The sequence below is a fragment of the Euphorbia lathyris genome, chromosome 5, assembly GCF_963576675.1.
Source record: "Euphorbia lathyris chromosome 5, ddEupLath1.1, whole genome shotgun sequence".
In the NCBI taxonomy this organism is placed as follows: domain Eukaryota; kingdom Viridiplantae; phylum Streptophyta; class Magnoliopsida; order Malpighiales; family Euphorbiaceae; genus Euphorbia; species Euphorbia lathyris.
Genome location: NC_088914.1, coordinates 3,334,400 through 3,460,420, shown reverse-complemented (window position 1 = coordinate 3,460,420; position 126,021 = coordinate 3,334,400). Strand labels below are relative to the sequence as shown.

The window sequence follows — 126,021 nt, the reverse complement described above, 5'->3', positions numbered from 1 at the left end:
AAGTTATTTTATCAAATGTGCAGTTTGGAGACGTTTTGCTGGTAGTGATATATTTTTTATCTCTAATTTGCTTTTATGATGTTTCTGTTTGGATGTGTGGTCATACGAGAAAGGATCGGGTGAGTAATGAAATAATTAGGACAAAAGTAGGGGTCACATCTATTGAGAATAAAATGAGAGAAAACCGACTAAGGTGGTTTGGTCATGTGAGACGTAAAGCGCTTGATGCGCCGGTTAGGAGAACCGAAGAGTGGCAAAGGGATGTAGTGGTGATGGGTAGGGGAAGACCTAAGCAAATTTGGAGGAGGGTGATCGAGCGTGATATGAGTTTACTGAGAATTGAGGAAAATATGGTAGAGGATAGGACGGAGTGGAGGGAGTGAATTTGTGTCGCTGACACGACTTGATTTCACGGTTTTATATGATTGTTCATGTTAGCCGACCCCCAATCATTTCGGGACTAAGGCTTTGTTGTTGTTGTTTCTGTTTATAGATTTTCTTTGGATTTATTCTTCATGATTCTTCTTATATTTTAAAATTGAAAAGGTGGATTTTGGAGAAGATGACCTTTAACATATCTTCTACACCATCTTTTAGCTGCAAACTCATTTTCTTATATCTATGGGGTTTTCTCAATTGTTGGATTTTAATTTCTTCATTTTTTTCTATTCCAGATTGCAGGAGTTGTTTCTCTTAGTTGTATATGTGTTTTTTTCTTGCTATCTCTTTTTTATTCTAACGACTTGGATTCTCTCTTTTTTTTTCTTTTGAAGAGGGATAAATACATGAGCAATGTGTTTAATCCTTATTTTTGTAATTTATTCGAGAGGTTGTTCACTTCCAGATCCAGATAGTCGGCCTCTTTGTCTATTAGTTCAAGCGGAATCCAATACTGTTCTATGGTTTAGCCATTAGCTGGAATAAGTGTACTCAACCTTCGCCCTTTGATGAATAGCAGCACACCATCCAACGAATCAACGATGGGAGAATCCGAAAAAAAGCACCGAGCTTTCCACCGAACGAACTAATAGAAAGGCAAAAAAGCGAACAAATACCCTTTTCAAGATGATGGGATACCGGGGAATGCCTTCCTCTCCTAAACTGGATGATGGAATAAGAAATCTATCCATGCAGGGGCATAATAGCTCGACTGCCAGCGATTGGAATAGGCCCCTGCCTTAGCCACACGCCGCGCACCAGTGAAATGTTATGTCCTAAAAGCGGTTGAAACTGCGGTGCGGGAATCCATAAGAGACGGGCAAATTCGGATATAGAATAGAAACTTCAACATTCTCTCATCCAATATTATCTGAGGATACGAAACAAAGTGGAAGGCCTCCAAACTTAGACTCCAACGAGAACGAGGAATGCGAATGCTCCCAAGACTGGCTAGAGGGCATTGGGGTAAGAGAATAAATATAAAATGCATAATGGCATGAAAGTAAACTTTTAAGTCTTGATTTACTATAGGCAAAAAGCATATTTAAGCTCCTGAACTTTATCTGTTTTAAGGATCAAGCTTCTGATCAATTATTTTTACACATTGAGCCTCTGAACATTGATTTTGTTATGATTTAGGCCCTTATTTAACTTTTTTGTCGAGTTTAGGAGATGAGAAGATCGATTTGGCAATTCTAATATTGAAAATCACAAAATGGGAGAGAAGAAAATCGAGTTTGGAAGAATATACTGAAAATTAATTTCTATAATTTCGTTTTAATTTTTAATTTTTATCTCTCCTGGTCAAAGAAATCTTTTTTTTATTTGTCCATGTCAACAAGCCGAATCGCCCTAACGATGTATGCAGTCCAAACTCGACAGAAAAGTTAAATAAGGGCCAAATCCATAACAAAATCAATGATCAGGGGTTCAATGTGGAAAAATAATTAATCAGGGGATTGATCCTTAAAACAGATAAAGTTCAGGGGCTTAAATATGCTTTTTGCCTTTACTAGGTGTGCTTGGCTTTCTTTACTACCATGTATAATGGTCATAAAATTATTTCTCCCAGAGTTTCTGCACTTTGCTGGTATATTTGGTACCATAGAAACTTGCAGGTCCATGGGCAAACGCCAAAGTTAATTATCATTCATCTAAGGCTATTGTAGATTTATATTAAGTGAATTGAAATTTTTTTTTATTAATTCTTAAAGTGGTTAATTATCCTTCATCCAAAAATGAAAAAAAAAAACTATATAATGTAATATTGCACAAAAATTTTAATTTTTCTGGATTTGATTTGACCAGACTATCGTTTAAATTTCAATGAAGTCTTAAACTATTTTTTTGGGGTTAAGGTGCAAAAATACCCCTAACGTTTTGGGTTAGGAGCAATTTTACTCTTAACGTCTAAAATGGTGCAATTTTACCCCTAATGTTGGAAGCCATGAGCAATTTTACTCCTAACGTTGATAAATTGGGCCAATTTCAGACACTATTATAAAACACATATATTTTTGTTTCTTATTTTGCACCAATTATATAACAATTCGTTTATAAAAAAAAGATTTCATATTTTTTTTATAATCTAATAATAGGATTGGAGATTAATATTTATAAATTCAGTGAATTTTTTGAATTTTTTTTTTGTCTAATTCGTACAAAAAGATAGTATATTTTTTTTATTTTTTCACATCCCAATATATGTTTGTGATTTGTTACTGATAAAATGACGCAAATGTGAAGTGTAAATGACAAAATTCATGACCGAGAAGACAGTTTGATGAATTATTTCTCCAATTGAACCAATTTATCAACATTAGGGGTATTTTTGCACCTTAACCCATTTTTTTTTTTATTGTTTGGTTTTATATCACAATCAATAAATCAAATGCGATTGCCTTCACATGTTAGGATATATTTTCCTTGCTCAAATTTTGCCATGATGAAATATATACAAGACCGTTATAGAGTGAAAAGCAAAAAAGAGATTAAAATTTTTCATTTGGACAGAGAAGACAATACATATAATTGTACTTAAACTATAATATTTAAAAACAGTTTTTAATAAAATATACTCCATTCGTTTCATATTACATGTCTTTCTAGAGGGTTTTTTGTTTCATAACGTGAGTTTATGGAGATTAAATAAAATAATGGACTTATTATAAATAGTGGAATCAATAAATAAGGGATAATAAAGTCTTTTTTCCTAATATTCTGAATTTCTATGCAACTCTCTAAAAAGACGTATAATATGAAATAGAGGGATTAATAATTATTTATTAATTTGGAATAATACAAAATTGACTATACTGAAATTGACATGGTAATTTCTTTATTTTCACCAAAATATTTGCAAAAAAATATTGTATATTCCGTGCATTGCACGGGTTTAAAGCTAGTAGAATATGAATTCGATAGTTTTTTTAAAAAAATCAATTTTTTTTTACAAGTATAAATATATGATTTGTTACTGAATAATAACAAAATGACATGTTTCTAGCAGAGATAATAAGATTGTCAAACATTAAGGTTAATAATGTATAATTACATTGTTTTATATGTTAAAGTAAAATTGTCTATCCTCAATGGGGTAAATTACACCCATGGCCACTGAGCTTTACCCATTTTCACATTATGGCCACTGAACTTTATTTCTTCCCAGTATGGTCATTGAACTTTACACTTTTTAACATCGGTGGCCACTCAATTTTCACTAACTTCTCAAAATGACCGTTAACGATCGTTAACGGTCTCAAAATGAAAATATTCAAGAATTAAAGTTGTTCAGAACAACATTTACCATGAACCAACATTTTTTATTTTCGAAAATCACATTTTTTTGGAGCTTTCTCTCTCTAAAAAAATCATTTTCTCTCTTCTAACCAAACAACACCTAAATGGCCTCAAAACAAAAAAATTCAAGAATTAAAGTTCCTTAGAATATTATTAACGCTTTGGATTTTTTATTTTTAACCGTCAACGGTCGTTTTGAGGCGTTGAGTGGCCATCGGTGTTAAAAAGTGTAAAGTTCAGTGGCCATACCGGGAAGACATGACGTTCAATGGCCATAATGTGAAAATGGGTAAAGTTCAGTGGCCATGGGTGTAATTTACCCATACTTAATGCTATGAGTGTTTTTATACTTTACCTTTTTTTTCCGCTTCGTTTTATACTTAAAAAAATAAGTACCAATTTATGTTATAAAAATAATTGAATATTATTATTTTTAGGGATAAGTTAAACATGAAGAATTTCAAAGGGAAATCTAAAAAGAACCTTCATGGTTTGAATTCTTTAGATAAAAGGGGTCCTTCTGGGACCGCCTCTAGGCTCTCCGGAGCCCCGAACAAATACCTGATCTAGGGTTTGGGCATGCGTTTGTAGTCTCCCCCTCTGATGGACTTCTTCGTTTGGAATGTTAGAGGTGCGGCGAGCAAGGCTACCCGCATTCATGTCAATGATCTCATTAAACAGTTTAACCCTTCCTGCTTTGTCCTTCTTGAGACCAAGGTTAGTGGAGCCAAAGCAGATGAGGTGGTTAGAAAGTTTAAGAATTGGAATTGCGTCAGGTCGGAGGCTACTGGCCGGGCAGGGGGGATTTGGCTCTTTTGGAAGCCAGGTCAAGTCAATATTGATATTGTTACTATGGACAGTCAATTCATCCATAGTAAGGTGTGTTACCCGGGTAATAAACCCTTCTTTATTACCTTCGTCTATGCTGATCCTGTTTCGACTAACCGAAGAAGGCTGTGGGAGATCCTTCATTCTTTTAGCTCTAACATGGTGGAGGCGTGGTTGGTTGCCGGGGATTTTAATGACATTGCCCTCTTGAGTGATCAGAGAGGAGGAGGTAATCATTATGTGAACCGGTGTCTTAATCATAACAAAGTATGGATATGTGCGGGCTTTCGGACCTGGGTGCTGCTGGCCACAAATTTACCTGGAAAAGGAATAGTGTGTTTGTTAGGTTGGATAAGGTGTACGCTAATGTTGCAGCGATTTATAGGTTTCCTGAGGTCAAGGTACTTAATCTCCCTTTCCGTCACTCAGACCATTGCCCTATCCTCATTAATTTGGTCAAAGGAAATCGACTGAAAGGTAATAGACCTTTTAGGTATCTGGTGGATTGGGAGTCTCACCCCGAGTTTAAGGATTTCGTTAAAAGCAATTGGCATCCCCACTCTGATGTTCTCCTCGCTACTGAGGAATTCAGGAGGAATGTGGCTGTTTGGAATAAAAATACTTTTGGTCATATTATCAGGAGGAAGAACAAACTCTTGAGGAGAATGGAAGGTGTTCAGCGTTGCTTGGAGGTTCGTTTTGATCATAGCCTGAATGGTCAACTAAGAGCTCTTCAGAACGAGTTGGAAGCTGTGCTTAGACAGGAAGAGCTTCTGTGGTTCCAGAAATCTAGGAAGGCTTGGATTCAAGACGGGGACCGGAATACCAGGTTTTTCCACCTCTCAACGATCATTAGGAGACAGCGAAATAGGATCGAGGCTATTAAAGACGCCAGTGGTGAGTGGATTTTTTAGGAGGAGGACATTCGGCGCCTTGCCCTTGATTTCTACAAGGACCTGTTCAGAGAGGAAGCTGTGGACTTAGAGAGTGCCCACTCTGGCATTTCCTTTCCTCATTTGGGGGAGGATGCTATTAATAATGCTTTCCATCCCATTGAGCTTAAAGAGATTGATCTGGCCTTCTCCAGCATCGGTTCCACTAAGGCTCCTGGTATTGATGGTATCCCCGCTAGTTTCTATCATAAACACTGGGACACTATTAAAGAGGGTATATACAGCTTTGTGTTAGGTGTCTTTGGTGTTTCGAACGATATCAGTTTGGTTAATAAAACCCTCATTGTCTTGATTCCTAAGGTTGCCAAGCCTTCTTCCTTTCTCCAGATGAGACCCATCGGTCTTTGTAATGTCTTGTATAAAGTTATTACTAAGATTGTGGCTAATAGAATCCGGAAGATCCTTCCGGATATTATCAGCCAAAATCAAGGGAGCTTTGTTCCTGGAAGACAATTGATGGATAACGTTGTTATTGCCCAAGAGGTTGTCCATTCTATGAAGATTAAGAAAGGCAAGAAAGGGATCGTGGCTCTCAAGCTGGATCTGGAGGAAGCCTATGATAGGTTGAACTGGAGCTTTCTTCTGGATAGTTTAGCCAAAGCTGGTATCCCGGAGAACTGGAGGAATTTGATTGGAAAGTGTATCTCCTCTCTTGTTTTCCAGGTTATGATCAATGGGGATATGTCGGATGAGTTCTCTCCTTCCAGGGGTATTCGTCAAGGGGATCCTATGAGCCCCTTCCTTTTTGTTATTGCCATGGAAAGATTGTCTCACCAGAGGCGGTGAGCAAAGGGACTCTCCACCCTGTTTCCATCAACAGACATTGCCCCCCTGTTACCCATTTACTCTTTGCTGATGATGTCATGCTTTTTGTGGAGGGTAATGAGGAACAAATTAAGGCTGTGATGGATATCCTCGACTGCTTTTGTGAGGCTTCTGGCCAGAAGATTAACATCCATAAATCTCGTATGCTTTGTTCCAAGAATATGGATAATAGCTTGTGTAGAAGACTGAGTGAGATGTCTGACATTCCCCTGACTCAATCGTTTGGGAAATACCTTGGGGTCCCTCTTCATAGTGACAGGGTGTCCAAAGCCTCTTTTAAAGACATTTTGGACAAATCTAACGGTTTGTGTGCTAGCTGGAAAGCTAATTCTCTTTCCCTTGCAGGTCGCCTTACTTTAATCCAGTCTATCAACTGCGCTGCTCCAAATCACATCATGCAAGCCTGTAAGCTCCCTGAGCCGGTCCTCAACGACCTTGATAAAATTAATCGGCGTTTTCTGTGGGGAGAGTCTGGGGATGGGAGGAAGATTCACCTGGTCCCTTGGAAGGAAGCCTGCCAGCCTAAGAGCAGGGGGGTCTTGGTATAAGGCAAGCTAAGGACAATAATAAAGTCCTGTTAATGAAGCTTCTTTGGAGAATGTGGCAATCCCCCTCCTCCCTTTGGGTTCGTCTTCTGTGCGGCAAGTATAGGAAAGATAGAATCTTTGGTGGCCCGAAGGAGAGGGTTGTCAGCTGTTCCTTCCTCTGGAAAGGGCTTAATGCTGTTTTTGCTGAGTTCTGTACGGGGATTGGCTTGGAGGTGGGTAATGGGAGATCCATTAGTTTCTGGTATGACACCTGGATTGGTGACAAACCGTTGATTGAGGTGTGCATCGCCCCTCCGCCGAATGATCTCCTCTCCTGGAGAATTGCTGATGTGGTGGACTCGGAGGGAGACTGGATCTGGTCTAAGTTCGACTCCTTTCTTAGCCTGGAGACCCTCCTTAATATTAGAAGTGTGAAGATTAGTAATTAGGAGGAGGATAAGGACAGACACTGCTGGGCCTTGACTAATAATGGTTCTTATTCTTGCAAATCGGCCTATGAAGCTTTTACCCCTAATAGGGCTGATCCTCCCTTGGAAATTTGGAAGTCCATTTGGGCCCTCAAAGTCCCCTACCGCATTAGGAGTTTCCTATGGCTGGGAGTCAAAGACAGGCTCCTCACGAATGCAGATAGACACAGAAGGCACTTGGCTGTATCTGGTGCCTGTAGCAAATGCAGCGGCCATGTGGAAACCTTGTGCCATGCTTTGAGGGATTGCCCGAATAGTAGAAAGGTTTGGGAAGGGGTCCTTCCTCACCACATCCTTCCTTCCTTTATGGGGTTCTCTGATATTGACTGGTTCTCTGAAGGCGTTAATGGGAATTTGTTGGCCAGTATGGAGCACGGGGCTATTCTCTTCGCTATTATTTGTCACCAAATGTGGAAATGGAGGAATGAAGAGTTATTTGCTGAGAAGACTGTCTTTATTCCTGACCTCCGATTTTACTTCTCGAAAAAACTCTCTGTTATTACAAAGAGTTTTGAAGGAGAGCCCCTGGTTCACCCCTCCCCGGTTAAAGAGGTCCAGTTAGTTGGTTGGAGGAAGCCCAGGGAAGGGGTTGTCAAGTTGAATACGGATGGCTCCTGCCTTAGTAATGGCAGAATTGCTGCTGGTGGAGTTCTTCGGGATGCTGGTGGCGCCTGGCTGGCTGGGTTTACCCATAACTTAGGTACGAGCTCCTCCTTTACTGCGGAGCTCTGGGGGATCTTGTCTGGCATTAAACTCGCCATTCGCATGGGTGTTAAAAGACTTTCGGTGGAGTCTGACAATTTGGAGGCTATCAACAGGATTTCGGATAGACAGGCTGTTTGTCTTAAGAGTCAGAATCTCATTAAAGCCATCTTGAGGCTTCGTCCTGCCTTCGATTCTCTTACCTTCTCCCATATTTATAGGGAGCAAAACCGCGTGGCGGATCGCTTGGCAGCTGCTGGGCATGGGGGGATGTTAGGTGTTTCTACCCTTTCCGTTCCTCCTTCTTTTCTGTTACCTTCTCTTCTTGAGGATAGGATTGGGGTCAGTCTTCCTAGACTGATCCCGGGTTAGGTTTTTGTTTGTTTGTTTTTTTCTTCCCTTCTTACGAAAAAAAAAATTTATTTTTAGGGATAAGGTACCAAAATAGGTCTAAGGTTTTTAGGAAAATACTAATTTAGGCTCCACATTCAAAATAGCACCAATATAGGCTTAACGTTTACAACATAATATTAATTTAGGCTTAACGTTTACAATATAGCATCAATTTAGGCCTCACGTACAAAATAGCACCAATCTAGGCTTAACGTTTACAAAATAATATGAATTTAAGCTTAACGTTTACAAAATATATACAATTTAAGCTAAACGTCATAATTAAATTAATCATATTATATTCTTTCCCTATTAACTTTATATGTTATCTTTTTATTTAGTTCTATTTTCTTATTTATTATAATACAATTAATTACTAGTATTTTTGCCCATTAAAATCTTATATTTATTTTTAATCAACGTTTCCATGACTACTAAATTTCATTGCTCACATAATATATGCAAACTAAAAGTAATTGAATACCCACAATATTCCATGGAATTTAGGAGTCATGGAATGGTTGATGAAAAACAAATATAAGGTTTTAATGGGCAAAAATACTAATTAACTGTATTATAATAAATAAGAAAATAGAACTAAATAAAAAGATAACATATAAAGTTAATAGGAAAACAATATAATATGGATAATTTAATTATGACGTTTAGCTTAAATTGTATATATTTTGTAAACGTTAAGCTTAAATTCATATTATTTTGTAAACATTAAGCCTATATTGGTGCTATTTTGAACGTTGAACCTAAATTGGTACTTCCCTAAAAACCTTAGGCCTATTTTGATACCTTATCCCTTATTACGTAATACAAGTAAGGTGATCTTCATTATAGATTTCCAAATTTGAAGTGAAACACATGTGGCACCAAGATTATGCGTAGTTGAATTCACCCGAGGTTGTTCTTGGACAAACTCTAAACGAACAAAAGTCTTAGCCTCTTTCAAAATGTCCTCCACTAGAACTCCAAGCTAGTTTGAAAGATCTTTACCTTTCTTGAGCACATTAATTGCAGATAGAGAATCCGTAGCAAACATCGTAGCAAAAAGCTAGTCTCCTTCGGAAAGCGAAAACCAAACAAGAATTCCTTGAAGTTCAGCATGTAAGACACACAGTGGAGAATCTAATGGTCCTCCATCAGACATCATCACTTGATCATTACTATCCCTGACTAGAAATCTGAATGCATACTGATTACTCCTAAGTGGAATGTCGCGTCACAATTAATTTTGAATAAAGACTCCGACAGAGGAGATCAATGCACAATTGATTCTCGATAAGAATAAGTAGACATCAACGTCTCAGAGATCTGAAAACCTGCAACAAATACATTAAGAACTTCTTCCAAAAAATTCAGGATCATTTGAACTCAAATCAAATGTTGATTGTGCGCCACTCTGTTTCTTTCAGACCACAAATACCAAATTAATCCGCAAAACACAACAAGTTCGCATTTAGGCAGTGTCTGAAAAACACTATCAAACCATTCTGCATTAGAGCAACCCACATATTTATTCACTTTAAAAGACAGATTCGCTTGCTTCCAATAAACTCGTGAGATCGAACAATTTTTCAAAATATGGAGCAACGTCTCAATCTCTTTACCATAAAGCTAACCTCGATCAATTAAATCCAATCATCTTTTAGCAAGATTTTCATTACAAGGCAGATAATTTTTAGCAGCATTCCAGGCAATGTGAAGAAACTTAACTGGTGCATTAATAGACCATAGACTCTTCCACAAAGTAGACCCATAGGATGAAGATGTTGCCAAATTAAGATTCAACTTCATAAAATCAAAAGCAACCTTATAACCCGACTTAACCAAATAATCATCAGTAACTCATTTCTAACAAAAATTATCAAAGTCGATTAAATACGAAACTCATTAGGTAGGAGTACCATTCAATAAAACAACGACCTATTACATGGAACATAAGGGATCCACCTTGATTGTAGTAAATTTATCGACCTTCCATCTCCTACTCGCCAACATGATCCATTAGCAATTACCTTCCTTGTCCGAAGCAAGCTACGACACATAAAACTTGCACATAAACCACTCTTAGCTTGCATGAGGTTCAATCGCGGAAAATATTTATGTTAAATATCATAGAATACAATGAATCAGGATTACCAACATCTTCCATATATGTTTCGCAAGTAAAACAAGATTGAAAGTATAAATATTACGAAACCCCAACCTTAAGGGCGGTAATAGGGCTGGGCTGGGTGGGAATGCATTTTCCATTCTGCCCCAATACTTTCAGAAAATCCCTAAAAAAGGATTGATTTTTTTTACACCTACACCCGCACCTAATGTGCCCTCACGAGTGATTGGGAATCTGCATCACCCAAAAAAATTCATTAATCCATTATGTATGCTCGCTGATTGTTAGAAATGCAAAACAGATAAAACCAAAGATTTTTCCAATCATTCACTAAATTCCTAATTATATCCTTAACTGATCAAAATATGCATTAATTACGTATATTCAAATAAACCATATGCATAATAAATACAATTTACCTTATGTTTGTTGTTACAATTTGTTGTTGGAAAATGCTGCTTTTCCAGAAAGTAGATATTTCATGCTTTTGTAAAAAGCTATTTTTTCAGTTATCAAAGACAAACAGAAGAAAGTGTCTAATGAAACACCTAAAACCCTTTCTTATGGAGTGAAAAGGTAAATAAGAAGAGAAAAATGAGCAACCAAACACTCCATAATTATACTTAGATTTTTATTTCTAATATTTGAGGCGAGATTTTAGTTGCGCTTTTTTATAAATATTGTTGAGATTGAAATTTTATTGTTTTTATAAAGGGTTAAGGTGTAAAAATACCCCTAACGTTTTGGGTCAGGAGCAATTTTATCCCTAACGTCTAAAATGATGCAATTTTACCCCTAATGTTGGAAGCCAAGAGCAATTTTACCCCTAACGTTGATAAATTGGGTCAATTTGAGAAATAATTCATCAAACTGTCTTCTCGGTCATGAATCTTATCATCTACACTTCACACATGCGTTATTTTATCAGTAACAAATCACAAACATATGTTGGGATGTGAAAAAAATAAGGAAAAAATATTAAAAATATAATGTCTTTTGTATGAATTAGATAAAAAAAAATCAAAAAATCCACCGAATTTATAAATATTAATCTCCAATTTTATTATTAAATTACAAAAAATATTATATTACAAATTGATATGCAATTGGTGCAAAATAAAGAAAAAAAATGATTGTATTTTATAATAGTGTCTGAAATTGATCCAATTTATCAACGTTAGGGGTAAAATTGCTCTTGGCTACAAACATTAGGGATAAAATTGCACCATTTTAGACGTTAGGGGTAAAATTGCTCCTGATGCAAAATGTTAGGGGTATTTTTGCACATTAACCCTTTTATAAATGAAGGGCTAAAGTAGTCCTCTCAAAATTTGAGACTATTTTAATATTTTATCGATTTACTGAAATTAATTTACAGTTGCTTTTACTATACAAATTAAACAGGTAAATTACATCCATGGTCAGTGAACTTTGCCTATTTTTATGGTATGATCATTGGATTTTTTTTTTTTTTTTTTTTTTGAGAAAAATGCTTGTAATTTCATTAGATAAAAAATGAAGGAGTACAACAAGCAAAATGTAAGGAATAAAACCTCACATGATTACAGACTAAAGCAAATACAACATCCACAAAGGGATGAAAATGACTACAAAGAGCAAAAAGAGCCCATAAAAGGCATAAAAAACACAAAACAACAATATATTCTTCGTTAATCCAAATCTGTAGAAAGACATCTGCAATCCAAACTCCATCTTTTAGACCATTCCGAATATTCGGATCTGAGTCCTTTTTTTGTTGCAACCACGTAGATTTATTGATCTACGGATAAGATAAACCATTTCCGCTCTTGCTAAATCCGAAAAAAGTATAAACGACGAAATAATAGAGTGCAGATACAATCAGACGGATAAAAAGTTTTGAAGAAATATATGAATATAGACTAAAAAAGCAATAAAAAATTACAGAAATCTAACCCGGTGTGAGAAGGAAGAAGGAAGATCTTTCGTCCTCCTCGAAGTAGATCAACAAAATAGGAAGATTGATAGAAAAAAAGGCAATGAGAAAGGAAGAAGAAAGAAATTTTTTTTCAGTTTCTGGAGAGGATTTGAGCAGTTGACTACTCATGGTATGATCATTGGACCTAAAAGGTAATATAAAAGGTATTAAATTTTACATTAAATTACATCAATAGCGACTAATATCATGTACTCACTTTTTTTTTTACTTTTGATTCCCTTTTCAACAGACTAACTTCTCACTCTCTCCATTTTATTCCTCCATTCCATCATCTTTCATGACTTTATTTCTTTCTAAGAAATGAAGGTGTGAAATAAGATGGAACGGACGGGTAAAATAGGGAGAGAAAAAGAAGTTAATCAGTTGAAAAGAGTCTAAATTAAAAAAAAATGGATCAACGGCAATAATAGTCATGAATATAATTTAATATAAAATTCGTTTATATTCTGTTTTGAAATTCAATAGTCATATAATAAAAATGAGCAAAGTTGAGTAGCCATGGGTAATTTATCCCAAATTAAATATTGAGACAATAGTTAAAGTAGATATGATTTTTTTACTGTAAACAGTTTTCACCGACTTAAACCTAAAAGCACTTCATTTTGGACTCAGATCTAGTCATGTTTAGACTTAAAAATGAAATTTCAAACAATCTAAACAGATTTTAAAAATTGGGCTAGGTTTGGATTAGCTCGTTAAATTTTTATAAATTTCAAACTCTAGTTTCATACTAGCTCATTCTATTTTTATAAATCTCAAGCTTATAAGAAAAAACGGATTTAGATAAAGACCATGTTTGGTAAAGAGCGTTTTGGGATAAAAAGAACGGTTTTGACCAACTTTAGAGGTTTGACCACTGAAACCGCTAATTGGAGTGTTTGGTGGAGAGAGATTTGGGAGAGAGTTTTGGGATGAAAACGCTAATTTAGAAAAAGCTCTTGAAATGAGCTTTTTCAATTAGCATTTTGCAATATTAAAATTAATGGACTTCTTTAACCCTAATAGATAGACTCCCTCTTCTCCTGCGCCAAAATTAATGCCCTTATTCGTCTTTTTGCACAAACCGCTATTATCAATCAGCTAATTTTTACCAAACAGGTCTAAACAAACAGCTAATCAAATCAGCTAGTCAAATCAGCTAATGTAATCAGCTAACAGCTAACAGCTAATTTCCAAACAGGGCCAAACTTGAATCAAATCGAATTTAATATCATTTTTCTCTATCTAAAATTGATCTATTTCAAATGCAGGTCTGAATGGACGGAGTTGATACCCAAATTGGTGGATTATAAATTAATGGATAAGGTATAAATTTAGCCAGATTTCGCCTCCAAATCTAAAACGGTACAATATTAAGTTTCGCGTTTATAAGAGTACAATTTCAAGACTTTTTTTTTTGGTAGGAACAAGAAAAGAAAAAAAAAAAGAAAAAACAAAAACCAAAAACCTAGCCTGTGATTAGCCTAGGGAAGCTAACCCCCACCACATCTTCAAAAAGAAGAGAAGAAAGATAATCAGGAGGATAAGAAAAGGTCGTGACGCCCAACATCCCCTCATGACCAGCAGCCGCCAAACGATCCGCTACCCGGTTCTGTTCTCTGAAGATATGGCTGAAATTTATGAAATCAAAGGAAGAGCAAAACCTTCTAATACATTTGATTAGATTTTGGCTATTTAAACAAATAACATTATTATCAGAAATCATTTTGATAGCCTTAAGGTTGTCAGATTCTACAATCAACTTCTTCAAACCCAGACTCTTGGCAAGTTTAAGGCTAGAAAAAAATCCCCCAAAGCTCAGCCGAGAAGGACGAACCCAAATCCAGATTCTGAGCAAACCCAGACAACCATGCACCCCCATCATCTCTCAGAACACCTCCTGCAACAATCTTACCGTCCTTAAGGCAAGAACCATCTGTGTTTAATTTCACCACCCATTCCCTAGGTTTGCACCAACCAAGGAGGTGAACAGTCTTCTTGTGGGTCGACCTAGCAAGAGAATCTCCTTTGAAGCTATCAATAATATTGAATAATTTTTTCGAGAAGAACTCAACTAAATTAGGAATAGAAACAGTTTTCCCTCCAAAGATCTCCTCATTCCTCCACTTCCAAATCCGGTGACAGACAATAGCAAAGAAAATATCACCATGCTCAAGGTTAGCCAATAACTTTCCACTAACTCCATCAATAAACCAGTCATGATCAGAGTGAGCCAAGAAAGTGGAAAACATGTGGTGAGGGAGAACTTTTCTCCACACCTCTTTACTTCTAGTACAGTCCCTAAGAGCATGGCAGTACAATTTCAAGACTAATTAGTGGAATATATATCTTTTTTTTTTATTAATAGAAGATTGTACCTTATTCATAAGTTAATGGGATAAGGGCCAAATTTGATCCTTGCGTTTCTAGTGAAGTGTAGATTTAGCGTAATATATGAAATTGTAAAAATTTAACCTTAACGTTTCAACGCAAAATCAATTTTTGCCATACATTATTGAAAATTTGAAAAAACTGGTTTGACTATTTTTTTTAATGTGTCTGAATCTTTTACTGTTCATTAATAATAGTTACAAATAACCAACAAAAATATATAAAACGGTTTCACTTTATCAACAAATTTATTTAAAATGTCAGATATAACACTAAAATAACAGTCAAACCGTTATTTTCGAATTTTCAATAATGTAAGACTATAATTAATATGGTTTAAATTTACATCTTTTCATAAATTTTAATCAAATATGCACTCGGTAAAAAACACTACGGTAAAATTTGATCCTTACCTGTAACTTAATTATTACAAACGAGCTCAAAGATGCCAAGCGAGCAAAACTTGAAATAGACAGATGTTAGTCAAAGAGAGCGAGTACATACATTTTCATAATCTCCGCTCTCATTGATTTCATCGCTTCTTAGACCCTCAAAGCTCTCTGCTCTCTCATACTTTCTTTCTCTCTTCTAAGTTCTTCTATCTTGATTCATCAGCCGGAATTTTTCAACACTCTCTTCTTTCCAAACACTAGAAAATTCCATCACTTCACCGGAGCTAAACCGCTGAATCCAATGGCTTCTTCGCTGTCGACGACTTCACCTTCAATTTCCGCTTCTGCTTCTGCTTCAGCCTCCGCTGTGGTGAAAATCGCCGCCAATTTGCCTCATTACAGGAATTCTACTCTCTCGGGCTTCTCCTTTCGCCTCTCTCCTAATCCCAAGCTCCGATTTTCTACAAAGGTTACTTTCTTGGTTCTTTCTCAAGGAAATTTTAGATTCTTTGTCTGTTTGTGATTATTCTTCCTGTGGAAATGGTGATGGGCATTTAGGAATTTCTGAAGTAGTTCTTTCTTTGAAAGCTTTATTGATTCTTTGGATTTCGTAAATTCGAAATTAGTTGCAGATTTTTGAATTTGGGGGAATTTTATTGTGATTCTCTGGTTTACTTTACAGATTTTTGAATTTGGGGGAATTTTATTGTAATTCTCTGGTTTAATTTACTTCATTTATCTGTTTAGTTAGTTTTCTTGGAAGATGATAAGGAAATTACTAGTGTTTTTCATATCTATCCTTATCAATTAACTTAAGAAAGCAGAAATGAAAGTTCACATATATATAAGTAAATGGAATTAAATTAGTACCCACTTTTGGGTTGATTATCTTTTCCTTCTTGAAAATGTTGGTTTTATGTGTCTGTTTGTGATTATTGTTCCTGTGGAAATGGTGATGGGCATTTAGGAATTTCTGAAGTAATTCTTTCTTTGAAAGCTTTATTGATTCTTTGGACTTCCCAAATTCGAAATTGGTTGCTAATTTTTGAATTTGGGGGAATTTTATTGTGATTCTCTGGTTTACTTTACAAATTTTTGAATTTGGGGGAATTTTATTGTAATTCTATGGTTTAATTTACTTCATTTATCTGTTTAGTTAGGTTTCTTGGAAACTGATAAGGAAATTACTAGTGTTTTTCATCTCTATCTTTATCAATTAACTTAAGAAAGCAGAGATGAAAGTTCATATACATAAGTAATTAAATGGGATTAAATTAGTACTCACTTTTGGATTGATTATCTTTTCCTTCTTGAAAATGTATGGTTTACTCTGTAAGATTTGAAACAATTAGGGGAAAGAAAGTAAGGACTGATAGAAATAGCTAACAAGAAACTAGGTGTATCAAAATGAATTATCATGTCATAATAGTGTTATGGGATACTATGTTGCACGGAAACGCAAACAGAAACGGATACCGGAAAACGTTATTTTTAAGAAAATTTAGCTAGGAAATGGTAATGGAAATGGAAAAGAAACAGAGAAACTGACACGAAACACGGAAACGCTAATGAAGAAGAGTTTCCGTGCAACATAGATGGGATATATATGCACCACATGATTATATATGATATCAATACAACAAAAATATAATTGTGTCAAACAGGTCGTGTTAGCCTGATTGTCACTATAAATGTGTTGTCGAATAAAAAATTGACAGCCCTACAAGAAACCACTGCATAGCGTGACATTGTTTTGTTGTCATCTTAATGTGGAATAGTGAGGGGTGCTTACCGTGATTTATGGGTGTTAAATTGATATTTTTTTTAGTGTTTTTACATAAAAAAAATTAAAGCCTCATTCATAGTTTCCATAGGATTTTCGCTGTTTTCCGGCGACTAGTGGGTGCTCAAAACCCCCCTGGATCCATCCCTGCTGTGGAAAGGTGACACCTTTGAATTATTGTGACACGTTTGCCCTTTTTGGATGATACACATTTCTGGCTATATTGTGACCTGGCTTAGAGTTAGCCATGGTTTGATGAGAATGGGAATCTTTAATCAAGAGTGTATTTACACGAAACAGTTTTGCAATTTGGTTCTGGCCTATGATGCACGGAAACTTTGATTTTAAAAATCTGATACATTTCACAAACCGAAGTTCTCTGAAACTGATATGAAACATTTCATGTCATTTTCCATCATTTAAAAAAAAAAATTGGAAACTCGTTTCTTAGATTCCTCGGTTATGAAACATTTCGTGTCACTTTCCACAAACCGAAGTTCCCCCATGTTTCCAGTTCTTATATTTTTTATAAATATATTTCCTCGGTTTCCGTTTCAGTTTTTGTATCCTTTTACATTCCCATGTAACATAGGTTCCAGCTTGATTGATTTTGAATTTGCCTGTCATAATTCTCTTGGAGTTGCATTTTTTTAGCTTTGAAGGGTTTTTCTTCTTATCGGTCTCTTTTTTCAGCTTCCAAAGTCTGCCAACTTGTTCATTAGTTTGTCACTACTTGTTGTCTGTGAATTGTTAATTCACCAAATGCTACTTAACTTTTGTAGTCTTGTGCCCTCTTGGTTCCAACAAATTAATTTTAGCATCAGTTTTCGCTCGGGTTTATTAATCTTACACATCTGACATGTCCTCTATGGATCATTATTCAGATCCCATCTTTTATTTGTCAAAGTATAATTTCCATATCCCATATCCCTTTAATTTTTGAAGTACAATTTTAGCATCGTAATGGACACAACATATCCCTTGTTGAAAAATCAACAGGTCTAGCTCTAGCTAACAAATGAGCAGCTTGCACAGACCGACAACCAAAAAAAAAAAACTGAATAGAATCCAATTCCCTGTCTAATCTACGATAATCAATAACGACTGTATTAATAGGAGAACAAATATCACTCTGAGGAATTGAGAATATGCAACCAAAAGCCTCTAATTCAATGATAACATGATGTAAGTTTAGCTGTTTTAACCAACTCAAAGCTTCTTGATAACTTAGCATCTCTCTTAAAACCGGATTACCTCCTCCATACAATAAAAGACTTCAGGCAACCGCTACATTCTCAAACTCATCCCGAATATTACAACCATGAACTAAACAATCACCTCCATCAGATACACTAGCATCAATACACTTGATGATCCAACCTGAGCTCGGTTTTCTCCATTTTTGGTGTGATGGTTCGGATGAAACAGCCCTGGGATCAATTCGCCTCGTATTGGAAAATCAAAGCTAAGTGACATCAAATACTAAGTAATTTATCTGCAAATCAGTTAAGACCTTTTCATGCCGATGTTTCAATTGTTGGTTCAGCCTTACAAGAGTTACAATCTGTAATTGTTTGATTGCTAATTTGCTGATGAATTTGGTTTGTCACATTTATTGGTAAACATTCGGTTATTCTAAGTATTTGTCAAATTAAGGTTACAATCTGTAACTTACCGCACATGATTGAGAGATTAGATGTACCTTTTCTGCCACTTTTTTCAAATATGTAATTTCAGGTTCCGCCATTTTTTTCATCAGCATCTCATATGATTGGAATGGAAATTTGCTTGTTAGAATTGTGTATATCTTGTTTAAGATCACATTTTGGTTTGAAAGTTTACATATATTTTGTCTCCCGAGCTCATGTCCCATTTACATTGTTTTTTATATATTCCTTTCATTTATAAATAGAAGATGTATCAATGCTAATTAAGGTTTAGACAGTTCTAAGCTTTCAAAAATTGCTGCAGCAACAACAACAACAAAGCCTTACTCCCGAAATGATTTTTTTTTTATTTATAGTATGGTTCATGTCATAAGATGTGGCTAAGTTTTTCGCTGGCCGCCACAAACCTACCGCAACCCTCCTCCTTTGTCCGGGCTTGGGACCGGCTGTAAAGGCCACCAAGTGACCCTCACAGGCGGAGTTTCAAAAATTGCTGCAGCATGCACACAAAATTTTATTATTCTGATAATGCTGATTGTTGTCGTTCAACTTATCACCAGGTGATAATTATCAGGCAACAAATGGATTTCATATTGTTTTTGCTCAATTTGTCCTCATAGATGATTTATGCGCGATAATACAACATTGGTGGAATATTGACAATCTTGGAAATGATCATGCTTTTCCCTGTATTATGCATGAGAAATTTCCGCTTTTACTCTACTTTATATTGAGCACAAAAAAAACTGAAAAATTATCGGTATCTGTAGGTTCTACAGCCTGTTCGTAACAGTTCCTCTTTGGTGAGAGCTCAATTGAACGAGGTAAGGTTCTTTCAATGGTTTTCAATAGAGGATCTGTTTTCGAATTTTCAATCCTTCGTGGAATCGATTTTGGGGTCATCTGTTGCCTTCAAGGTTGCTGTAGATGGATCTTCAAATGCTTCTGCTTCACCTCCAATCAAATCAGAAATATCATCAAAGGACGCCAAGCTATCCGATAAGCCTTCAGCTCCAGTTTTGGCCACAGAGGAGTCGATATCTCAGTTTATTACGCAAGTTTCAAGCCTTGTGAAGTAAGTGATCTGTAGTTGTTCCTTTTCGATCCCACATTCGTTCATAGCATGCTAGAGTTACGGTATTTTATTGCAGGCTGGTTGATTCAAGAGATATTGTGGAGTTGCAGCTGAAACAGAATGATTGCGAACTGGTAATCCGCAAGAAGGAGGCCTTGCCTCAGCCGCCATCTCCTGCTCCTGTTGTAATGATGCATCCGCCTTCACCCTCACCGCAACCACTAATGGCACCTGCTCCGCCTGCAGGTTCCCCGACAGCCTCTAGTTCAGCTTCGTCTACTCCATCCCAATCATCTTCACCTCCTGCTGCTAAATCACAGAAATCATCACTTCCACCACTTAAGTGTCCTATGGCAGGTACTTTCTACAGAAGCCCAGCACCAGGTGAACCAGTTTTTGTGAAGGTAATAATCTCTATTTATTGCGTTTTCTGCTGAACGTTTAACTTTATGGTAACAAGGCATATTTATTGTCGTATCTCTTTTCGTTTCACCACTTTAGGTTGGAGACAAAGTACAGAAGGGACAGGTCTTATGCATCATTGAAGCCATGAAATTGATGAATGAAATAGAAGTAAGTTACTTCTTGTTTGCATTTTAATGTTATCTGGGTTTAAGATTTATGACATTCTTATATCGTTTCTGATAGTTGGAGGACCATGGAGGTAATTAACTCCATGATCTTGTTAATATAAAATCTAAATACAAAAATGGTTGCAGATAATCTCTTTTTGTGTTTACAGATACTGAACTTGACCATTAGTTAAATTTTTGTATTTCATTGCATTTGGTTTTACCTTCTCCTGCGTTATGGGAATATGTGGGGAAGATCTAGGATGATATACTGCAGGAGAAAGAGTTTCGTTATAGCCTATATATCGGATTGGGAACATAGGTGAACGATGCATTCTTGGTAAATAGCTTGATGAAAGGAAAGAATCGGGATATCAAATTGGGTTTTTGTGTCATAATCATGTTATATATAATCCACATAGTTGTTAAAGGCGCGCCTCAGGCGAGGCTCAAGGTCCTTGCCTCAGCCACCATCTCCTGCTCTTTTTTCCCCAGGTGCACGCTTGCTCCTAGGCTCCAGGACCTCCTAGCGCCTTAGTGTGCCTTTAACAACTATGGTCTTGTCTTTATAAAACGTGTTGTCGTGTCAGAAATTGATAGCCTTAGGAAAGATGAAACTCTTGAAGAGCAAGATAGTAGAAAGATGGTTGACAGATGAAAATTTAGTAAAGAGAAAGGGAGACAGTGAGGATAGGATAGCTGATTAGCCGACAATTCGCGTATTCATTTTGTTCAATAAAGGTTATCATTTAGTCCTGTGGCTAGTTTACTTATAGACTGTCGGAAGGAGGGGGTGGGTGCACGGTACATTGCACCCCTGGCTGCCGGAGTCCACTCTGGGAGGGGTGGTTCGAGGCGACCCTCTTCCGGAAGAGGGTCTAAGAGTGCTGCAATTGCGCCCTCAGATTTGAAATCCTAGCTCTGCCACTAACTCGCTAACTCGGGTATTACTTCTACATGACTGTCAATTTGAAAGCTGAAATGCACTTAGTATCTCAACTTTTATCTGTTCGTGATGTGTTCATGAAGTCGTTTTCTGATTCCACCCGAAATGTTAATGTTTTCATTAGGCTGATCAGTCGGGAACCATAGTCGAAATTATTGCTGAAGATGGAAAGCCAGTGAGCGTCGACCAAGTAAGTACCATTATCGAAACCTGATCAAACCAAATTTTATATTCTACTGTATCTTCTTTGATGTTGTTTTAACTACTTATCATTGATCTCTTTACAGCCTCTGTTTGTGATCGAACCGTAAAAGTCCGATGGATGACCGAGCAGACAAGTAAAATGTACCGAGTTAAGATTTAGAAGAAGGCGAGCGCAGTAATAGTGTGCGATGCGGCATTGTTATTTTGTTGTTGAGAGTGTTTGGTTTGGAATGAGTTGTTAGGGTTACACAAAATTAAAAAATGTGAAAAAATAGAAAAAAAAAACAAAAAAAAAAAACTAATTCTAATATGAACTAAAAACAACTTATTTTCCATGTAGTAATCAGTTTGTAGTTTGTTATTAAAAAGTTTCATTTATAGTGTTGGTTTGAATGCAGAAATACAACTTCCAATCATGTTTAGAGCAATTAAATTGTAACAAAATTGCTTGCTATTATTAGTCTCGACATTTTTGACACGCTAATATGATTTATAGTTATAGAGATAATTCGTTTGATACGATTAATTTGACATGATTATTAGGTAAAAAGCATCTTTAGATCATGACCTTTCATTTTTTTTTCTTCATTCTCCGAAGAGTTGTTTTCGTTGTGAACGAATGTGCTTCTAGTCTTTTAGCCACAAATGCGGTTACTTTTTCAACGAAAAATCCCGATAAGTGAAAAATTAGGCATTGTTCGCCACCATCCGAGAAGCAAAAGATTCGGATAAAAATACATGCATAGATAGTGGTCTAATGACATAGGCTGACTTCGGAAGCTTGGGACGGAGCTGTATGAGACGGAAATTTCACATATGGTTCCCTGGGAAGGGAGTAGCTACTTACTAGAGCTTCGACTAACTACCGATGGTCAATTCTGCTTTGGGGATACCCCTTACTCTACCATTGGTCTGCTATCCCGATCATGATTTTCTTACCTCAAGAAGGAAAGGTTCTTCCTTTTTGGTCGGTTGTTGGTGTTTTAATATTTTGTTTGGATGCATAGATAGTGGTCTAATGACAAGGCCCGACGATGAAAGCTTAGAGCGGAATCGTATGAGACGAAAGTTTCACGTACGGTTCCCTGTGAAGGGAGTGGCTACCTACTAGAGTTTTGACTAACCACCATCAGTCTGCCATTATTATAGAGGTATTTTAATCTAGTGGTCTAATGATACGGGCCGACGATGAAAGCTCGAGACGAAGCCGTATGAGGCAGAAGTTTCACGTTTTCGGTTCCCTGAGAAAGGAGTGGCTACCTACTAAAACTTCGATTAACCACAACCAGTTAATTTTGCTTTGGGAGCACCCCTTACTCTACCATTATTATAAGGGTATTTTAATCTTTTATTTGGATGCATAGACAGTGGTATAATGACAAGGGCCGACGACGAAAGCTCGGGAAGGAGCTGTATGAGGCGGAAGTTTCACGTACGGTTCCATGAGAAGGGAGTGGTTACCTACTAGAGTTTCGACTAACCACCATCGGTCAATTCTGATTTAGGGGCACCCTTTACTCTACCATTATTACAGGGGTATTTTAATATTTTATTTGGATAAATTAAGTCTTTGATTATTTATATTTGGTCTCATTGAGCCTTTATTTGCCAAATTAGTTAGTTATGAATATCTAATTCAATTAAAAAAAAACGTTATCCTTTCCACATGTGTTTGAAATTATATATTTTTTTAGTTTGAATTAAAAAAAAAATTATATTTTTCTTATAGTCATATTACATACAAATAATATTTTCAAATAGTGAAAAATATAAATTTTGAACATATGTGAAAAAAATAATACTCTATTATTTGAGTTTTATGTTCAAAATTGAGTTTTTTTTTTTTTGTTATAAGAGGCTTAATATAATTAAAAAAAAAAACAAAAGTTTAATGTATCTAAATAAAAAATTAAAGATTTAATGAACTAAAAAACGAAAGTTGAAGAACCTCATAATGCTTAAATTATCATCGCCCAACCTTCCACGACACCGTTTTGAGCTCGGTATGGGTTATAAAAAAACTAACACAACCCATCCGGGCCATCCTTATTTTTTGTACTCTAAACCATCAAAGACCGACTCCAACATTGTCTTAACACAAATTTACTCCACGTTTAAAATATTGAGAAAAAAAGAATTTGTTGATATATCTACTTCTCCAAATACAAACTAGGACACAATCCAAAAATATTCGCATGAGAATAGGCTTTCTAAATTAAGATGTAACTAGGGGCGTTTGTTTTACCTACTGTTTGTTGTTGCTGTTTGCTGTTACGGTTTGTTGTTGCTGTTACGGTTTGCTGTTTGCTGTTACGGTTTGTTGTTGTTGTTACGGTTTGCTGTTTGCTGTTGGAAAAAACTGTTTTTCCAAAAAGCAGAGATTATCTGCTTTTGTAAAAGACTGCTTTTCGGGTGTAAAAGGCAAACAGAAGATCACTAACCAAACACCCAATGATGCTTTTCAATTGTAAAAGGCAAACAGGAGGTCACTAACCAAACACCTAAAACTCTCCCTTTTGAAGTGAAAAGACAAAAAGGAGCAACCAAACACCCCCCTAGGTTACGGGTTCAGGTACCCATACAACTCTACATCCAATGGACGGGGCTTGGATAAGGAACAATGATCGTGGTTAGAGCTGGTCCAGACTTTCTAAAACTCGCATATATCTAAGACAAACTTGAGATCTATAAAAATGGCATGAACTGATCCAATCCAAATCATCCTATTAATATTAATTATTAAAATTATATAGTTATATATTAAATATTTATTTTAAGATATAATTTTAATTTTTTATTATGGAATATCTATATATATATATATATTTGTGTAATCCAGATTTAGGCTTAGCTGTTGAACGATAACCAGTACCGGTCAAATAGAGACTCTCCTCCCCTCGTTCGGTTAAGCTGCTCTTCTCTCTGCCCTTAAAGCGTAGCAAGAATTAGCTGCAAAGAGCCTTTGTCACTTATTTATTTTATGGTGATTATAAGTTGGCTTAGCGAGAATCCTTATGTTCGAGGTAACCTAATTTGGTACCTCGGAGTTGAGATGAAGCTCAAATAAATTTGTATTGTATTAAATTTTAAATTTTAATTCTTCTCTATATAATATTAGCTTACAGTGTTTTTTCAAGGGCTTTTCAGGGATCCTTACGGACGGTTTTTCGGAGCGGGATAGGGATCCTCACGGTTCGGGATAGTAACATCTCATCCCTGCCCAAATTTAGTCTTCAAAGGTAAAACACCCCTACCCGCGCCCAAAAATTTCAATTTTTTCAGGAAATCCCTACATTGTTATCATCCCTAATTTTAGATCATTTTTAAAAATTGGATTTCAGTGTAAATTTACCGAATAACAATGGGATAGAGTGGGACTTTACTAAATTAGGTAAGTAAGTCTGAGCCCGTCCTAACCCGACCTATGAACAGCTCTATACATAATTAGACATGTCCATGGACACGGGTACCCACCCGGCCTCCGTCCCTTGGGCCAAATTTGGACAATGAAAATTAATCATAGGCCCAGTCTGGCCCTAAAGCTCACCTATTTTTTGGACGGGTTTGGGATTGATAAAAATAGCACGGACCGGACTGGTCCATCCCAGTCCGTCTATTAATATTAATTATTTATTTATATAGTTATATATTAAATATTTAATTTTAAGTTTAAATTTTATTTTTTATAATTAAAAACTATACATGAATATCATAGTTAAGCACAAAATTACAACTAAGTCATATCATCAAATTTAATTCTTAATATGTCATTATTTTCTATATATTATGATTTTAAAAATTCTAGACCTCAATTCATAAATCATAAACCGTAGAAAATATATTCTAGACTTTTAATTTATAAATTATAATCCTTAAAATATATTAAAAGTACTGATTTTATTAGTTTGACATAATTCAAAATCATGACTTGACATAGTTGTAAATAGTTTTTAAAAGATGAAATTCTGTGTAATTTTCCCATATAGTGGGACTAATCTAAATATTTTTAGGTAAGTCTGAGCCCGTCCTAACCCGGCCATGAATAGCTCTATACATAACTAGATTTGTCTATGGATCGGGTTGGGTCGGATTCGAACCAAGCCTAACAAATTTTTATGTAAAAATACCCATCTTAAGCCCAGACCAGCTCACTATTAATTTAGATGGGTTCGGTCTGGACTAGGCTCGGGCTTAATAATCAAATTCCAAATCCAGACCATATAAGTTCACCTACAAAAATATACATAATTTTTAATTATAAAAAATAAAATTTTTACTTAAAAAAATATTTAATTATAAATATATAATTTTTTTAATTAATATTAATAAGGCGGACCGGACTGGACCGGTCCGTTCTATTTTCATAAATCCCAAACCTATCCAAAAAATACAGTTTTAGCGGACCTAGACCTAAGAAATATTTTCATTGTTCAAGCCCGCCCCAAAGGAAATGGGGCTGGACGGGCCGGGGGTACCCGGACCCGTGAACGTATTTATACATAACTAATAATTTTCTATTTTCTTGAAAATGAAAAAGTTAGTCAAATGATGGGCCTGATCCTGGCCCTAGGCCTCATAATAATTAACAATAATATTCCTTATTTTTTTTTTTATTTTTTTTTATAGTAATATTCCTTAATATTAGTATTAATAATTAAAATATCTTCGTCCTGCCTTCGATTCTCTTACCTTCTCCTATATTTATAGGGAGCAAAACCGCGTGGCGGATCGCTTGGCAGCTGCTGGGCATGGAGGATGTTAGGTGTTTCTACCCTTTCCGTTCCTCCTTCTTTTCTGTTACCTTCTCTTCTTGAGGATAGGATTGGGGTCAGTCTTCCTAGACTGATCCCGGGTTAGGTTTTTATTTGTTTGTTTTTTTTCTTCCCTTCTTACCAAAAAAAAAATAATTAAAATATCTGATTTTGTTTTTTTCTTTTTGTTTTTAACCTTAAAATAATCGAAGCCAAAGAGATCCCAAAAACACTCTCCCTCTCCCCCTCTCTCTCTCTTCTTCTCCCTGTGCTTTTTCCCCAAAGGAAAACCTCAAAATCCCTTATCAATGGGTCCAAAATTCTCCTCTTCCCATCACTTTCCCGCACTTTTCATCGCTTTCCTCGTTCTACTCCCATTTTCTGCCCCCTCGCAATCTTCAATTTACGATCATCTCCGCGTTAATGGCCTCCCCGTTGGCCTTCTCCCGGAGGGGATTACTGATTTTTCATTCGAACCTAATTCTGGTCACTTTCAGATTAACCTAACCCAACCTTGCAATGCCAAATTCGAGAACCAGATGCACTACGATTTCAACATTTCTGGTGTTCTTTCCTTTGGAAGGATCGGGGGGTTATCTGGTATGTCTCAGCAGGAGCTCTTCCTTTGGTTCCCTGTTAAAGGTATACGCGTCGATGTACCTAGCTCTGGTTTGATTTATTTCGATGTTGGGGTTGTGGATAAGCAATTCTCTTTGTCTTTGTTTGAGAATCCTATTGAATGTACCGCTGCCGATGGAGCTGTTGATTCTCGTGGATCGGATTACTTTGAGGTTTGTCTTTATCTTCTTTGATTCTGATTTTGCTTTAATTAGGGTTTCGGTATTGTGATTTCTGCCCTATACGAGATGTTGAATTTCTGTTTAGGGGTTAAACATGGATGAAATAAAATACATTTGGTTTTAGTTGATTTATTGTGTGTGTCTATGTTTGATATTATGCCTTTCACCTGTTTGACATTTGAACTTCTGCATAGAAACCGAGTAAAAAGGTTACCTTTTTGCATTGGAAGTGAATTATTATATCAATATAAAGCTTCTGAATGCTTATAACCTTTATGGTCATTGCCAGCTTTCTTAGTTGATTTATGGCCTAATACATGTGTTCCGGTACTTGGCCTACCCAAAATTCCAATTGCATTCGATAACCCTCTATTTCTCAATAGAAATTGGGAGTCAAGCTCCGTCTCGTGTCAAAGTGTTCGTCACGTGTCAAAAAGAAAATGCTAAATGGACAAAATATTAGGAAACTTTGAAAGTTCACTGGACAGTTGAAGTTTTGTGGTTATTGAATGCAATTGGATAAGAATAGGGAGTTAATTGAATGCAATTGGACAAAAATGGGCGATCATTTGAAACTTTTGAAAGTTCAAGGGGGCAATTGAAATATTGGGCCAAGTACAGGGGCAACCAAAGTATTAAGCCTTTATTTATGGAGTTTGTATATTGAATTCTTATGTTGATTTTTGGCCTTTTGGGGCAAAATTGAACCAACAGCCACTCAAATTTAGGGTCTGCAAATCAATGAACTGCACATTTGATATAAATGAAGTTATTTCAGCCAATTTGTGTATAGAAACTCATCTGGAATGTTGATGTGGCCAATTTGTGTATAGAAACTCATCAGAATCTTGTCATGACCAATTTGTATGTAGAAACTATCGGAATGTTGACGTGGCACATAGTTGACTATATGTCAACTAAGCGCCAATGTCAGATAAGGATGCAATTTTTTTTTTTTTAAATTGTGGCTTAAGATCTTCCATGTGACACGTTCTTGCAAATCAATGAACTACTCATTTGATATCAATAAAGTTATTCTGGCCAATTTGTGAATAGGAACTCATCGGAATGTTGACATGGTCAATATGTGTATAGAAACTCATTGGAATGTTGACATGACCAATTTGTATATAGAAATATGTCAACTAAGCGCCATGTCAGGTTAGGATGCGACTTTTTTTTTTTTTTTTTAAATTGTGGCTTAAGATCTGCCATGTGGCGCACACACGACTGCATGTTTTTGCAAATCAATGAACTACACATTTGATATCAATAAAGTTATTCCAGCCAATTTGTGTATAGAAACTCATCAGAATGTTGATGTGGCTAATATGTGTATAGAAACTCATCCGTTGACATGACCAATTTGTATATAGAAACTATCAGAATGTTGACGTGGCACATAGCTGACTATATGTCAACTAAGCGCCATGTCGGGTAGGGGTGCAGTTTTTTTCTTTTAATTGTGGCTTAAGATCTGTCATGTGGCACACACGAGACTGCACGTTTTTGCAAATCAATGAATTACGCATTTGATATCAATAAAGTTATTCCGGCCAATTTGTGTATAGAAACTCATCGGAATCTTGACCTGGCCAATATGTGTATGGAAACTCATTGGAATATTGACACGACCAATTTCTAGATAGAAACTATTAGAATTTTGACGTGGCACATAGTTGACTATATGTTAACTACGCGCCACATCGGGTAAGGATGCAATTTTATCAATTTGAAACTTCTGAATGCATACAACCTTTATGGTCATTCTCAGCTTTCTTAGTTAATTTATGGAGTTTGTATATTCAATTTTTGTGCTGAGTTTTGGCCTTTTGGGGCTAAATAGAACCAACAGTCACTTAAATTTAGGGTCTGCAAATCAATGAACTAGACATTTGATATAAATAAAGTTATTCCGGCCAATTTGTGTATGGAAACTCATCAGAATGTTGACATGACCAATTTCTATATAGAAACTATCGGAATTTTGAAATGGCACATAGTTGACTATATGTCAACTAAGCGCCACATCGGGTAAGGATGCAATTTTATCAATTTGAAGCTTCTGAATACATATAACCTTTATTTTCATTCTCAGCTTTCTTAGTTAACTTATGGAGTTTGTATATTCAATTCTTATGCTGAGTTTTGGCCTTTTTGGGCTAAATTGAACCAACAGTCACTTAAATTTAGGGTCTGCAAATCAATGAACTACATATTTGATATCAATAAAGTTATTCCGGCCAATTTGTTTATAGAAACCCATCGGAATGTGGACATGACCAATTTGTATATAGAAACTATCGGAATGTTGACGTGGCACATAGTCGGGGAGGATACATGACTTATATATATAAAAACTAAATTCATGCTATCTTGACACCCCCAACCCCAATCTTTTGGAGACAGGGGACCAGAATCATCTCTATTAGGGGTGATTCCAGGCCCCCAAGGACCCCCTGTCAGCCCCTGCACATAGCTGACTACATATCAACTAAGTGCCATGTCGGGTAATGATGCGATTTTTTTTCAATTGTGGCTTATGAAAGTCATACCTGCCGGCACAATGCTTAGTTGACATATAATAACTGTGCGATGTCAATATTCTAGTGAGTTTTTATACATAAATTGATCGGAATGACTTTATTGAAATTAAATACGAAGTTCAATATCTTTGTGAAAATGACCCTAAACTTCAATTGCTGTTTGTGCATTTTGCCTCGAGTTTTGGATATTAGTTTCACTTAACATTGTCCTTTTTTCAACCATTTTATGTTATAATCGCTACCCAATTCTTTTCATTATCTTAGATTGAAAGGTTACTTATTTTTGCTCTTATTTGATTTCAGAATTTACCAGGAATGCTTGAATTTAAACCTGCGCATGAAGACCTGAGGTCCGCTTCATAGATTCTGGGAAGTTTTAAATATTCGGTTTTGGGTTTTCTTTTTCGCCAAATTAGACAAGGATAGTTCGGTTTGGCAGATCATATATTTCGTGTATGTGTGCTTGTTGTGCTGTACAGAGTTACGGCCTGGTACTTCTATCTGTACGTTAAGAAGTATAGCAGTTTTGGCCAACAGAGAAGAAAGAAGAAACAGATAATAAGCAATGGATCTTATTTTTCGTTGAAATGACACGAGAGGAGTGCGAGTTTCGGCTGGTGAGTTTATTTAAGAGTTGTATTATCTGTTTTTTCATACTACTATACGTTTAGAAGATATATGAATATGAATGTTGCATTGTGTTCCTGTAAATTAAAAGAATCTTCTTTGTTTGTATATTATTATTGTCTCACTGCTTTTATCATATAAATGATTATGTTAAATTGATCTACCAGTCAATATATCCTTGTTTGTTGGTAATGTTTGTGGCTACTGAATGCGTGGTCAACGGTCGTTTAGGTTATAATGCTAGTCGTTCTCGAAGTTCAATGATTTTTATGTCATGATTTGAAGTTCAGGGGCTATAATGTTAATAATCCGTAAGTCTAGGGGCTATGAGTGTATTTTCCTCCCTTGTTTGTTGGTCATTTTTGTGCCTTCAACTCTTTCTTTGCTTACTGGCTGGCCGAGCAGTTCGGTGTTCAGCTCGATTTATAAGTTCATGAACAAGCTTGATTATAATGTTCATGAATAGGTTTGGTTCGATTATTTTTTTAATAATAGTATTTCTATAAAGAGGGAAAGGTAAAACAACGTAATTTCGTGTAAACTTTAGTTTTGCAAGTTTCAAAACTATGTAGTTTTGTGTTAGAGAAATTTCAAATGTATATAATTAATTAGATGTCGCGAATGAATTTCATGAACAGAATTAACGAATTGTTCACGAATGGATCTCATGCCGAATATAAACAAAGTTCTTTCTTTGAGTCTTTAGTATGAAAGACAACATTTTATTTGAAATCCCATCTAATTCACAAGAAGTGGTGGCTTTTGCACAAAATGTTAATCATATGAAGAAGTTTGGTTAGAAGTGAGAACTTTGTACTTCTTGTGATTTTGTGATTTCAAGAATCATATCGTGGATATGTAAGGATGCAACTGATACTGTATCTGTGGGTATGTTACGTACCATGTATAAAAGGGTATGAGATCAAAACCTAACAGTAATGGATTGGGTATGAGAATACTTTCAAAATATCTGGTACTCGTTATAACCTCATCTATCCTCATCTATCGCCATACACGTTAGAGTAATTCGTCCGATCAACGATGATGGTCGGTAGCTCCTCATAAGAGTTCGAACGAGACACTGTAGGGTAGAGAGATTTTTTTTTTCTCAAAACCAGTCTATGATATTAATTTTTTACACTTGCATTAAATGACTAATGTATATATAATCTCTTCGTTAGAAGAGAGTTTTAATCTAATTAAAACATTCCTAATTGGTTAAAATTAAAATAGGAAGAGTTCATAGCTAGTTATAAAAATTACAATTACATCATATTGCAAAACTTAATTTTAAATATGTCATTTTTTTTATATATATCACAAAATAAGTATATCATTTTTTTATACCTAATTTATAAATTTTAGACTTCAATTCATAAATTCTAACGCTAAAAAATATATCTTAAATTACTAATTTATGAATCTTAATTCTTAAAATATATTAAAAATGATGATTTTCTTAGTTTGATATAATTCAAATAATAATTTGATATAGTTGTAAATAATTTTTAAAAACTGCATTTCTAGATAATTATTCCTTAATTTTAATTGACAAAATAAAATCTTATATTTTTCAATATAAATGAAGGAGGCACATGAATATAATGAAAAGGGGGGAAATTTACTTTTTTTTTTTATGTAACATAAATATTATGTGATTAATTTTAACTAAAAAAATTTGTTATTTTTGTATTTAATTGCATCAATTAAATTTTTTTCTATTCCTAAAACAAAAAGATAATTTAAATAGAAGTATATTTAGTAAAAATCAATTAATGTATATGGATTGAATAAAAGCGTCATGTATGATAGAACAAAAAATTCTCTAAAAAACAAAAATTGTGAAACGAAATATAAATAATTTTCTTCCTTATTAAAATCAAAAGGTCACGGGTTCGAGTCTTAGGAGCGGCCTCTTGCCAAAAAAATTGGCAAGGGAAGGCTTGCTCCCAGTACACCCTTGTAGTGGGACCCCTCCCTTGACCCTCGCTTAGCGGGGACACGTAATGCACCGAGCCGCCTTTTTTTTATTAAAATCAAAATTTAATTTTTCAATAAAGTTAATATTCTCACTTCTTAATTTGATTTTTTAATATCCAAATAACATCTAATAAACATGTTTATATTATATATTTATCTTTTATAGATATTTAATTTATTTAAATTTAATTTACATTTAAATTATTAAATGTAGTTCACACCTTTCCGATAAAATGTCTCAAATATTTGTCAATCGGGTTTGGGCCAAAATCAATATTACATCAAATTCATATATATAATAATATTTATTGTTTAACCAATATTGTTAATTTAATTAATATAATATTAAAAGTATAAGTTTTTATTTGATAAATTTTGTAAGTGGTTTATTCGATGAAGTTATAGTGGAAACTAGCAGTATACCCGTGCTTTGCACGGAAGGTTTTTTTTACAATTTATTATTATTATTAATTTCTTTTGGGACGGGAATTATAATTTTTTACCAATTCAAGAGAAATCAAGGAGAATACTTGTCAGATCGACACATGGAAAATTGAGAGAGAGCAAAATAAATGAATTACATAGTTCTCATTTTTTATATTTCATTTAACTTAACCAAATGAAGACACGTGATAGTATTTTGAGTTGAAAACTAAAACTTAATTATAAAAAAGCAAATATTTGAGAACAAATGTTGTAATACACGTTGATGAGTATGCTAATTGTTTAGGCTCTTTACGTACTCCTACAAATCAATAATTACAAAAACTAAGCAACATTCATTGGGGAAAAATGATTTTATATGATCTTATAAAAAAATATTGATTCAAGATGCATACAGTTCATTAAGTACAAAAACTAAGCAACATTCATCTAACATTCATTGGAAAAGAAGGATTTCATATGATCCATGGATGCGGGCAAGTTGGAAAATCAGTTGCACCTTCTCTACCCACATAGTGTTAGGTTAACATAAAGTTCAAACAATTGTTTAAATGTGAACGGTAGCAATATCTGCACAACTACAACAACAAAGCCTTAGCTCCCAAATAATTCTTGGTCGGCTAACATGAACCATTATATAAAACCGTGAAATCAAGTCGTGTTAGTGACACAAATATCTGCACAACTATATTATAAAAAAATTATTAGCATAGGGAGAATGAAATCCATAAGATTATGAAAAATTAAAAAGTTATATAATAGCAGAAGAGCTTTCATTCACCTAGCAATTCACATCACCCTCAATTTGTACCATATGTCACTAATCTGTAGCAAGAAACAAAACAATAAGATTGCGTCTCAGAGAAAAATTGTGTCATTTATAAGATAGAGGATTGGAGGTCAGAAGTAATCTCATACATTCTATTGAATATTTATTGTTCATCAGCATGTCAGCAGTCCACATAATACATTTTTCTCATGAACACACCAATAAAAAAATGTACATTGAATGGATTATAACATGCAAAATTTTACCCAGAACATTCTGAAAGTGAAAATGTTTTAAGTGAAAATGTTTTAAGGATGCGCTAAGAAAAATTAAATTAAGTAAACTCAAATGGCAAAAAAAATATACCTGTAGAATCAGCTATTCTTAATTTTAGAAATGTTGTATTAGCTCCACGGAAGAGTCACTTGTATCAGCATTGGCCTGATCAAAACTACTAACCGCAATTCTCATGTAAAAAAAAGGCAAGATGTGAGAAATATACTCCCTGAATTTGTAACGAATGTAGAGAATCAGGACTTTGTATTGGTTGGAACCTCCATGTTGTTGAGGAATTTCAGAGGAATGCAGAGTCACTTAACATAGATTAAAAATTATTCTTTTTGAGATATAAAGTTATTATTTAAGTAGCTGTTTAAACTAAATAACTCTATAAGCTTTGAGTTATTTTACATAGATTACTTCCTGATATTTATCAAAGCTAGATATTATATAGGATATGTTGATATAAGCTACCTAATACTATTTCCTCACATTCCTAAATATTGATATAACCTGTTAAACATATATCATTTAATTACAAACACCCAGTGCAATGATATATTAAAACTTACCATGTATAATACAATGCACAAGATATATTAAAACTTTTTAGTGTTACAAACAAAAGTTAACACTAAAAAGTTTTACAAACATGTACCTGTCTATAATGCCTAGAAATCCAATGTAAATAGTGTCTTGCATAATGAATTTTACCTTGGTTCCACTGAGAATAGATGGATCATAATTCACGTCATCAATAGCTGCTTGAAGAGCAATTCTTGCTACTTTCTCAATAGTTAAATTGAAAGCTAAAGTAGCTCCATTGTTGACGAATTCGGGTCTTGCTGTGATGTTTGTAGCACAAACTCCATTACAAACTCCATCAAAACAACTAGAACCTAAAATCCTTTCATCTTAATTCCTAATTAATCAATTCTACCTTCATAAGCAGCTTGCTAATTCGGCTAAAAACACAAAAACACAACCATCAAGGGAGTGTCCAACATAGCTGGTAACCATCAAGGACATCAAGTGAATGGCATTAAATCAAAGAGTATTTACAAATTTTCAACTTGGAAAATGCTGTAGTCTCAAAATGAATTTAAATAGAAACCTATAGAATAAATGGACAAATTATCCAAATAATAAATAAACTTCTCAATTCTAACTCACCCATAAGGAGAATAGAAGAAGCAAGGTTGATAACTGTAGGGATTGTTGCTGAAAGCCGGAACTTCTGTTAAAAGGAATTCTAGATGAGTTCAGGCTTCCAAAAGGAGAAATCAGGGATCTATGAGGACATGTGAAATGAAAATCAGAGTTCAGAGAAAATTGAAGACATTAAACTACTGAGAAGTCCATTTAAACTCAAAGATAGAAAAATTAACTAACTATAAAATAAAGATATCAGATTTTGCAATTTGGAATTTTCTAAGACAACAATGAAAAAGGCAGTCAGAATCCTAACTAAACAAAATCAGAATCTGACTGCTGAAAATGAGAATTCATACCATTATTGAGTAATACACAGGAGAGATGCATCAGTAAACACTTTTGTTCATACTACGTGTATAACATCTTAAATTCGCAACGTATCCTTCCTGTAAGAGAAATTGATCAAATGTTGAGAAATAAAAACGGAGGAAGATAAAAAAAAAAATAGCAAATAAAGGTCAGATGAAAATTAAAAGAGAAAGTAAACCTTACATACATTTATGAATTCGGGCATGAGAGGCACTTTCAAACAACTGTAACATCGAAAAGTGAAAGAAGTACCGCTAGATTGAGAACGTGGGATTTTTTTTTTTTTTTTTGAAACAGTTATCCTGTAACACCCTGTTTCAATACCATGTAGATATTGTCCACTCTGGCCCAATTCCAACACATTGGGCCTCACGGCTTTAAAACGCGTCTGCATGTATTGGATTCACATCTTACTAATAAGCCCCAATCACCCCCTCTCCATTTTCGATGTGGGATTCAGTTCATTCCTGCCCCCATCGCCATCCCTTAGGGCCGCTCCTTGCTCAGGCCTTCTACCCCGGCGCCACCCTCTCCGGACCAGGTCGTTACAGGCCCACCAGCTTCCGTCTGGTTCGTCCCCGAACCACACATCGTACGTGGAAAGTCGGTTTGATACCAATTGTAACACCCTGGTCCAATACCATGTAGATATTGTCCGCTCTGGCCCAAATCCAACTCATTGGGCCTCACGACTTTAAAACGCGTCTGCATGTATTGGATTCACATCTTACTAATATAGTAATAGATTCGTCAACTGCCAACTTCACTTAATTCATAATTTTTATTGATAAAGTTGTAAATAAATTTTAAAATTTGAATTTCCATATAAATTTTCCTACAAATGAATTAGTTTGCTCGAATTCATTTTATTGATTTATGAATAGCTTAAATGTTTATAACTATAATAAATATTTTACGCAACCCTAGCGTCTTATTCCAACTAGACTCTCTTTGCGTGCGATCCGCTATATCTAAGCGTTAGTAGTTTGACTCAAACCTAGTTTCATCTCATAAGTCATGAATGAACTATAACAAGCCATTATGACAATCCAATTAAGATAGTTATTGTATATATCTTAAATAGAGAACATAACGGTAATCCCATATGAGCATTTGCTATGTGATATCATGTCCATCACGAAATACAGTAACGTCACCTTCGTCTATTGTTAGGACATTCTTTGATCTCTTGGTGTACTGATATATTCGAATAAGCAATATCATATTGCTTCATTCGGGTGTGGCTGCACGCTTCTCAAGTCCACTAATCAAGTGGCTAGTGATGTTTGATCTCGATATAAGATTCAACAATCCCTTGCTTCACCCGTGGCTTCTAAGCATGACACACGACACATACCCTGTTTTTTATTACTTTATTTCAGTAACAATCAGTTCAGTTCAGTTTAGTAGCAATCAGTTTAGTTCAGCATTGAGTAATTTATCATTAGTTATTATAATTATAATTATTTATACATAATTTTATTATTATTTATCTATAATTTATCGTTATTTATTATTATTCTTATTTATCTATAAATTAGAAAAAAGTCAAGAAATGGTAGTTTATTAAAGTATACATTGTTTAATAAAAAAATAATAATAATTAAAGTATGCATCCATATTTGAAAATTAAGAATTGCATCTTTTTTTCCCCTTCAAACTAGACTTATAAGATAGACTTTACAATTAATTGTAGAGTTAAGGTGTAAAAATACCCATAACGTTTTGGATCATTGGTAATTTTACTCCTAATGTCTAAAATAGTGCAATTTTACTCCTAATGTTGGTAGCCAAGAGCAATTTTACCCCTAATGTTGATAATTCGGGTCAATTTCATATATCAATTCGTTCTAAAAAAGGATTTAATGTTTTTATAATTTAATAATAGAATTGAAGATTAATATTTATAAATTTGGTGAATTTTTTGTCTAATTCGTAGAAAATACAATATATTTTTTTTTGTTTTTGATAAAATGATGCACGTGTGAAGTGTATATTACAAGATTCATGACCGAAAAGACAGTTTGATGAATTATTTCTCAAATTTATCCAATTTATTAACGTTAGGGGTAAAATTACTCTTGGCTTCATATGAAAATTTGTATTTAATTTTATAGGCTATAAATTGTATGTAAATTTGTGTTTGTATGTAATTTGTATTTTTAATTTAAATTAGACTCATTTTTATTTAATTTCATAGGCTTTTATCGAGTCGAGCTTTTATTTGATATTCAATATAGTTTTATCTTTAATAATATATTTATTTATTATTGATATTATTATTAGAACCATTATTATTATTATAAGCTTATTAATGTCTAATATTATCATTAAAATTATTTTAAAGTCTAATATCATCATTATTGTTAAGTTCGGTTAAGTTCGGTAGCATTCAGTTAAATTCAGTAGCATTCAATTAAATTCAGTTCAGCTTTTTTCAGTGATAAAGAACAAAGCCACACTTGACTAAATCCATACTTGGCTCCTTGTTACATGTCCATTAGTCGATTAATCAAAGTGAACTACAAGCCATCTAGGCCCCACATCGAACATCGGTCTAAGGACTTAACTATAAGTATTACATGAGAACCAACTATGACTCTTTTAACCACGTGGTGTTCTCATAGTGGATTATCTAGGGTTTACTATTTTATAAACCCTCATGTCATTGGTCTGATACTTCATGTTCGTAACCGGTAAAACAACGTCACAACCAAGGCACATACCGATTTTTAGTTAATTATCATTTCCACGATAATAACAGACTAGAGAATTTTCGAGTAGTATCTTATTGCCTCAAGTTTTCACTTGTCCGGATCCTCAACAAGTTAAACTTGAGCAGATCATTAATCAAAGATATTCTATTAAGTTAGGTCGCACAACTGAGGTAACATAATAAATTATTTTCTTAATATTTTTGTTAAATATAACGTCTTGGACTACGACATACTCCAACATCAAGGTACTAAAGACTTGGGGATTCGATTTTTCAGGTCCTTAATAGGCCAAATATATTGCTACACTGACATTGATTGAGGAGGTTGTTTAGACGATTAACGATCAACATGGGCTTTATGTATCTAACTCGGCAAAAGTCTTATTTCCTGGAATACTCAGAAACAACCCATAGTTGCCCGATCATCCACCAAAAGTGAATATAAGGCGGTTGTAAATGCCACATTCTAGCTTATCTATATTCAATTATTACTTCATGAAATGCGTTTTCCAATTCCACATCCAGTCCAATTATGTTGTGACAATATCGGTGTCATTTATTTAATGATTAATTTTGTGTTTCATGCTCGAACCAAGCATATCGAACTTGACTTTCACCTTTGTTAGTGAATAAGTTTCGCACGAATTCTTATCGGTCGATTCATTCCAACAAACAATCAAGTTGTAGACATTCTAACTAAGTCTTTACTGAGTTCATAGTTTCCTACTCAGTGTCTGCCATTTAGATGTGCTCTCGTCATCAACTGGAAGGAGACTATTAGAGATAATTATTAGTTAATTATCTCTTTATATATTCTTTTATACACTTATGGAGCGTTTGATATTCTATTGGGATAAGGATACATATAAATGTTGAGATAGAAATAATGATAAATGGCTGGGATAAAGATCAAAATATGATAGACGAGAATTATTATTCAATATTTGGTATGTTGGATAGAGATAAAGATAAAATAATACATTTTACTATTTTAACATTATTTAAACTGCATAACATTAATTTGAGGCATAAGATGGACTTTTCCATCCTATTAAAATCGGAGGAGCTTATCTCATCCCCCTCTTGGATATAGGATTTGAGAGATAAGACACGCATCCATCTCTTATTTTGCTAATCTATCTCTAAAACAAACATTAGATAACTCATCTCGATCTTTTTTTTATCTCTATTTCTGTATCTTTATCCCTTCTAACAAATAAGCCGTTAGACTCTCTACCTATCTCGACAAGGAAATTAATATAATTCACCTTTATATCATTTAACCAACAACATTGATTGAAAAGAACAAATTAAAAAATATTAAGAAGAATGTTCGAAAATGATTAGTTTATTTCACATTCTACAACTCGGTTCAATAAAACAAATTTTTGACTTTTAAGTTTTGTTTTCATTCGGAAGCTCGAGTTAAATTCTCATAAATAATATCACACAATAACTTATTTTATTTAGTGGTGTCTATTGGATCAAAATCGAATTGAATCAAAAAATTCGAATACCGAAATTACTAAAATAATTGATATCGATATTGAATAAGATAATATGTAAAATCGAAATTTTTAGTTCAGTTCAAATCGAACAAATCAAATTTAGTTAATTATAAAAATAAAATAAAAAACACTACATTTCTTTATTAAATTTACTTAATTTTTTTTGGAATACTTTCAAAATTATCAGGCATATTATCTCAACAAAAATAATCTATCTATTAAATATATAAAAGCAGGAACTTATTAAGATGACGTGGCAGTAATTTAGAGCTTAAAGCTGATGTGTTATTTTTACAGATTTTTCAAGCATTTTAATTTAAAACCTGCAATATTCTTTTTCTCTCACTCGGATTATTTTGTTGTATAGCTGCTCATCAAACTGTTCCTTCTTTTACGCTTAGTTGGTAATCTCTTCTTAATCAGATTTCTATTGAAGATCTTCACTTATCCAAATTCTAAGTTCAAATCCCTAAATTCAGGTTATCCTTAGCGGTTATCAATTCAAACTTTAGCCAACTATTACGATTTCAAACCCAAAAACTAACATTCCTCAATTTACTTTCTGCCCTCTCAACATATTTTTTGTAATCAGATCTCACTTCTGGCGTTGATCCAATGGATTCACTTATGATGAATTTTTATTTTGGATATCGAGTTGTACAGCTCTCTTTGCGCCGCAATTGATATGGATTAATGGCTAAACCCGCATGCAGTCGCCTTTAATTATGTCATTTTCTGATCTTCATGGGTGTGAACGGCATCTCTTGGAGAGCTAAGGATTTTCTTCCTCAATGTTTTCAATTGAATTAGTTTGCAATCTTTTTCATAGCTTGAAGATGATTGGGTTCTCTGGATTTCTTTTGCGTGGGTTCGTTTCCTCATGGGAGTTTTTTTTAGCATAGTTTTACACAAGCATAACCTTTTACAGATCTTCATGTATAATTTAATTTTAATCTTAGTTTATTTTTAGATTAGCGCAATGGTAATGGACAACTGATATTTGCTGTATTCTCTTATGTGAACTATTTTCTATTTCAAACAAAAATATATTTTCTAAGTTTCCTCATATGCATGTCCTGTTCTTCCTATGTTCAATTCAAGGCTTTCAATTGAATTAGTTTGCAATCTTTTTCATAGCTTGAAGATGATTGGGTTCTCTGGATTTCTTTTGCATCGGTTCGTTTCCTCATGGGAGTTTTTTTTAGCATAGTTTTACACAAGCATAACCTTTTACAGATCTTCATGTATAATTTAATTTTAATCTTAGTTTATTTTTAAATTAGCGCAATGGTAATGGACAACTGATATTTGCTGTATTCTCTTATGTGAACTATTTTCTATTTCAAATTTGATCTATTCGAAAGAAAGAATAGATTTGCTGTTGAAGACCTTGAATTTGAAATGACACTATGCTTTACAATTTTGCTCTATTCTGTTTATACGGTTAATTAAAATGAACTTTGATGGGTTACCATGAAAACAGATTTTCATATTTGGTATCTGTCATAGTTTATGTTGTTATTGGGCGGATTGCCTTCGCTTTTTGAATGGGACAACTGGTTTATAGCTTAAGATGTCTATTTAAAATTCTCTTCAATTGATTGTCTTTGGTTTATATGCTGGTTTCTTACTCTGATTTATGTTTTGTTCTACTTTTAAGGGTCCCTTTTTTTCATTTGTTTGAATGTGGATCTTAGGTAATTGTGGACTATATTCATGGTGAAATGGTGCAGGTATATCTGCTTCCCAAACTAAGTGTAATGCATGGTCTAAATATGCCTGAAGCATTGACTCAGGCTCCATCAAAAATCCGTGCTAATTCAATATGTAAAGTAGGTAACCTTTGCATCAACATATATACAATGTTATGATTTTGATTGCTCTAATGATGAATTTGTGATCATTACACAGTTGTTGTCTGTTCAAACTCAAAGACTTGAGGAATTGGCAATCAAGTCAATTAATACCAGTGACCCCTTCAATGCCTAAGAGTTTGGTAAGAGCTCTTCCTTTATGATTGTGTGAAACTTTATGATTCTTTTATTTTTTAGAAAGTCTTTCAAAATTGTTTTGATGTTCATATTCCACGAAACCGAAATGTAGAATTATAAGGATTTTTCCTTTCTGTTGTCCACAAAAGCTACTTTATATTTATTTTTCATTGATAGGGGACTTTCTTTAAGTTGTATATCATTAGGGGAAACTTTTCTGCTCATATACAACTTCACGGACACTAACTTTGATTGAGGAGCCAAATCTGAATTTTAACACCAAAAGGAACCTCCGGTTTTAAGATGAGATTTTGTTTTATATATATGGAAAATAACATTAGTTTTAATGTTGTTTTTAGTGTCAATAAAAACATTAGTTCATATTGTCATAATTAATCTGGTTTTGTGTTCTCATATTATCTTGAATTGTTGGATGTTGTGGAATTTTGATTTGTCTTATTGAAAATATGAACAAAACCATGAGGTTGTATGAAAGTTGGTTAATAGGATTTTTAGGGAAGTTGGAAACTAAAGCTCAAATGGAGGTAGATCTTTCACCTCAGATATTTAAAGACAAAATCTTATGGAATCAATGGCAAATAAAAGGAAGAAAAAAAAAAGTTTGTGGGAATTTTGGAAATGAGGCTATGGAAAGGACTATGTCAGAAAGAATCAATGTAGAGCAAGCGACCAAATCATTGGAATCACTTGGAAATGGTAGTTTCCTTAGAACAGAAAACCTAAACTTGGACCTCCTCTGAATTAGCTTGGCCTCGACATATGGATTAATAAACTGTATGGATTAATGAACTACAGAATCTTAAATTAGTAATGATGCTTTTTATACTGCAAATTTCAACCAATAATGCAAAATGTTGTATTCGTGTGAAATGAAGTTCAATAAGTTTGAATTGTAGTTGCATATTATTTTAGTTTTTCTTTGAACCAGAAGGAAGATACTTTGTGACTAAAAAACAAATGTTATGATATAGATTTTTTATATATATAAAGACTGTGATGATTATAAAAGATAAGTTGGACATGAATGAATTGAAAGTTAATCAATGTAAATATTTTCTGGTTAAATATTGCAACCTTCAGTTTTTTTTTTTTTTTTCCTTTGAGCTTTTGTTATCATGTATTTCTCAAGGAAAAATGCAAATTTATTTGCTAAAAAAATACTTTAATTGAAAGTCAAATGACACTAAGTAAAACCTTTTTCAATTTTCAAAAGTTATTTTTTGCTTTTATTTTATCTCCTTTCATAATTATTTCGATTTCTTTATGGTTATTTTTAGTTTTTTTTTCCCAATTTTCTTTCAAGAACACTAAAACTTAACTATCTAAAAGGATTATTAGTTACCAAGATATTCCATAATTAACACTCACATTGCTTTTTCTAACATGAAACTTGCCTTTTTAATTTTAGCCGCATAAAAGTTATTTTATGAAATTTTCGGTTTTAGTTATCGATTTCATTTTTATGAAATTTCTAGGTCCACCTAACCAAGCATAAATTTATATATAATACTACAATATTTTTTAAGGTGTATATAAACAATTATTTTATATTGTCATAATTTTACTTAATTATTTAACATGTACATAATTTACAGTTCAAAGTATACGAGAGTTTCTTTCAAAACAAAAAAAAAAAGTATACGAGAGTTAAAAGTATAAATTTAATTTAATTAAAAGTGTAAATTTAATTCGATAATTATTGGCTAATTCATGATTAAAATTATAAATTAATAAATATATTTCATAGTATGCAATAATAATATATATTAAATAAGTGTATTTAAGAAATTGAAAAATTAAGTCTAAAAAAGAAAAATAAACTATAAATTACAATGTTCTAAAAAAGGTGTTATCTTTTTAGAAAGAAAAGAGTATTGTAATACCGTGACATTTACAAGAGACGTGGGTTCGAGAAGGGAAATTGAGAAACCAGTATTAATCCCCCTTATATATAAATAAATAAAAGAGTATTATAATTTTAAATTTATTATATAATTTGTTTTATCAATTTAAGATATAAATGATTTAATTAAAAGGATATAATTATGTAACCCGTGCATTGCACGGGCCTTCTGCTAGTATATATATAAAATAATGTAGAATATGTGTAATTCGGTGTAATTTCGTTTTCTTACATTTTTTCTCAAACTGAAATGGATACTAAAATGCACCAAAAAATAAAATTGATACCGAATCAAAATGTTGAAAAACCAAACTGAAAAACTGAATTTAATCGGTTCAATTTGGTATATGGTTTAAACCAAACCACTCCTAATTTTATTCCTCTACTTGTAACTTCGGTCGGACTGGGCCTGGTCCAACGAGCTTTTATCTAAAAATACTCAGTCCAATATAGGAGTGCACGTGGTCGGTTAACCGGTTCATTAAGATTAATTCGGTCGGTTAACCATTTAATCGGTTTTTTAAAAACACTAACCATACACTAGTCCATTATTGGTTAACCAATTATTTCGATTGGTTATCGGTTTCTAACCATTAGTAAATAAAAATAAAAATAATAAAAGAATTCTAATTTTTATTGTGAGAGAGACGGCGGGTCAATGACGAGTTGAAGAGATTAATTGCGGAGAGGGAGATGTGCGTGCATTATAATCCCTCAGTTTTGATTCCGTTAAATTGTTTAGTCCCTATATCAAATCTCCGTCTAAAAATGTGTTAAAGAATGGATAAAAAAAAGGCAAAATGCCTCTAATAAAACTTCTGGCTACAAAGTTTTGGAAAACAAGTAATAAAATTTAATCCTTGTTTCTACATCGAAAACATAAAAAAAAAGCTGTATAAACTGAAATTAGAGAGACAGTAACAAATTAACTGAGAGTTGTTTACATATTTTGATCTCATTTGATGTTAATATTTTATAGAATGACTAAACCATTAAAAGTGAAAAAATTTAGAGACCTTATAATTAAATAGTGGATTGATTAATGAGTTATGAAAAACTATAGGGACTAAATAATTGTTTACCCATATAAATAAATTTATTTTTATATTTTTTAATATTTAATTGAGATTCGGTCAGTTTCGATTAACCACGTTTTTTGGAATAAAAAACCGTAACCATTAACCATTATTTTTAAAATTAAAAACCGTAAACTAGTCCATCGGTTTCGGTTAACCTTATTTTCTTTTTAGTTTCGGTTTGGTTTTCTGATTTTTCGGTTTTCTGGATTTTTGTGTGCACCCCCAGTCCCACCCGCTGTTAATTTAGGCGGACTCAGTCAAATTCCAAGCCCAACCCATATAAACCCTCCTAAATATTCATGTATAATTTTTTATAATAAACAATTAAATTTATAATTAAAAAGAAATATTAATATATAAATTTATTAATTAATATTAATAGGCGGACCAGGTTTTAACGTACTTAAGCCGAGATGGTTTTAAAGATAAATTTTCATATCCAATCCCGGTCCAGAAGATATTGGCTTGGACGGACCCATCAATATGTCTATTTTTTTTTGTATACAAAAGGTTTAGGTAAGGGTAAGTCTACCTATCCCAAGATTAGGACAAACCACAGACCTCGGTAAAGATTTACAGTGGAATTTACATGTCTACTTTTAACATAACATTATGTAAAAGTTTTCTTTATTTTTTACTTTTCCCCTTTTGATAGAAAAACGTGGGTGATTCAAAACCAAAAAAAAAAAAACCGTGGGTACCCACTTTCCATATAAACGTGCACGCACCAAGCGTGTGTCCACCATTAAATGGGAAAAATATTATTTTCCCCAAAAACTACTACACGTCCATCTAGGCAAGTCAGTCCCTATATCGTAATTATCACCAATTTCCAGGGCTAATTTCAAAATCTGATTTCCCGCCCATTACCGCCTGGAAACTCCAGTCAAAAATTATTATTAATAAAATAATAATTTCCTAATTTCCTTTTTCATTTAAATTCTGAACTTCCACTCTTCAGTCCTTTCCACTCCTCCACTTTTTTCTCTGCTCCGATTCATTCTTCCTCGCAGATTCCTCACTGTATTCTCCGATTCTTTCTTTCTCTGATTTACTGGTATGTTCATTGCGTTTCTTTTGCCATTTTTGTTCGCTTTTTTGGTCTGCAATGGTGTTTTTTCTGATTCTAGGGTTTTTTTTTTGTACCTGAAAATGTTACTTGCTGTTTTGTAGGATTCGGAAATGGAGGCCGAAGGCGAAGTGAAGGCCGAGGGCGAAATGAAGAATGAGGCTGCTGTGGATTCACCGACTTCGGTGCTTGAGGATGAGGTTTGGTTTCTCTACCTTCCTTTTTTGCCCATTTTTCTTGGTTACTTAGTATCGTGATAGATAGTAGTTTCGTATGCCATTTAGCAGAATTGATCACATAAGCAGAAAGTTTAGTGCTTTATTTGGTTTTCTTGTTGAACGGGGAAGGCAATGTGTATCATGGTTGCTTCATTTTCTAGCCTTTTTTAGGCGTTTCTTTAGTTCAATTTTTGTCTTTGTCAGAGGCTTTGTTGTATTTGATGCGGCATTTTTTGAACTATGTAACTGTATTTTTTTGAACTATGTAACTATATGTTTATCTATATGTAACTGTTCTCTTTCAAAAAAAAAATCTATATGTAACTGTTTCTGAAGCTGAATGCTAGTCTCATTTATTCTATCATAGTGCGTCATTTTACTGGGTCTTTTTACTGTCATGGGTCCTTTATTTTTAATAACTGTTGGCTTGTATATCCATGTGTCCTTGCTGTGAATGTAGAACTTGCAGATTTTACACAAGTAAATTTGTTTCTGAGCCAAAGTGCGCTTGCTTATACTATGACAATTTAAGTATTTCTTTGATTGATATTTACAAATGAAAATGTATTACCTTAGTTTTTAATTATGTGTTTCTAAACGCAAGTCTATTGACAATCTTTCTGTCCTTTTTTTTCAATTTTCTCTCTGCTTTTCCATTTCAAGGAAAAATGCAATGTACAAGCAGAAGAATTGGCGAAGAATATAATTCTAGATGCGAAAAATGGGGATTCCTCCCATATCTCAAGTGTTATGGCAGAAGAGGAAGAAAGACTTTTGCAGGCTCGGGTCAAAGAAGGGGAGCTAAAGACAGAACCGGAGGAGCCAGTTCATTTGGATGACTCTCAGTTTACAAAATTGGATGAGCTTTTGACTCAAACACAACTGTACTCAGAGTTTTTGCTTGAAAAGATGGATGAGATTACTCGTGTATGTCTCCTACTCTTTTTAGATAAATCAGCATTTGGTTGAGAAATAATTGTTTAATGTATGGTTATCCATTCTCCTGTTTAACTGAGTTGTGTGTATTTTGCAATTGCCAGAATCCGGCCGAGCAGGAGAGTGCAAATGGTAAAGCAAAGCCAGGTCGAAAAAGAAAAGCTGCATCCCAGTACAATTCTGTAATCTTTCCTTCTCTACTTTGTTCTGTATTTCATTTCATGGCACTGGATTTGATAAATATTTCATGTTGAGAGTGCTTTGTGTTTCATATGTCTACCTTGTGATTATAGTAGTTCTGATTCTCATCATTAGAAGCCGTTTTCAATAGAATGGAAGGAATTTAGCAGTCATTTAAATTTGTTTTTTTCATTAGAGATGCTTTGTACTAAACTGACTGTTATGCAATAGGAGCATTTCAATGATGGGAACATTAATTCCAAAGGAGTATTTAGGCGATCTATTAACGCATCAAAGATAATGTTAGAAGTTAGAATGCAAAGATGCAAGAAAATTGGCTGTCAAGTAAAACAGCGAGTCATAAATGCTTTAAAATGCATTGTCTATGACTGTTGTGTTTCATGTGTTTATAAGTTCCCGGGTCTGTTAAGAGCACCTAAGTTTGAAATAGCTACCAGTCTCTATTTTATTCTAACATGGTAGGATGTTTCTTGCCTTTATCACATCCTTAAATAAATTGAAACATGAATTTTGCTAAACCTGACTTCTAAGCTGCTATTTGTTTGCTAATTTATTTACAGAAAGTGTATTAATGCAGTGGAAAGCTGTCTTGATACCTAACATATCTAACAATTGCTTTGCCAATGTTTTAAGAGGAGAGCCACAAGGGCAGTTGCTGCAATGCTTACACGATCTAAGGAGGTTGAAAATGCAGAAGATGCAAACCTGACAGAGGAAGAAAAACTTGATAAAGAGCAGAGAGAACTAGTACCTTTATTGACTGGTGGAAAGTTGAAGTCCTATCAGATCAAAGGTGTGAAGTGGTTGATCTCCTTGTGGCAAAATGGGCTCAATGGGATACTTGCTGATCAAATGGGACTTGGAAAAACTATTCAGACAATTGGTTTCCTTGCTCATTTAAAAGGGAATCAGTTAGATGGCCCCTATTTAGTAATTGCTCCTCTTTCTACTCTTTCAAATTGGGTGAATGAGATTTCAAGGTGGGCATTTTGCTTGCTATTTCATTTGATTCCTCATGAATCATGATTTGATTTCTTGATTCACAATTTATGCTTCTCTGTATTCTTTTTTCCAAATAGGTTTGCTCCTTCTCTTAATTCGATTATCTACCATGGTGACAAACGAGTGAGGAACGATATAAGGAGAAAGTACATGCCAAGATCTATTGGTCCTAAATTTCCCATTGTTATTACTTCATATGAGATTGCATTATCTGATGCAAGAAAGTTTTTGAGACATTACAATTGGAAATATGTTGTGATTGATGAGGTGGGTGTTTTAGTGAGTTTATAGATTTGGCAACTGTTTAGTTTTCTTAAATTATGTATTCACATCCTTAAACTGCAGAGTCAGCACAGTAAAAGATTTGTTTTCCTTCTCCTTTTCATGACTAGGTGCATATACCTTAGTGTAGCAAAACATAATGATATGCTTTTAATTAGAGAAGCAAGCACTTAAAGCACAATCTATAATTCTATAAATTTTATGTAATTTAACTGTTTTGAGTTGCTGTTAACCTCTATTCTGCTTAATAATTGATTACTCATGACATCCACTACAATTGTGGATCACTGCACTTGCATGAGATTTTTAACTAAGTCTGTGCATATGAGCAAAATTGCTGCTAGTTTGTCCAATAGTGTTTCATGATTTGCATTTTCCAAGCAAAAAAGAACTTGAAAGTTATCGTTGAAGGGTTGGGTTCCACACTTTTGTGAGAAAAAAAGTTTTTTTTTTTTTTTGAGCTTCTCCAATACTGCTCTCTGATTTGCTTTGAAGGTTCCCATTTTTTTTAAGAGGCCTTCACGTTATTACTAGTCTAAAGATGCCTTAGTGTTTGACTGTAATTTCAAAGGCTTTTTTAATTGTCCTATTTTCTCAAGGAGTTTATTCTTTTTCTGAGATGAGTGATTAGTCTGACTACTTTTTATTCCTGAAGGGGCACCGGTTGAAAAATACAAAATGCAAATTGCTGAAAGAACTGAAACTCATTCCTATGGAGAATAAACTTCTGCTAACAGGGACTCCCCTGCAAAACAATCTGGCTGAGCTTTGGTCATTGTTGAATTTCATTCTGCCTGATATTTTCCAATCCCATGAAGAATTTGAATCATGGTATGTTGCTTAGTATTTCTCCTTGTCGTAGAATTCTTGTTCACCTCGCAGTTTCATTATGCTACAAAGTTGAACATTCCTTTTCCACTTATTATGCAGTAGAAAAAAATGTAATAATGGTGGCACCAGCTCCAGTTCCAAATTGTCTCTATGTACTCCTTTATTAAAGTCTTTTTTGTTTCCCCTGTGCATATCGTGGAAGTTGTTGTAGTGTTTCTAATAGCCTTAGTAAAGGCTCGGTATCTTTATTGGTCTATATCATCTTGATATTGTTGATAGAAAAACCATGGTGCTTTAATATTTATGAGCAATGCGCATCGTGATTTATGCTTCAATAATTTGGCATAATCTATCGTTCCATTCCATGACTGTAGATGGTTTTCTGTTCAGGTTCAATTTTTCGGGTAAAACCAACAACAATGAAGCATTGAGTGTGGAACAGGAAGAAAAGAGAAGGTCTCAGGTAACTTTCTTGCCAACATGAGTTGCTTTTATAGAACAATCCTATGGTATGATGGACAGCTGGGTTGATCACATGCAGGTGGTAGCTAAGCTTCATGGCATCTTGCGTCCGTTTCTCCTCCGAAGGTTGAAAGCTGACGTTGAACAAATGCTCCCTCGGAAAAAAGAGATCATTTTATATGCTACCTTGACTGAGTATCAGAAAAACTTTCAAGATCATTTAGTCAATAAGACTCTGGAGAATCATTTAATAGAGACAGTGAGCACAGGTATAAGAGTTATGTCAATTGTGAGAAATGCTATGTTGATAAATTTCACGTGTAAGGAAAAAAAGGCCTTTTGTTCACTTGATTTTGCTTTCTCCTCTGACTATAATTTAGCTGGGTACTTGGACTCCTAACCGTTAATCATGGAATGGTTTTCTATGCAAGGTGTTGTGATCCACTTAATCTGGTCACTCTTGCAGATGCAATAACTATTAGGATGCATGAACATGATATGGTTGCAATTAATTATAATGACAGTGAGAAATGTGACACAGGATATATAAATTTTTAAGCTTGTACGGAGTCTGGCCAAATATTATGCAGGAAAATTGGTGAACCTAGGCCCAAATTAGCTATTTGATGTAAGATAGTTATCTACCATTGAAACAGGTTAGAAGGGTCATCAATATATCTTTTTTTAACTTCCTGTTGTGTGAAATGTCTCAGAGCCCTATTTGTTCCGACTCTATCTCTTTGAATTAATGGTAATTTTTAGACATTTATATGACTTCTGATTAAAATTCTTCTTTCTTATTCTTGGATGTATACTCAGAACTGTTATCTTTATTCATCTGATTATAGTAAAATGGAGTTAGTTGACAATCAATGCTCTATTTGATGAAATTTCAGCCCACCGAGGTATGAAAGGAAAGCTCAACAATTTGATGATCCAGCTTCGGAAAAATTGCAACCACCCTGACCTCTTAGAGTCAGCTTTTGATGGCTCATGTACTTTCTTATGTTCTTTTATATTTTTCTTTCTTTTGGGAAATGATGCTTTATGGGTTCAGTAACAACATTCTTTTTGTGGTTCTTGACAGATTTCTACCCACCTGTGGATCAGATAGTTGAGCAGTGCGGCAAGTTTAAATTGCTGGATAGATTGTTGAACAGACTATTTGCACTTAAGCACAAGGTATGACTTAGAAATCAGTAACATTTGCTTGTTTCTCAGATTTTCTGTATTTTTTCTGCTTGATGTTTCTGATAAATTTACTTGTTTACTGCCTCCACAAACAGGTTCTGATATTCTCTCAATGGACTAAGGTTTTGGATGTAATGGACTACTATTTTAGTGAAAGAGGCTTTGACGTTTGTAGAATTGATGGCAGTGTGAAGTTGGACGAGAGGAGAAGACAGGTTAGGCTTTTTATGTTGGATATCTTTAAGAGTTGAATGTGTTCTTATTATCATTTTGTAGGAGTGAGACTTATACATGTGAGAAGAAAGTCATGCTATTGGTTAAACAGTCATATACTAAACAGATGTAAATACTTGTCCTGTATGGAATTTTTTGCTTTAAGTATGCATTTCCTGTTACTTCATAGAATGCAATCATTGTGATTTTATGAGCAATTGTTCCTTTCGAGAGGTGGATTTAGTCAATTTCTTGACCTTTATTGCAATTTTTTTAGTTGAATGTTGAAAATTGGGAGTATTGCTCATGGAGTATTTCCTAAATTTCAATCCTGATGTCTGCTACTTGGTGTTGAAACAGATTGCAGAATTCAACGATGTAGACAGCAACTTGAGGATATTTCTTCTCAGCACAAGAGCTGGTGGATTGGGTATCAACCTCACTGCAGCTGACACCTGTATACTCTACGACAGTGACTGGGTATTTTCTTGATCTCACTAGCAATTTCCTTTCATTAATGAATGGCCTCAGCACTTTTTTGAACTAATTCCTATCATTCTTGCACCCTTTCCGTAGAACCCTCAAATGGATTTGCAGGCCATGGATAGATGTCACAGAATTGGCCAGACCAAGCCTGTTCATGTTTACAGGCTTGCAACAGCTCAATCTGTTGAGGTATTGCATTGTATAGTCTAGTGGTTATAATTTGAATCACTGCTGCTAATTTATACTGAACAAGTAATAAAATTGTATTGTATGACAACAGGGACGCATCTTAAAAAGAGCATTTAGTAAGTTGAAGCTAGAGCATGTGGTGATTGGAAAGGGGCAATTCCATCAAGAAAGAATAAAATCTAAGGCAGAAATCGAGGAGGTTTTCTCTTATCTTTGCTCTATTTTCCTGTTGTGCTCTTTATCATTTTTGCTGCAAATCTTATGCGACGCCGACGGTTTAGATAATTAGCTTGTTATAACGTTTCCATTTATTGTTCAACTTTTGAAGTTGCCTTCTCATATTTATTGTGTGCTTGTTTATAAAATGATAAAACTTTGCCATAATGGTCACTTGATCATTGAAAAGGTGAAATTCTAGAGTACTCCTGGTGTATGCGCTCTATAAATAAAATGAAGCATTAAAAGGTTGCTGCTAGGGGTTTTTTAATCGGTATGATTAAAAAATGTTATTTTATACCTAAGGGAGCATGTACTCCTTGAGTATTGTAGAATCTCACTGAAAAGACAGAAAATTTGCTGCTCGGCCTATTACATACACAACCTCTTTAAGTCTATCATAAAAGCTGATTGCCCGTCCCCCCAACTTTTACCGATTATCTCCTTAAACTTGCTTTCGGTGACCTTTTGGCCCCTTGAACTTGCTTAAAGTGATGTGTGTTGCAACCTGTCCAAATCTCCAATTGCTTTGTCGTGTAGGACTTGAGGGGTTAATCAGGTCACATTAAGCAATACAAGGGGCTAATCGGCCGTTTTCAAAGTTGAAGGAGTCATTAGACTGTTTTGGACAAGTTTGAAGGGCTAGTGATGTATTAGGTTAGGCTTTTTATTTTCATGGTATTGATGTATAATGATGGCATGCACAACGTCATAAATAGCTTGACATGGTTATCAATTTTGTTGCATTCGTATCATATATAATCACGTGGAATGTACAAATCACACCACACAACCCGTTTTGACACCTGATCGACTTGATTTTGTTTCTCGTTAAGGTTCAGGGACTTGCATACAACTTACCATTATTAATCACAACTTAAAAGTGTGTTTCTCTAACTAAATCTCAGGACGATGACATACTAGCACTGCTTCGAGATGATGAAACTGCTGAAGACAAGCTGATACAGACGGATATCAGCGACGAAGATCTGGAAAGAATCTTGGATCGCAGTGATCTGATCGGACCAGTCAATCAAGATAACAAGGATGCAGTTTCTCAACTCCCACTTAAAGGACCTGGTTGGGAGGTGGTTCTACCTACTGCAACCGGTGTTCTCTCTACCCTTAACAGTTAAAAGCATTGCTTGGCGGACCCGAAAAGAGATGTGAAGCAAAAAACAATGCCTATTGGAATCATTTTGGTACCATATTTTTTTTTGTCAATATTCAGTTGATTCCTCTAGCATTGCTCACAACTGCTTTTAAATCTCAATGTAGTCTGGATTTGTATTTGGACTGGTTTAAAGCCAAACCAACTGAAAAGTTGAAGAGATTGAGATTCTTAGTGTAGGCAGAAGTTGAATCTCATTTATCTAATCAGCTTTATTTTGTAAAACTTATTTATCTATATTAGTCACTTCGATTTGACTACCCTCATGAATCCGTTTCGAATTCTGAGTTGCTCGAAATTATGCACATTATTAATCTCGACGTCAGTAAATTAACTGATGGTGTTAAGCGGAAATTATTTATTTGATAAACAACTATAACCATTTTTTTTTTGTGACTGAAGTTGCTGCAGAACGATTTACAAGTGAAACCACATTTGTTTTGGAATTAACCTTTGATTTCACGGTAATGTATGATGGTTCATCTTAGCCGACACCGAATTATTTCGGGACTAAGGCTTTGTTGTTGTTGTAACCCTAGATATTAATCACGCTCAACTAACATTTTGGATGTCTCCTCCCATGACATTTAGTTATTAGCATTTTAACATGGGGTTTTTGTATGTGTGATTTAAATATTTTAGTCATAATTGATTTTTGAAAGGTTCGATGTGACAATTAAATTACAGTTAAACCATATTTTTTCAAATTTTGGATAATAAATGAGTAAAATTAATTTTACTTAGAAATGTTAGACATAAATTTGTGTAGTTTCATTTCATACTTTATGGTTAGATCGGCACTATCCGAAAACGTTAGGACCGAATTTAATTCTTATCCTATGAAGCACTAATTCTTCTGGGAATCGGAGTGGCAGTGTCAAACTCGCTAGACATGAGAATTCGCTTGGGACACGACCGGACTCGCACCCAGCACGATAAAAACGTGTCATGTCTAATTTCTTAAAAATGAAAAAAACCAACAAAGTATCCCTCTTATCTTTCTCCACCACTGGTTACAAAACTAAAGCAAATAATATAAGAGATGCTACAGTTAAAGCTTATTCTAGCACAAATTGATTGTATGTGGTAAAGGATGTAACATAGAATTACGATATTGGAAAAGAATTTGGTGCTGATCTGTTCGGAATGAGGCAAAGAAAGAATGTTACTAATTCAAAGTGCAGAAAAAGGCATTTAACTTGTGAAAAATGTTACATTTATCCTTTATATGCTTAAAATGACATATTTACCCTTTATTTAGTCTCCAAAATAGTCGTATTTAAACAAATATGATTATACAGAAAAATAATTGGACTAAAAATTGACGCATTTACCCGAAATAAGTGAAATATAAATTGACGCATTTACCTTCTATATGTAGAGAAATAATTGAAATATAATTTGCATACTTTTATCACTTTTAAAATGTTATTTATGCTTTTTATATGTAATATATATAATTAATTACATAGAAATTTACCAACACACATCTCATTTTTTTGAAAATATTGTTTGCCACACAGTGTCCGCACCCGACTCAGTGCTTCATAGCTCTTCTCCCTGTATAAATATTTCTAAAATTGCCCCACAACAGCCTATAGATTTCTTGTGACAGCCTATAGTTTGTGTTGTCAAACATTGCTATACATTTATTACCGGTTAAATGCGTAATTGGTCACTAAACTTATATGGTTGTCTCAAAATGATCACTCAACTTCAATTTGTCTCAATAAAATCACTCAACTTTGAATTTTGTCTCAATTAGATCATTAAAAGGGATCGGAATGATGCCATGAGTGACACATCAAAATAAATCAACTCAGATATCTTTTTGAAATGACACATGACATCCATTTATGCGCCACCTGTCGGTTATTTTTATGGGGAAAAAAACAAAATTTAGTTTCTTCTCATAAAAATAATCAACATGTGTCTACCACATTGTCGTTTCTGAGTTAACTCATGCTCACATGTTCATGACATCATTCTGATGCACTTTAACCATTGAAATCGACAAGATGACCTAATTGAGATAAAACTTAAAGTTGAGTAATTTTATTGAGACAAATTGAAGTTGGGTGATCATTTTGAGACAACCATGTAAGTGCAGTAACCATCGGTGCATTTAACCCAATTTATTACCGTTACGAAGTTCGAAAGCTTGAGTAGGTATATTTTTCAAATCTTTTTTGATTTAATTCTTTTACTTTGCATAACTTCAAACGCATAATCTTCACCGTAGGATTTTAATAAGCTTAGATCTAACATTGAATAACCAAATTCACTTGCTCATTCAAAGTCCATATGAACTCCATATGAACTCGACCGATCTCTTCCTAGCTTCTTAATATAAACATGCAGATCAAGTAATATACTCGGCCGAGTTCTTTCACCTGTAACTTGGCCAAAAAATAGTGGACAACTCGGCGAATTCTTCCTGCTGCCTGGCTTAGTGTTTTTCTGTCTCCAAAAATCACTCCCTGCTTGCTTCGTCTTCATGGATTTGACCCGAAATGGTTAGAAAACACCTGAAATGAACCAAAACACGAAAAAAAAAACTCAACAAAAACTAAAGATGGAGAAAAATATGACACAAATGCAAGAAAATAACACGAAATTACTCGAAAGTAAACTCAATTTAAGCACCCAATATGTATGCATATACATGTTATCAATTGGCAAGTTCAAAGATAAAGAGAACACCTTATAGATGATATTTACAACTGTGTAATCATCTTTTTTATCTGATCCAATTCTCGAACCATGTTTTCGTTCTTCTTCACGAGCTCATCCACCTTCGAGCATGCAGAACCTTCAAGTTCAGAAAATTCAGCTAGTGAAGACTTTATGTGGTTCAATTGACTGAGTTTAGAAGAAGCATGTTCTTGTTCTGAAACTAGTTCTTCCTCCAGCATTCCCAAATTTGAATTCGCTGTTGCGAGCATATCTTCGAGATCTCTAATCGTGGACCTCAAGTTATCAATCTTGTCTTCAGTAGAAGAAATGGAGTTGTAGGAATAATAAAGTTCTGTTTCCAGGCTGTCTTCCTCTGCGGTCAAAGTTTCTCTCCGGTCTGCAAGAATTTCGAGGGATTCTTGTTCCTGTAAGCAGGCTTCGTACGTTGATGCTAATTGACTCAGCTGATTGAGCAGGTCTGATGCAATGATTGCTTGATCAACGTTAGACGCTGCAGGTTTCAGAAAAACTTGAAGAGAATTTCTTGCCTCTTTAAGAACTGTCGATTCCATTGTTTCATCTAATGAAAGTTTCAATAGGGTGGAAAGGAACATCCGAGCCTTTTCAATCTGAGCAACAGATTGAGAAGAAGAACCAGCAGAACGTAGAGATCGGAGATGTGAAAGACGATCCTTAAGACTATTGTTAGAAGATGAGGAACCCTGTAAGCAAATGAAGTTTAGAGAAGAACTTTTCATAATGAAGGAAGTAGAAAGGAAAAGACGTACCTCTGTAGCATTGCTTTGTGATGAGAATTCGGAATTTGATGAGGTGGAGCATGGAAGGGTTCTGGACTCTGTTTCTTCAGAATCACTTGGATTGTCATCTTGTTTCGCGGTACAAACAAGGTTTTTGGAGTCAAGATGACATCTATCGGGGTTGTTGTCGTCTAGGCACCTCTTCTCTACTGTGATTGCATGTTTAAGTAGAGTATTGCAGACAATTAATACTGACATTGTATAACTTGAATTGCTTCTGTCATAGTATGAACATATGTGAACAGAGCTAGTTGCAATAGAAGAATTTTACGAGCAATCATTGGAGCAATTATAAAGAATATTGTATTTGTCCATTTCATATCCTCATTCTCGTATATAAACTCCTTACCTTTCAAGTTTCAATATAGAAAGTGGGTAGTTTTCTCTCAAATTAACATGGTATCAGAACCTAATTGAGCTTCTAGGGTAGGGTTCGGGTTTGCCAAAAAGAGAAATCACTTTTGGGTTTGTCTAGAGATTAGCTAGTTCCGAGTCCATCCTAGAGAACAACCACTCTAACTCAATCTTTCCTAGAGTGGTGTTTTGTCTCACCTCGTCTCGCTCTCAGCCCCCAGTTACTTCTTTTGGTCTCATGCCACCTAACAACTAGTTTATGTCTTCACTAAAGCTTCGTCAGGTTACCTATAATTGTAACAAGTTGGGCGTGATAGTTATAGAAAATAAGTGAACACAGCTAGGTGCAATAGCTTGAGGGGTAGTGTTATAGTATGAACATATGTGAACACAGCTAGGTGCAATAGAAGAATTTTACGAGCAATCATCGGAGCAATTACAAGGAATAGTGTATTTGTCCATTTCCTATCCTTATTCTTGTATATAAACTCCTTAACTTTCTTGTTTCAATATAGAAAATAAGTCTTTTTCTCCTAAATGGTATCAGAACCTAATTGAGCTTCTGGGGTAGGATTCGGATTTGCCAAAGAGAAATCACTTTGGGTTTAGAGATTAGCTAGTTCCGAGTCCATCATAGAGAGCAGCCGCTCTAACTCAATCTTTGCTACAGTTGTGTTTTGTCTCACCACGTCTCACTCTCAGCCCCCAGTTACTTCTTCTGGTCTCATCCCACCTAACAACTAGTTTATGTCTTTACTAAAGCTTCGTCAGGTTACCTACATTTGTAACAAGTTGGGCGTGATAGTTATCTTTGCTCTAGCTTGAGGGGTAGTGTTATAGTATGAACATATGTAAACATAGCTAGTAGCAATAGAAGAATTTTACGAGCAATCGTCGGAGCAATTATAAGGAATACTGTATTTGTCCATTTCCTATCCTTATTCTTGTATATAAACTCCTTAACTTTCATGTTTCAATATAGAAAATAAAGTCGTTTTCTCCCAAATGGTATCAGAACCTAATTGAGCTTCTGGGGTAAGGTTCGGGTTTGCCCAAAGAGAGAAATCACTTTCAGGTTTGTCTAGAGATTAGCTAGTTCCGAGTCCATGCTAGAGAGCAGCCGCTCTAACTCAATCTATGCTAGAGTTATGTTTTGTCTCACCTCATCACGTCTTACTCTCAGCCCCCGGTTACTTCTTTTGGTCTCATTCCACCTAACAACTAGTTTATGTTTTCACTAAAGCTTCGCCGGGTTACCTATATTTGTAACAAGTTGGCGTGATAGTTATCTTTGCTCTAGCTTGAGGGTTAGTGTTATAGTATGAACATTCGTGAACATAGCTAGTTGCAATAGAAGAATTTTACGAGCAATCATCGGAGCAATTATAAGGAATACTGCATTTGTCCATTTCCTATCCTTATTCTTGTAATATAAACGCCTCAACTTTCATGTTTCAATATAGAAAATAAAGCCATTTTCTCCCAAATGGTATCAGAACCTAATTGAGCTTCTGGGGTAGGGTTCGGGTTTGCCAAAAAGAGAAATCACTTTTGGGTTTGTCTAGAGATTAGCAAGTTCCAAGTCCATCTTAGAGAGCAGCCACTCTAACTCAATCTTTTCTAGAGTTGTGTTTTGTCTCACCATGTCTCACTCTCAGCCCCCGGTTACTTCTTTTGGTCTCATCCCACCTAACAACTAGTTTATGCCGTCACTAAAGCGTCGTCCGGTTACCTATATTTGTAACAAGTTGGGCGTGATAGTTATCTTTGCTCTAGCTTGAGGGTTAGTGTTATAGTATGAACATATGTGAACACAGCTAGTTGCAATAGAAGAATTTTACGAGCAATCATCAGAGCGATTATAAGGAATACTGTATTTGTCCATTTCCTGTCCCTATTCTTGTATATAAACTCCTTAACTTTCATGTTTCAATATAGTAAAAATAGAGTAGTTTTCTCCCAAATGGTACCAGAACCTAATTGAGCTTCTGGTTGCCAAAGAGAGAAATCACTTTCGGGTTTGTCTAAAGATTAGCTAGTTCCGAGTCCATCCTAGAGACCAGCAGCTCTAACTCAATCTTTGCTAGAGTTGTGTTTTGTCTCACCAGTCTCGCTCTCAGCCTCCGGTTACTTCTTTTGGTCTCATCCCACCTAACAACTAGTTTATGTTTTCACTAAAGCTTTGTCGGGTTACCTATATTTATAACAAGTTGGGCATGATAGTTATCTTTGCTCTAGCTTGAGGGTTAGTGTTATAGTATGAAGATATGAACATAGCTAGTTGCAATAGAAGGGACTAGTTAGTATATCTATCCACTTCCTATCCTCATTCTTTCAATATACAAAATGGAGTAGTTTTCTCCCAAACTAACAGTTACAACGAGAACATATTAAGAATGCAGAAACGAAAAAGATCTGATATGATCAAAGCATATACGCTTTAAAATCTTGTATTTTATGAAGGATTTTTATCACTTACCATGTGGTTCCTCTTTCTCCTGTGCTTTGTGAATATTACTATCTACTGCATGATTGATGATAGGATGATCAGGACAGCAGGGCCTAAATATGGGAGGATTTCCTTCTTCATCACCAAGGTACATAAGTCGGGTTCCCACTTTGTTCACTACGTAACGAGGCTTGGCTGATGAATGTTCGATGGAGGCTTCAAAAGTAACCTCGATGACGCGATAAGTACAGAACCAAGATTCATTCAATACCAGACAAGAATTTGACACTTGCACATACATAAGGCTGTCATAATCCTCACTGTATTTAGGTGGAAAATAATGATACAATGTAGATAAAACACCATTTTTACCACATTCGGTTTTGAATTGGCATTTCCACCTAATACCGAGAAACTCATCAATCTCCTTTTCACTTTCGTCCTTGAAGCCGAGGAAAGCAAGTATATGGAAAGCACGGAAGTTGCTGCTAAACCAATTTGGAGGCAGTTGAACTGTAACTGAAGTTCCCATACTTCCATAATTATCAGTAACCTGTCTTGAAAAATATTTCTGCACCATAGTAAAGTTGAAGTTTGTTGGAAATACGCTCCATTAAAAGTGTAAACAACGGCTTAACTCACTCCACAATGTACCTCAAAGGAGGAGAATTGTCTCACTTATATAAGGGTCATATAGCTTCGTAATTAAACAATGTGAGATATTTAACACACCCTCTATCACTCACACCCAGAACCATCACCCAACATTGAATATAAGTCTTTGTTACCATGTAAATAAAGGCTTAACTTGCCCAAAAAGGTACTTCAAAGGAAGAGGATTACCTCATATATATATATATATATATATATATATAAGGAGCCATACAACTTCCTAATTAAACAATGTAGGATATCAAACAAAAAGAATTAAGAAAAATCAAATGCAAGTGTGAAAAAGACAGGCTGGCTTGGCTTCGCTTGGAAGGAGAATAAGGTAGGAAAAAAACAGAAGCAGGGAATATAAGTGCAAGGGAGAGTCAACCAAAATCTTGGTCATTTTGGAAATGGACTTCTCCTCACAACGAAGGCCCACATGCAGCTCATGATAAGGCCTTGTTAGCTCTCTCTACGGGTGGCAATTTCTGACACAACAACATGATTTACAGATAATCCTACCAGCAAACTCGATTATCATTTGTCTTGTATTTATATCACATATAATCATATAAAACATATATATAACATAGCACAATTTTGAGACGACAACCCGAATTGCCACCCTATCTCTCTCCCAATTAAAGGTGGATCAATGCCCGTAGACCACAAAAAATATTGCTTTAAAAATATTTAGTACCTCAGAGAATGTAAGTGCTGCACCTGCCAAAACCTTGACTCTCTTTAGCACTTCCTTTGCAGTATCTTCTAATGTTTTCTGATCCATTAATGCAAGATTAAGAAATCCATGACCCCTGGAAAATTGCATATACCCACCAACCATTCGAGCCAGCATCCGCTCATATTGGAGCATTTCTTTAGGAATCACTGTTGAAGATGTTAACTTTTCAGGAATATCTGAATCAGGCTCATCAGGCATCATATGTTCCACGACTGAAGCAGCGGGTACAATGTCCAAATCTTTTCCGCTTTGATTCATTTTATTTGGAAAGGACAGGGAAAACAAACAGAATGATATTTCTGAGATATATATGCAATAATTATCTAAAGAACCGCTGGACTTCATAGATAGATTATACTGGCACACCTGACCTGAGGGATTACCAAGTCCAGCAAGAAATTTTATTGATGCAGATGATTTTTCTATGGATGTTCCCGCCAAAACTAAAGTTTGTATATTGCTTGAAATTTCTGGAAACTCTTCAAGATTTGAGCAACCAGTGAGATCAAGCAAAATGAAAGATTTCAGATCTTTGGTGCTTGGAACATACTTAATTTTCTTACAGTATTGCAACTGCAACTCCACAAGTTTCTTCAAATATCCAATAGATGGAGATAACTTTGGTAGACTGGTACAGCCTCGACAATCTATAGACAAAAGATTTTGTGCCCTTGACAAGTCCGGCAATTCAATGAGATGTCTACAATAGTTAAGTTTTATGCCTGCTAAATTTGCAAGATTCTGTTACATAGGCAAGGTTGAGAATTCAGTTACAATATCTAAAGCATTAGACATTATGACTTGTCAATTTACGGCATACCTGTACTCCAGCCCAAAGTTGTTCTACAGGACTATGGGACATGTTGAGCAAGACAAGGTTCTCCGCTTGAAAATTTGATGGCAGAGATTTCAGAGGACAGAAATCCCAACAGAGTAACCTTAGTTGATTGGGAAGATACTGGAGCCCTTGCAGGAATTGCATATTTCCGTAGCTGCTATTGTAAAATGAAAGCCATTTAAGCCCCTTGGTCCTGTAGAAAACTTTACTATCTATACTGCACGCAGATATCTTGGATTGATCTAAGAATATTCCTTCAATTGCTTCTGTTCCCTGAACCCACAGAATTGATGAGTAAAAAATGTCATGGCCCCGGAAAAAAAAAAAAAAAAAACACATCTGCAAATAATGTTCTTACCCTATTTTCTGTCAATACATATAGAATGTCTTTAGGATCCCACAACCTACTGCGTCTGCTTGGATCATTATCTGATTCATCACGAACAATTTGTCGACCCATTTCTTGAAGCAAATCATGCATCTCCACTTTCGAGTTCCTCGTGGTAATTAAGGCCTTGTCAGTAAGCACTCTCAAGGAAATCAATGGCGAGTAACCACAAGCATCAAATATTTTTGTCACGGAAAACAAAGACCACCCTTTAAGAAAACAAGCAATATCTAGAAATATTCTTTGCTCATCTCGATCGAGTCCATCATAGCTTATCATCAACACCTTTTGTATTTGCAGGTTGGGTGTTTTTAGTTTATACAATGCACTTTCCCATTCTTCTTCACTTTTGCTATATAAAAATGACCCCAAGACTTTAAGAGCTAATGGAATCCCATTAACGTAGCTCACGACTCTATTTGAGAGCTCAATGTAATCTGGCTTGGGTTGGTCTGTCTTGAAGGCAAACAAACTGAAAAGGTGAAGAGCTTCTTTTGGAGGTAGAAATCGGACTTCATATATCTTATCAACTTTGTTCTGCAATACTTGTTTATCTCTACTTGTTACTATAATTCGACTCCCCACACCAAACCAAGAATGTTTTCCAACTAAAAGTTCTAATTGCTCAAAGTTATCAACATCATCAACAACTATGAAAACTTTTTTAAAACAAAGACGGTTCAACAAAGAATTCGAAGTTGAATTCGACATCCCAACATTCAATAATTTATTAACAAGCTCATCACATTTGTTAGCCAATCCTTGTCTTGTTGATGATGCTTCCCTGATGTTTTCAAGAAAACAAGTACCTTCAAAATTAGAAGCAAATTTTTTAAACACGGCGTTAGCAATTGTGGTCTTCCCTATACCACCCATTCCCCATATTCCTATGATGCGAACATCTTCAACTCCAATGCATAATAATGACTCTATTTGCTCAATTTGTGAATCTATTCCCACCAGATCCTCGAAATGATAAGAGGATAAGTGCCTTATTATCCTCAAAGTATCCTTGACAATCTCTTCAACAAGTTCAGAATCTGAGCTGATAGATATTGAAAAATCATCAAAAGTTTAGGGGGAAAAAGAAGAAGACAAAGAAACAGTACATAGTAAAAAGACTGGTAATGGCAAGAGCAGTAATGTTTCTATGGAAGATTATGATTAAAATATAATGTTTTACCTTGTGTTTCTAGAATCCCATCCTGACAGAAATGCAGCTTCTGCCAGTGTACTCCTCCACTTTCGAACTTTGCCCATATTATCCTTGAGTGATTCTTCATATTCAGAAAATGCTTCACCAAAACTTCCAGTTTGTTTTTCTACATCTGCAGGGTCTACCTCATAGAAAACAGGTAATACTTTCTGTCCATGTGTTTTCATGCATTCGATGATCTTCACGAGTTCATCCAGGCACCAAGGTGAAGATGCATAGTTTTTAGAGAAGATGATCACAGAGACATTGGATTCTTCAATTGCTCTTATGATTGTTGACGTAATCTCTTCCCCTCTATCTAGTGCAGCGTCCATGAAGGTTACAATTCCTCTTTGATTCAGAGCTGCATAGAGATGGCTACTGAAGTTACGACGGGTGTCCATACCCCGAAAACTGAGAAATACGTCAAACCTCTTTGGACTAACAGAAGAAACCGCAGCAGCCATGCTGAGATTATATCTTTGCATAACCTTGCTAGAGGCTATTTTGAGATTCTGGTCTCTCTATGCAGTCTTTTAAGGCATTAGTAGAGGAAGAAGTAGATAAAACCAAGGAGAAAACAAACATGCTTAAACTATACTGTGTTATTAACAATATACCATACCATGTCCTTGGAAACTCCGAACAAAAGTACAACTAACAAAACAACAAGTCCTTCACATGAAACTATTTATTTATACTGAAAAATTGCAAATTGTATAGCAGGACAAACATAATTCTCATCTCATTAGGAAAATAAAATGCACAAATTATACATTAAAATAGTAACACATTCTCCCTTAAATTCCATTAGGATATACTGCTCATAGTTATATGTTGTCACTTTGAATTTGAATGTCTACAATATTTACATACAATTCCATTAGGATTGAACAATTGCTATGCTACAACCTCTAAAACATGTTGTTTCTTGTATATGGCATGCTTTAAATGAATTAGAAGTTGAACAATAACAGAAGCTTCCAAATTGACAAGAAATAGTCAAGACTTTTGATATTAATTGCATTCAAAATTAATGGATTTCATCCTGCAAAGTTTCTCAAATCTCACCAAAAAAAAGTATTTCAACATTGTGACTACTGACATAAAGATAGCCAAGATAGTTCCAAAACAGTAAAAAGGCTCCAAGATTCATACTAGTTAAATAGAATCAATAAAACAACAGCTGAACAAATAGAGAAAGAAAATGATTATTGTTTGAGATTGAGAGATCAAATACAATTGTTCCTCCTAGAAGATGAAATGCTAAAAAAAAACTCTATAAATTTAGATAACAAGTTTAATAACATCTCAGTTACTTACAATTAAAGCCCAAAAATAGAAGTCCCACAACGAACTCTACCAAATCCAACCTCAATCCACTCGTAAACCAAAAGGAATCTAGCCCCTAGATTTGCCTACCAGCAGCTTCACCAACAAAAGGCAAATAAGGAGTCTTACCTAGAATAGAACTCACCAAAGCATAAACAAAGCAGAAACAACTAAACAAAAACACAGCATTATGACCCCAAACCATCAGCTTAAACCCTAACCCTCTTGGACCTGGACTGAATATTCGGGTCAGAAGCAAAGGCACCACCAAGAGCACATCCAGAGTGACAGCTTGCATCGAATTGAATCTCACATACTGGTTAAAGCTTGGATTTCTGACAACGCCCAAGTAAAGAGCGAAGAAGGCCACAAAACTAGCATATGGAATTGATCTGTATAGGCTCAAGAGAGGGATTATAGGATCGAAGAGCACACCCAAGGCTGGGTATTGAGTAAAGAGGAATCGACCGTATTGGAGAGAGTTGAAGAAAGGGAGAGTGTAAGCGACAGCTGAGATTAAGCGATCTGTAGCTGGTGTCGGATTGTAGGACATCCGAGTGGTGGCGGATTTGTGCGAGAAACGGACATTGGAGGGCGATTTGAGAGGAAGAGGCAACGGAGGGGTGAAGGAAGAACAAGGTGCGTAGGGTTTTGCTAGGGTTTTTGGAGAGATAAGTGGAGAGAGGCGAAGAAAAGAAATGGAAGCCATTTTCAGAAAATTACAGAGGAAGAACCAAGCTCTGTGATTTGCTGGTTTTTTGTATATTTTCTTCAGATTCTTGGAGCTGTAAAATGTATTATCATTAGGCCTGTAAATTAGCCCGGCTCGGTGTTCAGCCCGATAAAACATCCGAAATCTATATATAATATAAAACAGTAACGATGGAACTGAGGTGTCACTTCCTCTTTTTTACTGATAAAAAATATAATATAATATATAATATATTAGTTTTTATTTTATTATTATATTTATCTATAAAAATATTATTTAAAGTAAATGTAAAAATCAAATAATAATATTTAATTTATATAACACATTTAGGTCATTAATTGTAATTATTAGATTGTATTTTTTATTAATATCTATATATAATATAAAACAGTAACGATGGAACTGAGGTGTCACTTCCTCCTTTTTTAGTGATAAAAAATTTAATATATTAATTTTAATTTTATTATATATATTTATCTATAAAAAGATTATTGTATCCGTACTATATCTAAGAGTTCTACAGAATTTAAATTAATCCCTAAAATCTTTCTAATTCTCTACACATCTATATATAATATAAAACAGTGACGATGGAACTGAGGTGTCACTTCCTCCTTTTTTAGTGATAAAAAATTTAATATATTAATTTTAATTTTATTATATATATTTATCTATAAAAAGATTATTATATCCGTACTATATCTAAGAGTTCTACAGAATTTAAATTAATCCCTAAAATCTCTCTAATTCTCTACACATCTATATATAATATAAAACAGTAACGATGGAACTGAGGTGTCACTTCCTCCTTTTTTAGTGATAAAAAATTTAATATATTAATTTTAATTTTATTATATATATTTATCTATAAAAAGATTATTTTATCCGTACTATATCTAAGAGTTCTACAGAATTTAAATTAATCCCTAAAATCTCTCTAATTCTCTACACATCTATATATAATATAAAACAGTAACGATGGAACTGAGGTGTCACTTCCTCCTTTTTTAGTGATAAAAAATTTAATATATTAATTTTAATTTTATTATGTATATTTATCTATAAAAAGATTATTTTATCCCATATATCTAAGAGTACTACAGAATTTAAATTAATCCCTAAAATCTCTCTAATTCTCTACATATCTATATATAATATAAAACAGTAATGATGGAACTGGGGTGTCACTTCCTCCTTTTTTACTGATAAAAAATATAATATAATATATAATATATTAGTTTTTATTTTATTATTATATTTATCTATAAAAATATTATTTAAAGTAAATGTGAAAATCAAATAATAATATTTAATTTATATAACACATTTATGTCATTAATTGTAATTATTAGATTGTATTTTTATTAATATTTATATATTAAGATGAATCCGTGCATCGCACGGGCCAAAAACTAGTTCAATTTATAAATGAACCGAGTTTCGAAACTCGGCTCCAAAGATCATACTAGCGAAGTAATATAAATGATGTATCATGTAATGGATACCTAAATTGGTATCCTTTTTAAATGTTAAGCCGTGTTATTTTGTATGTGGAACCTAAATTGATATTTGGCAAAAACTATAGATCTATTTGAGTACCTTATCATTTTTTCTAATAGTAATATTTTTATAAAGTAGCAATGTAAAACAACGTAATTTTGCATAAACTTTAATTTTGTGTTAAAAAATATTAAATCAATATAAGTAGTGAATAGAGTTCACAAACAGAATTAAAGAGTTGTTTACAAGCAAGTATTGTGAAAAAGCTCTCGAGAAGCTTACGAACATGATGTTGAGCTCTAGTTCGTCAATTTTCTGTTGAATTGAGTATGAATGGTCCAACGCTCGACTCGATTACAGCCTAATTATCGTGTCATAATTATGTTATTTGTATTTATATATTTCACTGTGATTATATATGATAATGACATAAAAAATATTTTTATCGTGTTAAACTAATTTTTTCTATCTATAAAACGTATTATCGTGTAAGAGATTGATAACTCTACATAATAGATCGAATAATTTATGGGTTAAATGGTTGTACCAATTATCTATGATCTTTCATTATATAAAGTTTGATTTATGTCGAGGTCAATAGATGATATGGATGAATTTAAGGATCTGGATTTAAAAGGGAACTTGAGCATCTATTGATCGCAAAGAGTTTTAATTTTTCAGAATATAGATATTTTAAAATTTTCAATTAAACACTCACTTACATTAAACACTACTAGAGTTGCAAATAGGGCGGGGTGGGCTCGTCCCCGTCCACTTCTAAATGAGGAATCTCATCCATGTCTCGTTTATCAAATGATTTTTTTTGTCATGTCTCTATTCCCGTAATGATTTAGATTCTCATGGGGAACCCCGTTCCACGTTACTCAAATTTTAAATAGTATTTTTTAGTGAAATTTAAAATTTTGTCATCTAATATCTGTAAAACATTAATACAAGTAATACGCCAATCATAATTAATAAGTAATACACTAATCAAAATTAATAAGTAAGACATTAATTTATCAAATATAAAAATAATTATCAAAATATAAAATAAACATCTCAAAATTCAAATAAAAATATTATTTTTAGAAACTATATCCCAGTTGTAGTTGTTAAAGGCGCGCCTAATTCAAGGCATAGATGTTAGCGCCTCAGTAGATCTTTGGCCAGGGGAGACTCCAACATTTTAGAGGTCCTAGGTCTCTAGTTATATTTTATTCCCTTCATTCTCAAATAAGTGTCGTTTTAGAGTTTTTCACACAAATTAAGAAACACAATTAATATGCACTTAAATTAATAAATTTACATGGATTAACTAAATAAAAATTCTCTCTCCTATAATGGCTGGAGAAAAAACTTTGAGAGCTTAAAAAACACATAAATCAAGACAAAATTTAAATGCTTATACCAAAAAACTATACTAGTTTTTATTGAAAAACAAAAACAACACTTAAAAAAGAACAAAAACAATTATCTAAAATGACACTTATTTGAGAACGGATAGAGTATTTTTTATAAATTAAAATTTAATTAATTTTCTACGGAACCAACAAAACAAATAAAGATCAAAGCTTTGGAACAATTTGTAAACAACAAAGCAATTTGCAATTGTATCATTGTTAGAATAAAGTAAAAAAAAAAGTATGTGATTTGACATTTTTTTTTTTTCAAACATAGTCATGTGGTTTAAAAACTTGCAAACATAAGTATGTGGTTTATGTAGTTTGCAAACTTAGATATTCCGTCAAAATTTGTCATCATGACTATTTATCTAAAAAGGAGCGATTTGGAAAAATAAAAACGTCTAATTTTGCAAATTACCCCATATATAAGGCTTGATTTTACAAATTAGCTAAACCACAGATACTTGTTGACCGAAAATTTGACTCACAAATTCTTTAACTGCAAACTGTACAAACAATAATCATTGTTTACAAATTTTTAACCGCGAGACTGTATTTGTAAATCGAGTAACCAAGTTTTTTTTATAGTTTACCTTGGTGTTAAGAGAGAAACTGTGCAATAAATTTTAGAAGGCTCTAATTGTGCTATTTTTGTTGAGATGCAGTGATTGAAAAATGACAATGTGTGCTATTGTCGTGAATTTTGGATTCAATTTTAGTTTACTATATTTTAATTTTCTACATAAGATTACTATTAAATTCAAATAGGAAATAATAATTATTTATATACATAATTCTTAAACAATTGAGATTTAAAATAATTATTATAATTGAAATATATTTAGAATTGGAAGCCATTTAAATCAAATGTCCTATAATTAAAATATATTTTGGATTGGAGGCCACCTTAAATCAGAGGCCCTAGGCGACCGCCTAGGTCGGCTCACATTGGAGCCAACTTTGTCTTAGGCGGGGCTATGTCAGCAAGTTGCACACCTTGTCTTACCTTGCGCCTTGAGTCAAGATGCCTAGCCTCTGCAGACACTTATTTAAGGTGTTTTGAGGGTTTTTTTAAAGGTTTTTTCAACTTTTAATCCTAGCTATAGGAAAACTTTAGATTTAAAGGCTCATATTAAATTAGAAAAAGAAAGGAAATAAAAGAGCAGCAACTACGACTCTGAAGGAAAAAACATAAATGTAGTTGATGGTGACTTTGATGATAAATAGAGACTATAAATATTGTGGGCTGCTATATACCGCAAAGGTTATACTTTCTACCGCACCTTTTTGACATTTATGCCCTCCTCATAATTTGAAACCAAAAACTCTCAAATCCTCTCTAGGTTTTTTAGATTTTCAAAAAACCCGACCTAAAACGACATGTCGCCAAAGAAAGGAAGAGGAAAAGGCTATATGAATGTTCTGGTAAGTTTTTTTTTAAAAAAAAAATTATCCGAAATCACGGGTTCCACCTCCGAAATCGGAGGCGGAACCCGTTTTTTTTTCTAAACGGAATTCCGATGTCGTTGTCACCATGGGCGGAACGGACAAACTGTTTGTTCCACCGTGGTGGCAACAGCATCGGCCATGCTTTCCACCTTATGGTGGAAATCATAGCACACTCGTTCCACCAATAGGTGGAACGAGTGGCGCACCCGTTCCACCTTACGGTGGAACTGGGTGCCACGCTCGTTCCACCTAATGGTGGAACGAGCGACGCATCCGTTTGGCCTTACGGCCAAACGGAGCGCGCTGCCCATTCTACCTAATGGTGTTGGCGCTCAGGTCGGCCCTCGGGAGGGAGTCACATTGGATCCGGAGCTTCCGACCCGAGGGCTTGCATGTGGCCATCTATACCGTTGGAGAAGAGTGATGATCGACTGAGATCATATCGCGTCCGGCTTGATAGATTGACTGCTGATGAGGTACAATTTCCATTTAATTAAATAAACAAAATTCATTACTTGTATGTTAATGTTGTTGTATACGTCTGTAGGTGATGTGGATACCGTATGGTCCGATATATGCTGGATGGATACGTTACAGGGATGTGATCGAGCCGTACATGCCGGGGAGATGCATTTGTCAGCTAGGTTACGTGCAGATCATACCCAGACCGATCTTGAGGCCGTTGAAGTCCGTACGTCCTTGGTCTAGTTTGAAGTATCGGGTAGAAGTGCCTGCAGACATGGCGAAGGATATTTGGACCTCATTTCCCGAGGCGCCCGTGCTTGTATTGTCTCGGTTCACTCTAGCACGGACTCCTTTGGACTGTGAGGAGCAGTACATGCCATGGTACTACATGCATTCACACCCTCAGCTACTGCTAGATATGTCTACACCCGGACCGAGTATTCATACTCGCTCGAACAACGAAGTGGTAAGTGATTTAAGTTTTAATCATCTTATTTACAATTATCAAATTATATTAAATGAAATGGTATTTATTCATTTTGGGGTATTTCTTTTGCCAGTGGGTTAGCCGTTTCGCTAACTGGGGAGAAGGTGCATTGGAGGGGATGAAACCTTCTTGATGAGGATGTTGCAGCTAAGTGGAGATAGTCGTACGACCAGATTTTGGATGCTTGGCATTCAGCCAAGTGATTTGTGGTTGTGTTTTAGTTCTTTTTATTATAGTTGTACGGATAATATATGTATTATGTACTTGGTATTTTAGTACGTTAATTATATAAGTACGTTGTTTATTACCGTTATTTGCTTATTCAAAACTGTATCAAAACTGTAACCATAACCATCCAGAATCATTACAGAATTCATTCAGAATCAACATGTAACATATATAGAGCTAACTGGATCCATCCAAAACATTACAGAATCATTACAGAATCAATACAGACTCAACATGTGACTCGACTCAACAAAACTGTATCAAAACTGTAACCATAACCATCCAGAATCATTACAGAATTCATTCAGAATCAACATGTAACATATATAGAGCTAACTGGATCCATCCAGAACATTACAGAATCATTACAGAATCAATACAAACTCAACATGTGACTCGACTCAACAAAACTGTATCAAAAATGTAACCATAACCATCCAGAATCATTACAGAATTCAATCAGAATCAACCTGTAACATATAGAGAGCTAACTGGATCCATATAGAGCATTATAGAATCATTACAGAATCAATACAGACTCAACCCGTGACTCGACTCAACAAAACTGTATCAAAACTGTAGCCATAACCATCCAGAATCATTACAGAATTCATTCAGAATCAACCTGTAACATATATAGAGCTAACTGGATCCATCCAGAACATTACAGAATCATTACAGAATCAATACAGACTCAACATGTGACTCGACTCAATTGCTTTTGCTTTTCACCATGTTTATGCGAAGATATTACAATCTCAAACCCAATTCGAATAGCTACATGTTTTACCCAAGTAACAGCATCTTCACACGATGGGAAAACGGTGTCCGTTATAAAACGGGAACTATAATCAATGCCGTTGGGTTTTCAATCTTCTAATGGTTCCTGAATATATAAAAAATGCATAATATGTATTAACAATACGCGCAAAAAATTAAAAAAATGGCATTCGGGTGCATAATAGGAAGTAACAATACGCGTAAAAATTAAAAAATATAAATTTGGGGCTTATTCGGGCAGTCGCACGTTAAAAATTACAATTTCGAGCTTGTTCGGGCCTCGTATAGGCTAAACGGACAGGCTGCCCCGTTAAAAAGCACAAAACGGGCCAAATTAGGCCTAAACGGGCAGCATGCCCGTTCCACCGTCGGTTGGAACGGGCAGGTCACTCTGTTCGTCCCACGACGGAACGAGCGCAGCATGCCGCCCGTTCCGCTGGCGGAACGAGCGGCGCATGCCGCTCGTCCGCAGGCCGAACGGGTAGTTCATCCGTTTGGCCTGCGGACGAGCGGCATGCGCTGCCCGTTTAGGCTAATTCCGAAAAAAAAATCAAAATTTGAAATACGAAATTTTAATTTAAATTTATATCGTAAGATTACCTCGTGTTCGAAATCATGGTCTTCGGGAATGCTCGGATCCATTTTCGTCAAATTCGGGTTTTTAGGCTTGAGAGAGAAAAAAATTTGAGTTTTTGAAAAAAATTAATAAAGAGGGCATAAATGTCAAAAGGGTGCGGTGGATGAAAAAAATTTGCGGTATATAGCAATACCCTAAATATTAGAGGAAAAATAGTTATTATTATACTATTAGTTAGTAACTTAGTAATTAACTGAAGTTGAACTTCGGTCTTCAATTTAGATTTAATTTTTATTATTAATTTCTCTTAGATTTAAATCTCATACATTTTATTATTAAAATTATTATTATTTGACTATTTGTGTCATTAATGTTAAATGTTGTTATTTATATATATAAAAAAATGTTGTTATTTATAATTTTATATGTTTTTTTGTGCGCCTTGTGTCTCTCGAACGCGCGCCTGAGCCTTGCACCTGAGCCTTGTGCCGAGGCTCTAGAACCCTTTTGCGCCTTAGTGCGCCTTGTGAGTTTCAAAACTACGATCTTACTAAATTCCATGCTCTTTGTTATCTCAATTTTCGTCTTCCAAGTCGACCCACTAATTTGAATCACACCTCTAAGAATATGAATCAAACAACCACTTTTTATTGTTTATAATAACGAGACCATTTCTTGATATATCAAGGAAGCTATGTTGTACATAAACATTTATTCATTAGCGTTTTCGTGTTTCATGCCTGTTTCCATTACCTTTTACTAGCCACTGTTCAAAATCAAGGGTGTTTGGACCGGCTAGGCGCTCGAAATCGAGAATTCGTCTCGATTTTCTCCAATTAGTCTCTTTAGGCGTTTTTGGCTACTAGGCGAGTTTTAGCCGTCTGGGCTCTACCGATACTGCCTAAGCAACGATGAAAGCAATTGTTTTTTTTGTGAATTTTTTTCTTTATTATAATTCACTTTTGAGTTGTTTCAATAATATTGTTGTTGGAACGTTCATGTTTGCGCATTTTTAAATATGTATATATGTTACAACTAGTTTTTGACCCGTGCGATGCACGGATTCATCTCAACATGTAAATATTAATAAAAATATACTCTAATAATTACAATTAATAATATAAAGGTACTATATAAATTAAATATTATTATTTTATTTTCACATTTACTTTAAATAATCTTTTTATAGATAAATATAATAATATAATTAAAATTAATATATTATATATTATATTATATTTTTTATCAGTAAAAAAGGAGGAAGTGACAGCTCAGCTCCAGCGTTACTGTTTTATATTATATATAGATATGCAGAGAATTAGAAAATTTTTAGAGATTAATTTAAATTCTGTAGAACTCTTAGATATAGTACGGATAAAATAATCTTTTTATAAATAAATACAATAATATAACTAAAATTAATATATTATATATTATATTATATTTTTTACCAGTAAAAAAAGAGTGTTACTGTTTTATATTATATATAGATATGCAGAGAATTAGAGATTTTAGGGATTAATTTAAATTATGTAGAACTCTTAGATATAGTACGAATAAAATAATCTTTTTATAGATAAATACCATAATATAATTAAAATTAAGATATTATATATTATATTATATTTTTTATCATTAAAAAAAGGAGGAAGTGATACCTCAGCTCCATCGTTACTATTTTATATTATATATAGATATGCAGAGAATTAGAGAGATTTTAGGGATAATTTAAATTCCGGAGAACTCTTAGATATAGTACGAATAAAATTATCTTTTTATAGGTAAATACAATAATATAATTAAAATTAAGATATTATATATTATATTATATTATATCTTTTATCAGTAAAAAAGGAGAAAGTGAAATTAAGATATTATATATTATATTATATTATATTATATCTTTTATCAGTAAAAAAGGAGAAAGTGACATCTCAGCTCCATCGTTACTGTTTTATATTATATATAGATATAGATATGCATAAAATTAGAGAGATTTTAGGGATAATTTAAATTCTGTAAAATTCTTAGATATAGTACGAATAAAATAATCTTTTTATAGATAAATTTAATAATATAATTAAAATTAATATATTATATATTATATTATATTATATTTTTTATCAGTAAAAAAGGAGGAAGTGACACCTCAACTCCATCGTTACTGTTTTATATTATATATAGAATATAGATATGCAGAGAATTAGAGAGATTTTAGGGATTAATTTAAATTATGTAGAACTCTTAGATATAGTACGGATAAAATAATTTTTTTATAGATAAATACAATAATATAGTTAAAATTAATATATTATATATTATAATATATTTTTTATCAGGAAAAAAAGGAGGAAGTGACAGCTCAGCTCCATCTTTACTGCTTTATATTATATAGAGATATTATATGGAGATATGCAGAGAATTAGAGAGATTTTCGGATTAATTTAAATTCTGTAGAACTCTTAGATATAGTACAGATAAAATAATCTTTTTATAGATAAATACAATAATATAATTAAAATTAATATATTATATATTATATTATATTTTTTATCAATAAAAAAGGAAGAAGTAACACATCAGTTCCATCGTTACTGTTTTATATTATATATAGATAGATATGCAGAGAATTAGAGAGATTTTAGGGATTAATATAAATTTTGTAGAACTCTTAAATATAGTACGGATAAAATAATCTTTTTATAGATAAATACAATAATATAATTAAAATTAATATATTATATATTATATTATATTTTTTATTAGTAAAAAAGGAGGAAGTGACACATCAGCTCCATCGTTACTATTTTATATTATAGATAGATAGATATGCAGAGAATTAGAGAGATTTTAGGGATTAATTTAAATTCTGTAGAACTCTTAGATATAGTACGGATAAAATAATATTTTTATAGATAAATATAATAATATAATAATATAATTAAAATTAATATATTATATATTATATTATATTTTTTATCAGTAAAAAATGAGGAAGTCGTTACTGTTTTATATTATATATAAATTATACATGTTTTTCTATATTAAATCATTTTATATTATTATTTTTAGCTAGTACAATACATCTTTGAATTTGATATAAAGTGGATCTTTAACTATTAGCTTAAGCTTTTAGTTCAAATGGTTCCATAACATACTATCAGAGCAACCTTTAACTATCAGCTTGACTTTTTAGTTCAATTGGTTTCATGACAGAATTTATATAAAAATTTAATGATTATCAAATAAAAAAAAATACAAATATTCAAATCCGATTAATCTCCGATTAATTCTCAAGAACCCTATCCGCCCAACTAACGCCAAACGTTTTTTACAACCTTCTTACTGGCTATTTTTTTAAATAACGTTGTTTCCTAATATCTCTATCTATTTCATTTCACGTTTCCGTTCCGTACAACATAGTCAGGAAGACAAACCATCACAAAAGCGTGGTATAGCATAAATTCTATTCACACTCCCTTTATTCAGATTATTGGGTTGAATAGTCCTAATTGATTCAATTAGATATTCACATCCATAAAAACTCTAAATCACTTTCATAACTAATCACATGAAAAAGAAAACATTGAATCAAAGAGCATTTAAAAATTGAGAATTTAAATTACACTAATAAGTAGTTCCTGGAGGCTCCAAGCTCGATCTTTTCCGACGAGACTTATCAAAGGGTCTACGCTTTGGGAAGTGGGAATCATTCAAACTGTCGAAATGGTTCGATTCAGATAAAATGCTAAAATAGCGTGATCTCTTGGTGATGAAGGAGTCGGAAGTCGATTATCGGAGACGGAGAAGATTGAGAAAATGATGTTATTGAGAAGGCATAAATCCCATTTGGCCCGTGTATGAGCTGTGTCGCTCATGAGTGGCTTGGTGTTCGGTTCGATAAAAGCTCGATCGTGTTTGGCTCAATTTGTAAACGAGTTTGAGCACGACGAAGCTCGCGAGCAGGCTCGATTATAGGTTCATGAACAAACTCATAAGCAAGCCCGATATAATGTTCATGAATATGCTCGTGAGTATGCTTGGTTTAATTATTTTTTTAATTATAATATTTCTATAAAGGGAGAAATATAAAACAACGTACTTTTGTGTAATTTTTTTTTAGATTTCAAAACTACGTAGTTTTGTTTTAAAGAAATTTCAAATCAATATAATTAATGAATTGTTCGCGAGCGAAGTTCATGAACTAAATTAATGAGCTGCTCGCAATAAAAACTTGTGAATAGCCTCGTAAACAAGCTCGCGAACAACTCACGAGCCACCTACGAACAGAATCTTAAATTCGAGCTCATCAATTTTCTAACGAGTCGAGTCTGAGCAGGTTAAAACTCAGCTTGGCCTTGTTTATAACCCTAACTAAACTACACAAATCAACAGTGAGTTCCCCAATTTATGCTAAAGTCTCCAATCAATCCCAAACTAACACCTTAAAATATATAGTCTCTCTTTCTTTGTTGTTCTGGCATGAAACACATATTGACTTGAGCTATATTCAAATTTAATATTTTACAAACTTCCATTTACTTATAATATATCTTTCCCTTTCTTGTTTTTGTTTTTACATTTCTTCAATTCTAATTTTTTTTTAGCTTATTTAAACCTTTTAAATCATTTCTTGAATGCTAAAAGGGTTCAAGCCCGTCACAGCACATAACGTAGTCTTAATCTTATATTACCAATTCTCACCTAGTCAATGGTGAATACAAGATTAATCGGTTGGGGGACTGATTTTACATTTGTGTGTGTAATTTTTTTTTATATGAAACTTAGTCCAATTTTTGTCCGTATATATACAGTGTATAATTTAAGAGGTCTATAATTAATTTTTAAGCACCAATATAAAACTTCTAAAAAATGGATTTTTTTTTAATAAAGAATGAATTTATTGAATTAAATCAGTAGCAACAATAGCAGTAAGAAAAGGGGGATTCAAGACCACTCTCCACGAACAGACTCAGAATTGACTGCTCATGCTAAAAAATTTAGAAATTTGAATTTAGAACGCCTAACAGACCAAAAACATTTAGAAATTTGGATTTAGGCCAAAAACCCTATTCCAAACACACCAAAGATGCTTCACCTGAATTCAAGAGAAAAGGGAAGGAAATGGAAACATACAAAATGTTAAGAGAATATGAACTTTTTTTTTTTTAATTTGTGCCTGATTGGAGAGTTTAGTAAAAATTAAGGACTTTATTGATGATTGATGATTTATGTAATTTGTACTTGATTGATGATGATTTATGTAATTTGATGGCAAAAAACATAATTAAGTATCTGAACTTTATCTGTTTTAAGGATCAAACCCATAATTAATTATTTTTCCATATTAAACCATTGATCGTTGATTCTGTTATGGATTCCGTCCTTATTGAACTTTTTCGTCGAGTTTGGGAAAAGAGAAGATCGATTTGGCAATTCTAATGCTGAAAATCGCAAAATGGGAGATGAGAAACTCGAGCTTGGAAGAACCTAATGAAAATTGATTTCTATAATTTTTTTTTTACTTTTTACTCTCTATTTATCCTAGTCTTATTTTTATTTGTCCACGTCAATAGACCGAATTGTCCTAACAATGCGTACCGTCCAAACTCGATGAAAAAGTTCAATAAGGACCGAATCCATAACAAAATTAATGATCAAGGGTTTAATGTGGAAAATAATTGATTAGAGGCTTGATCCTTAAAATGGTTAAAGTTCAGAAGCTTAATTATTATTATTATATTTTTTTTTGGGAAAATTACAAAACTGGGTCAAATGGGAGGCCCATTTACATATTAAACCCATTTACTAATTCTACTACATATCTAGACTGATTTTGTGTGACTTTCCAAAAATACCCTCAATATTTACGCGGGGCTCGACCCATCCCGTCTGACTTCGCATATTCACCCATATGCGAAGCCTGCGAAGTTAATGTTTGAATTGACTTAATGAATTTAGTTCGCATATGCGAAGCCTGCGAAACTGAAGTTTGTTTTGCTTGATGAATTTAGTTCGCATATGCGAATGCTGGATATGATTTGAAGCTAATACGCGAAGTGGTATATAACAAAAATTGGCAAACAACAACGGATTCGAACATTAAAATCATAACATTATCAAAATTTACAACAAGATTGCCACAATGAACTCTACTAACCAATCATTTTAAAGTGAAACTAACTAATCCGGTACTAATTTTGAAACGAATGAGTAATCTTGGTGTGCACCATGTGACACATCCATCCCAAAAGGTCTGGACGTGTCGCACGGTGCACACCAAGATTACTCATCTGCTTCAAAATTGGCACCGGATTAAGTTAGGTCCACTTTGAAGATTGGCACCATGGGATGGACGTGTCCCATGATGCACCCCGAGATTGACACAACCTCTCCTAACGAATCATTTCAGGAGTGAATGTGTCAATCTTTGGGAAGTTCATCCCTATACAGGAAGGAAAATCATCTCCCCTGCAGCCCAGTACGCCGCCTTCCAGAAAGGGATGTTACGTATTCAACCATCTACAGAAAAAATTAACCGTGTTAGTTATGAAAAAGGACGATTTTGGCTTCGCGAAATGAAAATTAGCGAAGCATGCGAATGTAAATGTGCAGGGGAAGAGGTGATTTTACTTCGCATATCGATTTTTTCGCGAAGTCTGCGAGGTCTGAAATGTGACTATCTACGTCGCATATCGATGCTTTCGCGAAGTCTGCGAGGTCTGAAATGTGAGGATCTATTCGCAGACTTCGCGAACTAATCGATTCGCGAGGTAGATCCATACGTTTCAGACTCTTTCTCTTCGCAGAACTTCGCGAAATCATCAATTCACGAAGTAGATCATCACTTTCCAGGCTCGTTCTCTTCGCAAAGCTTAGCGAAACCATCGATTGCGAAGTGAATTCATGAAAAAACGCAGAAAAAAAAACAGATACTTACATTTTTCGCCCCTTTCACCCCCAAAAGCGACAATAACAATATGATAACATGGGAAGAACGAAGAAAATAACGTAGAAAAACCATTTCTTTGATGGTAACAAGAAGAAAGAAACCAAACAACAAACAGGAAGATGAAAAACCATTTACTCGTTTTCTAGGGTTGGGAAGTTGCAGAATCAAGAGATGAAGAGATGAAAAAGAGAAATTCATTATGATTTTGACTAAATGGTGCATATTTCGTGCAATTTAAAGGAAGAAAGGAAGATCAAAAGTCTTGAAATCATTAATGCTGGAGCAACTTTTCGCATAACCAAGGAGATAGAGGGAGAGGCGATTCGCAAGTGGTGAAAGTGGGAAGGTTAGGGGTATTTTTGGAAAGTCACAAAAAATCAGTCTAGATATGTAGTAGAAATAGTAAATGAGTTTAATATATAAATGAGCCTCCCATTTGACCCAGTTTTGTAATTTTCCCTTTTTTTTCCTAATTTGATAAAAGTTAATTTGTATTTGATTGATGATTTATATAATTTGAGGTGTTAATTGATTTTAGATTCATATTTAAGGGCGAATTACCCTTTATGTTTTGTGGGTAAAAACGTTCAAAATAAAAAAGAATACAAAAAAAACATAGTCTAAGTTGTGTGGGTGCTTATTGTACAACTATCCCACATCCCACATCGCCAAAAAAAAAAAAAAGTCTCAGTGATCAATTAACTGAGTTATAAATACAAACACTAAACCCTCGCCTAATCATTTTTAATTATTTGTTTTAATTTTAATATTAGGTTTTTAATTATTATTAAGTAACCAATCCCTCAGCCGCCCTTCTCCATCTCATCTCTCTCGTCTATCCCTCAGCCGGCCGCCCTTCACCCTCTCTCGCTCTCACTGTATATCGGAGATCCAGCCGGCCAACCTTCTCCAGTTCTCTCTCTCTCACTGTATCACTCTTATCGTTCTGCCTTCTTTTAATTTTTAATTTTAATTGTTTATTTTAATATTAGGTTTTCAATTATTAAGTAAACGCGATTAAAATCAGGCCATCTCCGGCCGCCCCTCTCCATCTCATCTCTCTCGTTCAATCCATCAGCCATCTCCGGCGAATTTTCACACGTTCTCCTCTTATCCTGGCGACAGCCTCTCTCTCTCTCTCATGTCTCTCTTTCACTGTATCACTCTTGTTTCGGGGTTCGGAATCAGGCAAAATCGTATTCGAGTTCGAAAGCAGTACTCAGAATCGCATTCGGGGTATGCCAATCTTTGTTTTTCTCATAATATATTATCATAAATTAATGAAATACGGAGAATTGGTATATTGAGGAACTTTCTTAACCTCATTGATGTCTAATGAAATTGATAATCCCAATTAAAGTCCTAATGAAATTCATAATCTGGTTATTGTCATTAGGTGGTAAATGATGCAATAGAGGGGTTAGATTTCTAGGATAAACACGTAGCAGAAACTTTAAATTTTGTCAATTAAAGAGTTATGATTAGCACAAATATTTATGATATTTTACATGATCAGTACGGTGATCAAAGATTGGTGGAAGAAAGGGGGTGTAGCTGCATTTCATGGGGTGTGTGTATTGATTGATTGAAGAATTGTAATTTCATGAAAAATAAGCAAATTAGGAATTACAAGTTTAGAATTTTCACAGGAGTCTTGAGCAATTAAAATTCCAACATACCCAAATTTGTTTGTATCTTAGATTCTTACTAAGATAGTTGCTGATTTATCAAGCTGCTCTGCTTCTGATCCATGTATTTGCTTTCAGAATAATGAATTCCGTGTGAGATGGTTTCTATACTCTTTATTTGCAGAAATTACATTATAAGTCAAACTACAGAGGAGTGTACAAAATATTAATGAGTTTATTTGTTGCTATCTTATTCTCATCATTCCCATAGAAGAGAACAAAGTAATTGCCCATAATGTTGAATAAACATAAATGATAATTATCCGGAAAAGAAAAAAAATGTAACAGTGATTTGAAATTACAAAAGAACATGACATGAAATTCGTTTGATTATGTTGATATTGAGGTAAGAGTCAAGAGAAGAGTTTTCAGTTGCATGACAATTACAATTGATCTATTGTACATTGCTCTGCTACTATAATTCTTGTTAAAACCACAAAAAAGTTAACTGCTGTATTTGGCTTCAGACTTTCCATTTTATGTCATTTCTATGTTTTCATTGGAGTTTTAAATTATTAAATTGGTCAATTTCTGGAGAATTTCTATTGAATGGCATTTTAATTTCAGGGTTTAGGAATTAAGTTGTGTAGATTATAGTGGCATAGCATGGTAAACAAATAAGAACATAGAAGACTTCCTGCTATCTGGTTTTTATGTACCTTTCCCTGGGGAAAAATCAGGTCTTTTTTCCACTTGAGAATTTAGGGAACAATGATATTTTCACATGACATCTGAATTTAGGAACAAAGGAACTGATAAACCCAACTATTTTTTCTTAATCACCAATTTTAAATCTTTTTCGCAGCATAATTAGTCTTGTTCTAGAGAGAACTTGGGGAAGTGAAATGGTTGAAGCTGAAAAGGCAATTGGTTTGCCTCCTCACCCACCTTTAACCATTGGAATAGCCATTGATGGAAAAGGGAACAGCAAATACTTAGTGAATTGGGCATTGGACATGTTCATCCTAGAGGAAAATGTTGCATTCAAATTGTTACATGTCCGCCCTATGATTCTTTTCCCACACCGAGTAAGCTTTCTTTCCTGCCTTAGTCATTGAAGGAACTCAATTATTGCTTTCTGATCTTGCTTTATTTTCAGTGGGGAATTCCATTCCTATCGCACAAGTGCGAGATGATATAGCTGCAGCATATAGGAAGGAAATAGAGTGGCAGTCAAGTCGAATGCTTCTACCTTTCAGCAACTCGGAGAAAGGTTTCTCTCTCTCTCTCTATTACAGTTGAATTTTTGAAACAGAATCTTAAGAAGTAGACTTAAAGTGCGGTCTTTGAATATAGGTGCAAGTAGATGTTGTCACAATTGAATCAGATGATGTGGCTAATGGGACAAAAGAGGAAGTTACTAAGAGCAATATCAAAAAGCTTGTTACTGTTGTTGCTTCTCGTGGGTTGTTTACAAGGTATTTACCGCTTAAAATGTGATTATATAGCTAAAAACCCCTTAATTGTGTAGAAACTGAATGCTGGAATAGTTGTTTTATCTATCCTTGTTATATGAATATGTCTAGGATATAAATTTGTGGCATGATTTCTCAAATAATAGACGCAACAAGAACTAATGTGTAATTGCAATACAATAAAATTCATCCAATGGTGAAAACACACAAAGTAAGGCTTACTTTGTAAAAAACAAAGTAAGCATAGCCTCTACCTTCGTTATTTTTGCAAATGATCATGCAAAAGCACTAGAAATGTTTGGCTTTAGGTCGGAATTTGAACCATAATTTCATTTAGGAATGATCAATATGGAGAAGTGCTACCTTTAATGTTTTCACTCTCAATGAAAGAGGTGAATCTCTATGATGACAAGACAATGAAACATTAGGAGTCTTTGCAATTGTTAAAAAGTTACAGGCTGTCTTTGCAATTATTAAAAAGCTCAAACACATAAATGACAATAGAGTAGAAAAATATTGTGAGATTGATAGATCTTCACTAGTAACAGCTTGCAATATTTCAATTGACTGAAGAGGCAGAGCCCAAACTCTCTCAAGAGCAACAACAACAACAAAGTCTTAGTACCGAAATGATTCGGTGTCGACTAACATGAACCGTTAATACTCTCTTTCTCCTCTCAACCAATGTTATCAGAACCAGACCTTACATCAAACCGGATTCATAGTTGGGTGAGAGGTCACTTGGTTGGACTGGATGACTCGGGTTGGTCAGATTGGATGCCGTAGAAATACCCTTCTTTATTTCCTATAGTGCCCCTACGGCCCTACTCTACTCCCAACTAGGCGAAACAAACTATCACACCTCCCTTTTCACAATGTTCATGCTTGTTATGCATGTCCATTCCCTACTTGATTCTCTTTCACTGGTATAACTTTTACTATCTTCCCTATTCTTTTCAAGTAGTTAGATAACTATTCCAACAAATATCTTGGTCTTGAAAACAATGAGGCTAATATCGAGTCTTGAATTGATTTTGCACCTGCACTTTTAGCTATTAGTGTAGCCATGATGCATAAATATTTAGTCTGCATATATTTACATATATTCTTAGTTGTTCATAATAAATTTAATATTACGGATTTAATGTTTATGAAGGAATGTATGCCTTTTCTTTTTCATTATTGTCATTTAGTCCGATACTTAAATTTCTTTATTCTCGTTGCATTTTGTCGACTTTCTGTTGTTTATTAAGTCTTTATGTTTTGGATAAACGATTTATTGTGGCACTCATCTTTGTTGTTGTGATGAAACTTTCATGTTCTGTAACTGTAGGTATATGATGTGACATCTTATGTAGAAGAACACTTAGGTGGCGACGCCATTCTAGGTCATGTTAGGTCTTTCTGGTGATGATTCAACTGAAGGTTTTTTGGGTATGAATCTTTTAGCTAATTGGTGATTCAGTGTTTAAGTTAGTAACTAATTAGCATTTTAAACTGTTTTGGGTAGCAAACAACCGAAGTTGCAGAGTGATGATATTGTTGAGCCACTGATGAAGTTGTTCTGTGAACAAACAATCTGAGGTTGATTTCTGATGACATTTTTAAACATGTCAAATTTTTATTACTGTAATGATCACTTGTTGATTATGTTTATTTCAAATTTTGTTAATTTGAGTTCTAATTTTTTACTATATTACAAGAATGTGATGATGACATGGTGAAGTTGCTCTATGAACAAACAATCTGAGGAGGTTGATTTCTGATGAATTTTTGAACATGTCAACTTTTTATTACTGTAATTATCACTTGTTGATTGATTATATTTATTTCAAATTTTGTTAATTTGAGTGCTAATTTTTTACTATATTAATATTAAGATCAAGATGACGATATAGTTGTTGATTGTACTTTTTATACAATGTTCTATATTTGTAAATTGCATTGATATTTTTTTTTTGAATGAGTGTATGATTATTACTTGTTTTCTATCTCAAATTGAGATTATAATCTCAAAAGAATTAATTTTTTTAACATTATTGACTAGAAATTTAGTTTCATCTTTAAAATACAAATAATGCAATAGAAAAGTAATATTTCCACTAATAGTAGTTCAAAGCTTTATGGTAATAATCAATAGTCAAAAGGATTAATTTTTCAGGTTTATTTTAGAAGGTAGAGCATATTTGGGAACGGTGAGGTAGTATAAGTTAAATATTATAATGTAAATATATATAAGTAGTTAATAATTATAGTTAACAATAGTCATATTCAATAGTCAATAGAAGTTATATTTCAAGTTTATTTTAGATAGAGGAGGACAACTTGGAATGATAAGTTTGACAAACGTAGTCAATAATCATAGTGAATAGTCAACGATAGTCATAGTTATATAAAAAAATTTATTTTCTTTTATTCGCTTTTTATGGTATAGGTTTTTATCTTTTAATATCTATTACTAATCAGTAATAAGTACAAGATTGATTATTTTGTTTTGGTTCATAGCGAGAGAGTGAAACATCCTTTAGGAGTTGTTGGTTAACATTTTATTTTCTATTTAGCTCTTATTTCCTTTTCCCCTAAATTAATATAAACAATCTAATTTGTTTATTTTTTTTTTCTCATTTCTTAATATTATCCTTAATTACAAGGTCTAAGTGACAAAATTATTTTTCGATATATATAATTAATATTGTCACTAAAAATATTTTGCGATGAAAATTATGATATTTTTTTCATTTAATAACTCATTCCTTGTAAGAGCAATTCAAATATAAGATATTTGATTGAGTGCTTAGTGAGTTGATAATGTTTTTGACTATTCTAAAAATGTGTCTTCTATTAGAATGATGTTGGTGTTTAAAAATTTGAAGCAATGTTGTTACTTTTTGTAACATTGTTTAACATTTTTTAATATAAAAAATTATTTAATTATTTACTATTGGAATATTTTTTGTTACCATATTTATAATTAAAATAAATTATATATAAAATAATGATTTGTGTGATTATAGGGTCAATTTGGAGTTTTCATTATCAAAGCAATTTTCAAGATGTGTCATCCATTTAAATAACGGTGAGTGCTTAGAAATTTGAAATAATATCGTCAATTTTTTACAATATTACTTAAATTTTTATAATATAAAAAATGATTTAATTAATTATTGTTGGATTATTTTTGTGCCAATATTTATAATTAAAATAAATTATATATAAAATAATAATTTATGGGACCGTAATGACAACTTTTGGAATGTTCATTATTGAAATATTTCTCTTAAATAAAAATTCTTTACTATTTTAGGATGATGTGTTAAGTTTTGACAATAGTTATAACACCATTTATTAGGGTTGCTATAGGTATTAAGATTAAGTTTTTGCTCCATCTTTTAGCAAAGGGAGAACAGGGTATTATGGTTCCAAATAAGCATTCTTCAATTGATAATCGTTTCAATATTTTTTCAGGTAAACTTTCTTCAAGTTTGTACTTTCTTGTCTAGTCTAAGGATGAGAATAAGAAAAAAAAATAAAGTTATAGGTCCAAAAATGATACAAGTGCTTAAAGCTCATTGATTATGCAATGTTTGTTAGAAGAAAATTGGACAGTAGAATTTTTGATATGTTGGATGACTAGGATAAGATTTCTAATCATCAAATAATGATGATTTTGTGGATAATAAATTTGCAAAACTTATATTTTAGGCCTTATACTTGCTTAACTTGCTTAGATTTTGGGTTTAATTTAACCCTATATTTTCATTTAAATATCCCCAACTTTTACAACAAGAACAATTTTAACTTTAATATCAAAAGGATACTTGAATTAAATGTAAAATTAATTTGAGAAATGAATTGTAGCATCCTATTCAAAATAATGCGCTAAAATCAATATAAAGACTATATGTTTGAGCCTTATATTTTGACTATTATTGCTAGATAAAATTGAGTAGCCGGATTCAATTATTTATTCTTATGAGTGTATTTTGTTTTTTCTTCTACATATAAATAAACTAATATGTGTTAGGGTTTTGGTTGACAAGAAAGCAAGAAGCAAAGGTAGAAAAAGAGCCGACAAGGATAGAATGTGAGGGAATACTCTCAGATCTAAGAGGTAAAGAACTTGAATAAACAATTGATTATCAGATCAAACCTTTTTGAAGTGTGATTCTATATGATTCTAGGTCTCTTATTCAGATTGAGGGAGGACAAGGATGGCAGTTATTATCGTTGTATTTGGTGAAATGTTTCTAGGTCTCACGACAACAATGGTGTTGTTCGCAGTAATCTCTCCCCTAGATATATGGTAATAAGTTATGAATAATAATGTAAGTAGGTAAGCAATGCGTATAAAGTGGTAAAGAGCAGCATAAGAAAAGGAAGAATGCTAGCAAGTACAGAAGTATGTAATCAGGTACGCTGTCATCTAAGTAGGTATGTTGGGAATTATAATATAAACAGGTAAGCAGGAAGTAGGAATCATTAAGCAACAGAAGAAGAAGAATATAACCAGGTACGCAAGTAGGTAATAACTAAATTGGAAATAATGTTATAAGCAGGTAAGCAAGGAGTAGGAAGCGGGAAGAAGAAGAATATAACCAGGTACGCAAGCAGATAAGTAAATAAGTTAGAATAATAATGTAAGTAGGAGTAATATTGCAATAGTTCCATCTCCCTCTACTCTTTTATTTATTTATTTTGACTATGTTTAAACCCTAGACTGACTTGAGTGTCAGAGTATCTACCTTGTTTTGTAGGTTCTCCACCAACTTTGAAGGACCTTGCATTAATATTGAGGTTTTTAAATCTAAGCAAGTACGTAAGTAGAGCGAGATGGAAGCAGGAAATAGATAAGCACCAGAAGAAAAAGAAGAAGAAAAAAGGAATGAGGTATGCAAGGAGTGGGAAGCGATAAGCAACAAAAGAAGAAAACTTAAACCAGGTACACAAGCTGGTAAGTAGAAGCTAAGTTATGAATAATAATGTAAGCAGCTAAGCAATGAGTATGAAGTGGTAAATAGCAGCAGAAGAAAACGAAGAATGCTAGTAAGTACAGAAGTATGTAACCAGGTACGATATAATCTAAGTAGGTATGTTGGGAATTATAATATGAACAGGTAAGCAAGAAGTAGGAATCAATAAGCAACCGAAGAAGAAGAATGTAACCAGGTACGCAAGTAGGTAACAACTAAATTGGAAATAATGTTATAAGTAGGTAAGCAAGGAGTATGAAGCGGGAAGAAGAAGAATATAACCAGGTACACAAGCAGATAAGTAAATAAGTTAGAATAATAATGTATGTAGGTAAGCAATAAGTAAGAAACACGTAAGCAGGGAGTAGGTTGCGGTAAGAAGCAAACGAAGAATATAACCAAGTATGCAAGTTATGAATAATCATGTAACCAGGCAAGCAAGGTATATGAAGTGGTAAGTATAAGAAGAAGAAGAATGTAAGAATGTATGTAAGTAGGTAAGTCAAGAATAACAATGTAAGCAGGTTAGAAAGGAGCGGGAAGTACGTAAGCTCGGAAAAAAAAGAATGTAATTAGGTATTTAAGTAGATAAGTAGATATTTTATGAGCAATAATAATATAAGTAGGTAAGCAAGGAGTAGGAAGCGATAAGCAGCAGCAACGGAAGAAGAATGTAACCAGGTACGCAAGCAAGCAATAGCTAAGTTTGGAATAAAATGTAAGCAGGTAAGCAAGGAGTAGGAATCAGTAAACAACAGAAGAAAAAGAATGTAACCAGGTACGCAATTAGGTAATTCGCTAAGTTAGAAATAATATTATAAGCAGGTAAGCAAGGAGTATGCAATGGTAAAGAGTAGAAGAAGTAGAATTTACGCAGGTACGCAAGCAGCTAAGTGGGAGTAATATTGCAATGGTTCCATCTCTTTCTACTCTTTTTTATTTATTTTGACTATGTTTAAACCCTAGACTGACTTGAGCATCGGAGTATCTACCTTGTTTTGTAGGTTCTCCACCAACTTTGAAGGACCTTGCATTAATATTGAGGTTTTCAAATCTAAGCAAGTACGTAAGTAGAGCGAGATGGAAGCAGGAAATAGGTAAGCACCAGAAGAAAAAGAAGAAGAAAAAAGGAATGAGGTATGCAAGGAGTGGTAAGCGATAAGCAGCAAAAGAAGAAAAATTAAACCAGGTATACAAGCTGGTAAGTAAAAGCTAAGTTATGAATAATAATGTAAGCATGTAAGCAATGCGTATGAAGTGGTAAGGAGCAGCAGAAGAAAACGAAGAATGCTAACAAGTATAGAAGTATATAACCAGGTACGCTGTCATCTAAGTAGGTATGTTGGAAATTATAATATAAACAGGTAAGCAAGAAATAGGAATCATTAAGCAACAGAAGAAGAAGAATATAACCAGGTACGCAAGTAGGTAATAACTAAATTGGAAATAATGTTATAAGCAGGTAAGCAAGGAGTAGGAAGCGGGAAGAAGAATATAACCAGGTACGCAAGCAAATAAGTTAGAATAATAATGTAAGTAGGAGTAATATTGCAATAGTTCCATCTCCCTCTACTCTTTTATTTATTTATTTTGAGTATGTTTAAACCCTAGACTGACTTGAGTGTCGGAGTATCTACCTTGTTTTGTAGGTTCTCCACCAACTTTGAAGGACCTTGCATTAATATTGAGGTTTTTAAATCTAAGCAAGTACGTAAGTAGAGCGAGATGGAAGCAGGAAATAGGTAAGCACTAGAAGAATAATAAGAAGAAAAAAGGAATGAGGTATGCAAGGAGTGGGAAGCGATAAGCAGCAAAAGAAGAAAAATTAAACCAGGTACACAAGCTGGTAAGTAGAAGCTAAGTTATGAATAATAATGTAAGCAGGTAAGCAATGAGTATGAAGTGTTAAATAGCAGCTGTAGACACCGAGTCGGAGGACCTGTGATAAAAACCTGTAAACAAGACGGTTGAAGCGGTTGATTCCGGAAGTTCTAAAAACAAAAATATATAATAAGGAAGGAGAAGTTACAGTGGGTCGCGGTCGTCGATTGGACGGCTCGCGAGTGCTCAGCGGCGCGGTGCGAGCGCTTATCGGCAGCCGACGCACGTCCAACGATAGTCGGACGCCTGCCCGGCAGTACGGGGCGCGCGCTCGACGTCCGTTGGACGCACGCGTCCGACTGCGAGTGGCGCGCGCTCGACGTCCGTTTGACGCACGAGCCCGGCGGCGCGGAACGCGCGCTCGACGGCCACAGGGCGTGTGCGCCCGACGGCGCGAGACGCGCCCCGGCAGGCGTCGGACGAGCGCCCAACGACGTTGGGCGAACGCCCAACGATCGTTGGGCGAACGCCCAACATCGGTTGGGCGCTCGCCCAACTCTGTTGGGTGAACGCCCAACGTCGGTTGGGTGCTCGCCCAACTCTGTTGGGCGATCGCCCAACAGAGGTTGGGCGGCCGCCCAACCCCTTTGGGCGACGCCCGATCTTGCTCGGGCGTCGCCCATTCCGTTCGGGGATCCAATGCCTATAAAAGGCACGGATCCCCATGCATTTGAGGAGGAGGATTTTTTGGGAGAGGAATTTCTCACTCTAACATTTTAGAGAGAGAAGTGACTTTTTTTTTGGGAAAAAACATTTTTTTTCCTAAAAATTCTGAAATTCCTAAAAGTTAAGATTTTACCAAAAACACAAAAAATACCGGGAAAGCACGATTCGTGGAATCAACCGACTTCAATCGTCAATACCGAACTTAAGGTATTATCCGAGGACTAGACTCGTTTTATTTTATTTAATTTATTTCTTTCCTTTATTTATTTTTATGTCATAGTTTTTATTTATTTAGTTATTCATTTATTTTATCACTTTCTATTTAATTTTGTGTATTTATTTAATTTTCATTTCGTTTTGAATAAGATTCGGTTTTGTTTTAAAATAAAAAACCTCGTTTTGATATTCCAATACGAACCGTGATCCGATAAAAAGGTAGTCCGGGTATTAAAAACGTTGTAATTATAAGTTTTAATTTAAAAAAATTTCCGAATAATGTTTTAAAATAAAAACGTCGTTTTAGGAACTTCCGTTATTGACTATGATCCATTTTTTGTAGTTCGGAAATCCAAAACGATTGAATTAGACTTAATTTAAAGCTTTTGAATAAATCTGGAAATAATTGGAGTGCTGCTGTAATTTGCATTTTCTGTCACTAATTGCTGATTACCGACGGATTTTCCGTGTAAATCTGCTGGAATGTAAAAAATGCTGTTTTGGTCCCTCTTTCTCAACTTTTAAGCTTTTGATCCTTTGTACATATATGTATATTTATGTAATAAATACTTTCAAACTATTTTTGGGTAGTTGGTACATATAGTTATTTAGAATATTTATATATCATTTTTTGGATTTAATCTAATATAAGTATGTGTATATATATATTTTCTTTTTCCTTCCTTTAAATGATAATGGATTTTATTTTAGAATGTTATTTACTTGGGTGTTTTGGAAGTAATTAATTAGTAGATATTTTGTGGATAAATTGGTGTTATTTTGATATTTAAATTACATTATGTATATATATATATATATAGTTTTTGGGCTATTTGGGTTACATTAGCTATTATTAGGTGAAACTATTTTGGGGATAAATGTTATTTTCTTATTTAGAAGTTTTCATCTATTATTTTCATATGTTCAAAATCAAAAGGTATTATATTTTCATTATCATTTCTCATATATGTATTATATAGTATCTTTTCACTTATCCTTATTTCATGTTTCTTTTTTTTTGGCTAAAATGTATATATATACCTATATTATTTTCTTTATTCTTTGGACATTTATGGGTCCATGTTTCAAATGGGCTTTATTTGGGAGTGAATTTTGATTTAATATGTTCATTGTTGTAATTAGGACAAGTAAAGAGTCCATTGAGTCAAAAGGGAAAAATAAATCACAAAAAGGGTTTTCAAATTAATTATTTAAACTAAAGGATTTTTAGAGATTCCTAATGTAAATAAATAGGGCTTTCTTGACATTTCAAATCGTTTCTTAAAACGCCACGTTTTAAAACCTTAGTCCGTTCCAATGACGGATTAAGCGAACCTTGTAATTAAAATCGTTTTCATTGTAAATAATGGAGTTTTTTCGTTTTTCTTAAATGATTTATACAAAATAAATTGACTTGTATGCTTAACCACGTTTTCTGATTAAAGGTTTTTCTCTTAATGTTTTCAAAACGCTTGAGTCGTTCCAACGGCGATTCGGGTGAACTTCATCAAACGGGGTTTTGAAACGTACCTAAATCGTTCCAACGGCGATTAAGGTGCGAACCATGTAAATGAACTCGTTTTGGGGAAATGAGTTAGTATAGAATTAACACGCAACACGAAATGTAAATCACGTTGTAAATAAATCAATTCTTCCTTCTTCCCCTCTCTTTTATATGTATATTGAACTGATGTAAATGAGTGATTCTTTACTAAACTGGCTCTTCAATAATATATGCTCAAAACGGTTTCCAAAATGAGAAAGAAAAGGTTTCAAATAAATTTTAAACTTAAAGAAGTATACGATTAGTCCGTTATCGCCTAACATGCTGAGTAGGAGGCCGGTGGTTCATAACCGGGCGATGTCGGGGTGCCTAGTAGCCTTTCTCCAGAAAGGAGCTAGCCTTCTCGGCTCGTACCTAAATTTCCCGAACCCACACCGGTCTCCCGCAAGGGATCTGTGTTCATTTTCCCATTCGTGGGTGGCGACTCTTCCATATCTCCGAGCTCCGGTTCTGCCGAGCAGCTTGATTCCACGATTGGTTGCTTTCGGCGCCAATCACCGCTTACGTCGCCATGAGGTGTCCACCCCCCGGTCCGCCCGGGAGATTAGGCCGCGGCACCTCGTCTAACAAGTGGCGACTCCGCTGGGGAAGCGAGAAATTTGATTCCGGAAGGCGTGTATTAAGCCCTTAACGGGGACGGATCGCATTATTTCTTTTCGTATGCAGTCATGTGCATTATTGCAAACCTTTTGGGTAATTTCCGCGAAACCTCTAGCGAGAGTCCATTCGTCGCTCGAAAGAGGCTAGTGTAAGTTCCCCCTTACAGTAAGGCGCCAAAGGGTCCCCATCCATTCGTTAGGGGCGAATTTGTGCGGTCCTGTGAGGTCCCGCGATCAGCCGTGTCAGCATATAGTAGCCTTAGAAGTTGCCATAGGATTACCCGTTACTATTTTTGGCATGATAAATGAATCAGTTCGTGTTTTCAAATCGCCATGATACGTGTCTAAATCCTAAAGTATGTAAAGAAAATGAAATGATGCGTTAATATATACTCTTGAGTCGACATACTAATTACCCTAAAACATCGAAACGATTTAAACTAAAGACGACTTAGTCATCTCATATGAATGAACATGTGCGGCCTGCCTTGTCCCTTTCTGTGTCCCGACGAAGACACATGTTCAGGAAATGTGTTACGACGTAAGCACGTATTAGTATGCGTCGGTTTGGTGTTAAGGATAGTTACATTTCGATACAAAAGACTATATTAACAGTAGCCGTTATTCACATTCTTTAAATAAATTGGGATAAAACGAGATCATAACGAAACGAAAACGAAGAACATTTCTGTTTCGAACGACCCTGTCATAACGTGAAAAGTTTCGCGCACGTAGCCCGTCCCTTTCGAATAAAAGACGAGCTTTTACGTTATGCCCCGTGTCGTTCTTAAGAGAAATGGACGTGTCCGCAGAAGTGACTAAGAAAAGAAAAGCAAAAAATGAACTAAACGACCAAAATCATTCCGAATCTACGATATGTCAATACCGAGAGTAGTTAAAGAAAATAAACCAATGCCGTTGAATACGTGCCTCGAACGAGTGTATACTCCGTTTAAAATCACGAAGCCGAATTAAGCCAAACCATATAATTGTGCCATATTAACGAAACTGCGGGTTTTGACTTACGACTCGATCATTTCGACCGTTACCAAAACTGCAAGAAATATGGCCCGATGTACGTGTTTGCTTAATTCGTGCCTAAAGGAAAGAGAACGGTGATATCCTCGCTTTGAATAAGCATGCGATTCAACGAAACGTTGATTTTCTATAACCACACTAAGATGATATATCCCGTGGATTGGGAAGAACAACGAACTGTTGCTAGCCGAAAGGTTACCGTGCGCTCAAAATAAGACTCGCCGTCTTTTCACGTAGCTAAAATGAGCAAACGGATCCTCGACGCTAAGAACAAACGCGTTACGCGATGAGTCCGTTCCCTAAAATAAAATCCAAAAGTGATTCCATCACTAAATAAACACGTGGTTACGTCTCTCGATAGATCCAAAAGATCCCGTTGTAATCCAAAAATCGAGACACGAACCCGCGCGAACAAAAGGGAACGAGTCATTGACAATAACGAACGATTGGACTAGAAGAATAACTCGTACCACGTCTAAAAACTGAGATGCGCTCAAAAGGAGTCAAAACCCGAACTAATGCGTCTCACGAAAGGACGAAAGACGAGTTATTCCGAAAGGACAATCCAACTTGGTCGATTTCTTAGTCACTGAACGCTAATGCGTCAAAAACGAACTGTGTTGTATGGTGAATGATTTATTTTTCCGCAATAATCGACGGCATCACGCGTCCCCTGGACCGCAATGTGAGCCCCAAACCAAAATCCTAGGAAAGAGACTTGGACCATCGAGTCTGTGGAGGAATAAGGGTGGAAGAGAGATGTTGTGATACGTGTAATTAGACTAACGTTTGTTCTTCTTATCTTATATATCCATAAATAAATAAATGCACACACCACGAATCATGCATATAAAATCATGCATACATACTAATGGATACCGTTCGCGCAGACGTCATCATTAAGCGATTGTGGTACCGAGAGAGCAGTCGGCTAGTTAGGCAGTTTGACCAGTTACAGATTGACAGTTCTGAATCGGCAGTTGTGGCTTCGGAATCATCTTCGTCCGAGTATACTCAGTTTTCAGCCAGTATGTCTGCGACCGATGAAAAAGTGGCCGGATTGGAAAACTCTGTGAACAACATTAATGAGCAATTAGCGGTGATAGCGGCCCAGTTAGCTAAGCTGGCCATGAGAGATGACAAAAGTGGCAGTAAACACGCTGAGAATGAGGTGAACGATGGCCCTCGCTTTGGGAACGAGGATGATTATCAGGATTATATTCGAAAACAGCTTGAGAAAGAGAAAGCTAAGGAAGAGGAGTGGAAACAACATATCACGCAGGAGGTGCAGGATATACGTGGGGGAAGTTCCGGGAGTTAGGACTTTTATAACTTGAAGAATTGTTTATCGGCAACGGCTTTGCCTTTGAAATTCCGGCTCCCTGACATGAAAAAGTTCGATGGAACTGGGGATCCCACTGCCCACATGAATCAGTATGTCGCTGTAATGAAGCACACGATCCTGACTGAGGATCAAGTCCTGGGACTGTTTAACACTTACCTAGAGGGGGCTGCCCTCACATGGTTTCATGCATTGCCGATGGTAACGAAGAGGGATTGGAAGGAATTAGCGAAGTCATTCATCGCTCAGTATAGCTTCAATACCATGCTTGAGGTCACTTTGAAAGAGCTAGAGAGCACTAAGCAGCAGACTGGGGAGTCATTTTCCGATTTTGTAAGGAGATGGAGGGCCAAGGCCGCGGTTATGAAACAAAAGCTGCTTGAGCAGGATCAGATCCGAATGGTAGTCGGTAACACATTGCCGTATATTAAGAATGAGTTGCGGTATATGCCTTTTACCGATTTCAATCAGATGTATAGCTGTGCCTTGACCGTTGAGGGGGATGGAGAGCCGAAGAAAGCATATACCAAGTGGACGAAGTCTGGATATAGTGCCGGAGGGCCAAGTGCGAGTACAGACTCTGCTGCAGTAAAAGTGCTTGATCTTAATGCTATCGAAAAGAGGCGGTTCGCCAAGTTTGATCAGACTTACGCAAAAGTTTTTGAACATTTGCAGAAAAAGGGATTGTTGAAAGCCCTTACCCCTTATAATAAAGCTCCACCTACTCCGTAGATACAGGCTAGAGGGTATTGTGAGTTCCACAGCAGTTATGGGCATACAATTGAGAATTGTGAGAGGCTGAAACACGAAATCCAAGATTTAATCGAGGAGAAAAAGATAGCTGATCCTTCGTTAGCGAACCCTTCCACTAGGCGTAATCCATTGCCTAATCATAGGGTGAGCATGATCGGAGTTGTTTTGACAGAATGCGTAGTGATGGAATATTCGAGGAGAACGTAGAGGAGTTGCTGGATTCCGACGAAAGGAGCAATGTAGGAAATGGTCTATATGTGTCCTTCCTTGGCGAGGAACAAGAGGATGAACCGATGGGAGAGGGATTGGATGGTGGAGCACCGTATGATGAAGATAGTGCCGAAGAGACCGGAGAAGGGTCGTCTCGAACTATTGTGCCTAATTTGGGTCTGTTTAGTGGAGGGGGAAATCCCGAGGTGCACTTGCGTGAATATATGCGCGATATGTTTGTTGAATCCTTCGGGGTGGATGAGATTGCTCAGTGGTTCCACCATTCGCTGATAGGCGAGCCTTTGGGGTGGTTTCACTCATTACCCGACTCTTGCAAGTATGATTGGGATCAATTGTCAGATCTATTTCTAGAAAAGTATCAAAGAGCTGAGGACATGACTGCAGAGCGCTTTGCGATGCAGATCGGACCTATCAAGCGTCCGCTACCGAGGGTCAGTAAGTATAATGGCAACAAAGATCCGATGGAACACCTTCATTTCTACTTGTCGGCCATGGCGCCCTTGGGTTTTAAGGAAGAAGAGATCACCAGCTTGTTCTGTAATTCATTGATGGGTGAGCCGTTGATGTGGTATATGTCACTTCCGATGTATGTTAAGACCGATTGGGCGGCAATGACGAAGAGGTTTATCAAAGAGTATACGGTATGGATGTTGGCGGATCAAACCCCGGACTCCCCCTCTTATGAAACGCCCGAGGTAGTGTTGGCAATGCCTAGGTATGGTGGATACCAGGATCCTGTTGAGCATGCGAGGTTATTCCGCAACCATATGTACGACGCCGGATTCCCGCAATGTGAATTACATGAACATTTCCCGGAAACTTTAATGAGAGAAGCCTTGTTGTGGCACCAAGGCCTATCGGAGGAGGAAATGGGTCATTGGATACCGCTTAGGAGTGCTTTTGTGGCGAGATATGAGATGTATGTTCCATGGACGGGATCCCTGGAAGATCTGGATAGGATCAGGCAATTCCCCGAGGAACCATTCGTGGATTATGCTAGGAGGTGGAGGCACCGGTATGAGCAGTGTCACGAAACAATGAGTGATAAGCTGCAGCTTAGGTGCATACAGAGAGGAGCTATTCCACTGGCAACAAGGAGAATGAGTAGAGTGTCCCTCCGGGATTATGATGATCTGATAGGCTGGGCATTGTATGGATCGGCGGATCTTTTTTATTTGAATCCGAATGTTCCTCACGTTATGGATCTAATGATTGTAGACATTTGGGAAAGTTCCTCGGACGAGGAAGATGCTAATCAGAGGATTCCTATCAATATTTGGGATGAATCGGATGATGAGCCAGAAATCGCCGTCATGACAAGGTCAGGACGAGTGGCCGAGGGAAAGGCACCTATGGTTGAGACTGAGATAGGGGAAGGGTCGGCTCCTAAGCCCGATGACCAAGTTCTTGAGCAATTGAAGAAGACACAAGCTAAGTCCACGGTGTGGGAAGTTTTATGCCATTCCAAGTACCATCGTGAGAACCTGATGAAAGAGCTGCAGAATTTGGTTATTAGTACCGATACCGAACCGGCAGCACTAGTAGGGGCAATCATGGCTCGAAAGAAAACTGAAATCACGTTTACCGACGAGGATCTCCCAGAAGAGGGGAAGGCTCACAATAAGCCTTTGTACATCCGAGCGGAAATCAACGGGAAGAAGACTAGCTGTGTGATGGTCAATGATGGATCGGCTATTAATGTCTGCCCGTTGAAACTCTTGTCTAAGTTGGGAGTGGAAAGAGGAGACTTGACAGCCTCGGAAACTGTGATTAGGGCCTATGATGATAGCCGTAGGCATATTGAAGGAGTCTTTAAGGCCAAGTTGAAAGTGGGGCCGCATGAAGAAGAAACTGAGTTCACGGTGCTGGATATCCCGGTAACCTTTGCTGTATTGTTGGGACGCCCATGGTTCCACAAGTTGGGAGGTGTGCCCTCCATGCTCCATCATATGATCAAGTTCCCCTTCGGGGAGGAGATAGTGACAATTAGAGATGAGAAATTGAGCTCGGTGGCAACATTGGGAATTGAGCCTCAACTGTTCTCCGGATTCCAAGTTTCTGGGATCTACGAGTCTAGTATGACCACCGACGTGGTGAAAATGATGAAGGGAGGCTTCATCCCTGGTATGGGTTTGGGAGCACACCATCAAGGGCTGCCAGAATTTCCGGACTTCAAGAGTCAGAAAACCCGGAGGGGTTTAGGATATGAATAGGGAGGTCCGTCCAACGCAAGTAGTGAAGGAAAAGTGGGCCTAAGGAAGTATTTCGTGAATGAAGGACATGGAAAGGTTTATTCAGGGACCCCTGAGCCATGGACTAGCACCTAAGGGAAGATTCTGCCGGGGTTCGAGATCTTTAATGATGTGACTGACTGGGGTAGTGGAAAAGCGAGCTGCTTTGTCGAGGAGATTATGATGTTAGACTTGAATGCCGAGGAGCAAGTCATCACTATTGAAGCAACTGCAGGAGCGGTGAATGAGCCCAGTACCTCCAAAGTTCATGAGAAACCCGAGGACCTCGATGATGAAAATTGTATTACAGCTTTATTTGAATCTGATGATGTACTCGCCAATACTATCAATGAAATGAATTCTGATTTTGCTTACTTGCTTGATGTTGATCGTGATCATTCCATGCATTCTCATTCATATAACATGCCTACATTTGAAATCAATGCAATAGAAATGTCAACTTTCAATCTTGGCACGGATGAAAATCCTAAACTTATACAAATTGCTCAAGAATTAACTATTGAAGAGAGGAAAGAATTTGAGAGAATAATAAAAAATACGAAATAGTGTTTGCTTGGACATACGAAGACATGCCAGGAATTGATCAATCAATCGTAACTCACCGCATTCCAACATATCCCGAGGCGAGGCCCGTAAAACAGAAGCTCCGACGCATAAGACCAGAATGGGCAGATAAGATCAGAGAGGAAGTGAAGAAGCAGTTAGAAGAAGGGTTCATCGAAGTAATCAACTATCCCCCTTGGGTCTCAAATGTGGTGCCCATCGCAAAGAAGGACGGCAAAGTAAGAATGTGCGTCGATTATAGAGATCTTAACAAGGCGTGCCCCAAGGATGAATTCGCATTACCTCATATTGACGTGTTGATCGACAGCGCAGCATCAAGTGTCTTACACACGAATGTAGATGGTTTCATGGGCTACATGCAAGTTCAGATGGCCGAAAAGCACAAAGCAAAAACCTCGTTCAAAACTGAGTGGGGAACATACTGTTACAGGGTGATGCCGTTTGGTTTGAAAAATGCCGGGGCAACTTACCAGCGAATGGCTACAGCACTGTTCCATGATATGATACACAAGGAGGTAGAAGTTTATGTGGATGACATGATGGTCAAATCAGAGACGTGAGAGGGGCATTTTGCTGCACTCGAGAAGTTTTTGGCCCGAATTGCAGAATTCAAACTAAGGTTAAACCCGAAGAAGTGCTTCTTCGGCGTTTCATCGGGGAAAATCTTAGGCTATATAATCGGAAACAAGGGAATTGAGGTAGATCCCGACAAAGTGAAGGCTATACGAGAAATGCCGGTACCAAAGAATGAGAAAGAAGTGAGAGGGTTTCTGGGGCAGGTTCAGTATATCAGTCGGTTCATAGCGAGACTCACCGCTATCTGCGAGCCAATCTTTAAGTTATTAAGGAAGGACCAACCCACAATCTGGAATGATAAGTGTCAGCAAGCTTTGGAGAGCGTCCGGAATTACTTGTCTAATCCGCCAGTGCTGAGACCGCCTAAACTAGGAAAACCGCTTCTCCTCTACGTAGCGATCGAAGAGCGATCTATTGGGGCAATGCTGGCCCAAGAGGGAGACACCGGTGTGGAGCACGCGGTGTATTATCTGAGTAAGAAGTTCTTGGAGTACGAGCTCAGGTACAACATGATCAAAAAGACGTGCGTGGCAGTAGTATGGCTAACAAAGAATCTACAGCACTATTTTCAATCATATAAAGTGATCATTATTTCTCGGATGGACCCCGTGAAGTATCTGTACCGAACTCCGTCTTTGATAGGGAAACTAGCCCGATGGTTACTACTTTTATCCGAGTTTGACATTGAATATGTAACGAAGAAGGTTATCAAAGGGAGGGCCGTGGCAGAGTTTCTGGCCAACCAACCTCTGAATACAGAAGAGGAAGAGATAAGCTATGATTTCCCTGATGAACACTTGAGCGCAATAGAAGTTATACCGTGGGAAATGTTCTTCGATGGAGCAGTTAATTCGAATGGAGCCGGAGTAGGAGTACTACTTACCTCACCGGAAGGAGAAAGAATCCCGATGGCAAAGAAGTTATCCTTCCCTCTCACCAATAATATGGCCGAATACGAAGCATGCATCTATGGGTTGGAATCACTAGCAGCACTAGGGGCATCATATGTTGAAATTTGGGGTGACTCAAAGCTGATCATCGAACAAGCACAAGGAAACTGGGAAGTGAGGGAAGAAAGGCTACGTCCATACCTAGACCAGCTAGATGGGTTGGCACAAAGATTCCAGGAATGTCATTTTCATCATATTCCTCGAGCACAGAACCAGGCAGCAGATGCTTTGGCCACTTTGGTATCAGTTTGGGACAACCCTCGGAACCTTGCCTCGAAGCCGTTGGTATTGAGGAGATCTCACAAACCATGCTACGAAGACGTGATGCTATTAGGGGTAGATGAAAAGCCGTGGTATTTTGATATCGTAAACTTCATGAAGAGTGGAACATACCCGGCGGAATCGGAACTTAGGGATCAGGCCGTGATTAGGAGGTTAGCTCAGCAGTTCGTCATCCACAACGACTTGCTTTACAAAAGGCACATCGATGGATTACAGCTGAGGTGCTTGGATGCGGAAGAAGCCCGCGAAGCAATGGAATCAGTACACTCGGGAATTTGCGGGGCCCATATGGGAGGAGCAGTGTTAGCCAAGAAAATCGTCAGACAAGGCTTCTATTGGCTCACCATGGGAAGAGATTGTAACGAGTATGCAAAGAAATGCCACGATTGTCAGATCCACGGCGATTGTAGTCATCTTCCAGCCATGGAATTACATGTGTTAGCACCTATTTGGCCATTCTCTACTTGGGGCATTGACATCATTGGGGAGGTAAGGCCTAATGCTTCAAATGGGCACAAGTTTATTGCAGTCGCCATCGATTACTTCACCAAATGGGTAGAGGCAGAGTCGTTTAGCAAATTGGGATCCAAGCAGATGAGAAAGTTCATTGAGAAACACTTGATCACCAGGTTCGGAGTGCCTCATCACATGATTACGGATAATGGGGTCCAGTTTCAGGGGGAAGTAAGAAGTCTCTTCCGAGAATATGGCATTGAACATCACAGGTCTTCTCCGTACCGTCCACAAGTTAATGGGGCAGTAGAAGCAGCTAATAAGAACCTTAAGAGAATTCTCATAAAAACGGTGGAATCACATCGGAATTGGCATGAGCAGCTCCCACTCGCGTTATGGGCTTATCGCATGACAGTTAGAACCTCAACTGGGGCAACGCCATTCTCCTTGGTATACGGAACAAAAGCAGTCCTCCCGATTGAGATCGAAAAGCGATCGTTGAGAATCACAGTGGAAGCAGAGATTCCCGAGACGAAATGGGTGAAGAAGCGATATGAGCAGTTGGCTTTGGTTGACGAGAAAAGGATGGAAGCCCTTTACCATGTGCAGCTATATCAGTGAAGGATGGCCCGAGCCTTCAACAAAAAGGTCAAGGCCAGCCCTATCAAAGAAGGGGATATGGTGCTAAAACAGATCCGTGTGACGCACACCGTCCCGAGGGGCAAGTTTAGGCCAAACTGGGAAGGGCCGTTCTTCGTGAAGAATATACTAAGCAAAGGAGCGGTGAAGTTAACTACTATGGACGGCATGGAGTTCACCGAACCTACCAATCTGGATAGGCTTAAGAAATACTTTTCGTAAAAAAAAAAGAAAGAAAGAAAGAAAAATTCCCGATAGGTTGAAAACCCGCAAAGGGCGACCTATGCAACAATAAGGGACATCCCAATGGGTGAAAACCCGAAAGGGCGCTCATTTGAAAATTCTGGGATAATAAAAGGAGAGTTGAAAAATCGATGGGATCTGAAAACCGAAAAAAGGCGGGTCCTGGTAACAGTAGTTGTATCTTGAGCAATTATAAAAATAATGTATAAGCGGCTAAGTATTTCTGTTGTTTGTAAATAAATAAAGGCATGAATATATTTGAAGAGAATGATTGGAATTATTATCATCGACTGAATGCATGGTATTGTAAGTCATGAGTTATACATTTCTTTTCCCCACCACCAAATAAAAAGCCTACCCAAATATCTTTGTCACATATACCCGCCGTACATCACGGTAGTATTAATAAAGTTGTAAACCGAAATAATGACGGGACTATCAATGAGAAGGAATCCCAAAGTCCCAAAATCCCTCAAACGAATCAAAGCCTCCGAAGTAAGGTTCCCGCTCCCCGGCAACTCGGCGGCTCTCCACCGCAATCCGCAAGCTCCCCTCAGCAGCTCGCTGGGCTTCTATATCCACACGGCTCCCCTCCTCGGCTGCTCGGCCTCGCTCCTCCCAGTTGGAGCGCTCATCCTCCCTATCCCGACAACGACGTCCGATCTGAGCATCAGCATCCAGTAGCCACTCCCCTGGCCCAATTGCCACGTTCTCTTGTAATCTTCGGTCAATAGAATGGAGGTCTCCCTGTAAAGAAAATAGGAGGGAAGCAATGTATAAAAAAAAAGAGAAGAGAAAGAGAGAGAAAAATATTCATTCATAATCATGTGCATACATATCACTACACTAGGTCATACCATAAAAATATTCACCAGGCGAGGGGCGTGACTCAAGTCAAGCCGCATGCAGAAATACGCGGATAGCTCCAAGAAATCCGTGTGAGTTTAGGCAGGCTCCGATAGGTAAATTAAAATTCGATCAATGGGCACAGACCCCGCTACGGACTGCGGTCTACGGCATCATCAATGGGCACATGCCCCGCTACGGACTGTGGTCTACAACATCACCAACGGGCACAGGCCTCGCTACGGACTGCGGTCTACGGCATCATCAATAGGCACAGGCCATGCTACGGGCTTCGGTCTACGACATCATCGACTCCGGTCAAACATGGACAATCCCGGTAAAAAGAAGCGACTGCGGTCACAAACTCTCGGACGAGTGATAAAGCCCAAATATCCAAGCGACTGCGGTCACAAACTCTCGGACGAGTGATAAAGCCCAAATATCAAAGCGACTGCGGTCACAAACTCTCGGACGAGTGATAAAGCCCAAATATCAAAGCGACTGCGGTCACAAACTCTCGGACGAGTGATAAAGCCCAAATATCAAAGCGACTGCGGTCACAAACTCTCGGACGAGTGATAAAGCCCAAATATCAAAGCGACTGCGGTCAAAAACTCTCGAACGAGTGATAAAGCCCAGCTATCATCAACAAAGGACGCCTGCAATCGATGTAGAGATTAGGGTCGAACGATTGGTTTGGAGATGTGCAAACGAAAGGACGCCTGCGATCGATGTATAGATTAGGGTCGAATGTTCGATTTGGAGATTTATGATACAAGAAAACGCCTGCGATCGATGTAGAGATTAGGGTAGAACGATGGATTTTGAGGTATGCAAAACGAGAGGATGCCCGTGATCGATGTATAGATTAGGGTTGAACGGTTGATTTAAAGATACGCTAAACGAAAGGACACCCGCGATCGATGTATAGATTAGGGTCGAACGGTTGATTTAGAGATATGCAAAACGAGAGGACGCCCGCAATCGATGTATAGATTAGGGTCGAACAGTTGATTTGGAGATATACAAACGAAAGGACACCTGCGATCGATGTATAGATTAGGGTCGAATGTTCGGTTTGGAGATCTACAATACAAGAAAACGCCTGCGATCGATGTAGAGATTAGGGTAGAACGATTGATCTTGAGATATGCAAAACGAAAGAGTACCTGCGGTCGAGACAAAGACTAGGGTCGGTAGAAAGAGCAATTTTACCTGCGGTTGATTTAGAAACTAGGGTAACTAGAAAGAGCAATTTTACCTGCGGTTGATTTAGAAACTAGGGTAGCTGGAAAGAGCAATTTTACCCACAGTCGTGGACTAGGGTTGCTTTTGGGCCATTTTCACCCGCGGTCGTGGACTAGGGTTGCTTTTGAGCCATTTGACCCACGGTAGTAGACCGGGGTTGCTTTTGAGCCATTTTACCCACAGTCGTAGACTAGGGTTGCTTTTGAGCCATTTTCACCCGCGGTCGTGGACCAGGGTTGCTCTTGAGCCATTTGACCCACGGTAGTAGACCGGGGTCGCTTTTGAGCCATTTTACCCACAGTCATAGAAGCTTTTGAGCCACTTTTACCCGCAGTCCACTTAGGCTAGGGTCCGTAAGAAGAACATCCGCCGGCAGCCGATTCAAAGGCAAGGACGGAAAGAATCGAGAATGACGCCGGAACGCGCAGCACGAAGGTCAGGTATTCTTCCTCCTACTCTTTACGTGTCTTTTACTTTTATATGTTTTACATTGCATGTGTTGCTTTAGCAAAAAACGTTTTCAAAACACACACATCACTGTCAAAATAGGAAAGTAGGGGCAACTGTAGACACCGAGTCGGAGGACCTGTGATGAAAACCTGTAAACAAGACGGTTGAAGCGGTTGATTCCGAAAGTTTTAAAAACAAAAATATATAATAAGGAAGGAGAAGTTAAAGTGGGTCGCGGTCGTCGATTGGACGGCTCGCGAGTGCTCAGCGGCGCGGTGCGAGCGCCTAGCGGCAGCCGACGCGCGTCCAACGATAGTCGGACGCCTGCTCGGCAGTACGGGGCGCGCGCTCGACGTCCGTTGGACGCACGAGCCCGGCAGCGCGGAACGCGCGCTCGACGGCCACGGGGCGTGTGCGCCCGACGGCGCGAGACGCGCCCCGGCAGGCGTCGGGCGAGCGGGCGATAGCCCAACAGAGGTTGGGCGGCCGCCCAACATCGCTTGGGCGGCCGCCCAACCCCTTTGGGCGACGCCCGATCTTGCTCGGGCGTCGCCCATTCCGTCCGGGGATCCAATGCCTATAAAAGGCACGGATCCCCATGCATTTGAGGAGGAGGATTTTTTGGGAGAGGAATTTCTCACTCTAACATTTTAGAGAGAGAAGTGACTTTTTTTTTGGGAAAAAACATTTTTTTTCCTAAAAATTCCGAAATTCCTAAAAGTTAAGATTTTACCAAAAACACAAAAAATACCGGGAAAGCACGATTCGTGGAATCAACCGACTTCAATCGTCAATACCGAACTTAAGGTATTATCCGAGGACTAGACTCGTTTTATTTTATTTTATTTATTTCTTTCCTTTATTTATTTTTATGTCATAGTTTTTATTTATTTAGTTATTCATTTATTTTATCACTTTCTATTTAATTTTGTGTATTTATTTAATTTTCATTTCGTTTTGAATAAGATTCGGTTTTGTTTTAAAATAAAACACCTCGTTTTGATATCCCAATACGAACCGTGATCCGATAAAAAGGTAGTCCGGGTATTAAAAACGTTGTAATTATAAGTTTTAATTTAAAGAAATTTCCGAATAATGTTTTAAAATAAAAACGTCGTTTTAGGAACTTCCGTTATTGACTATGATCCATTTTTGGTAGTTCGGAAATCCAAAACGATTGAATTAGACTTAATTTAAAGCTTTTGAATAAATCTGGAAATAATTGGAGTGCTGCTGTAATTTGCGTTTTCTGTCACTAATTGCTGATTACCGACGGATTTTCCGTCGGTAAATCTGCTGGAATGTAAAAAATGCTGTTTTGGTCCCTCTTTCTCAACTTTTAAGCTTTTGATCCTTTGTACATATATGTATATTTATGTAATAAATACTTTCAAACTATTTTTGGGTAGTTGGTACATATAGTTATTTAGAATATTTATATATCATTTTTTGGATTTAATCTAATATAAGTATGTGTATATATATATTTTCTTTTTCCTTCCTTTAAATGATAATGGATTTTATTTTAGAATGTTATTTACTTGGGTGTTTTGGAAGTAATTAATTAGTAGATATTTTGTGGATAAATTGGTGTTATTTTGATATTTAAATTACATTATGTATATATATATATATATATATATAGTTTTTGGGCTATTTGGGTTACATTAGCTATTATTAGGTGAAACTATTTTGGGGATAAATGTTATTTTCTTATTTAGAAGTTTTCATCTATTATTTTCATATGTTCAAAATCAAAAGGTATTATATTTTCATTATCATTTCTCATATATGTATTATATAGTATCTTTTCACTTATCCTTATTTCATGTTTCTTTTTTTTTTGGCTAAAATGTATATATATACCTATATTATTTTCTTTATTCTTTGGACATTTATGGGTCCATGTTTCAAATGGGCTTTATTTGGGAGTGAATTTTGATTTAATATGTTCATTGTTGTAATTAGGACAAGTAAAGAGTCCATTGAGTCAAAAGGGAAAAATAAATCACAAAAAGGGTTTTCAAATTAATTATTTAAACTAAAGGATTTTTAGAGATTCCTAATGTAAATAAATAGGGCTTTCTTGACATTTCAAATCGTTTCTTAAAACGCCACGTTTTAAAACCTTAGTCCGTTCCAATGACGGATTAAGGAACCTTGTAATTAAAATCGTTTTCATTGTAAATAATGGAGTTTTTACGTTTTTCTTAAATGATTTATACAAAATAAATTGACTTGTATGCTTAACCACGTTTTCTGATTAAAGGTTTTTCTCTTAATGTTTTCAAAACGCTTGAGTCGTTCCAACGGCGATTCGGGTGAACTTCATCAAACGGGGTTTTGAAACGTACCTAAATCGTTCCAACGGCGATTAAGGTGCGAACCATGTAAATGAACTCGTTTTGGGGAAATGAGTTAGTATAGAATTAACACGCAACACGAAATGTAAATCACGTTGTAAATAAATCAATTCTTCCTTCTTCCCCTCTCTTTTATATGTATATTGAACTGATGTAAATGGGTGATTCTTTACTAAAGTGGCTTTTCAATAATATATGCTCAAAACAGTTTCCAAAATGAGAAAGAAAAGGTTTCAAATGAATTTTAAACTTAAAGAAGTATACGATTAGTCCGTTATCGCCTAACATGCTGAGTAGGAGGCCGGTGGTTCATAACCGGGCGATGTCGGGGTGCCTAGTAGCCTTTCTCCAGAAAGGAGCTAGCCTTCTCGGCTCGTACCTAAGTTTCCCGAACCCACACCGGTCTCCCGCAAGGGATCGGTGTTCATTTTCCCATTCGTGGGTGGCGACTCTTCCATATCTCCGAGCTCCGGTCCTGCCGAGCAGCTTGATTCCACGATTGGTTGCTTTCGGCGCCAATCACCGCTTACATCGCCATGAGGTGTCCACCCCCCGGTCCGCCCGGGAGATTAGGCCGCGGCACCTCGTCTAACAGCAGCAGAAGAAAACGAAGAATGCTAGCAAGTACAGAAGTATGTAACCAGGTACGATATAATCTAAGTAGGTATGTTGGGAATTATAATATGAACAGGTAAGCAAGAAATAGGAATCATTAAGCATCAGAAGAAGAAGAATGTAACCAGGTACGCAAGTAGGTAATAACTAAATTGGAAATAATGTTATAAGCAGGTAAGCAAGGAGTAGGAAGCGGGAAGAAGAAGAATATAACCAGGTACGCAAGCAGATAAGTAAATAAGTTAGAATAATAATGTATGTAGGTAAGCAATGAGCAGGAAACATGTAAGCAGGGAGTAGGTTCCGGTAAGCAGCAAACGAAGAATATAACCAAGTATGCAAGTTATGAATAATCATGTAAGCAGGCAAGCAAGGTATATGAAGTGGTAAGTATAAGAAGAAGAAGAATGTAAGCATGTATGTAAGTAGGTAAGTCAAGAATAACAATGTAAGCAGGTTAGAAAGGAGCGAGAAGTACGTAAGCTCGGAAAAAAAAGAATGTAATCAGGTATTTAAGTAGATAAGTAGATATTTTATGAGCAATAATAATATAAGTAGGTAAGCAAGGAGTATGAAGCGATAAGTAGCAGCAACGGAAGAAGAATGTAACCAGGTACGCAAGCAAGCAATAGCTAGTACAGAAGTATGTAACCAGGTACGCTATCATCTAAGTAGGTATGTTGGGAATTATAATATAAATAGGTAAGCAAGAAGTAGGAATCATTAAGCAACAGAAGAAGAAGAAGAAGAATGTAACCAGGTATGCAAGTAGGTAATAACTAAATTGGAAATAATGTTATAAGCAGATAAGCAAGGAGTAGGAAGCGGGAAGAAGAAGAATATAACCAGGTACGCAAGCAAATAAGTAAATGAGTTAGAATAATAATGTATGTAGGTAAGCAATGAGCAGGAAACTGGTAAGCAGGGAGTAGGTTGCGGTAAGCAGCAAACGAAGAATATAACCAAGTATGCAAGTTATGAATAATCATGTAACCAGGAAAGCAAGGTATATGAAGCGGTAAGTATAAGAAGAAGAAGAATGTAAGCAGGTTAGAAAGGAGCGGGAAGTACGTAAGCTCGAAAAAAAAAGAATGTAATCAGGTATTTAAGTAGATAAGTAGATCTTTTATGAGCAATAATAATATAAGTAGGTAAGCAAGGAGTAGGAAGCGATAAGCAGCAGCAACGGAAGAAGAATGTAACCAGGTACGCAAGCAAGAAATAGCTAAGTTCTGAATAAATTGTAATAAGGTAAGCAAGGAGTAAGAATCAGTAAACAACAGAAGAAGAAGAAGAATGTAACCAGGTACGCAATTAGGTAATTCGCTAAGTTAGAAATAATATTATAAGCAGGTAAGCAAGGAGTACGCAACGGTAAAGAGTAGAAGAAGTAGAATTTACGCAGGTACGCAAGCAGCTAAGTGGGAGCAATATTGCAATAGTTCCATCTCCCTCTACTCTTTTTTATTTATTTTGACTATGTTTAAACCCTAGACTGACTTGAGCGTCGGAGTATCTACCTTGTTTTGGAGGTTCTCCACCAACTTTGAAGGACATTGCATTAATATTGAGGTTTTAAAATCTCAGCAAGTACGTAAGTAGAGCGAGATGGAAGCAGGTAATAGGTAAGCACCAGAAGAAAAAGAAGAAGAAAAAAGGAATGAGGCATGCAAGGAGTGGGAAGCGATAAGCAGCAAAAGAAGAAAAATTAAACTAGGTATACAAGCTGGTAAGTAGAAGCTAAGTTATGAATAATAATGTAAGCAGGTAAGCAATGCGTATGAAGTGGTAAATAGCAGCAGAAGAAAACGAAGAAGGCTAGCAAGTACAGAAGTATGTAACCAGGTACGCTATCATCTAAGTAGGTATGTTGGGAATTATAATATAAACAGGTAAGCAAGTAGGTAATAACTAAATTGGAAATATTTCAAAAAAAAAATGGAAATAATGTTATAAGTAGGTAAGCAAGGAGTAGGAAGCGGAAAGAAGAAGAATATAACCAGGTACGCAAGCAGATAAGTAAATAAGTTAGAATAATAATGTATGTTGGTAAGCAATGAGCAGGAAATTGGTAAGCAAGGAGTAGGTTGCGGTAAGCAGCAAACGAAGAATATAACCAAGTATGCAAGTTATGAATAATCATGTAACCAGGAAAGCAAGGTATATGAAGCGGTAGTATAAGAAGAAGAAGAATGTAAGCAGGTGAGAAAGGAGCGGGAAGTACGTAAGCTCAGAAAAAAAAAGAATGTAATCGGATCTATGTAACTGTCCAGATATCAGTATATATGAAGCTTGTGAGATCAGCTTTCTATCGGACAGAAGACATTGTTACATACAAGTCTCAACAGTGATATATCAATCCTAAACATATCACTTGACTTGGGGTGGTTTTAAGTTTATTAGTTTATTATAAAGTTTTGTCTCACTTCATGCTTGTATGAACACTTTATAATCACTTTAAACAAACTTACGGATTTCCTTTTATTAGACTTTATTTAGTGCTTAAAAGGGATTGCCTTTATATAGTTATAAAACATATATCTCATTAAAACAAATGATATAAAGAACAATTCATTTACATTACGTTTGTATCCTAGAACAATTGTCTATAGGACACTAAACCCCAACATACTCCCACTTGGACTAAAGCCAATTGTTTCTAAAACTTATCCCAGTAGAACTTAACAATGTCGGGCACCACACCTAGTTCTGTAATGAACTTTCTAATCCAAACTGCTTCCTTTGCTGCTTCTGCAGCGACGATATACTCTGACTCGGTCGTAGAGAAAGCCACGCTTCCTTGCTTGGAACTCTTCCAACTGACCGCGCCCCCATTCAAGATAAACAGGTATCCTGATTGGGATTTAAAATCATTCTCATCTGTGAGATGACTAGCGTCTGAAAATCCTTCTATTTTCAGATCTCCTTCTCCGTACACTAGGAACATATCTTTAGTCCTTCTCAAGTACTTAAGAATGTTCTTGATGGCAATCCAATGCTCGTCTCCCGGATTCCCTTGGTAACGACTCGTTACAGATAACACGAACGCTACGTCAGGTCTAGTGCATAGCATAGCATACATAATCGAACCGATTGCGCTGGCGTATGGGACTACAGCCATGCGTCGTTTATCATCATCGGTTTTAGGACATTGATGATTGTTTAACTTTACTCCATGTAACATGGGTAAGTTACCTCGTTTCGATTCAAGTATGCTAAACCGATTTAGCACCTTTTCAATGTATGTAGCCTGTGAAAGACCAAGCAGTCTTCTCGATCTATCTCTATAGATCTTTATACCAAGTATATAAGCTGCTTCACCAAGGTCTTTCATTGAGAAGTTACCAGATAACCATACTTTCACTGACTGTAAGAGAGCAACGTCATTTCCCATTAATAATATATCGTCCACATATAGTATGAGAAATGCTATAGAGCTCCCACTTGCTTTCTTGTAAATGCAAGCTTCTTCGCAATTTTGTTCGAAACCAAATTGTTTTATGGTTTCGTCAAAACGCTTATTCCAGCTTCTAGATGCCTGCTTGAGTCCATAAATGGATCTCTGAAGTTTGCAAACTTTATTTGCATCCTTCGATATGAAACCTTCACGCTGCATCATATATACATCCTCAAGCAGGTTTCCGTTCAGGAAAGCTGTTTTCACATCCATTTGCCAAATCTCATAATCAAAATGAGCGGCAATTGCAAGCATGATTCTGATTGATTTGGACATAGCCACAGGAGAGAAAGTTTCGTCATAATCAATTCCTTGCTTCTAATGATATCCTTTCGCTACTAACCTAGCTTTGTAGGTGCTAACCTTTCCATCCATGTCTGTCTTCCTTTTGAAGATCCACCTGCACCCAATGGGAATTATCCCTTCGGGTGGATCAACCAATGTCCACACTTGGTTAGTATACATGGAATCCATTTCAGAATCCATGGCCTCAAGCCATGCTTTAGAATCTGGACTAGTAAGAGCCTCTTCGTAGTTTTTGGGTTCGTCGTCTAACACGGGAACCTCATTATCATCTCCCACTAGAAAACCATATCTAACTGGGAGTTCACGAACTCTTCGTGATCTACGAATAGGTGCCACTGGAGTCTCATCTAATGGGACTACTTCGGGTACCTCAACCGCTTCTGTTGTTTCAGTCGGTGTTTCTTCTTCTTGAACTTCGTCAAGTTCAATCACGCTTCCCTTTTGTGTTTCTTCGAGAAACTCTTTCTCTAAGAAGGTTGCGTGCTTGGATACTATTACTTTCTGATCACCTGGATGATAGAAGTAATACCCTACGGTTTCCCTGGGATATCCAATGAAGAAACATTTATCAGATTTAGAATCTAGTTTGTCGGACGCAATGCGTTTGACATACGCTGAACAACCCCATACTCTTATAAACGAGAACACAGGTTTCCTACCAATGAACAATTCATATGGTGTGGAACTAGCGGATTTAGTTGGTACTCGGTTCAGGGTGAAGAGGGCAGTTTCTAAGGCATAGCCCCAGAACGTCTTTGGAAGTAAGGCCATGCTCATCATGGATCGTACCATATCCAATAGGGTACGGTTCCTCCTCTCGGATACACCATTGTATTGTGGTGTATAGGGAGGTGTCCATTATGAGCATATCCCACATCCAGTTAGATAATTCAGAAAATCATCCGAAAGATATTCGCCACCTCGATCAGATCGAAGCGTCTTTATTTTCTTTCCTAATTAATTTTCCACTTCATTCTTGAAGCATTTGAACTTGTCAAAAGTTTCTGATTTGTGCCTCATCAAGTAGATGTAATCATATCGAGTATGGTCATCTATGAAGCTTATGAAGTATCTGAATCCTCCTCTTGCTTGGACCGACATAGGACCGCATACATCTGAATGAATGAGTCCTAGAGTGTCTGATACACGCTCACCTTTATTGCTAAAGGGTGTCTTATTTTACCTTTTAAACATGATTCGCATGTTTCCAATGATTCGGAATCGATTGGATCTATAAGCCCATCTGAATGTAGCTTTAGCATGCGTCTCTTGTTTATATGGCCTAAACGACAATGCCACAAGTAAGTTGAATTATCTAGCTTATGTCTTTTGGTATCAATTGCAAAAACAGGAATTTTGTTATCTAACACATAAATCCCATTTTGTGAAATTCCTGAAAAGTAAAAGATCGAATCTTTATAAAAATTGCAACTCTTGTCTTTTATTGAAATATGAAAACCGTCGTCAACAAGACGGATAATAGAAATAATGTTGCGAGACATTTGAGGAACGTATAAACAATTCCTTAATTCTATTACAAGCCCAGAGGGCAAAGATAAAACATAATCTCCAATTGCGAGGGCGGCAACTCTTGCTCCATTTCCTACTCGCAAGTTTATGCTTTCTTTCTTTAGTTCCCTAGTCTGATTTAGCTCCTGTATATTTGTACAAATATGAGATCCACATCCGGTATCTAATACCCAAGATTCAGACAGTGAAACTGTATTTATTTCAATATAAAACATACTAGATGTTGAAGTACCGTCATTTTCCTTCTTGTGGAAGGTCAGGTACTCCACGCAGTTTTTCTTCCAATGCCCCAAGTCACCACAATAGTAGCACTTTCCTTTGGGCTTCTTTAATTCCTTTCCCTTCGCTTCGGTGAGCCCAGCCCCCTTGCCTTTATCAGGATGGTTTGGATTGGGAGAGATCCATTTCCTTTTTCTCGATCCTTCAATAGCAAGGGCCAGTATCTCCTTGTTTTCTTTTATAATAGGCTCGACTGACTCGAGCATATGCGCAAGCTCTACAAGAGAGGTTTGCAAGCCACTCATTTGGTAGTTCATGATGAACTGTGAGTAACTCTCGGGGAGGGATTGAAGAAGTAAGTTTTCACTTAGTTCATGGTCCATCGCATCTCCAATACTAGAAAACTTGGTGATAAGGCTGATCATCTTTGCACAATGTGCCATTACAGATGTGCCCACCTGCATCTTGCTTTTATATAACTCCTTGGTTATTTCGAAGCGTTCGCACCGAGTTTCATTCACAAATAACTCTTTAAGGTGCTTGACCATGGAATAGGCATCCATATCTGAATGTAGTTGCCATTTAACTTCCGGTGTCAGAGATGCAAGTATGATGTCTCCCGTTTGATCATCATCAGATTTATGCTTCAAGTAAGCATAAAATTCTTGGTAGGGAGCATCATCCGTTGGGTAAGGGGGTATCGGTGTATCAAGTACATACCATTTCCTCTCGAACTTCAAAACAATTTTGAGGTTGCGATACCAGTCGGTGAAGTTTGAACCATTCAGTTTGTTATCGGTAAGAATGTTTTGCAGATTGGTTTTAGTCATGATTATAAGAGTGCGTTTAATTAAAACCTGAGAGTGAGAAAGAGTAAACGTATGTCATTCATTTGCTTTAAAGTATATCAATCTAAAATTATAGGACTTTTAGTTTATTTTAGATTGCTCCCACTATTTTGCCAAATTAATAGCCCTCCATATTAATTCGAAGAATTTCACAAATCCTTTAGTGAGCTAGGATCCTAACTCCTGAGATTGCGCCTTGAGTTTGCTCAACAAGCTAGTCTCATTTGTTAGGTAGATTCATGTAATCAATCACATCTCGAATGTGACTCCTAGGTTATTGGGTTACTAACCACATTAGTAACTAACATGCTATTCACATTAATCCCAACCATATTGCCCATTAGTTTATGACAACATGAGTTTGCTCATCCAATTATCATAATCTAATTTAAGTATTACCTCATATTCATGAAAGAACGATTTTCGATAATTCAGGTGTTACCATAAGACCCCGAGCTTGAGTTTGCTCAACAACCCAAAGGCCCCCAGTACTGCCGGCTGAATTATAATATTAGGGAGGGGCAACCGATTTTAATAACTTACTTATTTACTTAACTTTTTAACGAGGGATTTTTATTTTAAGTCTCATAATCTAACTTAGTCTTGATTTGCTTTAGCATACATCAGACACATACATTCACATACATTGGCGTTATGGACATATCATCTAAATTATTCCGTCGAGCCAGAGACGGAATAAAAGGGCAAACCTAAGGAAATACTAACTATTACATATTTCTCTTTAGATCCTCCGTCTTCTCCATGGCGCCTTGAAATTACATATTAATTTCTATACTACTATAAGAAAACTTCAATTGAATTGAAGGGAATCAGATGAGAGGAGAAATTACAATAGATAGTAGAAAGGCAGGACTCGCAAGCCCTATTTCAAAAATACCAAAAGACTAAAAGAGGGTCCAAATATGTCCATAACTCCAAACATGCATAGACTCAATTAAATAAATTTAATTGGTTGATTACATAACCGTCTTATGTAATATTTAGGTTAATCACATTAACTCGTCAAATTAACTTTCATCCAATTTTACTTCTAATCGTTTTGTATCTTTATATTAATTCTTAGATTAATATAACCATATAAAACGTCGATTATGCATGTCCCAATTATTTTTTGATTTCAATTCATTTAACACTTTGATTTACAACTTGGTAAAAACAAACTTTTAAACGAATTTTCATTCGATAATCAAAACAGAAAACTATTAATTTCCGAAACATATATATATATATATACAAATTATATTCAAGCTGATTTTAACAATTAAAATCAAGTGGGATTCGGGCCGAGGGCCCGAAGCCGGGCTGCTGCCGTTGGGCAGCAGCCCCGCGACGGCGGCTGGTCGCGCCGTGAGGCGCGACCCGAGCCGCTGTCGTATTTTTTTTTTTAAATATATAAACATATATATATCAGATTTTAAAACGGTTTTAAAAACGATTTTCAGAAATAGGAAAAACTACAATAGATTTCCGTTTTATCTTTAGAATTAATAAAACTAATTTTATTAACCTAACCATAAAACTAATAGATTTTGTTATAATGATTATCAATCGAAATAATCAGGAACATACGCATAATCTATTTTAATTAACAATTAATTAAAACTTATTTATCTTTAGAATCAATTAATCAAAACAATTTGTTAATTAATCCTAACTATAAATATTTATTCCATCTTATTGAAAAACTTCTAAATTTTCATATATGAAATAACGGATTTAACGATGTCTCTGATACCACTGTTGGTAATTAGGCTAAGGTATAGCAGCGGAAATATAAAAATTTTAGCCTACTTCCTTTTAACCATAGGATCCGTTAATCGTTATTTCATATAAAGAGGGATAAGAAGAAATACCTTTTGAAGAACAATCTACCGTTGTTAATGAAGTGCCCACAACTCTTCTCCGAGTTCCCAAGCATAAAGTAAAACACGGTGAGATTAAGTTAGAATCAACCGTATGAGATGCAACCAAAATAGATTGCCTCTAATTAATCAACACAAGATCAAAGAAAAAGGAGATAGATGAAATTAATCGATCGATGGAAGCCGTATGAATTCTTGTCCACGAACTAGGGGAGTCGAATTCTCTTTCTCTCTCTAACTTGCAAATTTCGAAAATCACAAAGGGGAGTAATAATGGCTTGGTCGAAATTCTCATGTAGTAGGGGGTATATATAATCACTTGTATCTAAACCCTAGTTAGATAGGAATAGGTTACTTAATGGGAATTCAATTCGGAATATAATTCCTAATTATTATCTCACTATATATCTAATATATCTAGGATAATAATAAATAACCTTATTGGATAATAATAGGAGTATATTAATCTAATTAAAACTCCTAACTTAATTATCTCTTAATTAATTTAATTCATATTCCTAATCAAATTAGGATTAATGGAATTAAAATAATTCCTTACTAATTATATATAAATTTCGGCCCCCCTTAATTAAATGGGCCTTACTGGGCTCAATTGGGCTTCCATCAATTAATAACATCCATCTCTCTTTTGGTTCCAAGTCTTATGTGTGATCCATTAGGTTCTTACTACTTCTGGCCGTATGCAACTATTAAATTAATTTCTTCAAGAATTATATTTAATCTTTGCATAACAGAATGATGTACTGAGTATGTTATTGGCAAGTCTATAATCATTCCCCCAGAGTCCGTTAAGAAGACAGGTTGATTCTGTCGTTAACCTTCCCGTATTAGTTACAGTATAATTCGATCCTTTATCAACTACATCCTTGAACTGAATCTTATGACTATGGATGATGTCAAGTCACATATAGCGAGACGTTCGTTTTACTTGTTCAGGCCGAGTCAACTCAAAAAGATAGGTTAAGTGAAATCTGTATTTCTTACTCTTAAGCTATCACCTTGCAAGGATTTAGAGTCGAGTCTTCCACAAGCGATCCTTGGATGTATCTCCCATTTATCGGGAGTGATAAATGCTCAATCCAATGTATAACTACCCTGACATGACCTCCTGTGACACCCAACCTTTGCTGTTCACACCCCAGAGTCATCTCTGTTAAGGATCGTGGGACAATAGGATCAAAGTCTCACATTCAGTAATTCAGGATGACCAATTAACATTCCTTTGAGTCTGAGGATTAGTTATACCTATTAATACCAATGAGATGAACAGGTGACAAGGATGAATCTACCCATCCTGTTATCTCAAATCGGATCCCCAATCCTAATGAACAACTTTTCATCGGATCTATGTAACTGTCCAGATATCTGTATATATGAAGCTTGTGAGATCAGCTTTCTGTCGGACAGAAGACATTGTTACATACAAGTCTCAACAGTGATATATCAATCCTAAACATATCACTTGACTTGGGGTGGTTTTAAGTTTATTAGTTTATTATAAAGTTTTGTCTCACTTCATGCTTGTATGAACACTTTATAACCACTTTAAACAAACTTACGGATTTCCTTTTATTAGACTTTATTTAGTGCTTAAAAGGGATTGCCTTTATATAGTTATAAAACATATATCTCATTAAAACAAATGATATAAAGAACAATTCATTTACATTAAGTTTGTATCCTATAACAATTGTCTATAGGACACTAAACCCCAACAGTAAGCACCTGAGGAAAAAGAAGAATGTAATCAGGTACACAAATATGTGTGTTAGGACTAATAAAATAAGTAGGTAAGCAAGGAGTGGGAAGCGACGAGCAGCAAAAGAAGAAAAATATAATCAGGTACACAAGCGAGTAAGTAGAAGCTAAGTTAGGAATAATAATGTAAGCAGGTAAGCAATGAGTCTGAAGTGGTAAGGAGCAGTAGAAGAAAAAGAAGAATGTCAATAGGTATAGAAGTATGTATGTCAAGAATAATAGTGTAAACAAGTAAACAAGGAGCAGGAAACTGGCGAGCACAGGAAGAATAAGAAGAAAGTAACCAGGTACGCTACCATGTGAGTAGGCATGTTGGGAATTATAATATATGCAGGTAAGCAAGGAGTATAAAGCAGTAAGCAACTGAAGAAAAAGAATATTGTAATAGTTCCATCTTTCTCTACTTTATTTATTTATTTTTACTATGGTTAAACCCTAGACTGACTTATGCGCCGGAGTATCTACCTTGTTTTGTAGGTCCTCCACCTCCTTTGAATGACTTTGCATTAACATTTTTTAGAGGTTGTTAAATGTAAACAGGGCAGCAGTAGAAGAATGTAACCAGGTATGCAAGTAGGTAAGCAGTTAAGTTAAGAATATTATTGTAAGTACGTAAGCAAGGAGCATGAAACTTGTAAGCAAGGAATATGATGCGGTAAGCACCTGAGGAAAAAGAAGAATGTAATCAGGTACGCAAATATATGTGTTAGGAATAATAAAATAAGTAGGTAAGCAAGGAGTGGGAAGCGATGAGCAGCAAAAGAAGAAAAATATAACCAGGTACACAAGTGAGTAAGTAAAAGCTAAGTTAGGAATAATAATGTAAGCAGGTAAGCAATGAGTCTGAAGTGGCGAGGAGCAGTAGAAGAAAAAGAAGAATGTCAACAGGTACAGAAGTATGTAAGTCAAGAATAATACTGTAAACAAGTAAACAAGGAGCAGGAAACTAGTGAGCACTGGAAGAATAAGAAGAAAGTAACCAGATATGCTACCATGTGAGTAGGTATGTTGGGAATTATAATATATGCAGGTAAGCAAGGAGTATGAAGCAGTAAGCAACAGAAGAAGAAGAAGAATTTAACCAGGTACGCAAGTAGGTAATTAGCTAAGTTAGAAATAATATTATTAGCAGGTTAACAAGGAGTAGGCAATGGTAAACACTAGAAGAAGTAAAATGTACTCAGGTACGCAAGCAGGTAAGTAGGAGTAATATTGTAATAGTTCCATCTTCATTTACTCTTTTTATTTATTTTGACTATTGTTAAACCCTAGACTGACTTATGTGAAGGAAAATAGGCAAACGTTTGGCAGCGGAAATATAAAAATTTTAACCTTTTTCCACTAACCCAAGATCCGTTAATCGTTATTTCATATAAAGAGGGATAGAAGGAAATACCTTTTGATGTTCTATCTACCGTTGCAATCGAAGTGCCCACAACTCTTACTTCAAGTTCCCGAGCACAAGACAAAAACACAATTCAAAACAAAGTTAGAATTCAACCGTATGAAAAGCAATCAAGAATAGAGTGCCTCTAATTAATCAACACAAGATCAAGGAATAGAGAAAGAGATTGATAATCAATTGAAACGGAAGGAAGCGGTGAATAATCTCGTCCTCAACAAGGGGGTCGAAATTCTTCTCTTCGGTAGACACTGTGTTAGCCGAAATTTGCATATAGGGGGGTATATATACTCTCTTGTATCTAAACCCTAGTTAGATAGAATTAGGTTATTGAATAAGAATTTAATTCAGAATATAATTCTTATTTATTATCTATAATTATATCTAAATATAAAGATAATAATAATAACCTTTTAGGATAATAATAGGAGCAATTTAATCTCATTAAACCTCCTAACTTATTTATCCTTTAATTAATTTAATTCACAATCATAATCTAATTAGGATTGCTTAAAATCAAATTAATTTCTTTATGTAATTTATACATAAAAATCGCCCCCCTTGCTTACTGATAGGGGTCAAAAACCCCTATCTTTGGGTACGGTTTTAGGACGGGTTTTAGCGTTATTTAGTTAATAAGCGAGCAATTCTCGCATTTAAATGCTTTTGTGTGAGTTAGTTAGAAATTGGAAATGTTTTATTTTCTTTTCGTTGTTTAGGCTCGTTTTATGATCAATTTAGGCAAATACGACCAAAATGGCATGCATATTATAATTCCGTTATCTTTTGAAGCTAATTGATCCGTCAAAAGTCGCACCAAATGAAGCGTTTGCTCAAATAAGCGATTGGCGGGTCAATTTAGCCCTTGGACTAATGTTGTTTGGAGTTTATGTGCGTGTGCAGGTTAAAACATGATCAATTTCAGGCAAAAATCGTGTCTCGGGGACCCCCGGCAGTCGCTCGGCGAATTGAGCATCGGCGCGCAGCCCGGGCGCTGCTCGGTGAGCAGCCCAGGCACTGCCCAGGCACCGCCCAGGCACTGCCCAGGCACTGTGCCTGCTCGGGCGAGCAGGATGCCTGCTCGCCGAGCAGGCCACCAGAGGCCTGCTCGGGCGAGCAGGCCGCCAGGCGCCTGCGCGCCGAGCAGGGCGCTGCTCGCCGCGAGTAGCGCCTGCTCGCCGAGCAGCTCGCCCTGCTCGGCGAGCAGACCTGCGGGAATTGGTCAAAAAGACCAATTCCGCCCCCACGAAGCCACGATGGACCCCACGACTTCCTACATCAATAAGGACACGAAAATAGGTCAAAAAGAGGGCCGAGCCACTCTTATAAATAGAGTTTTTCCAATGTAAATTAGTATCTTTTATCTTTGTAATTTTCTTAGTTTTTCCTCTTGAGAAATCCTCTCCACCTCCTCCATATCCTTCAAACCTCCATTGAAGACACCTCCGAAGCTCCGTTCACCGAGGATTGCTCAAGCTCCATCCTTAAGTCCTAGAAAGACGCCTGCATTGGTAGACAGGTTCCCTGAAAGGGATTTTTCTTCTTTTACATTCTGTCTAGCCTCTGATACATGTTATGAATTCTAGTCTTATTGTAACTTCGTGACAATATTTTCCATCTTTGATATATATTATAGTTCTTGTTCATTCAATTGTTTTAATGCTTTAATCTTTGTCTTACGCTTTGTCTGATTGGTTTAACTCATTCGATAATCCCAAAATCAAGTTGGCACATATTGCGAGCTGAATCTGACCTAGTCAGTGCCTATAGGATTGATGACCCTATAGAAGATTAAGCCCAAATTGCTGAGCCTTAGAGCTAGTTTCGGCCTTACAAGGGAATCACGAACTAGGAACTTTAGGAGGATAGGTCGGGTTAATCGCCTCGGACACAAGTGACTTAGGTTTTAATTCAATTGCTTAAACAATCTATTTTCATTATCATCGTATCCCTTCATGTTCCTTCGGATAATTACATTGGTAAAAGATTACTTAGGAGTAGTTTAACTTAATTAGGAGTAGTTTAACTTAATTAGGCGTAGAATAACTTAGTTAGAACTAGATAACTTAGCTAGGAGTAGCATAATTCAACCTAGGAGTAGATTAACTTAATCAAAATCAATTCAAACCCCACAAAGCCTAGATAACACTTGAGACCTAGTAATTCGATACTTGTGGTAAATAAGTCCTGTGGATTCGATACCTGGACTTTCCAGATTTATTACTTGATAACGACGGGGTACACTTATCCCTTAGTGAGGCTTCTTTCGCTGAGGCCGCATCAAGTTTTTGGCGTCGTTGCCGGGGATTTATTTCTTCTACAATATCAAACCAAAGGTCGATTTGTTAGTTTAGGCATTCCTTTGTGAATATCTCTGTGAATATCATCTATACTTGTTTATCTATACTTGTTTATAACCGTTAATACTTGTTTATATTTATACTTGTTCATATTTATACCTGTTTATACATATACTTGCTTATACATACACTTGTTTATATACGATTCTTTTTGTAAATATCCTTGTTTATATCGTTTATACTTGTTTATACATATACCTGTTTATACATACACTTGTTTATATACGATTCTTTTTGTGAATATCCTTATTTATATCGTTTATACTTGTTTATATATAATTCTTTATACTTATTCTCTATACTTGTTGATATATAATTTCTTTATACTTTTCTATACTTGTTCATATCTGTATACTGTTACTTATCAACTTTTGTGCTAGAACTTCACTTTTTCTCAGCATTCTCTGATCAATGAATTGGCAAGAAAAAGCCGAGTGGCAAGCTCAAAAGTTTACTATCCCATCAAGACAATACATTCATGCCCTGGAGAATGAGGCTCCCAATCCCTCCATGGCCGACTTAAATGAGAAAATGGATATCTTGATGGCGAAACTGAGCCTCAACACCAATGAAAGTGTAAGTTTTGTGGGTAATCACCAAAGGTATAATTCTAACCCCAATTCTTACAGCTTTTATGGTAGTGATTGGAGGAGACCTCAACACTCAATTTTGTCCTACGGGAACCCTAACATGTTGAGGCCTCCAAATAGGTTTGTTAATGAGCACAGGGAAAACGAATTGGGAATGTTCCCTTACGAACAAGAAAGCCAAGTTCCTCCACAATCCCCTAGCTCACGAGATGAGGTGCTGTCCCTTTTGAAAGGAATATCAGCCCGACTTACAATCAACGAGGAGGTTTGCAAGGACTTGAGCAACCAATTGGCTCAAATAAACAATGAGATGCAAGAGCAATCCCGAGATGCTCTCCCAGGCATAAAGGAAAACATAGAAATCCCACAAAGGGAATCAGCTCAAGCCATCTCCTTGAGGAATGACAAAAAGGTAGAACCAAGTCCACTATCACATGCATCACTCGAGGTAAGTGAGGAACCGGAAGCGGTAAGCAACCCCGGTTCAAAATCTGAAATTCTAAATCATGTGATAGAAATAAATGATCAAATCGAAACTTGTGTATATCAACTACCTTTTCCTCAAAAGTTTGAAAAGTTTGGATTTACTCCTTGTTCAGAAGTTTTCATTCTCTTCGACCTACCAAGAGAATCCAAAAGGGAGCAAACCAAACTTTTTCATAATATGTTTAAATTCGGCCTCCTACTTTCATTAAACTTATTTGAGGCTCTTAATCCGTTTTGTAGGTACGGGTTATTTGTTAAGGAGTTCGAGTTCCTAACGCGAGTAGAAGCATACACCTAGGCGGGAATTCTATGTCGAGCTCACCGACTATAACGTAGCGCTTCTTGGGAGGCAACCCAAGTTTTAATAAAACTTTTCAGGTTTATTTTATTTAGATTATACATTGATCTTTTAATTTAGTCTTTTTAGTTTTCTTTTACGTTTTTTTTAAAGTGTTCATTAAAATAATAATAATAATAATAAAAAAAATAAATAAATAAATAAATACTTTTTTAGTTGTTTAGTTTTCTTTTCTTTTATTTTATTTTATTTTATTTTTTTTTATTTTTATTTTTATTTTTTTTAAGTGTTCAGGTTTAAAATAAAATTAAAAAAAAAAATGGCCCCAGGAGGCCCAGCTCGCCGCTGGGCACTGCGCCCAGCCCGCTGCTGGGCACTGCGCCCAGCCCGCTGCTGGGCACTGCCGCCCAGCCCGCTGCTCGGCCGAGATAAGCAACAGTTCATGATTTTTTTCTTTTTTTTTTCCCGAACGGAGCTGAAATAAAAAAAAAAAAAATTGGCACCGCAAATCATCAAATTTTTGGCGATTGCGATAAAATCCGTAAGTTTTCTTCTCCACCCTAACTTTTTGCACTTGTACTTTATGGTTTGTGATGCAATGTTGAAACTTATTGCATATTTTTAGTGTGAGGAGGAGGGGTAGACAAACTTACAAAAATTGTATAAATTTTTTAATTTTTGTTGCGTCGTGTCTAGTTTAGTTTAGCGTTTTCGGGTTTTATTTATGTTTTTGCATATTTAGGAACTAAAACCGTGAACCTCCTTCGAATCTAAACTTCGTTATTCATCCTTGAGGACTGAGAACCGAATCTAATATTGCATGACAACTAGTTTAGGTGTAGGACACAATCCTTGTATCTGTAAGAGTATGAGCTAAAGTTTGCATTTAGACCCTACTTTTGAAGAAATGCTAAAATCATTACTTAGGTAGATAACTTAAGAATTGAAGGCATGTGATGTTGAACTTGAGTTTGGGAAAAACTAGTAAACACAAAATTGAAACCCAAAGAATTGTGAGTTGAATTTGAGCCTAAGAGCGAACATCAAAAAGCTCTTTTTCTTGACATTTTTGTGTGAATGCTTTGACTTGTGGAAAGATTACAGATTTTGCACCTAATACTGTGTTGAACCTACATGCAATGATTTGAAATGATAAACGATGAATCAGCCTCATTAGAATTAACCCTTTTTCTTTACCTTATTTTCTCTTTTTCATCCACTCTAGGAAGCCCCTTTGAGCCTATATTTTTGTAGTTTATAGATTTTTCTTTCGTTCTAACCTATTTTTGCAAACCACAACTTGGTTTGCTACTTAACCCAAAATTTTTGCAAAGCTCAAATTGAGCCTTTGTTTTCTTCTAGCGCTTTATCTTTGTTTATGGCATCAAAGTAGCAAGCCAAAAGGCTAAGAAGTGAATGAGCATTACTATCCAAAAGGAAAAGAAAAACAGAAAAAGAAAAGAAAAGAAAAGAGACGAACAAAAAGGGGAGAACTTCGTTCCCCAGTTCTTAAAATCAAAACGTCTCAAAGAAAAAAAAAAGAGAAAAAGAAAAATTTTGTTATGAATAAAAGGCTCAGTCACTTCATATTTGCTAAAGCCATTTGAACTTTGTTTTTCTAGCGCTAGAACTATTAACCCTTGTTGTACCTTTAACCCTCTAACCACATTACAACCTCAATTCGAGGCTGTTTTTGATATCATCGGAGTCATATAGAATAGTAGAGGAACTCGGATGAACGTGCAAAATCAACGTAATCCTAAGCAAGAACATAAGCCGAGAGTAAACACTTTAGCCACCAAAATTGTGTGAAATGAGTGAACTACCTATGGTGAGGTGTTTTACCTAGCGAAACCCTCAAGCTCGTTTAATTGAACATGTGTCCTTTTCCTTAAAACTATGACCTATGATAATTGAAATGCGGCTTTTGGATATCGTGTCTCTACTTTGTATTTCCGAATGCATGTAATTACAGATGCTCGAAATTGTGTCAAGCACCTAGTCAAACCGGGAGGTTTTCTAGCTTGCTTATGATTGCGGGTTTAGGTTTTTAGTTTACTTGGGGACAAGTAAAGTTTTAAGTGCGAGGAGGTTTGATAGGGGTCAAAAACCCCTATCTTTGTGTACGGTTTTAGGACGGGTTTTAGCGTTATTTAGTTAATAAGCGAGCAATTCTCGCATTTAAATGCTTTTGTGTGAGTTAGTTAGAAATTGGAAACGTTTTATTTACTTTTCGTTGTTTAGGCTCGTTTTATGATCAATTTAGGCAAATACGGCCAAAATGGCATGCATATTATAATTCCATTATCTTTTGAAGCTAATTGATCCGTCAAAAGTCGCACCAAATGAAGCGTTTGCTCAAATAAGCGATTGGCGGGTCAATTTAGCCCTTGGACTAATGTTGTTTGGAGTTTATGTGTGTGTGCAGGTTAAAACATGATCAATTTCAGGCAAAAATCGTGTCTCGGGGACCCCCGGCAGTCGCTCGGCGAATTGAGCATCAGCGCGCAGCCCGGGCGCTGCTCGGCGAGCAGCCCAGGCACTGCCCAGGCACCGCCCAGGCACTGCCCAGGCACTGTGCCTGCTTGGGCGAGCAGGATGCCTGCTCGCCGAGCAGGCCGGCGCTGCTCGCCGCGAGTAGCGCCTGCTCGCCGAGCAGCTCGCCCTGCTCGGCGAGCAGACCTGCGGGAATTGGTCAAAAAGACCAATTCCGCCCCCACGAAGCCACGATGGACCCCACGACTTCCTACATCAATAAGGACACGAAAATAGGTCAAAAAGAGGGTCGAGCCACGCCTATAAATAGAGTTTTTCCAATGTAAATTAGTATCTTTTATCTTTGTAATTTTCTTAGTTTTTCCTCTTGAGAAATCCTCTCCACCTCCTCCATATCCTTCAAACCTCCATTGAAGACACCTCCGAAGCTCCGTTCACCGAGGATTGCTCAAGCTCCATCCTTAAGTCCTAGAAAGACGCCTGCATTGGTAGACAGGTTCCCTAAAAGGGATTTTTCTTCTTTTACATTCTGTCTAGCCTCTGATACATGTTATGAATTCTAGGCTTATTGTAACTTCGTGACAATATTTTCCATCTTTGATATATATTATAGTTCTTGTTCATTCAATTGTTTTAATGCTTTAATCTTTGTCTTACGCTTTGTCTGATTGGTTTAACTCATTCGATAATCCCAAAATCAAGTTGGCACATATTGCGAGCTGAATCTGACCTAGTCAGTGCTTATAGGATTGACGACCCTATAGAAGATTAAGCCCAAATTGCTGAGCCTTAGAGCTAGTTTCGGCCTTACAAGGGAATCACGAACTAGGAACTTTAGGAGGATAGGTCGGGTTAATCGCCTCGGACACAAGTGACTTAGGTTTTAATTCAATTGCTTAAACAATCTATTTTCATTATCATCGTATCCCTTCATGTTCCTTCGGATAATTACATTAGTAAAAGATCACTTAGGAGTAGTTTAACTTAATTAGGAGTAGTTTAACTTAATTAGGCGTAGAATAACTTAGTTAGAACTAGATAACTTAGCTAGGAGTAGCATAATTCAACCTAGGAGTAGATTAACTTAATCAAAACCAATTCAAACCCCACAAAGCCTAGATAACACTTGAGACCTAGTAATTCGATACTTGTGGTAAATAAGTCCTGTGGATTCGATACCTGGACTTTCCAGATTTATTACTTGATAACGACGGGGTACACTTATCCCTTAGTGAGGCTTCTTTCGCTGAGGCCGCATCACTTACTGGGCCTTAGTGGACTCAGTTGGGCTTCCATCAATTAATTAACATCTGTTTCTCTTTTGGGTTCCAAGTCTTATGTGTGACCCATTAGGTTCTTATTGCTTCTAGCCGTATGCAACTATTAAATTAATTTTCTCAGAATTATATTTAATCTTTGCATAACGGAATGAGTACGCGAAATGTGATTAGCAAATCCGAAACATTTCCCTAGAGCTATAAGAAGACAGGTTGATTCTGTCGTTGACCTTTCCGTATTAGTTACAGTATAATTCGATCCTTTATCAACGA

General features: G+C 35.7%; 4 protein-coding genes and 2 long non-coding RNA genes across 10 annotated transcripts; 4 read left to right on the top strand and 2 right to left on the bottom strand.

The window, feature by feature from the left end:
• Window positions 1-15,461: 15,461 nt before the first annotated feature.
• LOC136230470 (biotin carboxyl carrier protein of acetyl-CoA carboxylase, chloroplastic) lies at window positions 15,462-21,944 on the top strand. 2 transcript variants are annotated; one of them, XM_066019544.1, is made up of 7 exons: window positions 15,466-15,788; window positions 19,540-19,593; window positions 19,687-19,844; window positions 19,921-20,248; window positions 20,346-20,417; window positions 21,487-21,552; window positions 21,650-21,944. In XM_066019544.1, exons 1-7 carry the CDS (start codon window positions 15,621-15,623, stop codon window positions 21,671-21,673), a joined length of 870 nt encoding a protein of 289 aa, XP_065875616.1. In that variant the 5' UTR covers window positions 15,466-15,620; the 3' UTR covers window positions 21,674-21,944. The 2 variants fall into 2 exon arrangements, with proteins under 2 accessions (XP_065875615.1, XP_065875616.1); XM_066019543.1 differs by having other exon boundaries at window positions 15,462-15,788; window positions 19,540-19,844.
• A 4,579-nt stretch (window positions 21,945-26,523) lies between these two features.
• On the top strand, window positions 26,524-30,465 carry LOC136231129 (uncharacterized). Its single transcript, XR_010689687.1, has 2 exons — window positions 26,524-27,108; window positions 29,967-30,465. It is a non-coding gene; the product is annotated as an uncharacterized lncRNA (long non-coding RNA).
• A 9,376-nt stretch (window positions 30,466-39,841) lies between these two features.
• Window positions 39,842-53,237, top strand: LOC136229008 (ATP-dependent DNA helicase DDM1). 3 transcript variants are annotated; one of them, XM_066017545.1, is made up of 18 exons: window positions 39,842-39,989; window positions 40,103-41,342; window positions 41,422-41,506; window positions 45,678-45,773; window positions 46,455-46,718; window positions 46,832-46,909; window positions 47,562-47,908; window positions 48,008-48,197; window positions 48,868-49,043; window positions 49,434-49,506; window positions 49,585-49,774; window positions 50,402-50,500; window positions 50,593-50,687; window positions 50,792-50,911; window positions 51,270-51,389; window positions 51,486-51,584; window positions 51,676-51,783; window positions 52,709-53,237. In XM_066017545.1, the coding sequence occupies exons 3-18, from the start codon at window positions 41,492-41,494 to the stop codon at window positions 52,934-52,936; spliced, it is 2,298 nt and encodes a 765-aa protein (XP_065873617.1). In that variant the 5' UTR covers window positions 39,842-39,989; window positions 40,103-41,342; window positions 41,422-41,491; the 3' UTR covers window positions 52,937-53,237. The 3 variants fall into 3 exon arrangements, with proteins under 3 accessions (XP_065873617.1, XP_065873618.1, XP_065873619.1); XM_066017546.1 differs by having other exon boundaries at window positions 39,852-40,378; window positions 41,244-41,342; XM_066017547.1 differs by lacking the exons at window positions 39,842-39,989; window positions 40,103-41,342; window positions 41,422-41,506 and adding an exon at window positions 45,423-45,561.
• A 1,817-nt stretch (window positions 53,238-55,054) lies between these two features.
• LOC136230961 (disease resistance-like protein DSC1) lies at window positions 55,055-62,995 on the bottom strand. The gene is made up of 7 exons (XM_066020179.1): window positions 61,861-62,995; window positions 61,485-61,775; window positions 60,623-61,405; window positions 59,299-59,839; window positions 56,436-56,614; window positions 55,675-56,369; window positions 55,055-55,499 (listed from the first exon to the last, which is right to left on the bottom strand). The coding sequence occupies exons 1-6, from the start codon at window positions 62,764-62,766 to the stop codon at window positions 55,689-55,691; spliced, it is 3,381 nt and encodes a 1,126-aa protein (XP_065876251.1). The 5' UTR covers window positions 62,767-62,995; the 3' UTR covers window positions 55,055-55,499; window positions 55,675-55,688.
• A 1,283-nt stretch (window positions 62,996-64,278) lies between these two features.
• LOC136230962 (protein TIC 20-II, chloroplastic) lies at window positions 64,279-65,221 on the bottom strand. The gene has a single exon (XM_066020180.1). The coding sequence runs from the start codon at window positions 65,124-65,126 to the stop codon at window positions 64,494-64,496; it is 633 nt and encodes a 210-aa protein (XP_065876252.1). The 5' UTR covers window positions 65,127-65,221; the 3' UTR covers window positions 64,279-64,493.
• A 14,501-nt stretch (window positions 65,222-79,722) lies between these two features.
• On the top strand, window positions 79,723-83,956 carry LOC136230855 (uncharacterized). Of its 2 annotated transcripts, XR_010689573.1 has the most exons (7): window positions 79,723-80,209; window positions 81,467-81,689; window positions 81,761-81,874; window positions 81,958-82,079; window positions 83,410-83,510; window positions 83,587-83,660; window positions 83,780-83,955. It is a non-coding gene; the product is annotated as an uncharacterized lncRNA (long non-coding RNA). The 2 variants fall into 2 exon arrangements; XR_010689572.1 differs by having other exon boundaries at window positions 79,724-80,209; window positions 83,587-83,956.
• The last annotated feature ends 42,065 nt before the right edge of the window (window positions 83,957-126,021 follow it).

What these genes read in the sequence shown, in the direction of transcription:
- LOC136230962 (XM_066020180.1), bottom strand. Translation starts at nt 65,126, where the DNA reads ATGGCTTCCATTTCTTTTCTTCGCCTCTCTCCACTTATCTCTCCAAAA.
- LOC136230470 (XM_066019543.1), top strand. Translation starts at nt 15,621, where the DNA reads ATGGCTTCTTCGCTGTCGACGACTTCACCTTCAATTTCCGCTTCTGCT. An exon ending in AGCTCCGATTTTCTACAAAG is followed by an intron (nt 15,789 to 19,539) that starts GTTACTTTCTTG and finishes CGGTATCTGTAG; the next exon opens with GTTCTACAGCCTGTTCGTAA. An exon ending in AATTGATGAATGAAATAGAA is followed by an intron (nt 20,418 to 21,486) that starts GTAAGTTACTTC and finishes TGTTTTCATTAG; the next exon opens with GCTGATCAGTCGGGAACCAT.
- LOC136230961 (XM_066020179.1), bottom strand. Translation starts at nt 62,766, where the DNA reads ATGGGTGGTATAGGGAAGACCACAATTGCTAACGCCGTGTTTAAAAAA. An exon ending in CAGCACTTACATTCTCTGAG is followed by an intron (nt 59,840 to 60,622) that starts GTACTAAATATT and finishes ACTATGGTGCAG; the next exon opens with AAATATTTTTCAAGACAGGT. An exon ending in CACAAAGCAATGCTACAGAG is followed by an intron (nt 56,370 to 56,435) that starts GTACGTCTTTTC and finishes ATTTGCTTACAG; the next exon opens with GGTTCCTCATCTTCTAACAA.
- LOC136229008 (XM_066017545.1), top strand. An exon ending in AATATGTTGTGATTGATGAG is followed by an intron (nt 48,198 to 48,867) that starts GTGGGTGTTTTA and finishes TTATTCCTGAAG; the next exon opens with GGGCACCGGTTGAAAAATAC. An exon ending in TATTTGCACTTAAGCACAAG is followed by an intron (nt 50,688 to 50,791) that starts GTATGACTTAGA and finishes CTCCACAAACAG; the next exon opens with GTTCTGATATTCTCTCAATG.